At 44.1% G+C, this 111,442-nt stretch overlaps 2 protein-coding genes across 7 annotated transcripts; both read left to right on the forward strand.

Annotated features, from left to right (window-relative positions):
- The first annotated feature begins 24,625 nt into the window (after nucleotides 1-24,625).
- CBFB (core-binding factor subunit beta) lies at nucleotides 24,626-67,189 on the forward strand. Of its 5 annotated transcripts, none has more exons than XM_040570941.1 (6): nucleotides 24,626-24,894; nucleotides 25,066-25,152; nucleotides 29,451-29,567; nucleotides 46,946-47,062; nucleotides 52,616-52,742; nucleotides 64,942-67,189. In XM_040570941.1, the coding sequence occupies exons 1-6, from the start codon at nucleotides 24,817-24,819 to the stop codon at nucleotides 64,962-64,964; spliced, it is 549 nt and encodes a 182-aa protein (XP_040426875.1). In that variant the 5' UTR covers nucleotides 24,626-24,816; the 3' UTR covers nucleotides 64,965-67,189. The 5 variants fall into 5 exon arrangements, with proteins under 5 accessions (XP_040426875.1, XP_040426874.1, XP_040426877.1 ...); XM_040570940.1 differs by having other exon boundaries at nucleotides 24,630-24,894; nucleotides 52,616-52,711; XM_040570942.1 differs by lacking the exon at nucleotides 64,942-67,189 and adding an exon at nucleotides 56,187-57,433 and having other exon boundaries at nucleotides 24,650-24,894; nucleotides 52,616-52,711.
- Nucleotides 67,190-75,445: 8,256 nt separating this feature from the next.
- On the forward strand, nucleotides 75,446-110,573 carry PHAF1 (phagosome assembly factor 1). Of its 2 annotated transcripts, none has more exons than XM_040570760.1 (17): nucleotides 75,446-75,530; nucleotides 75,830-75,937; nucleotides 80,631-80,713; nucleotides 84,309-84,392; nucleotides 88,760-88,803; nucleotides 89,087-89,166; nucleotides 93,773-93,867; nucleotides 96,360-96,457; nucleotides 98,152-98,264; nucleotides 100,615-100,748; nucleotides 101,370-101,453; nucleotides 102,144-102,226; nucleotides 102,994-103,037; nucleotides 105,109-105,152; nucleotides 106,503-106,561; nucleotides 108,033-108,105; nucleotides 108,556-110,573. In XM_040570760.1, exons 2-17 carry the CDS (start codon nucleotides 75,874-75,876, stop codon nucleotides 108,643-108,645), a joined length of 1,272 nt encoding a protein of 423 aa, XP_040426694.1. In that variant the 5' UTR covers nucleotides 75,446-75,530; nucleotides 75,830-75,873; the 3' UTR covers nucleotides 108,646-110,573. The 2 variants fall into 2 exon arrangements, with proteins under 2 accessions (XP_040426694.1, XP_040426695.1); XM_040570761.1 differs by lacking the exon at nucleotides 75,446-75,530 and adding an exon at nucleotides 75,539-75,679.
- The last annotated feature ends 869 nt before the right edge of the window (nucleotides 110,574-111,442 follow it).

Here is a 111,442-nt window from a genome sequence, read left to right on the forward strand (position 1 = left end):
ATGGATGGAGAAGGGAGGAAAAACCCAACACTGCTGGCCAGAAGGGCAAGACGTATTAACTGAGCTGCATTAACGAGCCCGGCTCACGCTAAAGGAATTTACAGGCCTGGGTTAGGTCTGATTCAGCAGAGGGTTTGTAGCGGTGGCTTGGTGCTGGGGGCAGCCGCTGGATAGCCCCTGTGGGGGTGGGCGTGGATGCTCTTGGATACTTGTAAAGTTTCGGGAGGGGGCTTGGCCTTATTCCTACAGAAAATGACCCAAACAAGCTGGATCTCAGCTCTTCCAAGCGGAGCGGAGCACAGCTCTTGCCCCTGGAGGGGATTTTGGAGCTGTTGCAGCAACAGGAGCACATCCCAGGAGGGGAGAAACCAGCACCAAGGGGACAGAGGAAGCCTCAGCATCTCCGGGCAGGGCAGACGGAGGCTTTGTTAGCCATCAGTAGGAAGGAAACTAAGCGCCGTGTCCAATTATCTCCCCCGTGAGTCACTCAGAGCACTGCTAATTTATTTATTTTTTCCCACGGCCGAGAGTTCCCAGAAATGGGTGAACCCCCAGCACGGCTGCGGGCAGGCGGGGAGGGATGCAGCGAGCCCAGCCACAGCGCTCACCCAGCAAAACAGGGTAAAAACAGCTATTGAGAGCTTGCAAGCTCTTCCTAAGCACTTCTCAGGCTAATTATTTTTCAAGATAAAAGGAAAAAGGGGAAAAATAATAATAATAAAAATCCTCCTATTTACTCATGTTGAAGGTGGAAGTGTCAGCCGGTGCTGGGGGCAGAGCACAGGCTCTGGCTGGGGCCGCATCCAGCCCCACCGCAACATCCTGAGCAGTGCAGCCACCCACTGTAATCACCCGCTCTTCCCCCCCCAACACTTCCTAATTATATTCCATTTCAAGATTATTGCAATATAATTGCATTACGGAAGACAGCTACAATTTCGCATTAAGGCGTGCGTCTTCGCAAAGGTGCAGAGCGCGGCGTGGAGCGGTAATGGAGCTGACCGCAAGCACTCAGGAAAAGAGCTCTTAGCCCTGCTAACAAGCTTGCTCGCGTTGAGCTTGGGCTGAATTCCTCCCTCTGCCCCTTCCCTCCTCTCCAAGGCACATTTTTGCTGGGGGCTGCAGCATCACAGGGTGAAAAAGCAGCCTTGGCTTGAGGGGCTGCGTGGAATTTGCTCTTTTAGCTCTAAAATGCCACAGCGTGCTGCTTGCTAAATCCCAGGGTAGGGGCATAGTGCCTGGTTCTGTGCAGGTGAAGCTGCTCTGGTGTAAGAAAAGCAAAAGGGGCACCTTTATTACCCTGTATTATCCATTATCCCACAGCATGCATGGCACCAGTTCTCATTGCTCCGGCCAGGTGCCCCCGGTATGCATTGCAGCCGGCTGCAAGGCTGGAGACAAAACCTGAGCTTTGCAAGCATCGCAGATGTGGGAGCTGCTGTCACAAGCCCTACAACACATATTCCTGTGGGTCTGAATGGAGATGCCTGCTGAGGGCCCCAGCATCACTGCTGGCCTTCCAGGTGGGGAAACTGAGGCCAGGACGTGCCCCCAGCCACCCTACAAGCTCTCCCCTCCCACCGACCCTCCTGTCTGCCTTCAATTCCGCCGGAGCCGCCTCACACCCTTGGGTCCCACTCCAGACAGAAATGCCAAGCAATCATGATTTATTATTATTATTATTACCCCTGCTATTATTATAGCTGCCTAGCTAATCCCCTGTCAGGATACAAACGTGCCTCCCCTTCCAGCCTGCGAGTGTCCTGCTTAATGACGCCGTTTTCCTCTGGCTGGTACCACCAGCTCTGACACGGGGAGTGCTAATAGCACGGGGAGAGCTCCCACCATGGGGTGCACCCAGAAGGGTCCTTCCAGCAGCAGACATCCCGCTTGGTGGCCTTCCCTTCTTTCCCTTCCTTCCCTCCCCTCCTCTGTTATTAGGATGAAATCAGCGGGATGGGACGCAGCCATTAGCACGCATTCCCGCTGAAAAGGATGGAGGCGAAGAAGCAACCAACGCCACGCGGCCTGGGATAATTGAATGAAAATTTAATGAGCGCTTGCGAGAAGACATTCAGGGAAGCGGCAATCGATAGAAAGCTGATTTCCCGTTTTTGACACCAGCCAAAAGCCGCCTGCGCCGGCCAAAAGCAATGGGGTGGGAGGAATCCAAGGTGGTCCTTCCAAAAACGAGGTGGTCCTTCCAAAAACTCCTGGCTGCGCGTGCTCCCCACTCCAGCGTTTCCCCTCCACTGTGCGCACAACGGTCCTTTTGTTAAATTTCACATCCTGGAAGCATTTAATGGCGTTTTTATTTTTAATCCGTCACATGTGTTGTGTTTGGACGAATCTGGTGGGGCCGCGCTCCCCAGAAGCTCTTTTCGCTGCGTCTCTCATAACTTAACCTGCTGGCTGTGCAGGGACGCGCTCAGCCCTCGTTGTGTGAGCATCGTCAGGCATGCGGGGACCCCGTGGCTGCCCCCAGCAGATGGGACAGCCCAAGGATGGGGTGATGGAATCCTGCCCTGAGCCCGTAAAATATTCAAGGGCCTTCGCTCCTGGTGGGAAGCATGCCCGGGTGCTACTGACGGCCCCCAGGCTCCGGGAGCCCTGGCTGTAAGCGCGGTGGCGAGGTGCTGCGCGGTGCCCAGCTTGCGCTCAGGCGGAGGAGCCTGCGAGCACATCTGGAGCCTCTAATAATTCAGGCCGCGGAGAAAACTCAGCTAACACCCACACGAAGTGCCTTTGTGCAGTCCCTCAGAAGTGCCTGGTTCCCAATCTGCGGATTTCTCCTCTAATGAACTCCAGATTTTGTTTTGAACATCAGATAAAGTTTATTTCACTGCTATATAAAGCATCGTCGCCCCAGCCAGCAGGAAGTGGGAGCTGAGTCCCTAAGAGTGCTCTGAGTCCCCTGCGTGCTCTGGGACGGGTCCCCACATCAGGGACAGCAGGGTGGTGACAGATGCCCCTTCAGCTGCCCTTCACCAGTCCAAGAAAATGATGGAGGGGCAGATTTTGTAGCTGCCGGGCTCAGGCTGCCTGTATTTATTTATTTATTTATTATATGGTCAGAGTATTAAACTAGAGGAGCGCTCAGGCTTGGGCTGCCACCCAGGAAGACCCCTCTCAGAGACGTCAGCCCTATGGGGGCAAACGTCGCTGCTGCTGGAAGTGCTCCAAGGACCGAGGGCTTTCTCCATGCCCCAGCCACCGAGCAGGGGGTGCAGCTCTGCAGGGGCAGGAGGCCTCATCACTGATGGGCCGGGGACTCTTGGTGTTGATTTTTCCCCCTCTCCACCAAAGGCACCAGCCCCTCGTGCCAAGACACATGTGCACCCCAAAAGTTGGCACCAGCAGCACCCGCCCTGCAAAGAATAAATGCCATTCAGTGGGCTTCAGAGCCTGGGTTCATTAAATCAACCTCTGCACGGCTCCAGGACTGCCCTGGAGATCAGCTCAGGGCTTGGGGGTTTTGGGTGTTGTGGTTTTTTTTTTTTTTGTTATTCTTTTTTTTTTTTTTGGTACTGGAATTGAAGCTAATTGTCTGACAAATCCCGGCTTTGTCGTAGATTTGCAATAAAGCCCCAAAGCAAAGGAAAATTCTGCCCTGGGTGGAGTCCAGCGGTGCCGCGGTGCGCTCGGACGGTGTTCAAGCCGTGGATTTATTTTGTCTTCGGGAACTGCATCCCTCAGAGCTGGCTCGGGCAGCGCGAGCCTTGGCCACTCCCTGAGAATAAACCTCGCTGGATAAACTGTGAAGAACCGGGAGACAAACATCCCATTCACCCAGGCCTCCTGGAAAACTCATTGGGATCAAAGCCGCTGCCAAACCCGCTGCAACAGAGCCGCCTCTCTCCGGCTGCGTGCATCTGGGCGCTAATGCTGCGATGGCATGGGCACAAGGATGCGCCGCAGGCTCGGGGCTGTGCTGTGGGCAAGGAGAGCGGTCCTTGGGGTTGGGGAGCTCCGAGGACGAGCTGGGCTTTTGTTGGTGCGAGCTGATGGTGTTTTGGTGGGGATGTGGTGGTGCCTGGGTGGTGGTGGGACTGAGCTTTGCTCAGCCCTGCTCCTGCTTGGTGAAGGGCAGCTCCCCTCCATGCATGCCTGCTGCACCCACCTGCACCCCTGCACCCAGCCTGCCAACACCTTTCTCACCCACACCTGCCTTTTTCAGGACAAATTTTGGGTCTCTCCCCGAAATTTCTGCATTGTGGAGGGACGTGGAGGTGTTTGCAGGGCAGAGCACTGGCAGGAATGCTCTGCTGCAGGTGCCAATGATGTATAATGCCTCCAGTACAAATAAAACCCTCTTGGAGAGCCCAGCCCTTCATTCTCAGCCCAGTTATCACTATGCAGAACTGCAGGGTGGGCTAGGGATGCGGGGGGCTCTGTCCCCGAGCCCCCGACCCGTGCGTGTCTTGTACAGGTACGGCCCCGGGGCACGGACATCCCGCCCAGGAGCTATGGGAGCCAGATGGCAGGAGCAGCGCTTGTTTTGCTCTCAATACAAGGCATAGGAAAGTCCAAGCAGAGAGCATTTATTGATTTTAATGAAAATAATATGTTGCCTCAAACGAGGATGTTAATTAAAAGGCACCCGCTGCTGTTTATCGGTAAAGAGAGAAGTGAGCTGGGGAGCTCGTGCCAAAACCTCCCCGCGTGGCACCAAAAAGCAACCCAGGGCTGGCAAACAATGTCCCTGGAAAACACTGGGGGGGTGGGGGGGGATAAAAATAATAGCACAACCCAGGCGATGGCAGTGTGTGGGTGTGGGTAAACACAGCCCCGGCCGCCCTGTTTACTTAATAATTTTACACAATGGCATCCTTTATAGAGATAGAGTTTTGTTTTTCTCCTCCTCGTTATGCATGAGACCACTGCACAGACAAAGAGGCACCGTGTGCATCAAAACTTGCTACATCTTGCCTGGAGGCAGCAGATTTCAAAGCAAAATTGAATTCTTAAGGCCCCGTGGAAAAGTTACTAAACCTGCCATTCGGGGTCTGCTGGCACCAAGGCGTTAATGCTAAAAAGGGACTGGAAAATGGGCAAAAAGGACTAAAAAGTCCCCGGCTGCCCTCGAGCATCGCCTTTCTCCCCAAGCCCCTGTCGATGTGGGCTCACGGGTGGCTTTGGGGTTGCTCCCAGCCCTGTTCCCTCCAGGAATGCCGTCTGGAGGCAATGACGACAAGAACCTACAGAGAAAATACATTCAGTTGCTTTATTAAGCAATAATCTATTAAGAACGCCTCTGTGGGCTTTGGCCCGCTTAATACGGAGCTTAAGGCTAGAAGCAAAGTCAGCGCCAAGATCAACCCATTACTGGAGGTAATTCCTGTAATTTTCTATTAGATTGCTGGTCTGGGATGTTCAGAAGCCTCGCAGAGGCTCTGGAAGCAGGGCAGCTTTTCTCTGCTTGCCCTGCTGCACACCAACCCGCAGACGCTGGTTTCGGGGTCCCCCCCGCGCACCCCGCCCCAGCTCTGCGCCATCCAAGCCTCCGCGATGCTCCGGGGCACGTCGCAAACAACCACGGGACATGTTTACTCCTGCGCTCACCTCCCCGAGAGCTTCAAACAAAACCCGAATCCACCCCTCCTCCGCTTCCCGGGGCAGGTCTGGGGCAGCAGGCACAGCTCCCTGGCTCCGCGGCACTGCAATGCCCAGCGGAGGGATGGCAAAAACATATGTGGATGGGAAACAAGAGGTACTACTGGACCTGTCTGGATCCTCGCTGGGCAGAAGCACATCCAGGAGCCAGGCAGAAGCACATCCAGCAGCTCCCCAGATGCTAGGAGGGCTGGCAGCAGCAGGCACACAGGCAGCGCAGGGCTGCTCCCACAGCCTACCCGCAGGCACCCAGACAGCAAATAGGTTGAAATTTTGGTTAGAAAATGGGTTTTGTTGCTTGGTTGTTGTTGTTTCCCCCCTCCTGGGTCTGAAAGAGGAGGGATGAGTCATCTCCCAGCTTTCCTCAATGAGAGATCTGAAGCGCTTTTTGGAAAAAAAAAAAAAAAGACAAACCAAAACACGTCTGTTGTTTTAATCGCCGCACAGTTTCACAAGACATAGCTGGCCTGGCCCGTGATGCAACTCGGCGTCTTCTTCCAAGTCACACACTCGTGTTTTTGGCTTTCTTCAGACGCCCCCCGAAGGGCTGCGAAGCTTGCTCAGCGCGCGCCCCTCGCCTCTCTGCACCGAAGCACCCGGCGCTGCCCCTCTCTGAGCGTGCAGTGGCCTCACGGGACAAGCAGGGCACCTCCCAGGGATGAGGTGGCTGCTGGTGTTGGTGTTTTAATTGCAACTGGCACTGAGCAAGCAGGCATTGCTGCCGGCTGCCCGGCAAGCTGCTGCTGCTGCGGCTGCATTCACACCCCACGCGCAAAAAGGGTTTTGGAGGCACCGTCAGGGGCTGAACGCAGCTCACCGTATCCTCCAGCGTGCTCGCCAACACCAAAATGCACCCAGACGTGCAAGGAAGGCGAGTGTATGGCGTGCAATAAAGGAGCGAGCTGCAGCCCGGAGGGGGGGTGATATAAAACAGCAATCGATCTTTATCCAAGGCTAAAAGCCGGCTGCTGAGCCTGCAAAGGCACGCCGCTGCGCTCTGAGTCTGGGCGAGGGTGTTGGAGCAAAGGGCAGAGCTGTTCGCTCCTGCTGAGACTTGGCCCAGGCAGCTTTGTGTGGAGGGGTTTTGTTGTTGTTTTTTTTTTTTTCCTTCTATTTAATGCAAAAAAGGGAGCTCACGATCCTCACCTGCAGCTCATAGGCACCCGCATCCCTGCTGCACCGCCATCACCTGCCCGGTGCCTTTCTCCTGAGACCCTTCATGGGTGTACTTTTGGCCATGGTGTCCTCACTAAATGCTGCTCGTCCTCCTTCGGTATTAATGTGCTTGCTTTACGGGAGCAAAGTCGCAATTTCCTAGGGAAAATGGCTTTTTTTTATGGCCAGGTTACGAGGCGGATGACCATGCAGAACATGAATGCCGGTGAGAACTGCTCCATTTCCCAGACAGGGCAGCTCGAGCCAAATGGGTCCCTTTGGGGCCAGGGAGGCAGGTGGTGGGAGCATGGCCATGTGGTTGGTGCCAGGGGCAGTTGTTTTGCCCTGGTGTGGCATGGGGAAGGGCTCGTCTCCATCACCTTGGGGGGCTATAAAAGTCTGCAGCCAGGCTAGGCTTCTGCCTCTAGCTATGCCTGTACCCAAAGCGAGGGCCTTTTGGGTCTGTTGAAGGTACCTGTGATGCTTCTGCAGAGCGAAAGGGTTCGTGTACCTGATTTCTGACAGAGGAGCTGCTTGAGCATTCGTTCCCTGCAGAAAGGGAAGGCATGGTGCAAAGCAGGTGAATACGAAGCAGTGGGGTGGCGTGGCTTCTGGGGGGTTCCTCCTGCCGTGCTGGGGATCTGGGTATCAATGCAAGAGGGAGGTGTTAAAGCAGGAGGAGCATCTCCTTCAATAAAGAAGCTGGGGCTCCCAGGAGTCACCCCACACCAAAACGGGTGATCAGCAAGGTGGGAGACCACCGAGCAGACACCTCCATGCTGTTAAACCCTCCAGGGGTTGCAGATGCCCCCCTGGGACGGGCAGGAGGAATTGGGCTGGCTGGCTCGGGGTGCATGGCTCCCAGCAGAGCTCCTTCGGGGCAGAGGAGGAAGCAGGAGCCCATTTGCATGCCGCGGCCTCGCCCTGCCCCAACCAAACCCGCAGCGCGCCTCGTGCCTGCTCCCTAATTTATGGCAGGGAGGGGATGGTGAGGGGGAGTTGGGGAGGGAGAAGCAAATGTGGCCATTATGCATGCAAATACCATGCTTTCTGGTTCTCCCGTGTTTCCCTCCGCGCGCCCCCGTGTATTTTCCCACCACTGATGAGCTGGTCCTTATCCCCACCAGTTGTTGTCACACGGGTGCAAAGGGGGCCTGGTGAGGAGTAGGGCAGCTCGGGCTGTCCCACCCCTGTGCCAGCTGTCCTCATCCCTGTGCCTACCCCCTTTTTCCCCAGGGCCATGTTTGAGATGGAGAACAAAGCCAGAACTTCACCTCTCCCCCATCCCACAGACCCAAGCGGGCTTTCCCTCTGCTATTTTCTATTTTTCCCTGTGAGGAGCTACCCTCCTGATGTACCCCACAAGCGAGGGAGCCCAGCTGTGAAATAGGTGCACCCAAGCCCCCCATTGTGTGGCACCACCAAGCCAGGACCTCAGCTTCCACCTCGCCCCATCGGAGGGGTGAGATGTGCCCGTCCCTGCACATCGGGAGCAAACCTGCCGAGCAGCCTGGCTGCGAGCACAGCTCGTCCAGGATGAGGCCGTGGGAGAGCAGGATCCGTCTGCCCGCGTCTCCTGCAGCCAGGCTCCGTAATGAGCCCGTCCTTTGTGCGCCGAGCGGGAATGGAAACAGCAGCCCTCTGGGCTGACCCCAGACAATTGTTTTCAGCAAAGAGGGCTATGGAGGCAATTAATGGTGTTTAAGCCAAAGAAATAAAACAGCAATGCTGTATCTAGAAACTCTTCTGAGGCCCAGAGCCTTGACAGAAAGATCTATTGCTTTAGCAGTGCTGTCAGAATAAATGACCCTCCTGAGAGAAGTATTTTTGAGGCTCTTTCTGCCCCACTGGACATAATTTAAGAAATGCATTACCACTAGAAATCACTAATTTTAGCCAGCAGATGAGTTGCAAAGGGTCATATTTTTCCTCGTGCGTTCCAAGGACAGTGGATATATTATTAGAGAGCCGTAACGCAAACAGTAGCTCCTGATTAGAAGCGACCATCAGCAGTGCTGCTCCAATTAGGCCCAGGCATCACATTCCCCTGCACACACAGGGAGTTAGCAAACCTCCTCCTGCTCTGCCAGGAGCCAAGGGACGGGCTGGGAGGAGGCCATCCATCCATCTGTCTGTCTGTCCGGGGCCGCTGTGAAGTTTCTTGGCGAGAGCCAGCTCCTCAAGTGGAGCTGTCAGCAAGCCCCAGCCCTGCTGGCATGGGGTCGCCTCCACCAGGAGGGCGTTTTTGGGCTCCTGCCCCCGCCGGGAAGCTGCCCCGTGCCAGTTCCCAATGATGAGGACGCTCAGCCCCCCGGGGAACCGAACCGGGACCGCCGCATTCATTTCACGGAGACCACCAAGCGACCATCTGAGATCAATTAGCTTGTCGTTACTCATCCCCAGCAGATCTGAACTGGTGACCTGTGAGTGAAAGTCCATATATCCATCCCCCAGCGCTGTGCAGACCCGTCCAGCTCTCTAACGAGACGAGCTTCCTCTGCCAACAAAGCCAAAGCCGTTGTGCTCTGGTTGCCCATCGCTGCTCCCATCAGCTTGTACCCCAAGGCAGGATTTTGCCCAGTTTTCCATAGAGGTGGGAGCCTCTGGGACAGCAGTGTGGTGACCAGAGAAGGATGGCTACTGTTAGTGATAATTTATAACAAAAACAGGACTTGAAATGCTGTTTTTGCTTTTCATTGGAATACCAGCACCTGGTCGTTTTGTTATTGTAAACGGCTATTCATAACTAGTTAGTAGTGGAAATTATGGCTTTATTTACTGAGGGTAATAAATATGTAATCCTGAGGCGGTATTTATTGGGCCATGTGTATTGAAAGTTCATTATTTATATGAGGGTATTTAACACGGAAGAAGATACAGCCTTTTTTAATTAAAGGAGTGTGAACTTAACTGAAGCCTTTGCTGCCTGGTAAGGCTGTAATTACTGCAGATGATTCAATTCTTTGCTTAAATCTCAAAGATCCACAACCTCCTTCCCCATGTAAATCTGTGTTCTTGCATATCTGTTCACTGGCAGCGTACGGGGAACAAAGGCAAAGAGCATTAACCCCAACCTTGAATTACTGCAGTACGACCCGGCGGGCTTAGCTCTACCTGGGAGAGCTGCTCCCAACCCGCAGAGCTCCTGAAACATCTCTGGCCTTAAATCCTCCCATGCATGCGTGGCTGCAGGGCCACTGTCAGCAGCACAGCTCAGTTTTTGCCTTAAGGTTCCCTGTTTCAGCATGGTTTGGGGCCAATGTTGGCCTCTCAGTGGCTATTTTAATTAATTAATTTGCCCCTGGCAAATGGCAGTGGACAGTGTCAGAGGGAGCTGGTTTGGTGTTAGTTGTGTATGGTAGAAAGCCAGAGAGTCCTGGGTTTTAAGAACGTGCCTCAATCTAAACTGTGCTGATATAAAGAGAGATTTTTGGGAAATTGCCACAGCTTGGGAAATAGTTTTTTTTTTTTTTTTTTTTTTGTAGCTGTTTGAAAATCCTGGAGTTAATCAGAACTGTACTCTTTCTGACTAAAGTTCTTTGAATGCTTTCTTTGCTGTACTTTTAAATTCCCAGTAAATCAATGCCTCTATGGAATCGTTCAATTGACGTAAATTTGTTCCACCTAAAATAAATAGCCAGTTTGAGGAAGCGATAGGAAATTGTTAATTCATCATTGCCTGGCTTCCCCTGGTATACATTTCTCCTAATCAAAATGCAACCTGATGCTCAGTCCAAGGAAAGCATGTCAGAGTCCATCACACGCCACAAGCTTCCAAAACTTTTCTAAATCTGATAGCAAGAGAGCGCCATACGTCTTAGCCATTAATACGTGCTGTGGGAAGATGAATGGAAGGCTCAGCTTTCCCCGCAGTCACAGCAACCTGTAACTGATGTCCTTTCCACGAGATTCATGAGCTGATGGAGCAGTGTGGAGGGACGTTTCCATGCACCGGGCTACAGTCTCAGGTTTCAGTGTTTAAATGAGGGGAAAAAAAAAGAAATCAAGTCTTTCAGCCTTGATTCAGAACAAATTTGAAGCACAAGCTTGCATCTCATTCATGTGTGGAATAAAAGTCTTCCTGAACTGGGGCTGTGCTGGTGAGCACCGGTCATTGGAAACATATTGGCAATTTAAACAGAGCAGCTGCTCTTGATCTGTCCTTGCTGTCCTTACAAGTTGTGACAAAGCTGCGCTTGACAAGCCCTCCCCTCGGGGCTAGGACAGGACATCTTGCAAGAAAATCCCACGAGGGTAATGAAGCCTTGGCCGAAGGATCAGGCTGCAGTTTGTTCTGCTGCTGTTGAAGTACCTCTGAGTTACATGCAAAACGTGTGCACCTTCTGCAAGAAGGGAAACGTGGCCCTCAGGCTCCCAAGCCCCCAGCACCTGGAGCAGCATCTGATCCAGCGACTGCTCCCTCCGTGTCCCTGTTGTCGTCCCTGGGGACCTGTACCTGCTCCCAGGTGCTGGGCACTACCTCTAAATGGGCGTGCTGCAGGGGGTGCTTGCCCTGGCAGAGGCTTCATGCACCTAAAATGAGAATTAGAGAATCCAAAAGACAATTAAGGAATTTAAATAGTTTGAGTACATTAGTGGAAAAATGCGAGAAAGCGGCGGAGGGGCGAGGCTCTCTGGGAGGGTCCAAGACTTTGTGAAAAACGGGGTGAAACAAGGAGAGGACGGAGCTGGGACTGCATGGAGAGGAGCTCGCTGCCGGGTGGTTTCACGGACCCACAGTGTTCTCCAACCTCTGTTCTCAGGATGTTGGGTGGGTTTGTTGTTTTTTTAAATCGTCTTTTGTGTTTTCTGAAGTCCTTGAGCAGAAAGTAGGATGAAAATTTTAAAAAAGAGCGAGCATTTTTTCTAAGAAGAAAAAGTGCTGAATTTGAGACTCCTTTTCATCTTCCAGCACGGTCATGTGTTCCTCAGCTACATGTGTTTTCTTACAGAGAGAAGCGTAATCAGCTTTGCATCCTGCATCGCCACGAGCACTTCCTCTTCAGTTCAAAGGCGGCGCAGAGGATTTGAGATCGAGAGACCCGACTTCATGTCCATATTCATGCACACCTCTGCTTTGCTTGTGCTTTAAGTGCAGCTCCTTCTGCTTAATAACCGGGGGTTGGCGAGCCTGTTTTCTCACTTTTGGGTGGTGGTAGCTTTGCTTTCCTTGGAGAAAAGCTCTTGTTTGTCGTTAAATACTGGTGTTTGGGCAACAAAGCGGAGGAGGCTGCAGTTTTCACACCAAGAGTCAAGCAGCCTACCTCTGCACTCGGGACTGCAGCGATCCACCCCTCGGTTTTGCCTACATAAGCATAAAAAAAAGGTGGATTGCAGGTGGCTTCAGAGAAAAAAAAAAAAAGAAAGAAACACAATGTGCAGATCTGACTTTCAAAGCACTTTGCATGCTCTTTGCATGAAACCGTGCACAGGCAGCAGGAGTGAGCAGTGAGCGCAGCCACCACGTGCTGCTCCCGGGGTTTTTGGGAGATGTTTGCTGGCATCAGTGTCAGGACTGATATTGCACTGCTAGCAACAAACGCTGGGAGACGGACCTGCGGGAGGGCACCACCGGGACTTTCTGTTCTCTGGGTGGGGACAGCAGTGGTGTGTGGCTTTGACACCAAGCTCTGCTTACCTAAAGAGCAGGCTGACTCAACCAGCTTTAATTTCATTGAGCTCAAAAGTCATTGCTGAGCGTTTTGGGGTCAGTAGCTAATTGAATTTTAGATGCTGAGGGATTTTTGCAGTGAATAGAAAGTGGGGGCTTTTCCCAGGTTCATGGTTTTGGGGGAAATTCGGTTCTGGGAGACGCTTTCAGATATCTGCGGCTTCCTCTGTAGGGAAAAAAAAAATCTCCAGCCATGCACAGGGGAGAAAACCTGCTGAAATTCAGCCTTTTGCTGCCAAGATGTACAGTGCAGTGGGTAATGACACACCTTGTAACAGAGAGTAGGACCTTAGGGCTCTGCTCTGAAGTGCTTTATTGGCAGCTCTTACCAGTAAGTCCGGAGAGCTTGACTCGCTCTCTTCTTCTAGGAACAATTTCCCTGGCCATTGCCTCACAGCTGAGTGGTGCCCAGGCTGTGGCTTTCAGCAAAGAAAGAGAGCTGCAAATAACAGTTAGGTAAGCTTGTTTTCCCCTTTATAAGATTCTGCAAGCTTACCGTGGAGGTGATGAAGGACTGCGGGGCCCGGGGGTAGATCTGTCAGGAAGGTAATCCCCGGCTGCTGCTGTGGGTTGTCCTCGTTCAGTCTGGCTGAGAGAGGAGCCAAAGGTGCAGATTCCCTGAATCCCTGCCTGGCTTTTGCTGTAGGCAGAAGGCTGAACCGAACGGCCACGCATCACCTCCTTGACCCTTAAGCTCTAGCGCACAATACACACATGGTTTTCATCCTGGTAAATGAAGGTTGCTGCAGTTTCCTACCAGATAAAGACATACTAAAGGGCAAAACTCAGAAATGTCAGCAAATTCCTTACCTGAGCAGAAAGAGCCATTAAGATACCAGGGTGGAAAAGGAGTGCGCTGCCAAACTGAGTGAGAGCAGATGTGACAGAGGCCGGGATCCGGCACTGTGGGAAATCAGTCTGCAGAGAGCTCAATGAGACTGGATCCTGAACGAATTGTGGCTGTTTCCCATCTAGAGGGAAACGAAAGAAAAACAGGTGAACAATTTGGTGCTACTGAGAAAATTACTGTAAATAGGAAGGATGTGAAAGCCAAGCCTGAAAGAGAGCAGGGTGGGAGGAACACAACACCTCTGGATCTCAAAAGATCTGTGAAGCTCAAAACTGATATTCATAGATTTGTCGGCACAAGATAACATCAAGGAAGCTGCTGTTAAGAGCAAAAGAGAAGCGGTGAGGAACCAAGCCGTTCCCAGGGCTGCAAGCTGCCCACCAGACTTCCTTGGCTGGGCAGCAGTAGGACGTTTGCTGTTCAATCTTCTGACACTCTCAAGAGGCTTCCTCCCTTTCCCAAAGGATTTCTCTGTGGGCTTCTGCAATTAAAATGTGACTTGGAGAGAGAAGGAACAGGAACTGCAAACGAACAGGAATTCCTGTTTTATGAAGCTGTTAGACATCCAGTGAAGACCCGCCAGGTTGGAAGTGGAGGGAAGGAGTTGAAAAGTAGATGATGAAAATGGGGAGGAAAAACCGTGACCAGATTTTTTCCTCCAAAAGATGGAGTTAGAGCAGACTGCTAGATAAAAGGGATGTCTGTAACCTTGGATCTGACAACAGAGTGGAAATCCCCTGGCTGGAAAAAAGAAGAAAGAGAGGATGAGGTAGCTGTAAGGAGATCCTAGGACATGGGGCTCAGATAAACCCTAGAGCAGAAGCAGCAGCCAAAAAAAAAAGGAACCCCATCAATCAGTGGCTGTGAAAATGTGTGTGTGTGAACTTTTCTGAAATTCCCAGGGAGAAGAATGATTCGGGTTGAGAAGCGATGAATGCAGAACTCTCAGTACTGGTGTCATCAGCCCCACCCGAGCTGGTTTTTTGGATAAGCATGGGCCAAGGCGCGCAGCACTTCATCACGTCTTTTGGGTGGGGGTAGAAATATCACCACAGTTAAAGCAGGGAGCAACGGATCACTTCAACAGTTACAAAATCCTTCTACAGAGGGAAAAGCATTGTTCATTGCTAGCGTGCTTAGACGATTGTGTGTAGAGAGTTTGGCCATGTCACCTTGTTCACTTCTTGGCTCCTTGCTGCGGCAGGGACGGTTGCGCTCCATTTGCTTCTAACCACCTCCTGCGATGGAAGCCAATTTCTCCCAGGGTATCCATCCCAGGCCTCAAGTACCTTTACAGCTAAATGTTCTCCTCCTCCCTAATCTTGATCCTGCTACTGTGACTTGAAGCTGTTCATTACGGCTTGGCCTTATCTGCTGTGGAGCGGTGGTTTCTGTAGGGACAAGTGGTGTCTGCGTTTTTCTGAGTGGGCACGCATGGATCAGGAGTGTCGGGTGGTTTTCATTGTAAGAAGCAGTCTGACTGCTTACAGTCTTGCCAAAGCTATTTAGGCTAAAGCTTTTCCATGCCAGGCATTTCCCTCAAGCTGTTTTCCACCCCCTTCTTTTTTTTTTTCCTCCTCTTTGCCTTTTTTTTTTTTTTTTTTAAAATGCAGCCAAAAATCTCAGCTGTTTCTGAGAGCGAGGTTATGGCTGAATGGGAGAACCTTGGTGGTGGGGCTATTTTTGGAAGCCTTGAGAGCTCTGGGAGAGGGATCTGGAAAGTGGGAGTGGGGCTGGGACTCGGAGATCAGCCGGCCAGGTACAGCGACAGCTCTCCGTGGCAGACACAGGTCAGAGACTGTCAGGTTTGTACCAAGATGCTTCCTGTGAGAGGTGCCAGGAGCCATTCTCCTTGTCCTGAAAGGACTTTCTGTCCTAAAAGCCTCACCCTGCCACAGCTCAGCTTGACACTGGCTTCATAGCGAAGCAAGGTGTGGGAGATTACTATGCCTGTGTGCTTTTTTTCCCCCCTCTCCATCCTCCTACACCACAAATCGCTGAGTCTGCAGGTCAAATTCAAGTAAATTTGAGAGTGGGAGGGAAAGAGGGTTTCAGAGAAATTCCTGTGAAAAGCTTAAACCTAGGTGGCGTGGGAGAATGGAGGTGCAAATCCTAAGGAAAGCAGCCTGCCTTTGTTTTCACGCTCCCCAGAGCAGCTTGTCTTTGTGTAGAATAACATTGTCATTTGTTAACGCTCCTGCGATGGGATCCAACTTTGTATTTGAGCTCTATTTCCTTCTTTGGCTTTCAATTTTTTTTTCTCCCCCAACAGCTAAGACTGCTCACAGTCCAGGATCTCCGATGAAACCAGATCTGCCTTCGATACACATTAATCATGTCTGGATTACGGGGTTTGAGCAGCCACTGGAATTTCTTTCTAGTGAAACTGTGGAAGCGACCTTTGCTTCTCCCCGTGCCGTGGGTCAGTCTTGAGCTTTGCTGGACGTCTCCAAACGCTGCAGCTGCTGATGGAGACCACAGAGGTGACCCAGAGGTGAAGAACAACCTCTCGCTGCTCTGCTACCTTGTTTCCTTCGCTGCTGGCTCAGAGACGTCTCGCTGGTCTCCTTCCTGGGCAGGGGGAGCAGAGCACAAATATGCGGCGGAGAAATTACAGTGTTAAAGACTCGGAGGGGAAAATCCACATCTAATAGGAAAATCCTAGGGTAGAGAGTGCCAAGGAATCTGTCTTGGGCCATAAAGAAGGCAGAGGGGTAGCTGTAAATACAGCCTTCAACCTGGGACATGCAATCAAATCTGCACGGGGAAATTCTTGGGTCCTTACGAAGCTGAAGGGAAGTTTGCGAGGCTTCGCTCGGGCTCAGGGCGCGCCTGCTTGGATCGAGCCGGGGGAACCGGGGCCATCCTCATTTCTAGGCAGTAAAAACAAATAGCTGGGGCAGCGGAGGAGAAGCCTGAAAACAAAGTTACTATCAACACCCTTGACTCTTTGAAATCCCTTCCAAATTCTCAAAGGATAAGATCAATGCGAACAAAAACAATAACAGCGCTGTATTAAAAGAAGGTGAAAAGGCAGCTCCCTCAGCAGAACACACCCAACAAATGGGTTTTGCTTTGCTTTCTCTGAGCTGGCAGGAGGCAGGCGGGGTTAGGTAGAGCCCCAGAGCAGCAGCCAGGTATTTAAATTCTTTTTTTAACTTTCTTTGCAGACTCCGTAATGAAAGCAGCGGTCTGCGTCCCCCTATGCCGGAGTGCTCCAAAGCTGCCTGCGATGGAATGTGCTGATAAAGAGGAAAATTTCCTTGCGGACTTGGTCTGAGATGCAAATTTAAATATTGCTAATTTTCAGTATCAGCCTCAGCAAGAGAAATCACTGCCCTGGGATCCATCTGTAAATGGTGGCAGCTCTTCCTCCCCTGGAAAGTCTGCTTAGACAACGCACTGCGTGGCTTCAAATCCTGGTCTCTGTGAAGCACTGGTTTCTCCAAAATCGTAGGGAGACAGCCTGTGATCCACTTGTTACGATACAATGTGGCTGCCTGGTGTGTCAGGTGTATGGAAATGTACGTTTTTGTGAAGTAATTAGTGTGCAATAAGTCAGCAGAGCTCAGCTCAGTTCTGAAATGCCACTTCCCCCTTGCAAATGAAATTCATTCTTTAAGAAAAAGATTTTTCTAGTAACCTGGTGGTTTGAAGGTTAGTGCTTTTGCTGCCTTTTATGAGGCAAATTTAAAGTTGGGCACACTTTGAAGGGCAGAGAAAGCAAGAAGACTGAATGACAGTAGAAAACTTTAACCCGGCTATGTTTACGGTAACTTCCTGAAAAGAGAATAGGGAGTTTAAACAAAACTCTCATTAAGATTAATGTAAATTGTGCCGATAACTCCTCTGGAGTGGTGTCAGACAACACACGTGGAACTTTGGAAGAGAAGGTTTTTTGTGCATTGTTTCTCACTAACAAAACATTTTCAGCTTCAATGCATCTGCGGCAAATCTCTCCTACCATGCAGTTTACCAGGATTTGTATTTCAGCAGGGCAAGGTCTTAAATCTTAGATTAGAGTTGGGAGTTCATTTCTGCTTTGACTATAGAAAAGATTTAAAAAGAAAAAGGCTTCATGAAGGCAATGGCTTTCCACCACCGGACCTGTGAAAGCAGAAATGTTCAGCTCAAAGCTAACAAGAATACCCTCACTGGAATCCGAAGAGTCACTTGGACATTATCTGTACCAAGACTGAATCACCTCTAACGGCTGCACTGTTTATAAATCAAATGTATTGCAGATTATAAGTCTGAGCTCACTCATTGATAAACATTCACATGAGAAGCAAGAATGGGACTTTGAGTCAGTCCCTATTTAGCTTTCTCCCCCACCATCTCCATTTCAGCCCTGAAATAGCTATCCCTACAAGGGTTTGTCATCCATGCCTTGAGTTTGCACAAGCCCAGTGCTGCTCACACAGGAGGAGGAAAGGATGGCTGCAGGACCAGGTGCTTGTGCTGTCCTGCACGCAAGCTGTTCTTCCATCAGCCACAAGCTTGGCGTCGAGCAGTTTTTAACAGCTCCGTGCAGGCTAGCAGAAAAACAACAACAAAAAAAAATGAAGATAGAAAGAGAAGACAAGCAAATGTAATTAACCCAGGGAGATGGATTTAGCTTTAGCTTATCAGACAGAGATTTGGCTGGTGGAGGCTTCTAGAGCACACACATGTTTTTTTTACTGTTTTTTTACAGGTTTTTTTAGGCTCACTGCTTGTGACCACGTAGCGTCACTGGGTCTTTCATGTGGAAGAAAACCTCAGATGTCCTGTGTGTGCAACTTTTCATCCCCTCCGTGCTGCCAGACTGCTGCAGCTGGGTCGTGCTGGCCCCAAGGAACTGAAACTGTCTGCACTGTCCATTCTCATGCTGCTTTCTGGAAGCCCTCGAGATCTAAATATCTGCAGGGACTTTAAGAACAGCGACAAGATTACAGACCTTGTCCAACATCTATGTCTTGGGCTTAAATGTTCTTTAAAATGCCTGCAAGGCTGCTGAAGTTTTGGCTGGATTAAGAAATCCAATGTGATGAGACACTGTCGCAGATAGAAGCACAGTAGATAATACACAGGACAAGCCATGCCAGAACAACACACAACTGTGTGCCGTAAGTACGGTGTGCATGGCGATAGCAGCATCTTCAGAAGTAATTTCATGAAGGCAGTTTTTAAACACTTCCTTTTATGTATGTGGGCTTGGGTGAGTCATGCCTTGAGCTCAGTTAAACTTTCTCCTCATTGCTCAACATCACAGATAATGACAGTGTCTGGCTATTTACATAGAGATTTCGATATCTTCATCTGGGGATGTCGAGCTGTTTGATAGGAGGGGAATGGAGGAATAAGAGGTGACGAGAGATGCCCAAAGTCACTTAGCAGGCTGTAGGCAGAGCAGGACAAGGCACTCAATCCTGCACTCTGCTCATCAGACCATGGAGATGCAGACTTTGCATAATACTTTTCACACTGTGATGCAATTGGTAAAATGGAAAAAGGGTTTTAACATGAAAGCTGCATAGCTCCTCTGCCAAAACACACATAGATTGCACAGGATCCTAGAAAAGTATGTCTACTTCGCTCATCATCACTATTCCTATTAACCAGTACAAAAGTCAAGTAGCCTTCTGGGATAATCTCTTTTAGTTCTCCAACTGATTGTGTAGTTCAGCCCCCATTGCCTCATCGGAGGATTAATTGGTTCTGATGTTCTCAAATTTCATTTCATGTTGGTTTCCAGAAAAACACTCGTATTCCCCTGGTTAATTGAAAAATTTAAACAGATTTTCAATTCATTATGACGTTGTGTTTTCCTAAGACGGTGCCAAGCTCGAAAAAATCAGAGGCTGCCTTTGCTGCATCAGACGCGTGTACCTGGTGTGATGCTGTACTTCTGCCGTCGCACACATCTCCCACCTTTTTGTGGTTAGTTGTTGGTATGAGAATGTCAGAAAAGTGTATTCAGGTGGATGTCACAGGCTGTGCATCCCGTGGTAGATATGATACACGTATCAAAGGGTGTTTCTTTGTGAAGCACACCGTTCAACTCTCAGTGCTCAAAAGCAGAAATCATGGAATGGCTTGGGTTGGAAGGGACCCTAAATGTTATCTAACCCCCAAAATAGACCAGGCTGCAGGATCTGGCCCTTGAAAGCATCCAGATCGCTAGGCCAGGAAAATTGGCCCAGATGGTGGTTTTTTTTACTGACTTTCCATTCAGGCTTGCCTATGAAGTCTTAGGTCCCTTGTTGCACTGGGGTCACGTCCCAGGTGGAAGCAGAGATGTCAGCCCAGCTACTCCTGCACTGGGGTCATGGTGAGTAGGGTGCTTCAGAGAGGGAAGGGTCTCCTGCACCCTGGCTGAGTACTCAAATGCTTGGTAGCGACAAGGGCTCACGAGGAGTCATGTTCCCGCGAGGGAAAGGCCCATTCAGTTACTTCAAGTAGCACCTGCAGGCATCTTTTAGGAAAAAGGTTCCAGGTTTGGTATCTGGATTGGACAGATGCATCTCTCCTGGAGCCTGGTTTAGAGAAGAGAGAGATCAGGTGCTGCTTCTTCACTCATACCTGCCGTGCTTAGCATTTTTGAACTGGTAGCCAGCTTCCCACTCAGAATGCAACATTAGGTTTTGTCTAGCTGTTGTGTTATGGCTCTTATCTCTCTCTCTGTGCTATGTAAGATGTTTAGGTATTAACTTTGGACTTAGCCAAGTCCTGAAAAGCTGTATGTCGTTGCATTTACCTACATACATCTCCATGTACTGTGCTTCCACAGACACGAATTGACTCTAGATCGTGGCCCTCAGCGCTGCCCATATGCCTCATTAGGGTTAGTCTGGGAGACATGAGATAAGATAGATCCATGTGCTGATTTATGCAGGCTAGGCATGAAAGGCTGCTCTGTAGATGAATTAGAAACCTTCAGGATGGTTTCTGCTTGTGTCTGTGGGTCCATGAACTGATCAGCAATACCCCAGGTCGCTGGTGGGAAGACTTCAGTGACGATATCCCAGTTGGGAGCATTGGTTGTAGTTGTAGGGAAACAAAAATCAGTCTGGAGCAAAGAGAGCTATCGATTCATCTGCTCTTTTTCTCCCTCTCTGTCTCCCCCTGAATTTTGTGTAACTCATAAGCATAGACCTTGCGTAAGGGGATTGCATTTCACACTTAATGCGCATAATTATATCTTGCAAACAGTTTATTAATGGATATATAATCATAGAGTAGCTTGTATATACATAACACTGGTGTTTGATTATGCTGCAGCTGCCATAGATCAATGGATACGCAGGAGTCTTGCTTATTAGTGTCTCACATGCACAAAGTCTAGAGAGTAATTCAACATTGGTACCACACAGTTGTTCATCAAATACTGCTACGTAGGGGAAATCAGAAAGTTTAAAGACATGGTAGAGAAGGGTTGTAGTAAGATCAGTACATATGAGACCTGCCACTTGAAGAAAATACTCTTTCTCAGAAAGGTCCCTTCTGTAAATCTTTAAGAGGTATTCTTCCCTAATTATCCATGTACTGTAAACACTTTAGATCTTATTTTGAAAAGGGATATCTTCTGAGAAATCGCTCTGAAAGTAGCATGTCTACGAGTCTGACCATTTCTATTTTCTGAAGGTGACTCACCCCGAGGCCCAACGAGCAGGCTTAGTTCTCAGCTTGTGAATCAACAGCACAAGGATCTACAGACGAAGGTAAGACTACTAACACTTGAGCAGCCTGAGCTGCACTGAAACGGTTTGCAGCAATGTTGTTGAGACCAATAACGCACAAGGTAATGCACAAGGAAGAAGATTCTAGCTTGTTTTGGTGCATAGACGATACAGGACTAAAAAGTAAAAGCAAAAAACGGCGTGGTGAGCTGCAGAATGCCCACGAGTTTGTAACCCATCTCCAACGCGATAACCTCAGCTTTCCCTCCTGTGTCCCCCAACTACCACCTGTGAAGCTGCTTCTGATCTGCATGGATGTTGTGTGTCTGGCCAGGCGCCAGCAGCTGTGGCCAAGCAGGGTAAATAACTATCAAAATTCTGCTGTAGCCTTTCATGCAGTGAAGGCATTCATTTGTGTGCCTCTCCTATATCTGTCTGGGAATTAAAAAATAAATAAATTAGGAACTTTTCTATCTTCAAGACCTGAGTTGACTTTGTAATTGCTTGGGGCTGCATGGGGTAGTGAGGGGAACAGCTAGGCAATTTTGTAAGCTTCCCGTGATGAGAAAATAGGCCTTTTTTTTTTCCTTTTTTTTTTCTTTTTTTTTTTCCCCAGTTATATCTCTTATTATGTAAAAGAATCAGATCTCTTCACTAAGGAGGTATTCTTCAGAGTTCATTTTTTCAAGTCATCTTAGCCTAGAGAAACTGGATAAATTCAGAAGAATAATAAGAGGCTGTGTGACTGTTTTCTATCTCACCCCTTCCTGCTATTCTCTTTCTGCACCAGACCAAGGGAGGCAACAGACAGAGGCAGCGAGTGATCTGGTACAGACTTTCCAATAATATTGATTCACTTTATTTAAAACAAAAACTTTGCAGGGGACAGATGAAAACTCCAGGATGATAAATGCCAAACAAAAGGATGTGGGGAGGAAAGCAAATTTATGTTGTTTCCAAACAAAGTCTTGAAAAATATGGACCAAGGAAAAAAAAAAAAAAGGAAAAAATAAAAGGAAAAAAAAAAAACACCACACAACTTGTTAAGTGATTATGACTCCCATTTCTTATTTTAGGGGTTTACAAACACTCATCTTGCTTTTGACCTTCATAAATTTTTTTTTTAAATGTTGTTTGGAAAAAGGCATGTTCAGTGTTCAGTTGGTGTTGGGGGGGCAGGAGCTGTGCGATGTACTAGCGAGTAATGAAAGATTACTAGAGGTTAAGGAAGCAGATTTCTACCTCATGAACTTGGCAGCTCTCCTGCAGGTCTACGCACTTGGTATTGATCTTGCTGTAAGATGAATAGATATGGATTTTTTTTAAAAAAAAAAATTCTTTTGGGGGGACCTCTAAATATGCCTGACATTCATGAGAATTTTGCTTAAGGGTTGGTATTAATCTATATTAATCAAGATAATACATTACATATCTATGTTTTCGGTCTCAGTGCAGCTTCTTTTCAGATTAGGTTATTATTGAAGAAATGTTTTTAAACAGTTCTTTTAGTGCTTTTAACTTCTGAATGTACATGCATATCTGCATTAGAGTAACAAAGTGAAAATGGGAAGATACAGCTTTAACACATCTGGAGTTATTGCCTAAATCTGCAGATTCCACTGATCACAAATGTATTAAACTTCCTGACGAATATTTTCTACATTTAGAAAAAAAACCTTCTTTTTTTTATGAAGTCTGTATACAAATAGTTAAGGAATACAGACGCTTCCCTCATTTTTTGTTAATTTGCTAGTACTTGATTCACATCATGCCTTCTGGCTAACCTTAGTATTGCCCTCTTTCAATTTGCATGAGTACGTGTAAAGTTAAGCTTGTAATACTGAGAGATTAGAAAACCTCATTTCTTTATCAAAAGATCTAATACGCTCTAATATTTTTATGCTGGCAATAGACATTGTACTATCCAATTGTTTTTTGGCATGTGCACCTACCCTTACGACACTGCTAAAAAGCAAGGAAAGATTGTAGGAAAAAATTATCATTAGGATATGGATGGAATAAAAAGGTTTAGGGATCAGTGACGCACGTCCAGCCAGGCTCCCTGATTGAATCAGGTCCTGCAGAACACTTGTTTGGGAGGAAGAGGAGTTAAGTTGCAGTCTCAGGGCTGTGTTTTTGACATGTATGTGAGGTGAAATGCTGGGCTTTTTGCTCTAGGTCAATGCCAGGATTTCAAAGGCACTGAGCATCCCCGCTGCGGGCTGTCGAGCAGTGGGCACCTCCTCTCTTCCCCAAGCAGGCCCCTCGCCCACATCCACGCCCTGCTCAGGCAGCGCTCGTTCCCTGTAGCCCTTGCACAGGCAAGGGGGCTGATGCAGCCCCTGCAATTTTGTGTTTTGTAAAGCAGCAAGGAAGCAGGAAGGGGTTTGTTTCCATTGACAGTGGTGGGGTACAGCCTTGGGGCCACCCTTTTGGCCAAGCCAGGTGCCAACGGACCCTTGTGCTGGCTGTTGGGCTCTCAGCAGCCATGAGGGGAGCCCCCTCATGGGGTGAGGTTGAGGGGTACCCCCTCCACACTCACCCCCCCGGGGCTGTGACATGGCCACCTCTCCCTTCTCCTGACCCAAATGGGACAGCAGGTGCAGGGCACAGCCCTGCTTGGCACTCCCTGGCTTGTATCAGGAATAGTGCAGCCAGCAGGACCGGGGAGGTGATCGTCCCCCTGTACTCTGGTGAGGTCGCACCTCGAGTACTGTGTTCAGCTTTGGGCCTCTCACTACAAGAAGGACATCGAGGCCCTGGAGCATGTCCAGAGAAGGGCTACGAAGCTGGTGAAGGGCCTGGGACACAAGTCCTGTGAGGAGCAACTGAGGGCACTGGGGGTGTTCAGCCTGGAGAAGAGGAGGCTCAGGGGAGACCGTATTGCTCTCTGCAACTGCGTAAGATGAAGCTGTGAGGAGCTGGAGGTCAGCCTCTTCTCGCAGGTAACCAGTGATAGGACTAGAGGGAATGGCCTCGAGTTACGCCGGGGAGGTTCAGGTTGGAAATGAGGAGACATTTCTTCTCAGAAAGAGCAGTCTGGTGTTGGGACGGGTTGCCCAAGGAGGTGGAGGCGTCACCGTCCCTGGGGGTGTTCAAGGTTGGACATGGTTCAGTGGGTGATGGTGGTCGTTGGACCAGGTGATCTTGGAGGGCTTTTCCAACCCTAATGATTCCACGATTCCTGGTGTCCCTGAGGGGGCAGCACCCACCATTGGGTTGAAGGAGGACTGCGGGGGGCTGAGGGGGAGTGGAGGTGACTGAGGGGAGCTGAGGAGGGCTGAGGGGGCTGAAGGGCACTGAGGGTGCCATCCCGCCCTCCCTCAGCAGCTCTGATGCTGCTCCCCTCGAAGCAGGAAGCCGGAAACCATCTCAAGAAGCCGCATTAGCGAAAAAAAGGGGAGCGAGGCGGCTCCCCTCGCCCTCGGGGAGGGGGGGTCGACATCACCCCTCCTCCCCTCGCGTTTCCCCTTTCCCGCCTCAGCGGGCGGCGCGCGAGCCCCCGACGCGCAGCAGCGGCAGGAGCAGCAGCAGGAGCAGCAGGAGCAGCACCAGCAGCAGCGCAGGCGCAGTGGCAGCGGCGGAGTTGTGAATGGCGCGGCTGTGCCCGGCCGGAGTTGGCGGGGCGGGGAGGAAGTCGGAGGGGAGGGGGCGGGGGCGGGCGGTGGCTGTGCGCGCGCGGCGGGGGGAGGAGGAGGAGGAGGAGGAGGAGGAGAAGAAGAAGAAGGGAGGGGGGGCGCCGGCTGGGGGCTAACAAAGGGCGAGGCGTAGCGCTGGGGCTGGGACAGGGAAGAGGAGGAGGGACGGAGGGAGGAGGAGGAGGAGGAGGAGGAGGAGGAGGAAGGGCAGCCGGCGGCCCCACCACCATGCCGCGGGTCGTCCCCGACCAGCGGAGCAAGTTCGAGAACGAGGAGTTCTTCAGGAAGCTGAGCCGCGAGTGCGAGGTGAGGCAGAGGAGGGAGGGAAGGAGGGAGGAAGGCTGCGGGGGAGGCTGGCCTCACCGAGGGGAAACTTTCCTCATGGGGACCGGGGGTGGTAGCGCAGTCTGTGCGCCGCGCTGCCCCTTATCTTACCGCCGGTTCCCCCCCCCTGATTGAGCGCCCTGTGCCCCGCAGATTAAATACACCGGCTTCAGGGACCGGCCCCACGAGGAGAGGCAGGCCCGCTTCCAAAACGCCTGCCGGGACGGCCGTTCCGAGATCGTAAGTGGAGCTGGGGGGTCCCGGGGGGCGTTTGGGGGGTCCCCGAGGTGCTGTGGGGGGTCCCCGGGGTGGGTTTGGGGTCCCCTCGGGGCGCTGTGGGGGTCCCCGGGGCTCCCCCCGGGCTGGGACCGCGGCGGTGCCTCCCCGAAAAGTTTCGGGAGAGCTCCGAGGAGGAGGAGGAGAGGAGGAAGGCGCCGAAGCAATTTAGCCCAGAGGCTCCTTGCTGGGTGTGGCGGGCGGGGATGGGGCTCTGCTTGCTCCTCGGCCGGCCCTTTGCCCGAAAGTTGTGCTTTGGTTGTTCCCCCCCCCCCCCCCCCCCCCCCCCCCCTTTTTCCTCTAAATAACAAACGCTGCGGCGCGGGCTTCACAGCAGAGCGAGGATTCCCCTCAGGGGATGCAAACGAGGAGCCCGTGGAGCCTTCACTTTCAGATTTTAATTCTTATTCTCTGAGGAAACACTAATTTTCGGAGCTGAAATCGTCCAAAGGCACTAGCTAAAAGTCTCCAAATGAGCTGCGTGGTGTCCGCGAGCTCAAGCAAACACTCTCAAAATTAGGCTTTGAAAGTGGCAACTTGAGCCCTGTTTTCTCTCATTCATTAGGGTTAGTACGGGCTCTGCTGAATTAAAGCGTGAGACGAAGTGCGGCTCGCAGCAGTTGAGAAGTGACTGGCTATTTCCTGGTTTGCTTTCTGCTATATGTTCCTTCTGTAAGATCGGCATGGTGTAGCGGTTCTGTGAGGCTGTTAACTCTTAACTGCTCTCAAAATGCAGAAGTAACCTCTATTTTTGTTTAAAAGATAGCAAGAAAAGAAGGTAAAAGTTCCCTTCCCGCAGAAGTAACCCCTACTTTCACCTAGTTTGGTTTTATGGCGATTCTGTCATTTCCCTCAGCATGGGTCGTAGTGTCGTTTGGGTTGGACAAGACCTCAGAGATCACCTAGGTATTACTAGTCAGCTCACAATGAAATCCTTTATGCACAACCGTACCGAAATATAATTGAATACTAATTACCACAGACGATCCTGTTTATTTGCATTTCTGTGTAAAAGGATATCCTTACCTTGTACTAAGTAACTTTATTTTACCTAGATCTTACCTATCTGTGGGGTCAGAACCTGTAATACTATTTTATGAGAGGCCTCCTGTTGTCAGTCTCCCTTATTTTAGTGCGTTTTTACATTCATTTTTCATTGTTTGCTCCCTTTAAAAAGTCACCAGGGAAACAATGGGTAGGTAAGGAAAACAAAAGTCTGCAAGCATTTGAAGTTCCTGAACAGGTGAAAGTGCAGCATATACTTGATTCCTTCCCTTAGAAAACAAACAAACAAAGGACGTTTAGCTTATAACTAGCTTTCTAATGCCACATACACAGTTATTTCTATAAATGGGAAATCGCTGTAGGTTCACCTTTGTACTTCTAAGCCTGCTGTCTTTCCCTGCCAGAACTTCATCCCTTGGAAGCCACCAGCAATGTCTGTTCTACATATTTTTTCATCTACTTAATTATAAAACAGCCTGTACATTTCTTGATCTGAAACATCTGGTTTTGTTCTGTGAACAGGGCACAAGCAGTCGGGTTTATTTGGAAACGTAGTGTGTGTAATGACTGATGTTAAAAAGAGCTAGCAATTGTACTTTTTTTTTCTGTTCTTGAATGTTTTTCCAGACATCAAGGATTTATTCTTTTATCTCCAAAGGGAGCCTTTGTAAATGACCTTACATATTTTTAAGCAGACAAAAAAAAAAAGGCAGAGAACAGCTTAAGGATTTAACGTAGAACTGGCAATAGGTTGCTGGTTACTTCGATTAAATAGCTCTTGATTGAGCAAGGAAAATAATGACCAGTATTAATGGAAAAAGTAACTGTGGAATACTAAGATTGCTGTCTTGCTGGTGTTAAATGGCTTTGGTAACTTGAAAATAGCTTTGTATTTGCAATTTGTTTTCAGAGGCTTCCTAACTGCGCTTGGTTGGAAGGCACTTGCTTGTGTTTATGTTGTCTAGATGTAGGTCAGATCACCCTGGTGCTACATGATAAGCTTTTTAGCATTTCAGACAGAGCTTTAAAAGGCTCTGTATAGCAAACTACAATTTCACTAATTTCAAGTTTATTATCAAAGTAGTAATGTGATGATGATAATTGCTATTTTATTCCTTACCTTAAGGAAAATTCTGGGTCCAGGGTAGCTCTCTGTGGTTACTATTCTTCAGTTTTTAAGTATTGACCAATGACTTTCACACATGGTATTTTAATCGGGTGGTTTTATCTTTACAAAGGGAGAAAGCAGGCTTCAGAGATCAAGAGAGTAAGTTTTCCATGCAGCTTTTAAAGAGCTGGTGGTCTAAATGTTGCCTGTATGACTCCAAGAGGATGTGGGAATTTGTCTACTTTCATTTTCTTTTCTCTTTTTTTTTTTTGCTAATATTATTCCCATGCTTTTTCACGGTCCTCCAGCACAAGCTTAGATGCAGGGGGTGGGAAGGATCGAGTGCTTCTCTGCCTTGCTCAGTTTCCCAGAAAGCGAGGGAAGTTCTGGCCCGGTATCCTCCGGACCCACGGGTGCTGGAGCAGTCCAGAGGGCTGCAGAGGTTGCACTCCTGGGCACCTGGCATGAATTGAGGAGTGCAAGAGATGTATTTGCTAAAGATGCTGGGAGATGGGAGGGTAGTTTGTATGTAGATAGAGTAGTAACTTAGAGTAGTGAAGGGGATAAGAGAAGCAAGCTGGATGCTAATGATCTGCAGCCCCTGGCAGTTTTGGTGCTTTTTGTGCAAGTGTATCCCTGATGAAGCTTCTGTTACCTTGATTGAAATGTCTCAGGGTATCATACTGCAAAGAAATGTTAATGCACCAGTATGGTATCCCTTCAGTACGAGCAGGACGGATTCTTCATTTTTAATGATGTCAAGAATAGGTTTAGCCGGCAATTAACAAAAATAAAAATAAAAAAAAATAGCCTGGGATGAAACTTGATTGCGGTGCATTGGTCTCCCTTGGTGGGGGGGAAGAAAGTCGAGACAAAGCACTTCTACTTTCAAAATGGGAGGTATTAATCCTGTGACAGTGTTGCAGTACATGACCGGAACTATCTTAAATAACATGTAGAGCTATTGTGTCATAGGCAGCAGCACAGTTATATTTATATGACAGAGCTGCTCTATTCTGTTTTGCTTGAAAGGAATCTGCTTGTCGGGAAAATCCAACTATTCGGGTAGTATCTGTGTAGCTTTTAAGAAAAAAATATATTCTGGATTAATGACCATTTAAATCTAAGTGATCATGGTAATCAATACAGTGTGATTTGATTGCAACAAAACATGTTTGACCCTGGGATTTTGAGCAGAGTTGTGTTCTGGCAGTGTGTTCTGGTATTCACATGCTTGCAGGGCACAGTGTAGTGTATCAGAGAAGGGAAACACTGTGAATCAGATTGGGGAAAAAAATAGATTTTTGCTTCCACATCTAGAAGTTGGCATGCTGTTCGCTGCTTGGAGCTGGTAAGATGTACAAATAAATACAGAGTTCTTAAAGAAAACTGAATCTTATTTTCATTTGAAGCCATAGGAAATATTTACTTGAGAGCAGTGCATGCTTTTTCCAATACGGTTGAGTTAGTCCCTCTAATGACTTTACAAAGGGCTGCAGCTGAGAGGAATTCCTGAATTCCTATTCCAATGTGTTCTCCCTGATGCACCACCCTGGATCTCACCACTTTCTTAATGTGACAGCAGGACTTTGTCCTGGGAAGTTTAACAGAGCTGTATTGAGGCTTGCCTGCAGACAATGCAATAGGAATATCTGCTTTTCAGGTCAGATAACCATTCGTCGAGGTGCAAGTGTATTCTGAGAATAAACGACTCCTTTCCTTGCAAAAAAAAGTTGTCCCTGGTAACAGGTCTCTGGAGTTCATTTTCCTCTAGAACGACTTCTTTTTAGGGATATGCAAGCTCTTTAAAAAGCATAGGCAATTTTTAATGTTTTAGATACTAAATTGTTGTAGGGTATCCAGACAGAACCGAAATGACAGATTCTAATGTCAGCAAAACTGATTTGAAAGAAGTATTGATTCCATGTTGTATTTTATATCCGAAGCAGCCAATGGCAAATGTTGTCAAAATGGAATCAGATGTTTGTAACTTAATACTTAAGAAAAATGATGAGTGCATGTTTTTGACTTTAAGTATTCTCTATGCTGCCTGGCTTAAGACATAAACTGATGTAAAAATAAATGACTGCCTGCATAATTTATGTAATGTCTTGCTCCCTGATCCTGTTTGTATTGATTTTTCTAAAAGGCTTTTGTGGCCACAGGAACCAATCTGTCTCTCCAGTTTTTTCCGGCCAGCTGGCAGGGGGAGCAGCGACAGACACCGACCCGGGAGTATGTCGACTTTGAAAGAGAAGGAGGCAAGGTAAGAAGGAAATTGCTGCCACTGAAAGAAATGTTTATGCTGTGTTTGTGGTCTGATTAGTATGGGCTGTGTGTATGATGCGAAATTACTAATAATTCCCATCTTGGTGCATGTAGGTAGTCTGTGAGTGCAACTGCAAGCCAGTACAATACTGGTATAAATATTAACATTGTTTTAAAGCATGTTAATATTTTTGGAGGGAAACACGTGGTTGGTCCTGGCGGCTTTTCATTATTTTGAAGAACAGAACTTTCTTCGGTCATGCTACGTTAAAATTTTGGGAGCAGCTTAAATTGTTAATGGTGTACTTCTAGAATGGTACAGAAATCAGACGTTGGCCGCCCAGTTGTGGTGGGTTAACGAACATCTGCTTTCTGACCTCATTACTTCAGTGGGTCTTAGGTTGCCAGTTGACACAGCAAGCAGTCAACGTGGTGTCGAGTGGAATGAGTCTTTTTTTTTTCCCCCCTCACTTTCACCATAAGTGGTAATACAGAATAAGCATTGCTTTCAAAATTGATTTGTGACGTTTTATTTCTTTCTGAGGTGGTTGTCCCGTGGACTGACACTGAAAGCAGGAGTTCCTTAATGACAGTGATATTACTGTGAAGCTGTATTAGAATTAAAGCCAGAAACCTTGCTTAGTCTGGTCAGTTAAAATGAAGTTACTGAAATCGCTTATAATTGGTTTTGTCTTACAGGAAAAACATACCTTTAGAAATGTAGGTGCTGTCTCTTACCTATACTGCTCTAGATGCCTTGGAACTGATCCAAAGATCACTGAAGTCAATAGGAGACTTTCTGCTGACCTCAGTAGGTTTGGACCAGCACTTAAGCACTCGGCCTTTTAGGTTCAGGCTAATTTCTCTATAGCTCTTTGACTTTAAAGATTTTAATAGACTATTAAGTTCTGGCTTCTGCCTAAAAGTTTTTGCCCAATCTTGTAATGAGTAGCGGCTAACATTACCAGATCTAACGGGCTGGAGGAAATATTTGAAGCTTGTTCAGGGTTAACGGTATTTTGCATCTTTTAACTGCTGCTAGGTAGGAAGATAAATATTTCCTATAGTGGGGAAAACCTGGTTGGAAGAAAAAAAAATTCCTGAGGGCAGATATGGTATTTGGAATTCAACTTAATGAGTTTTTTTGGAAAAAAATTGTTTTCCGTTCAGTCCTGTGAGGCTTCCAGAAGTTTGACAAACTGGGGGAGAAGGAGTGAAGTTGGCTATGCTGGGCACCGACTGCTTTGCTAAGGAAGCTGAACTGAATCTGGCTCTTACTGAAAAATATTGATTCTGGCTCACAATTGAATGAGGAATTTTTCTTGTAATGTGTAAGAAGACTGAGGTCTTTCTTCTTGCCAGTTCAAAAATAATTTTATTTACTCCTATATATTTTTAACTTTATTTTCTCTGAATGAATTCTTAAAGTACTGAACTATTTCATCCATTTCCTTGTGCTGTCTTAATCAGGTAAGAACTGGGCAGATAAGCTGCATATTAGAATAGAGCAGGAGTCTCGTTCATGTGTGCCACTCCCTGTTTTATGTCTGTTTACAGTAAATTCTAGAGTGCTTTGCTAAATTGTTCAGAGTCTTTCATCCAAGAAGAGGCTGGAGGTGGACACACTAATAAATGGGATTAGCGTTACGCTCCAGGACAAGCAAATCACAAATTTGCCATTGTAATCAGGCTTTACTATTGTAAATCACGTGTGAACGCAGGCTCTGCACAAAATTAAACTCGCCTGAAAGTAAGCCACTCCCATAACTTCAGAAGAGGAGCAAGCAGAACGGGAGAGAGCTGCTTACGTTATCAACAGAAACAGTTAAGTGTTTTATCAGTTGAATGGTCTGAGATTTTTTTGTTCTCTGTAGATTTCTGTAGCTTGGCTTTATTAAGAATTTCTTTCATAGGCTTCGGCAGTCTCTTAACGCCATGTGATTTCTGTAGCTCTGTGCAACATTGTTTTATGAGCTTTGATTCTTGAGGCAGTGCATAATATGTGTTTGTTCATCACTGGACTTAAGCCAGCAAGGCATGTTTTTAATTATATGAATAAAAAAGGCTATGGGGGGAGCTGTCAGTTAATTATTTTTTTAGGCATTAGTTTGAGATCTAGAATGCAGATAAACTTACCAGCACTAGAATATTTTTATTCTGGAATTCTACTTCACTGTTTGGCCAAGCAAGTGATGGCCCAAAATAGTTTATCCAGAGTTTGAGCGTGTCACTGTTGTGCCCAAGCAGCTTTGTACATATTGACGAATTTACCAGCGTGGCATCTGCTGGGATTGCTTTCTTAGATGACTGAATTTTAGAAAGAGAAACACCCTTGTGAATCCACGTGAAAAGTCAGGACTCTGTAAATATTTCCTTTGTAGGCTTGAGGTTTTTCAGCCTGATATTTTTTAACACGGGGATTTTTCCTATGCTTTATTTGACTTTTAATGTTTCCGGTGTTCATGATGGTTGGGTAGGCCACTACTGGATACCCAGTCTTCATTAATTCAAAAATAGAACAGCAAAGTGTTCACTTAAGTTTAAAATGAGTAGAAATATTGAGCTGAATCTTTTAATATCGTGTGTTCTCTTTGTTTATTAGCAAAAGTAATTGTGTATTTTAGCGTGGTTTTTCTTCAGGTTTGTCATAGCAAAAGAGTACAGACCAGTAAAAATTGCTCCCTAGATTCCTGGACTGTAGGAATTGTAGGATGCTATTTCGTTACAGCCTTGTGTGGGGTGGGGAGTGTCAAATTGAGAGCGTGTCCTCTGTCTGGATACCCGAATTGTACTGAGGTTTCCTGGTCCTGTGTATCGTCAGGTAGCATCCATTTCTTTCTTTTTTTTTCCTTTAAGAACACACAAAAAAATGTTTCTAAGAAATGCAGAGGCAGGTGGTGTAGTAGCATCATCTGTTGGCTGAAATCTCATTGTCCCCTTGTTTTGTTAAGAACTGTGAGATTAATTTTTTTCATCATTCATTTTGCATTCGTTTTACAGTAAGATAAAATACCCCTGTTTTTTCTTTCATTTTTCCACGTCTTATATGTAGCTCTGGCCTTTCTTGCCTCAAAGTGCATTAGTTCTCAGATGTTCTTTTATTGTTTAAATATCGGTTACCGCGCCGATGAAGTGTGTGAAGTTGTTCTACTTCCCCTCCCCTTTCTAATACTCTTCTCCATCTCATTTCTAATGCAGCTGAACTTCCTGTCTGCTGCTCAGCAGCAGCTGCTCATAAACCAGAATCTTCAGCACAGGCTTATTTTAGTGCCATACACGACGAACTCCACGATTCCGGAGCACAGCGCGTCAGACAGGCTTGAAGTCGATTTGGGGTACCTGGTACACCACATGCGAGATGTAGTTGGGCTTTCTACTCCCTAGGCTGTTAACTCTGTTCCAGCCATAAGTAAAGAATACTGGACTTCAGTTTTCTTCCTGACGGTGCTGAGTTTCTCCTCATGTGCTATTTTTCTGTCCTAAGTAGGAAATTTACGTAGCTTGAAGTTGATTTTAATTGCTTGGATGAATCATAAAACCTGGGATTTCTGTCACACTGCAGACACCACAGCAGTTACAGAAATATAATGAGTAAGAGAAGTGGTGTATTTGAGTAAAAACTAAATTTAAATGGCAGTCAACAGTGCTCGTTTTGCACTTGCTCCCTTCTTTCACTAGAATTAGTTATGTGGCTTGATAAATAGCACTTGTCCCCACAGTAACTTTTTCTTCTGACGTCAGCAATAAACTTTGGCAGATGATTGGGATGACATATTGACTGCTCTGTTTCTTGAGCAAATGCAATTTCTAGTCAAACATAGGATCGTGGTGTACCCAGCAGGATTTGCTTGGAAGATGAAAGCTTAATTTATGAGAAATGCCTGAATACCTCTGCTAACCTGCATTGAATCAGAGGTTTCTTTGGTCCACACCTCTATTTGAAGAATTTCGCTGAAATACTAATTCATTCAAACCAAGTTGGAGTAGCAACTTTTTTGTACGCTTCTGAACAAATAAGGGAAACTATCTTACGGTTTCAGCTCTCAGTTTTTACCCCACTGTAGTGCTAAAGAGCTGTGTTCCTTAAGTTGCTGTATTTTCAGCCCACTAGTAGCTGTGACTTTTGCATTTTTGCCATCTAAAATGTTCTCACCACTGGGGTAGTTGCTGTATGTGCTCCCTGGAAAAAAGGGGCTTTAACTTTTTTTTTTCTGAAATGTTGATGCACTAGATGCTAGGAAATGAGGGGAAAAAGCTTGTGCTAGAGCCATCATACTAATTGAAGTTCAAGTTGTAGTGTGCCACCGTCTCAGCCATGAGATAAGTCATCAAGACTTTGTCATTTTGCCTGTCTGTAGTAATTTAATGCTCCTTTGAATTATTGCACAGGTGTCTGTCTCAGGCACTGGCCAGTCCTCTAGTTCTGAAGAGCTGGGTGTCACCTAACCAAAGTTCAGGGAGCCATTTCTACGTGGGGGCATGTAAGGCGTGACAGGTAAAAACGTAGCGAATGCCAGCATTTAAGCAGTACTGTGCACATTCGTGTGGCTCCTCTCTTAGTATGTGAGGCCATCTGGTGAGGATGGTCAGCTTCCCAGGAACTGTCCTGCAGGACTGCAGAGCAGCCTTGCTGCTTCACAGGTGAAAGCTCAGGAGCTGAGGATCCTCGCATGGCTTTGTACAGTCCCTGACTGATCTTCAGGCTAGCCCCTAATGCCTTAGTGGGTTAGGATAGCAATATTTTAGGCTCAAATATCAAGCCCGTTCAGCTACTGATCTCTCCCTTTGTTTTAGTAGAATAATGCAGGATTACTCCTCTGGCTTATTTTCAATTTAGCACAGGAACACTGAGCAGGGGACATCTGAGTGGAGCCCTGACGAAGCCCCCATCACTGATACTCACTTATGGCTCTCAGGCTTCTTCTGTAGGCGTTGAACAAGAAAGTCAGTGTGTGTTTGTTCTGACAGCAGGTACATGGGGTTGGTCTGGTAACCAGTTCATGTTCAGCCTGACAAAACAGCTTGCTTGTTTATTGGAGTTGTGTGTCAGGGGTCCTGTAAAGCCTTAGTAGGTAAGAATCCACTTTCCTACACGGTCCCCTTGATCAATTTTCTACAGGATTGTGTGTATGATCTGCGTAAATATTTCTAGTAGATGCTTTTGTTTTTAGATTTTATAATGGTGTGTTTAAGATCTTTTTTATTTTAGCAGAGACTGCTCAGGTTCCTCTCTTTCTCCCTCCCCAGATATGTCAGTTTGTTTGTGTGTCTATAGCCTTTTTCTTTAGCAGAGAGTGAAACATCCTTGTTTTATCTAGATACGTTGAGGTGGTGTTCTTTATGACCTGCTGTTGCATAGAGCAGAGCTACCAAATTGAGGCTCTTGTTGAAGCTGAGTAGTCACAACATCCATATTTGTTCTTTATTTTCCTTCAAAACTGGGAGATGGCTCTATCTGCATCCAGTTCATACTGTTAACAGTTAGGAGCTTGTTTTTTTGGGGAAGAGGAATCTTTAGAGCTCCTAGCTTGTTAGGTACATATTGTCCTGTGCTGGCAGGCAGCCACGGGCTGAGGTTTAGACAGTTGTTCCTGAAGACTGATTTATCCTAGGGTGCTCTCCTCCATTAGAGCATGAGTCACAGCAGGCATCTCTCATGTGACAAGTATCCACAGCCTTTTCCCCTTAATCCTTTCTCTCCCCCTGTCCTCCAAATACTTCTGTCACCGTATGCAGCCTTGTTCATCCATTCTGGTACATGACACGCTTGTGCCATTTTGAAGCAGTGCTTATGAACCACACTTAAAACATGTTTGTGCCATTTGTGGTGCCTGCCTATCAGCTCTCTCTGTAGGTCCCAAGTCCTTAAGATCTGCCATCAGTAAACCTTTTTTTGATTAGCTTTTATTACATGGCGTAGAAGCAGTTATTCAGTCATACTTTATATATAAACCTCAAGCTTTTTCCAGAGGTCTAAATGCATCCATTAGAGTTGTATAGACAAGACATCAAAATTACTCATACCATCCTCCTAGAGCTTCCCAGAAGAGAAACAAAACCAGGGCAAGTTAGTGAGCTAAACTTTGCTTTTGGGAACCGGTGGTGATACATAAGGACAGATGAGTGTAGCGTGGATGAAAGCAGTACTTAAGATCCCTGCAGCATAGACATTGGAAGAAATCCAGACATTTGGATTGTTGAATCCTCTTGTTTGCATATCAGTCTCCACTTACTAAACAAAGCTGTTAACATTATGCTTCTCTGCTCTTCTTTTAAATGAATGAGAAAAAGACGAGCATCGCTGTTGAAGATGTCTGTTTCTTTGTGAAAAATCACTTAATACCTCAGTCTCAAAGAAATACTCAATAAGATGATTAAACACTAGCTACAAGAAACTCTCATTTTTTGCAAAGTTACTGAAGTGTTTCTTCAAGCTTTATTGTCCTAAGCACAAGTAACAAAATGAGCTAATTAGCTTGCTTAATTGCATATTTGACGTTTAGCAAGTTGGCCTGGTGAAATATGTACTGTGACAATAATATAGATAAAATAAGGACTTTTTCTCATGCAAGGTTGTTGTTCCAAGCACATGTGAGTATTAATAAGCAGGTCATATTCTGGGGAACAGTTGATCCGCAGATGTTTTATCCATATATTTTCTGTGTCACGTTAATATATAGGCTTGTACATAAAATCGAAATTATAGCTATTTGAGGAGTCTGTGCAGAAATTCTGCATTCTTTTTGTATTTAAGATACTGAGCTTAAACTGTTGCAGGCCACAGCTCTACCTTGTGGGACTCCTTGCAGCTTGTTTTATCTGTTCATCTGGTATAAATGCGGAGCACAAAATCTACGGAAAGTGTCATGAAAAGTTCTTAAATCTGTCATAATTTTTCAAGTAAGGGTTGTGAAACATGAATTTTCTATTGAAATAGAGTGACTGAGGACAAAATGGTGTCTGTCACAGATTTCAAATAATTAAAGGTCTGAAATCTAGGGAAGAAAGCAGCTATGGGAGAGTAAGTGGGAGCCTTCATGTCACAGCATCATAGAATCATGATGTCCTCATGAAATTTTCTTGATAGTGACCGAGGAGCAGTGAATATTGACGAAACAGATCCGAGGTGATGAGAAGAAATTTTAGCTTCCTTCCAGCCAGTGTATTCCTTTAAAAAATGGAAGTGGGGGGGGAAGGAAAGCCCACATTCTTTGGTAGAGGCAATATTGGGCTTTTTTTGTTTTCTTTTTGGAAAACTAATATAAGCCTAGAGAATGCTTAAGAATGGGAAAGCTCAAGCAGGAAAGCGTCTAGACAAAATAAAACAACTATGGTAGTGTATTTTTTCTCATGCTGCTAAAGAGCGTTTGGGGATTTCTTCATAAAGCCTGAATGCTTCTCTGGTTGTCGTTATTTTTTTTGGATGTTGAGGGCAACTATTTCCCCTTGGGTATGGGAGCAGTGGGCAGTCATCTTGTATCCGGATGCTCCCAACAAGGGGAATCAGAGCACGGTACCCTGCGATGCGACTGTAAAACCTGGTAGCCTGGTGGGTTTCCATCAAGGAGAACTTGGGTGTTTAGTTACAGCAGACGAGAAAGCTGATATTTCTAATCACTTCAAGGGGCTTGCAACAAACCTTGTGGAACACACAGGATGGCACTTTCTTGACAGAGCATTCAGAGAAGCAGTATGATTTTTTTTAACTCTGTTCTGGTATCTGGAACTTGAGGCTCAGGCTTTTGAGGAAGTACAACTCATGTCAGCTATGATTTTTTTTTTGAACTTAAAGAAAAAGAATCAGTAGGTGGCCTATAGGGAGCAAAAATAAATAGTGCATAAGGGTTTGAATCAGTTCACCTCTCCCATGGACTGTTGGTTCTGTCCTTTCTTGGTCTTGTGCTGGGAGAATTGAAGTTGTGTTTTGACTTACCAAAGGTACGGTTACATTATTCACCATCTTTAACTGAATTTTATAGATTTTGTAAGGATTTTGCTGTTTGGAGAACTTGCTATTGAGAATATATCTGCAAGTGTTACTTTGCTAAAGGAAATTCCAAGCCATTGCTAACGATGATTCTCTGCAGAAGCTGATCATTTTCTACAGAATAACTTTGACACTATAAAATTTTATTGGGTGATGGGAGCTAAGTAGTTATGTTATGCAAAAACCAAAAATGACTAGCTTGCGTTATTTTAAGGCTCGATGCTGTACTACTTGTTGAATAAATGTTCATGCATTAGTCCTTGACTGCGCTTCTTGCTGTATATGCCTAATTTCTGTGAAAGAACCTGATTCAGTTATGTTTGTGGTTAGGAAAGTACAGCAAAATGAGTCAAACTTCAAGGATTTCTAACTTTTTTCTAATATTTGTAACATCTTTTTCTTTATTCTTTTTTTCTTCACCTACCAGTTTATGTGCCCATCTTTTCTTTTTTTTTGTCTCTTTCCTTCGGAAGTGATGAACATTTCTCAAGCCAATTTTGGGGGTAGATGAAAGGCCAGATAGTGTCATCACTGTTACTGCATTTTGATGCTTGGATTAGTTTCAGGAAAAAAAAAAAAGCCAAGGATTTCAAGTGCTGTGGGTGCTGCAGCTCCTTCAGAGCAGCTTTGAAGGATAAGGACCAAAGGACAGCCTCACTCAACACAAGAAGGTCTTATGTCTTGTCTGTCAAATAGCCTTGCTCTTCTCGCTTTGCATGTTAGCTTTAGCTAGAAAGGATCAGAAGTAGTACCTCTTACTCGTGTTCAAGTTCTTTTTTGTGGGTGTGCCAGTTCTTCTATTGTTTAATTATTTTAAAAAGGGGACATCTGGTCTGTCTTTGTGCTTTTTTTCTTTTCTTTCCCCAGTAAGTTCTGGTTTAATGCAGTTTATTTGTACAGTTTGTGGGACTTTCTCAGTTTTTCCAGACATGTCTCCTGCTTAAGGGGGAGGCTGTCAAAGTGCTCAAGAACAAAATGAATGCAGAAAGGGCAATTTTCCTTTCCCCTCTCTTGCTCAGGTCAGTTCCCAGGCGGTTTTTATTAGTTGCTTGCCCTTATTGTCAAAATCAGGTATTTTTCTGGTTGAGTACACTCTCATTACACATTTCAAATTCTCAGTTTAAAAACACAGGTTTAAGAGACTGTTTATTTGCACACAAGTGGCATGATGTAAATAACGTGTTTTAGATAAACCTCTCTTTCTAACTCCTCTTTGGAATTTCTAGCTATAACTGGCTTTTGTTATACTATTTTCTGAAAGCTTGAAAAGAACTAATTTCCCAACCAATTTTGAAATTTGTGTCCCGAAAATATATTCTGTCAACGTGGCAGAGAACAGTGTGTGTCCCTGTTAGTGAACTGGTTTTGTGAGCAGGAGAGTTTCTCAGTTACGTGTATGCATTCTTGGAGAAACAAAACAGCAGTGGTCTCTTTGCAACGTTTTGCTGCAACAACATTCTTGTTAAATGTTGCCATTAAAAAAAGGGACTTTTTTAATACATGCCCTTTTGGGAGAGGAGATGTAAAATCCAGATGTAATGATGAAAGACCCTGTAAATTTTCACGGGAAAACCCCACCACATATTTGCCTTTCAGATTATCCCTATGTTCTGCTCCTTGCATTTTTGCTGATTCTGAGTTCCAGCTCTGTGGTTGGTTTTGCCTATTCGAAGGCGCACAGAGTCTGAGCATGAAACATTTAATGTTGGGAAGCATGAGGCTTTTTTGTAGCAACACTGCAAAAAAAAGAAGCCACCTGTTTTTTGCTTTGTATTAGGGTGGTTTTTGGGGGGTAGTTTTGGTCAAGTGTAGTGTGTATTTCCTGCTCAGTCCAGCAACTACAATATTTTGGAAAGATGAACCGTGTCTGCAGATACGTTATTAAACAAGTATCATTTCTGTACAATAGCATGTTAGATTTTTCTATGCTAACTTTTAAGCATAAGTACTGACCAGTGATCTTAATCCAGGGAAAAAATGCTGAGGTCTCCACAGATTTTAATCACATTTGTTGTTCTGACATCATTAATGATTCATGCCTGTTTTTAGTTACAACTTGTTATTTAGTTAGCTGAAATAGTAACCTGCATCATTTAATGAAGTGTTGATCTGCTTTGGAAACAGAGTCATGGTTCCGTAGTTTAGCTAATTACACAAAACAAAAAAGATCATTTTTATAGAAGTGACTTGAAGTGACTTGTAAATTCTAGCTCCCCTGTAAAGTGAAAAAATAACTTTCTACTTTTATTTTTTTAACTTAGAGAAACCAAACCAAAAATCGTCGCTGTAGCATTTCAGTGCTATAGAAAGCGTGTTGAGAGAGGCTTTGTCACAGCTCTGACACTGCTCCCAAGATGGTGTTAGCAGGGGTCCGTACCTGAATTTCTTTACCTGAATTTGCTTGTAAAAACAGATGGTGCTGTGCTTGTATCTAGATGGGCATTTCCCAAAACTTGAGTTCTGTTTGTGATGAAACCCAGGTGATTTATGTATGCATACCTTAGAATTGACCCAAGTGCATCCTGCCAGGCAATCAGGCTTTAATCTGAAACTGGAAATTGCAGTGAGCATTTTCTGAGCTGGTTTTGCAGCTCTGAATCTGAGTGCCTGCTTTCCTGAGGGAGTATGCTAAGGGAATGCTGTCACTTGTTGTCCAAACACATCTGCTGTAGCTGCACAGCTAAAATAGGTACTTGGGGTGTTCTTCGGTGGAACTTAATGAGTTTTTTTGAGATACTTTTTTTTCTCGATTGCGAAATGCCTCAAGCTAATATTTCAGGTTGCATCTTGAATCATCTTTGACATTAGCATGTGTAAATTCATAAGTTTCTTTGGGAGGGGGGAATACATTTATGAGTCTAAAATTTGTGCTAAAACAATCCCACAACCAACACCACCAAAAAAAGTTGTATTCTTCTGAATCCTGAATGTAGCATGAACAATATTTCGGTAACTGTCAAACTAAATTGAATGTTGCTCTAAAAGGGGAAATACAGGGGTTTAAGATCTTAGCAACAATTTTAATTGCTTATGTGCAACACAGCCATGCAAATAATAAATGAATTAGCCCTGTGCTCAGCTATTTTTACTTCTTTCTCGTTGCTATTAAAATTCTCGTACAAACTGTTAGCAATCCATAGGATAGTTTGTAGTTCAGCAAATTCTTTTCTTCAAGATAATTTGTTCCTGACAGTCGGCGTATTTGTATTTCTACTGCTTTTTGTTCTTAAACAAAAAAAAAAAGTGTGAAAGGCTGCATTTAGAAATCTATTTTATTTTTTTTTCTGAGCATAACAGTCTAGATTGAGACTCAGCAAGCATAGCGGTTTGAATATTTCTGTTTTGCTTAAGGAACTGACCTTTGTCATAGCTGATGAAATAGGGTTGCTCTATTTCATTTTTGAATGTTAAGAATTTCTGGAAAGAAAGATTCTAAAAACTAATGTCTGGGATGGCTTTCTTGCGTTTTGTCTGTTTGTTATGGTGTGTGTAGCTAACACAGAGGAAAGAGTAAAGTTAAGAAGTTGAAAAGGGCTTTTTGCAGAGAATATTTCATGCCCTACCATAGGCTGATCATTCCCAGTCTTACAAGCCTCTTCCCAGGTTCCTTACCCAGCCAGAAGCTACAAGAGAAATACCTTCATGTGCACGATGAGGATGAGGAAGAGCCGAGTCATCGGAGCAGGCTGCAGGTGGAGAGGTGGTGGTGTGTGAGGTGTCCTGCGCCCACCGCCCTGCGGTCCCTCATCAGCATCTGTGCATGAGCTGCTGAGGGCCTGCGGTGACTTGGGTGCCACCATTGAGGGACCTACGGGCTGTATTCATCGTGAAAGCCACAGCTCGGTCATCCACGTAGGGCTCTTTAGGAAAGAGTCGTGTTTTGTCAGGAAGTATCACTTCCTTTCTGTTTTTACAGAACGGTGTGAAGTCTGAACTCGAACAGAACCTCGGTTTTGTAGGGTGGAAACCGTTTCAAGATGTAGCTTTCCAAGTAACCTGAAAACATTTTCATTTTGTGTTTGAAGGCACGATAATCATACACTTTGAAGTGTGATAGATGTAAGGATTGATATAAATTTGTTGGCTTTTATGAGCTCTTCCAGTTTGTAGTGATGCGTCTGTAGTTCTCAGATTAAAAGCACCAAAAAGTGTTGTTTTCCTGGTGACTTTAAATGGGATTTTTTTTTCCTCCGTTTCCATTCACTGTTTTGGCCCCAGGGCTCTGTCACAGGGGTTCTGTTTCAAAAGGAACCGATGCTGACACTTGCTGTAAACTCTATTCTTGACTTGGTTATTTTTTGTTAGTTTCTTTTAGTTATTGATCGCTCGTGTTTTAAGTCTGAAGCCTTGTATGGAGATGTCAGCTTCTACTGCAACTTTGGATGTTCTCGAGCAATTTAGCTCCTAAATTGGAACTGTTCATTTTCCCTAAATAAATAGCTAAGGATTTTAGTGTATATGTTCTATTGCAAAACTTGAGATAGTGGTTTTTTGCCTTTCATCAGCTGCTGCTTCCCTCCTGCCCTGCTCCCTTTCTGAAGCCCTCTGATCAGGATGCTCACGCGAGAGTCACGGTGTCTGGGGAGGGCAGACTGACTCAACAGCCATGCCAAATTGGTATGGCAAGACCACAGCCTTTTATTTACAAAAACGTCTGTGTATTCCTTTGAGACGTCTGTTAAAGGAAAAAGATGAACGTATGATTTCCTCTTTGACTAGGTAGTCTCCTTTTACTCAGCAGCATCCAGAGGTGGTGGTGTGAGAAGCTGAAACAATGAGGTTAGTCTTAACCCATTTAACACCTTTCGTACTCAGAGTAAATGTTTACAGCTGTTTCTTTTTTAGTGGTCAGTGTTTCATATGTGAAGTCACTGGGGAGGCTGCTGTTTAAATATTTCAAAGCCGGGTATGATTCAGGGGAAGGATCGGGACTGGAGCATACGTACGTGGCTCGTGTGAGCGGTTATGAATGGGCAGCCGTGTGACGAGGCAGAGGGTGAGTCAGGACCCAGTGGCTTCTGAAAGAATGCCTTTTGCTCCAGCCTGCTGGGAAAATGAAAACAGAAGGGAGGGAACGGCACCACTTGGCTGGGGACTGGTGTTTCCTGGGGGGGGGGGGGGGTGAAGTCCGTCCCGGCAGTGGTACGGCTGTTGCAGTGTGCTGATTCATTAGTCAGTGGGTGGTGAGAACCGAGTGCTGTCTGGGGGAGGAAATGGCTGGGGTGCTTTAGGGAGAAGGAACATTTTCTGTAACTGCAGGATGTATGGATGGAGTGTTCAGATAGTGTATCTGCATCGCATCAGTTAAATACCCGGGTGTTGTGAGATAAGGATTTACTAGAGGACAAAAATAGGATGTGAAACTGAGGTTTTACGTCTTGTGCTCAACTCAACTGTTCTCAATGACGAGAAAAAAAGCTGTTTGCCTGCTTCACTTTATTCAAATCAAGTTTGGCTTTTACAGTATGAACGAGTGGTGTTACTTGAGCCAAGCCCCTGCTTTTTTTTTTTCTTGGAACAGCAAAGTTAACTCTCAGTTGCAGTTGGAGGAGAAGGTTACTAATTCAAATTCAGGTGAAGAAAAATAACGTAGAACATTTCAAAGAGCACGAAATGGAAGGTGAGATGCTGCATGTTGAAAGTGTGGCGCAGAGGTCTGCTGGTGAGTTGAAAAAGCACAAGCACAGCTCAGCTACGTTGAGCCTAGCGGATTTGTGCAGCATCTTCCCAAGATCGTGTGGGTTTGTGGTGTTGCTCGTCCTCGAGCCAGGTAATCTGCCCTGAGATAAGCATGTCTATTCCTCCTGGCTTTTTGGGCAGCAAACAGTGTTTGAACGCTGAGAGCCAACCTGTTTCCAACATCAAAGTAACACGTCTGCTTTTCTTTTTTTTAAAAAGTAAAATCTAATGCCATGGTGGTTTATAGTGGGAGTTGTAAGTGGAAAATGTAGCTTGAAGTGAAATGAAATTTTTGTGTAACAGCCACCTGAACAAAAATTCAGCTGCTTTAAGCTACTAAAAAGTGCGGATTTCAATATGTGACAATTTACCTAGGTCTCCAAATCTAGCATTCTGAGTCTTACAAGCCTGGCTTCGAAATGCTCTTATTGAAAGTACCAGATGGGTCGGGAATGGTTTATAAGATTACATAAATGCAGTTAATCTGGGGTTAGTAACAAAGCCTTGAAAGAGTTATTCTAGCAAAGTCATCCTTTTATCTGGTTTTAATCCAAGTTTTATAGTTCAGTAATATTAAGGGGGGAATCAGGGTCTTTATAGGAATCAGGTGGCTTTTTTCCTTTGCCATCTTGCTGTGGTTGTCATCAGGCAATTTTCAGAACCGAGCTCTGAAAGTTCTTAAAAGATAACTTTGTGCTGGATTTTGAAGTGTGCTAACATCACACGATCGTAGACAAGGGCAGTAATTTATTAATGTTCTGTTAAGTTTGGAAATGGAGGGGGAACCATCATGGCTTTATCTGAAACGAAGGAAATGTGTGGTTAAACGGTTTTGGCTTCAGTCTTAGGTGGTTTCCATTCCCCAGAAAGAAGAGAGGGGGGAAAGGAGTCTAAATTCCTTTCTCTACAATAAAGGAAAAAAGCGCCAGTTTGTTTTATTATGTGTTGTAATGAGAGAGTTCATGCGCAGGCACATGCAGCTTTCAGTGTGAATTACACTAAATTTGAATGATTATATGGTAACTTCCAACTCAAATGGCTTGCTGAGAAATTCACCCTGTCAGAAGTGAAAAACATTCATTATCTGGGTTTTGATGCTAGTAGAAGCGAAGACCTGCTGAAACCAGTGGTGTAAAGCTTTAAGGGCTCTGATTGAGGAGCAAGGGCAGGGTACCTTATGCTTTATCTCGAAAGGTCAGGCTGCTTGCCTGTGGCTGGCGAACTGCTTTATCAGCTGCTGCTCGGTGTGCCTCGAGCAGATAGCAGGCATCAGGAATCACATCCCTTCTGTCAGCTCCTTCCCCTTGTGCCCCCTTGACTTCTGAAAACTTCCAGCAGTGCTTGGGCTTCAGGTGGTGCTCAAGGTACTGGCTTCGAGGCACTGAGCCCTCATAGCTGTGCCCGAGCTACCTCTGCTTGCACTGAGTTACCCAAAGCTTGCATGGACTGCACAGGCAGCTGCAGGGTAATTGGACAACGCTGTTGAAACATGGCAGGCAGTAACAGCCTGATATTCCTAGTCAAAAAAACAAGACAACAAACAAAAAAAAAAAGTCCCTTCTGGGCAACTTGCAGAGCTAAATGTTGTCATTTCTGGGAATTTTGATGTAATTTTTTGATTTCCCTGGTTTCTGCTGCTTTGGGCCAAAAGTTTGGGGAAGGTAAGTGAAAGGTAAACCCTAAACAGAGATCAGCAATTTTTTTTGTAAAAACAAGCAGTGTTAGAGTGCAGGTTGTCAGGTCTGTAAAGACCTGTAGCTGGGTTTATGGTGCTTTTTTCTTGCTGAATTGTTCTGCGTTCTTAGAAGAGGATGGCTCTCGATTTTAGTGGCCCCTCTATCTTTGTCTTCCATTTCTAAACCAATTAAACGCATCACTTAAATGACGTGCGTACCATCATTGTATTTCTTGCGGGATGAATGAGCCAAGACTGTGCTGAAAGGGAGCGATGTTGTATCTAGCATGTATGAAATGATTAATCTTGAAAGGAGGGCTGCAGGAGGTGGTTTCCTGGCAGTCCACGTCTTACTCATGCTGGTTCTGCCTCCCCAGCTCCCAGGGCCTCGGCTGGCAGGTCCTTGTGCTGCCCTGCAGCAGGGATAGGTGGGACAGCTGGACTGAGAGCACAGGGACAGAAAAACAATGCATATCCTTTGTGGAGAGCCTGTAGGAGGAGCTGATACAAAGATGATGTGCTTGAAGTCACCTTTGTTTCTTTGTTATTGTGCTGCTACTGCACATCGTACTAATTAAAACATCCAGAGCATTCCATACTGAAGTGTGGCGAGTGGTAAAAAATTAAGCTCAGTGAACAAATGTGCATTTTATTTGGTGAATAATGTCGCTTGTTTGCCATTTGGATTCGAGTTATTTGTCTGTTGCTTTTCTTCTTCCTTTCATGTCGTTAAGTGCTTAATTTTACCTGGACAGCCTCTGCAGGAGGAAGGCAGGCTTCCCGTCCTGCTGCACCTCCTGCATCTCCTGGCCTGCCCTTTTTCTGCTCGAGTGCCCTTAGCTGCTGAGCGTGGAGCTGAGCGGGCAGGCACAGCCGGGGTGCTTTGAAGTGCACCGTAGCACTAAACATCAATTACAGTCTGCTGATGAGGGTTTGCCAGAGGATGAATTCAGAGCGATTAGAGGAGACACTGTGTGAAATTTCCCCTGGTGAGCGGGGCTGCTCCTGAAGACTGGCATTTTGAATGTCTCGGCAGCCTTACGTCTGGAACGGGTGCTGGCCTGCGCGTAGGGTTTGCCTCCCTGGCAATTCAGCATAGACAAACTTCTGTTCTGCAAGTGGTTTGGCTTGCCAAGTAGGGTGAAATAACTACTAGAGGATGATTTTTTTTTCTTCATGACTTGGGTAATTTTGCTGCGTGAGGTTTTTTTTTTAAGACAGGTCTCATTAACTGTAGGGTGTCAGACTTGTTTAGTGCTGTGTTTGCTTTTTGTTCAGTTTCTTTGTGGAGATTAATCTTGGCCTTTAGAAGGGGGAAATGCTTCTGTTTTAAATCACTTATCTAGCTGTAGGGCCTTAAGCTCGTGCGTAACTCCTTGCTGCAATTCCTTGCTGCTGTTCGAGGCACAGATTGATGCAGGAGATGGGTTTTGATCATCTGGTGTTGCTTCTTTTGAAAAGACTTTCACAAATACTAAAAAAGACAAGGGACGACTTTATTTTCAGCATTGTGTGTATGTGTAATGTATTTTGCTACGTTCTGGTTTGTGAATTGAGGAGGACTGAAACTGGTGCTTGTTCTTTGTTGAAAGAACTCACAGGGTAAAATGCAGTGCTTTTGGGGAGGAGGGAAATGTTAATTTAACCATTTAAATGCTCTGTGAAGGATCTTCCAGTCTGGCAGCATGCCACTTTCCCCGTGATGCAATGGTAAGCTGACAAGAAAAACAGTTACTTTAACTGAAAGTGGTAATAGAGTTCTAACCAAATCCTTGTGCACGCCAGTTTATAAAATGAGAACACGGCTCAAATTTATTCCATCGAGTACAGCAGGCAAAAGTTACAGCATTCGCTTGATTAAAACGAGTTCTTGGAAAGGAGGCAGGAGAAGCTGTTAAGTGGAGTCTCATGTTACCAGCTGGCCTGGGTGTTCTTCTAAGAACGCATATAGAAGCTTCCCGCATCGCTATCTTCATTGTGCAGGCATGTGTTTAATGCCTTCAAACTTACAGCGTGTGCTTCGCTTTTATTTCAGGTGTACTTGAAGGCACCTATGATTCTCAATGGTGTCTGTGTAATCTGGAAAGGCTGGATAGACTTACAGAGACTGGATGGTATGGGCTGCCTGGAATTTGACGAAGAGAGAGCACAGGTAAGACAGCACGCCCGGGCTGCTCTGCCTCAGACACTTCTTCTCCTGGAAGACAACACGCAGTCAGGTAGCAGTCACACGTGGTAATTTGCTTGCTTTCTGCCTTCTCTTTGAGTACAATTCCAAGGAATATTCACAGTACAGAAGTTCAGAAATGTGGTTGTAGCTAAACCAGTGTTTTAATTAGAGTAAAACATTAGGGGCAGGAATCTTACAGCTGTAGCTTACAGCTTTGTGGAGTGGCTTAGCGCTATTACTATGCTACAGAGTAGTAAATCTTAAACTATTGGGAAAGCTATTACTGTAACTTGAAGCAATTTCACTGGCAAGTCTTTTCCAGTTCATTATTTTTTTTTTTCTGAAGTAGCTTTTTTTGTTTTATTACATGGTGTTGTTGTCAGGAGACGAGAACAGGGACTCGGAACGAGTGGGGCAGGGATGAATAGAGCTTTTTCATCTGCTCTCTGTAACAGTGGGAAGCTGCTTTAAGGTATGGCAGCTTTTGAGAAACCTGTTTCCTACCACTGAAGTGACTTTTAGCAGCTGAATCTTTGGACATGCACAAGAAGAAAGCAAACAGAGGAAATAACTTTTTAAGTCTATATAACATATAAAAGCTTCACTTGCATAGCTGTAGGAATCCTTAATTTATGCAGACTTAAGACAGACATCATTTGCTTTTTAAATGAACCTTGGTAACAAAGTTACTTAACTGATATTAAAAGCTGCTGCTCCATTTTGTGTGGCCTTCCACAAAGATCATGATATACCTCAACCTGTCTTTGCACTTGACAGTAAGTTGGATACAACATCAGTTACCAGGCTTGTGACTTAGAATCTGTAGTTTATGGTGAACTCAGTAGTTCGCTTTGTAGTTTGAGAGTTTAGAAGTGTTAGAATTACACAAAAGCATGGTTTAAAGTGCTTCTAAGTACAAATTACCTTTAGTTCCTCTTTGTGCGCACATCCCCTTTCATTCTGATCCATGGGAATACATTTACATAATAAAAATTTTAAGGTAAATAATTGCAGAAACATCTGCACTTGAAGTAGTCTTAGTATTTTCACTTGCAAGCATTAGTTCACATGGCAGAAGAGTTTGGGAGCATGATTTGGATTTGTTCTGGATGGAACTGAACAGAAGGACATCCTTCAGGACCACATCTCATGCACTTTGACCTCTAATGGGTCAGCCTAGGTAGTAAAGTCCAAAGCAAAACCTTTTACAGTGAGCACAGTGTGGATGTCAGGTCTTCACTTCACTTTACAGGTCCTCTCCTGGCGAGCTGCACCACGTTTATTGCAGCTGTCAGCTGTAGCCTTTTCTCTGTGAAGGGAATAATCCAGGCAAAGATATGTGTGTATGATACGCTCACTCATGACTCCAGTCGAATTATCCTTAGAATAATGATTTTGACATGAACCTGGGTGATGTCAAAATGCTTCTGACCGACTGTGCTTTTGTTGTTTCTTTTTGGGGTTTGTAGCTCTCCCGGGGCTGCTTCTGGCAGTTGTGCACTGGAGCTGCTTTAAATAAGGATGTATTTTCTGTTTCTGCTGTGTGCATCTCATTCTCAGCTGTCCTCAGGGCTTCCCTTTTAGTCGTTCTGAAGCCACAGTTGGTCACTACTTAATAAATAGGGACCCTGTAATTCCAATTAAATGCAAGGAGGGCTCCTCTATTCCAGATGTGCAGAACTGGAGGCCATATTAATTAATTAGTTTCCGTTCAAGAGTTAGAAGTATGTAAATCAGATTTTATGTGGAGATGTGTAGTCGCAAGCTTTGCGGTGCCTTGCCTCTCCCAGACTTCAGAAACCAATTAACGCATTAGTGAGATCATGTTACTGTGACTGTGCCCTGGCTTAAATGCAAGTACTTTGTGTCAAAACCATGTCTTTCAAATAGTCACAGCCCTGGGTGCTTTCTTCAGGATGTCTAGAGTAGATGGTAGGACTGTTCTCAGATTAGCATGCTACCTCTTGTTAATCTGGGGGAGAAGCTGCAGAACCAAGCTTTCCCTTGAGTGCTGCTATTAGCGATGGCACTCGCTTCTTCCAAGGCTGGGTGTCAGCATTTGAGATAGCTACGTTTCTGTTGCAGCAGTGTTTTCTTTAAAAAGAGAGTACCTGCTATAGGCTGTACGGGTTAGAACTCCTTTTGATTGTATGGCTTACACAGCAAGGTCAGATGTGGACCCCTGAGGATTGTGCAAGAAAAATCCCACGTTTCTTGGTCTGTGCCTGTCATGTCAGAACTGAGAGCAGACCGACAGGGACGTGTGTTCAGGAGGAGGTAGCGTCACCCTTTTCCAGAACTGGATAGCTCCTGAAAAATGTGGGCACCCTTCCAGCAAGAAAGGGTGGTCAAGTGACCTGCGGGTTGAGTGCTTCTCATCTAATTTCATGACATGTTTTTGCATGCTCTTCGATTATTTTAGTTCCCTGACATGCATGCTTGGTTTCAACTACACTTAAGAATTCCGTATTGTTGTCTTCAGAGAGTATTTGTGCACTGAGCATATGATTTATTTATTTTTTTACATTCCCTCACCAAAAAAAAGCATGCACACTCTCAGATGGCAGTGCTTTCTTGTGTTTCAAGTTCAGGGTGCTGAGCTGGAGGTATTGCACAGGGTATCTGCAGAGATACACTTTCACTCAGTTACAAGTGTGTAATCTATTTTCAATTCGTACTTCTTAGCAGTTAGCAGTTAAGTGGTTCTTAGCATAACTAGTTAAGGTTATGTTAAGTGCAAGTTAGAGGGGAAAAAAATACTGAAAATGTAAAAGATGTAAAAACTTCAATTGTTTTCCTACACGTTTCCCCAAGGTTTGCAATGCTAACAATCTTTTACATGCTTTAGTTTCCCTTTTCCTGTATCTGCCATTTGCTTCCTCTCCTAGAACTGTTTTAATACTGCTAGTGGCAATTGATCTAACTGTTGACGTTGATCCCAAAATAACAGTGGTGTCAGAACTGGTTCAAGTGCTTCGTGATACGTGGCATAGTATCTGTGGTGCCTGTTGTTTTGTCATGTGAGGTCCTACCAGTGTTCATTGCCCCCACCCCCCACCCCTGCCGTTTTTGGGTAAGCTTGCCTTACACAAATCTAATGCTCTTGCATTTTCCTGTCTCTTAGCACTACTTAATAACCAATACTGGATCAGCTACAATTTTTCCTTGCTGCCACAGTTTTGAAATGATGCTATCCTTCAGCAGGTCAAAAAATACCTCAGGAAGGAAAGCTGCATGCATAATAAAGTACTTCAGTTGAAACTTTTAAGCTAGTGCTCTTTCTATTTAATCCATTCATGTATTCCTGCTAAGCAACCTTACCTTTTGTTACTGGAGGCCCTGATTCACAGCTGCTTTTTGAGGCTTCAGTGGGCTAATGCGCATAAAGCTCCACATAGGTGCTTGGGTATCTTCCCCACCTGGGTCTGAAACTTTCCTGAATTTGCTATTTGTCTGGAGCCTCACTAAAAGACTGTTTACATCCTCAGTACTTTTGTATCTCTTCCGTAATACCACATTCTTGCTATGTAGTTTCTGTAGTTATAAATTATTGTCCTTAGAAAGGCTTTTCCTACTGGACTCTGGTGATTGGTAGGTGGGGATATGGGTAAGTCTCTTGAGTTTATTTTTTTTCTGATTTGGGGCTGTTTTGCTCTGTTCTCACATTGATATGGTTCATGCTTGCATATTCATTTTATTAGTAGATTCATAGCAGGAGCATTTTTACTGAATAAAACTAGTATTTATAGGCTTCATACTGCAAAATTTGCTAGGCTGTAGTTACTAGATTTGGGTGACATTTGAAAAAGGGTTGTTAAACTCATGTTGTACGAGATTCTGACACATTTAACTTCTCTCATAACACATCACAAAGACCAGAGCGGATCTTTTTTTTTTTTTTACTTAATGGTGAAGTATCAGAATGTAACTTCTTCCCCTTTCTTAGACTTTAGTAAACCAGTTTTTCAGTTGTCAACACAGTAACACGCTGATTCTTCTCTGAAATTCTAACTTAGTATTTTTTTGGTTACGAACATTTTTTAAAAATATCCTGGCTGAGGCTGTGTTAGCTTCTTATTACGCTTCAAATGATGGTAAAAATGTAGAAATCTTGTACAGAGAAATCCTTTTGTATTTAAATCTACCTCTCCACCCCCCAAAAAAAAGTACTAATGACATTTTATGTAGCTTTGTAAATTAGAAACAAGGCAACTTTTCTGCAGGCATCAGAGACACAAACCTACCTATTTTATCTCTATCCTTCTGTGTCATTAAGAGCAAACTTTCTGCTGTCTGACATTGGTTGTTACATGTTGCATAAGCATTAAGATATAGCTATAAAGGACTGAATTCTACTTTTAAAAATAGTAGTGTCAAACCTACCTTATGGGCAGCTTTAAATGTTGCCTTTCAGCATAGCTTTCTGGGGAGCTGGCTGTGCAGTTATTGACTGACAGCTGTTTGTATTTAACTGTGTTAGGCCACGAGGGGCACTCATTCACATCACTTCACAAAGTAGCTTCAGGGTACATGATTGTGCCGTTGGCAAAAAAAGCAATTTAACATTCTCTCAGACTAGAGATGTTTTATCTGAAATTAAAAAAATTATGCACTTAATCCCTTGGCGTACCAAAACTTTGAGTTCTCACAATGTTTTTGTCCTCTCGCAGTCAAGGTTAGGGTTTTTCTTTTTTTTGAAGAGAATTGTAGACTTGAAAATAACATTTGCGTGTATGTGGGAGTGATAAGCAGAGTTAGCACTAATTATAGGTGAAAAGTTATGAGGGAGGAAAGACAATACAGTTTATCACTTACTGTTTTGTTGATCCTTTGAGCATTAATTAAACATATTCCCATGCATAAGCCACTGTTAAAAATAAACAATAGGGTTGCTGTAGGCTTCCTCTGTGTTGTATGTGCATACGTACAAATTAGTGAAAGAATAACTTCTGCTTTGCATTTTGCAGCTAAACCTGAACAATTTAAATGCTATGTAAGGATTATGAAGTATGTTTGTACTGGCACACCTTCAGCAGCTTTCGATAAAATGAAAGATTAAATTGGTCTGTAACTTGTGTAATGCCTTTTTCTTTTTTTCAAAGGAAGATAATTAAATTGCCATTATGTATGTCATGATGCCAGTGAACTGTCTCAATATACCCGTGAATGCTGTCTTCAAAATGACTTTTATAAGGAGGATAAAATGTATTGCCTCTTTCATATAACTTCTGAGAATTTCTAGCTTTCAGATGATTAAACAGCATTTTAAACTACTGTTGAAAAGCAGTTCTCCTTTGAAAATGCATTTAAGTAGTAGCTGTGTTGCAGCTTTGGTTACATCTGCTATAGCGATGAAGGTAGGTAGTAATTCATTAACCTATGTGAGCAATTCCTGAACTCATCTGTGTTCTAGCAGGTTCTGTAGGGGACACTAGTCTTGGCTGCTGTCAAATGATTCCCAATATTCAAACAAAATGTAGTCCGGTGGAAGTTAGGGTTGTTTTTTGTGTCACTCTGTGTCATCTGTTTTGGTAGCAGGAGGATGCATTGGCACAGCAAGCCTTTGAAGAAGCTCGGAGAAGAACTCGTGAATTCGAGGATAGAGACAGGTCTCATCGGGAGGAAATGGAGGTGAGGGTTTCACAGCTGCTGTCAGTAACTGGTTAGTACTTTCCCAAAACTTTAGATTGTTTGCATTGATTTGTCTGTGTGTACAATGTTGTGGATTTTGTTGTTCAGTTTTTGTCGTGTAAAAATCGCAAAATGTGTTGCTTTAAACTCGCCTAAGAAGGAGTTCCAAACGTTCAAAGTTGACGAGAAATCTACAATTTCTAACATTCCTTTCTGTAGATGATCTGTGGTGTATTTTTTTTTTTGGTGGGTACTTAAGCTGTGAGGCTATACTTGTTCACAGAGCTGCCATCTCTCTGTCAAAGGATGCTTTGATGGCAGATACAGGCATCATTTGCCTCCCATGCATTTCCTATGGGTGCAGAAAAGGCTTGGGGAGCTGCTGGCAGATAACTTTGTAGCTAGCTGGCAGTTCCATGTTGCGGAAAACATGACCAATTAACTTAATCAGATATCAGTCAAACTCTAGTTTCCTCTCACTTTGTTCTTACTGGTGGGGGGTCTTACTGCTTTCCTTCCTTTCAGTGGTATAGTTCCCACTACCTTGTGCTTTGCTTCTTTAGGGGCCTGCAGTCTTTTTTTCCCCTCAATGAGAGCAGAAATTACTAGGATCTAGAGAAGAGGAGCCAGAAACAGGAATGGAAACCAGCTGCTCTAAGATGTCAGTAAGGCAGGAGCTGGAAGAGGATGAGTAGTACATAAGGAGAGCTTCCAAGGCAAGTTAAGGCAGCCTGTCAGTCAAGTAGAGGATAGGATAAGACAGAAGGAGTTTGAATTTATTTCCTTTGCTAACTTTCCTTCTTACTCCCTGCTTTATCAGTATGGTCTGACCTTAATCAAACATGACCAATCTGCTGTTCCTCAGGGTTTTAGAAAGCTTTGTTGTTGTTATACTGCTGAACTGCTTTTCTTCTGGCATCTTCACTGATAATTGAGGTGGTTGGGCAGGCTTTCCTTCCTTCCAACTGAGAATGGAAGGCATTGAGCGTGACAATGAGAGGGAAGAGAGATGCACAGAAGAATAACCATCACTTTGAAGAGGTGGCCAGTGTTCTTTTGCAAATGCTGATGTGGCTAGGTCAGATGTCAGCTGTTGCAAAACTAAAATCCTTGCCTTTTACAAGGATCCGGTGGTAGAGAAGCTTTAAAAGCAAGACTACCTGGATCATTTTGTCTCCAGTCACATCGTAGCTGGAACCTGCTTGTAAGTCGAGTTCAGAAGGAAGTTAATCTTAAAGCTCTTCATGCAGATCTTAGGCAGCCTGTCTTAATTTTAACAACACAGTAGGAACTTTAAGACCAGCTTTACATCTTTGACCGTAATTTATATGTCAAGTTTTGCTTGATTCATTTTCCTCTACCATGCCCTTCTTACCTATTCCTGTTACTCTGCTTGCTGAATGCTGAAGCTTTAAAATATCAAAAGGCTTCCTAGAATAACTTTTTTGCAGTTCTGTGGGACTTGTTCTTTCCTCCAAGTGTAGAAACCCCTTATTTGCAGCTAAGATGCATAGAAACTTTCAGTTGGCAGTGAGATTGAGGTAATACCAAGCATCTGGGGCTTCACAACAGACATCAAAGCTTGTGACACTGAGGTACAAAAAACCAACAACCCTGGCCGTCTGCAGGAACTGGACTCAATAACTTCTGAAAATGCTCTTGCTTTTAATAACGTAGCAGACAGTTGTTACTCAATGATGTTATTAGCTTCCAGTACCCATTTTCTATTAAAACAAGAACAACCGTTGTCCATCTCTGAAGCCCTGGCATGGATCACCTACAAAAAGGAAGAAAAGGAAAAATAAATGATTTGAAATGTGCTTAAGCAGAATAAAAATGAATTGCCAAATTGACTTCAAATTTATTTGATACCAAATAGAGATTTTTTTATTAATTGCAATACATTTTGTTATGTGTTTTATTTTGTTATTTTACTGTGCATGTTTAATATGTTTAACCAAGCAATCTTTCTTCAGTTACTTGTAGGTCTGACTCTTATATTTACATTTTCTTATTTGTATATTTGGGGGAAGACTTCCTGGCTACACACCTAGAATGTTTACAGATAAGGTTTTTCACTCTGGGTGTCAAAACTGCATAAAAATTGGGATCTGGGGGCTGGGGAATAAACTTGCAATAATGCATTCCTCAGGAGGAATCAGGTTTCCAAATCATTGTTTGGGTGACTTTTTTGCAGTTGTATTCTAATGCAGCTTGTAAGCAGAATGAAAAAATGCACGTTGCTGTGTTTGTTGTATTTATGGCCTCTGAATTTTCCAGTGCTTACAGTCTTGGTCAGCTCAGAAGTATGGTTTGACAGTTACAAAACGTTAGTCCAAACTGTATTGTGGACTGTTTGTGTAATTTCAGTAGTTCAGAGTGTGTCTTTGGTTGCACTACAGAGATGGTACTTGAAGATTTTTAGAGGGCAGTTAGAAAAGGTAGTTCTAAGTATTATGAGTGCATTTTTGTTACACTACATACAGATGGAGTTCCCCACAGCATAGACTTTTTGATGTTATCTGCACATCTCATCATTACTAAAATTTCAGATTTTTTTTCCTGCTAAGCATGGCATGGACAGTGAAACTTGGAATTGCCAGACTTGGACCACGATTGCATCAGCATTAGGGATTGCTTGAGGAATTGCGACACTGTCTGTATAAAAGCAGATTTTTGACTGTAGAATTAGAGCTGAAATGCTTTAATAGAGACCAGATTCTGCTGCAGTGGGGGAGGGAAGGAGAATCCTGCAGTATTCCACCCACTCCTACCCAAAACAGAGGCGCCAGCTCTTTGGAAACATTCATCCGTCCAAAGCCTGGCAGCATATGAAAACGATCAGACTCAATTCTTTATTTATACAGCTTTCTGTGTAGAAAAGACTCCCTATCTGAAGTCTGTCTGTAGACTTTTAAAGCAAAGTGGTATATTATTGACTAGGAGCAATCCCAGCGAAAGTTCCTGAACAGTTTAAAACATTTGTGTGGGGCAGTTGGAGATTTGTATGGTTATACTTTGAAGGGGAAAAATAGCAAGTGCAGTTACAATAATGAAAATTAGAATATTAATCATTCCTAAGTGTCCTCTCTATTTAAAAAAGGAAAAAAAATCTCCATAGTGCTGTGAGGCCAACAGAAGAAAGTTTGCACTCCTTTCAGCAAATACTGTACCTTCTGTTGATGACTTCAGTACAACAGATCCTTATTTTAATGAATGTATCCTTTGCATTTGAGGACAGAATTAGTAGTGGCTGCTAGGTTATGCTTGATTTTTTTTTCCAAAAATCATATTTTGGTCCAGTTATAGCATTCATCCTAGTGTAAGTAGGATGTATCACTCTTGGGTGTGAATGGATTTAGGAATTTTGCTTTAAGGCTTTAAGTAAAATGTGTTAAAAATGAGTTGAAATGTGTCCTGTTATACTTGCGACATGTTTCAGTTCTGAATCTGAGATGGTTTTGGTTTTTGTCAGCTTATATAGGTTGGTCACATCGGATACCACAAATCCTGCCTCACTGCATTCAGAACTCCTTTGTTTCAAAGATGCTTCTGAAGTCAGAGAGTGTTTTTAATTACTGCCTTCAAAATTAATAATATATTCTAATGACTTTCACTCTTTACAAAAATGTTAGCATGCTGAGACAGTAAGGATTTAATAATACACATGAAGGAAGAAGACCTTATCCCCAGGTAAAGCCTACTGTAAGAAATAAATGTCTGAAGTTTCATAAGCTTGGGAGCACCGAGCTACTTGGCAAACTCACGCTGTTCAGTGACTTCACACCAGCTGAAGGCCACGTTCTCTCTCCATAAGCAAGCACCACACCATGGTGAACTTGGTCCAAGGCCATCCTTTAGCCCTGTATTCGGGAACTGATGCCATTAATCAGGTATACGAACTTGAAATACTTGTACCCTGTTTGGCAGAGGGAAGCAAACAGAAGAGACTGAAGAGACAGCAGGGATGGCAGCGAGGCAGATGATGATTTTCATCATCTCTTTATCCCTTTTTCTCGGACAAGAGAGACAATACCAGTGTTCCCTTCTGTTTGGTGTGGTTTCGGTATGAATGACCAGAGTGCAGCGTCACGATAAGAAATGCTTGCTGGAAATTACCGTGAGGTTGCTGTCTAGAAATGCTCGAGTTTTCCAGTAAAAACTTTTTGCTTTTTATTCAGCATTCTGACCATAGTAACATGAAGCAAAATGTGTTCAGAATGACTTTGAGAGATTTAAACAGCCCTCATTTGGTGAAGCTGGGATACCTTGAAAGTAACAGCCTGTGGTCAGTCCAGGAGGAGCAGCCGGCAGGTGCCTCCTGCCAGCTGGAGCAAAAAGTATCAAGAAAAAGTATCAAGCCATGGATTTTCAGCAATGAATAAAGAGTAGAGGGTATCCTGTCTGTTGTTATATTTTCAGGTGCTTCTTATGACTGTTTAGGTAGGGCAAACGATAGCTTTAAAACAGAAACAAAAAGTTATTTGAGTGCGCAGTGTGCCCTACTCTTTCTCTTCTGCTTAGCCAAATGTGTTCTACAGCTTGTTTTATTTGGGGGTGGGTTGGATCTGTTGTCAGTTTTCCGATATAACTTGTTCAACAGGCATTTTTGAAATGTAATAATATTTTTCTAGTTTGTGTTCGTTTCCCATCTTACTGCCATGCTTTTTGTTTTACCAATAATGCAAGTAGAGAGGCAGAGTGATCTGCTCTTCCCTGAAACAGCGTAGTCTAGCAATTTGTCTGTTTGTGGTCTTGTGCTAAATATAAATAACATTAATGGCGAAGCAGAACCATTTTAGGAAACTGCATGAAATTCTCATTTAAAAAACCTTCACGTTTTGCTGGGGGAAAAAAATGTTTTGAAACTTTTTGTTGTTTCTTCCACTAGAAATCCCTCTCAATACAAAGCACCACATTTTTTAAAGCAAACAGTTCACAATTGAAACAAAATCTAGTAGTAGGCCTCATTGTTGTCCAAGCTTCTAGGCAGTGAAGTTATTCTCCCTGCTTAAAGGAAAAGCAGCAAGATGAAACTACCAGTGTAAACAAATGCCCTAATTATAGGTATTTTGTTAGGGTACAACTTGCTTCAGTAGAAAATACAGTATTCCAGTCAGTTTTCTTTTTTCCTATTTGTTCCTCATCAAACTCTGACTTGAGCTTTTTTCCTCAAAAATTAATCTGGAATGAACTTAATTACTACTAATTGTGTACTCTCCAAAATGACATAAAATTATGTCATCTAGTCTAAACTTTAAGAAAACTTTTTGGATGTGAAAGCAACCCATACTGTTACTGGGTAACAGTGGGTAGTGCAGACTTGGTGTATGCGTGTGCGTATGTATGTGTGTGTGTATGTAGAGAAAATTTTGTTGATATTCAAGATGTATGCAGCACAACTGAGGGGAAAAAAGGCATTAAAGTGTGTGTGAGAATATACGTTGTCTGAAAGGGTCCTGTGATGTGCATGCAGTACCAGTAGGATGGTAATGTTATGACTAGATCGTTTCTCAAGAACTTCTAAACAGCTGAGATTTCTGCAAAAGTGCTAGGGAATGCATATATTGGAAAAAACAATTTGTGCTCTACAGAATCAATGCTGGATATAGTACAGAGGAGATCAATTTTGCAAATCAGGGAATAGTGTAATATAAGCATCTTCCTTCAGTCAATGAAGGTTAGAAAGGGGCTGAGCAACAGAGGAATACTGTCTGGAGGCAATCAATATTAATTATAAATTTATAACCTTTACACCAGCCTTCAAACAGTACTTTCTAAAAGGAAGCATTTTAAGCTTTTTTCAAGTTTTCAAACAAAAGTTAAAATTTAACTAGGCTGTACTTGCAGCTCTTAAGAGCTTACTCTGTTCATGTGCTTTTTTCAGTCCAGTTACCAGTATGGAGTACTAAAATCAGTAGCATCGTCATAGATTTTAAACAAAGATAAAACAGTTGCAAGGACTTCAGGCAAGTGAATTTGGAATTCGTTATTAAATTGCGTGTACTTGGTCTGGTTGTGCTCTGCAGCCCTGTAGTAGTTGCTGGTGAGAGCAGGCTCAGCATGTAACACAACTGCCGTGCGCTTTTAGGTTCTAGGAAGTAGATCTTTGGAAACTTGAAATGAAGTCTTGACAGAGGTAGGTGCTAAATGATTTTAATCTTTGTCAAGAAAACTCTGTTTTGCCTTTCAGTGAGCAGAAAAAGCAATGAAAATTGATACAAGAATAAAATAGCGCATTGAGTATAGAGTTTGTAACAGTAATTGTTCTGTAAGGACTTCAAATGTGTACATCTCTTACCAAATCTGAAAGAGAATTTTCCATTATTGGAGTAATTTAAGTGGTGCTTGACATAGTTAAAAAAAGATTAAGATGACTACTTCATCCCAGGTTTAGGTGGAACCGGCTAGGGCTGGCAAACAAAGCAACTGCTGATGCTGGATCTGGGCTGTGAAGTCTCTAAGTATTTCTCTGTGTTTTTCTCTCTGCTTCTAGTTCTTTGTTTGGGTGTTGGTTGTTTCTTTTGGTTTGTTTTTTTCCTTTTGGTCCTGCGGTTGTATGCTTTTCAGAAAAGTATTTGCGATGTGTTCTCAAATTTTTTTTTAAATCCTTTTCAGGAGGTTAACAGACCTTCTAAGAGAATCCAAATGTTCACTGTTTAGTTTTTCATAACGTAGCCTGATTTTTCACTTATTTAGTAAATTATAGATGATGGATGCCAAGGCACATAATGCATCTGCACCGTCTGCTTCAGCAGGATGGAGCTGCCAGAATGCAATTAAAGAATTGCAGTGGGGTTGTACATGGAACGGCTTTATTTAGGCTACTCTTTGTGGCAGCCCTTCTTCAAATTATCTCCCAGTTTCTTCTTCCCTTCCTCCCTTCCCCTCCACCAGTGTCCCATTATCTGTTCCTGCTGAACTCCTGGTAAAGGGAGGTGGTTTTCTCAGGTATGTCCCAGAGCTGTGCCCCAAAACCTTCAGAGAGTCAGGATGCCCAAGGGAGGGAGAAACTTGTGGGTATGGATTGTTCTCATCAGTGACTCCCACCCAACACGTGTGCTTGACAAGTCACATCTGAGTATTTGCAGAGGGCTTGCTGCAGGGTTTCAGGCTGACAGAGGGGAGTGAATGAAATCAGGCGTGGAGGAATCAAGAGCTGGTGCAAACAGGACTAATAGGAGTATTCAGTTGCATTATTCCATTATTTTCATGAGTAGGGTGTAGTTACAGACTCAAAGCCAGCTTAAGCAGTTCTGCTGGCAGTATTGAAAGCATGACCAACAACAGCAGGAGGAGGATGGTGTCCGACTGCCTTGGCTGCTGGAGGAACTGCTGGTGCACCTTCCTCCTGAGTTGCCATTACTCTTAAATCTGGTTTACCCAAGTGTCCTATTGTAAATGCTCCGGCGTGATCCCTGTCCAAAAGACTCACAACTGTAAGCTGATGTTTTGATGACTTCAAGCTATCTAATTTAATGAGAAGAAAATTAATAAAATACAGATCCTACTACATCATACTCCTGAAATGACTTTTAGCCCATACTTAGGCCTGGGAAGAGCTCAGAGATGTAGGGTTGAAGAGAGCTTAGGTGCAAAAGTATCATCGTGTGTGCTTCTTGCCGTTGTTTACCATAAACTCAAACTGCTCTTGTTAGTAACTTTTACCTTGTTTATTAGTATGTTATTGCCCCTGTGGTATCAGCAGATGAATTCAGTGTAAATAAATCCAGAATAGCATACTATAGGAGGCTTTGAAATGTGTTTTTTTGCCAAACAAGTTCCTGCAATTCTTGCAGTCAGTCGTCATGCCGTCTCCTACTTTAGAGGTTTTAAATGGCTCGTGGCCAGTTGTAATTCCTTCCGTATTGCAGAAGATTTGCATGGCTTCATGCGCTGAAAGCCGAGTGCGAAGTATTTTTGGGTATTGAAACTCCCAACGTGTCCTTTGTCTTAACCATTCAATTTCAGGATATTTGGAAGGAAACTGGCAGAACTGGTTAAAATGCATTCATTTTCAGGAAAATTCCAACTGCCGTGGGGTCCGTGTAGTATTTACAAGTTTATCCTGCAAATAGTTTTGACCCTTTCAGATGAGTAACGTTCAGAGTAGTCTTCCTTCAAACTTAAAATCAGCATTTGACTGAAAATTGAAATACGCTGAGATAAGATGAATAACTACTGTTTTCTCATGACTCATTACGCATGACTCATGGCAGAGTACTCCATTTCCTTGTGGCAAAGATAGATGCATCTTTTTTAATTGAAACAAGTCTCAGTCTTTGAGGAGCTGAGCTCATTATTCATAGAGAGCAATTCTCCTGCTTCTGCAGGGCTTCATAAGATATGCATTTCAAAAATTACAGTGAATGCTGCAATTCAGAGGATTGATTAGAGAGTATGGGACCCAAAATGAGAGATTTCTGGAAATTGCCATTTTTATGTCCACAAAAAGAACGGTCAGCTTCCTTTGATAGGCTGAGGTGACCTACCAGATGCTGCCATGCTGGTGGTCGCATTCCTGATGCAGGTGGGTGTTAAGAATCTGGGGGCATTTCTAATGAAAACTGTATTTTGCCCTTTGTCCGTGGCCAAAAACATCACCTAATTCCTGATGCTTTAGTGTGCTTGCTGTCTGCGTATGTGGTGATTTCTCCTCTTCTTCATGAGTATTTGTAGTTTTTACATAGATATATGGTGCTTTTAGCATGTAAAGCACTCTTGTAGTCATTCATACTGTGCCCGTGTGCCTTGGTGGGACAGTGTCTGGCAGAATAAACATGTTCCACATGCATTCCTGCACAGTGGTACAGCACAAGTAGATGAGGGCTTCTGAGAGAGACAGAGCTGTCATTCCAACACATAGGAGTTGTGCATGTAAATCCCCACTTACTGAAATGCAAAATTACACCTTTATCCACATGTGCTACTATAAGACATTGTAATGACTTCTTTCAGTACACTTCAGGGTAATTTGTCATGCCTTTTGCATATCGCTTGAAAGGGCAAATCTGGTAGTTGTTTGCAGAAGCCACTGCTGAACCCTTCAAGTAGCAGCGATCGCATGAATCATGTGAATTCTTTCATATGGTTTGAAAGGAAAGGCCCCTTTAGGCAAAGCATAAATGCAACCATATGCCCTTACCTTGGAGTCTTCACTGAATTTTGACAATAAAATTGCCGTGTTTATGATTACTTTGCTGAAGAAGCAGCTCTGTTGCTTTCAAGGCAGAGAGATAGCAGCAGTTAACTTGCTGTCTTTTTCTAGTAAGTGTAAAATATGCTTGAATACAAAATTGATAACTAAATAAATGAATATAACTAGGATTACGGTAACATGTAAAGACTGCATGCCTTTATTTCTTAGAAGAAATGGGAGGCAGTTAAAACGAGAAGAAATCTTGGCACGATCTGGTCAGTGGGAGAAATGCATGCAAAGTGGAACTGTTATCCTTTTGTTAATTTTAGTACAGCTCTGAAGTTAGTGCGGAAGCATCTGTTTGGACTTGCAGAACAACCATTTTGTGTTCAGAAAAATCATTACATCCCAGTTCGGTTTTCTGTCGAAGAAAATAAAACTGAAGCATGGTGTTCATTGTTAACTTTGCCTATCGGTATCACTGAAAAAGCTGAATGATTTGGGTTTTGAAAATAACACGAAAATCGCAATTAAATGCGGTTTCCTACAATTCTGCATATCTGCTAAGAAGGCAGTTTGCAGAAGTTGCTTGAGTGGCTGGAAGGAGTGTGCTCATTAGCATTTAAAATCTCGAGCGCTGTACATGATTGCACCTGCTTGTGCTACAGTGATCCCTCTGATTACTGAGAAGCCTGTGGGTTTGTGCACCAACAGGGATGGCGGTGGTGTTCTTCTGCGCGTAGGCAAAAGGTTGCTTCCTTCAGTCAGGGTATAGCCTGCGTCAGTGGAACAGAGGGAGAAGATCTAACCCATGGATATCTAAAATCCAACAGCAATCGTGTTTATGTACTGGACACACAAACGTACCAGATACTGGTTGTGATATTGAAAATAGTGACCGTGTTTCCAAATCAGCAATGGCAACATGACCACCAAGAGGGTGCAGGAGGGAGCATCCTCTCTGGAAGCATACTGACAAGTAGAGGGATTTATTAATGGACTTGGTGCCCATCGGAATGGGATCATTGCACGGGAAAGGCAAATGTGACTTGAAATCAGTATTTAAAAGTGGAAGGAAGGAAGACTCCTTGTGGGTGAAGCCAGCCAATTGTGCTGGCAGTGTAAATTTAGCCAGATGAGAGGAATGGTAGGTAGGGGAGGAAGAAATGAGCAGGGAAAGCAGCAGAAAATGGTGCTGGCAGGCCAGGCCCGGAGGGTTTGGGAGCTGGCAGACACGGCTCGCTTGCAGTTGAGCATGGGAGGGAAGCAGCAGTATGCTGTGAACTGGGCTAACCGCTGCTGTGGCGGGAGGGCTTCCTCTGTGTCAGTAAATGTGACTCAGAAGAACCCAGGGAGCATCTCGGAGCAGCCGGCGTGTCACTGTTAGTCACTGCTTAGCTGAAACGCCCGTATTGTTCAGTGGCATCGTGTGAACCCGATAATTGCCTAAGCCGTGCATATCCGGGTACAGCTGCCCGCACTGAGTCTGTCCTGCCTCTTCCACCAAAGCACAAAGAGCTTTCTGAAGGAGGGAAGGGTCATTTGTTTGTTTTTTTGGGTTGGGTTGTTTCTTTTTTGTTGTTTTTGGTGGTTGTTTTTTCAGCTTTTTTTTTTAAAGAATGCTATTTTGAAGCCCTGAATGCGGCAGGTTGCTGCAGCTGGTGAAACTCAGAGCTATGCCAAATAATGCTTCTGCAGCAATGACATCCCCAGCTGAAAACCTGGGACTGTTTGGGCTGCAGTGGTACTTAAAGGCCAAGGTGCCAGCTGTGCACCCTGTAAATTAAACCAAAGTGTCCATACTAACATGTCTCAAGTAAAGCTCGCGTCTATTGAACGTTCCCAGAATAGACGTACTGCTTTAAAATTGAAGTATATGAAATGGGTTTTAAGTATTTATCTGCATTTGTGTGCACTACTTGAAAGCAGCCTGCATGCATACGGAGGAGAAGAATCAAAATACTCAGGTTATGAACGCGAACCAGAGGAGGAACGTACTGTTCGGTTGCAGAAGAGATGACGCACAAGGTCTCTGGCTGGGGTCAGGTTGGGCCCTCTTTTTTGTGTTCTGCTGCAGACCTTAGTGGCTGACGGTTAAATGCCTGCTGCCTTAGAGGAAATGCAGCACACTTGGGATGCAAAGTGTGTGTCTGGGGATTGGTAGTGCTGGGAGGAGAAGCAGGCATCTATGATACATGTATGTCTGTTTTTCAGGTAAAGTATGGGTCCTCTACGAGAACTGATATTAATACTGACCATCTTTAATTTCCTCTTTGAATTGCCATCAATTCAAACTGTTGAACAGAATCATTTACTTAAAGGAGAACTGATATCACTTTTTTTAAACGGGCTCAATCATAAGTACCAAAGTTTTCTCAAGTTTTGTGTTATTGCTAACTTTACAGGTGTACCAAAGGAAAAAAAACATGCTGCAGTAAAACTCAAAATCTTAAGAATTGTTAAAGTGTTTGTATATAAATTAAATTGTACTGTTGTGTTGTTATAAGCTTTTGTTCCAGGGAAAGCTAAAGTAAATGGTGACTGCATGAATATCCAGAGGGGAGGTTTATTTGGGAATGATGTAATCTCTGCCATCTTGGCATTGTAGCTCTTCCCCCAAAAACCTCGATCCTGAGAATGCTCACAGGAAAGGTTAACAGGAGGGAATTTCACACCGAAGAACATGTGTTTCGGATGAAGAGACATGAAACCCCATTGCCTTACTGTGCTGAGACGAGCCTCAGCCTGGCTGCAGGAGGGTTTCCGAGGCTCAGCTCAGGGCAGAGCCAAAGCTCTGAGCCCCTCTGCAGAGGGGGACAGTGTGGGACTGCTCCTCAGGGAGCCCTGCCCGTTGGGGGGCTGTTAAATTGAGGGAGAAAGAATGAATGATTCTCTTGTTAAAGAATGGTTGTCTTGTTAACAACAAATGCATTGGTTACTGCTTCAAACTTGCAGTTTCTGATTTAAAATTTTCTGATTTAAAATTGTTTATGGTTGATGTCATGTGCTTAATAACTAAGAAATGAACTAAACTGATTACTTCGACTTCGAAATCACTTCTTGGTGCTAAAAAGTGTGTGTTTTAATGCAGGCAAGAAGACAACAAGACCCTAGTCCTGGATCAAACCTAGGAAGTGGTGATGATCTCAAACTACGTTAATCAACAGCAGCAGGCGTGCCATGGGTCTGCACACATTGCTTCTACTTGGCAAAGGATTTAATAAAAGACCAGAAACTGTGATAACTGGGTATACTATGGTCTGTTTCCTGACCTGCGGCAGTCAAAATCACCGTGAACTGCCATGGTTTGCACTATGTTTATGTTACGATACCTGCATTTCCCATTTTAAGCATGTAGCCAGTGGCAATTTGAAATTTTGTTTTTCTATGCAAACTTATTTTTGTTGGCACTATTTTAGTGAAATGGAAACTTATGCAGCTATAAGAACATTTTTTTGTCAATGTAATAAAAATTGTCACTTAAAAATAGGTCAAGATATTACAGATTAAAAACTTTTTTGTTGTTTTTTTGTAAACTGCTGGAAGCCAATGCATTCCAAGCTTAATTTTTTTAATATGGGCTTTTGGAGTTTTGATTGTCTTTATTGTGCTCCTGCTTTATTTTAGATATGCTTTCTTATCTTTCTTTCAGTTTTCTTTTTTTCTTAATTTGTAAGACCTTCTAAAAACTGCTGACATTATTTTTGCATTATTTCCAAGCTTAAACCCAGTGGATCAGTGCTGTTGGAATCAGGTTTCAAACTCCGGGTTTGTAAATGTTACAGTTGCAGTATTCTTTTAACTGCTAACAATCCATTGGTTCCACTTTTTAAATGATAAAATCTTAAAATGTATATTTTCATGCATTAATGCATTCTGCCCCGATATCTTAGATTTTATTCTGTATTAAGTGAGTTTGGGCGGTTGTTATACCCCTGTATATAGTACCTTACTGAAACTCATAGGAAGTCGCAGGCTGGCTTCTGTTTTATTCAGGGATTTTTTTAAATATTTCTTAAAAAAGGGATACTGCAACTCTACAATCAGATTCAACAGCGCGTTAAACTGGGAATAAAAGTGATCAGCTGCCAAGGTGATATGTATTAAATCATGTTTAAGATAGCTGCTTTAAGTATATTTTATATCTTATGCTTTTTGTAAAGTTGTGCTGAATGGTGAAAAGTTGAGATGAGGTGCTGCACAGAAAATTTCATACTGTGCATAGGACACTTCTATCAAATCTTATGCAAATTAAGACTACATTGCAGTAAATATTGCATTTTCTAACAGGGTAAGATTTGGGGTGAGTTGATTTTGTGTGAATTATTTCTGTTTTGTTTGGGGTAGTGGCAAATGGATTTGTTCCAAATTTTTCATTGCATCCAATATTTGAAGAAAACTGATTGGAAATGTGATGTCATCTGGCATTGTCAAAACGTGGTGCTTCGTGTACAGCCTGATTAATTAAAATGTCATGTGGATACCTTTTTAAAATAAGTGATTTAATCTCAGTGTTTTAAAAATGATTTTGAAGGTCGAAACTCTATGATAAGAACGCTTTAAATCTTTATGAAATTCTGTAATTAAGATAACTACATTCCTCATTAATGGCAAAAAAAATGATGTAAAAGAGGTCTTGCAAAAATGTAAGCAGATGTCCGTGTGAAGGAGAATCTTTGTATGTTAATGATATGAATATTTAACAATCATGTCAGTAACTGTAAACTGTGAGAATGTCATCAAATAGAAATATTTTGATACTTCAATTTAAATGTGATTCACCTAAAAGATAACCTTTTTCACTCCGTGGCCACGTATTCTTGCTCTCCTACCCCCAAAGAAATAATTTTTCTAAAATTTCTGCGATGAGTTATTTTAAGGGACACATGCACGCATCTGCACGCATCCCTAGCCTTGGATCTTCTCTGCCATCTGTGTATTTTTGATGGAATAGTCTGAAGATTTATTTTAAAAGGTTTTCCTAACAGTTCAGTGGTTTTAAACCATAAGTACACAGGAAATTATGCTATCAGATATTAACGTCGCTATCTTTGTGTAAATACTGAACTTTCCCTATCATCATTTAGCATTCTGTTGCTTACGATATCTTAATGCTGGCATTAAGATCACAAGTCCTTACCCTCTGTTGGTTAGTGCAGACTTTTTAAAGTGCATTTTAAGTTATTGATGCAATTTGATATTTTTCATAATTTCTATTTAAACTGAAGTTGCATCATCTTTCTTGAATTCATCTCCTGTAAGAGTTGCCTTAAGCTACAGGATTGCTTTTGCTACTTTTTGTGTTGTATGTTTAACTTTCATAATAAACTTCTGTGTAGTGAAAACAAGTCGCTGTAAAGTCATTTCTGACATCCTGGTAATTCAAGCCGACACGTTACGTGTTGGTGGGAGAGGAGCAGGATGCTGGGCGATGCTTCCATCCCACCCCGACCAGGTCTTGATGGCCATGCTTGAGGCAATAGTGACATCCAGTGGTCACTTGAACCAACCCCAACACACCTTGTCCAGTGTTAATTCAACCCACAGGGTTGTGCACACAAAGAGCATCGTTCATCTTCACATTTTCATAACAGCCATTAAACCTTTATAGTTGTGCTCTTTGGACGTGGAGGCAAACCAAAAGGTAGTTTGCATGTTGAAATTGAGGAAATGAGGAAATGTGGTGAAGCGCTGTGGGGAAGATACGGATGTTACGTGCTATACCTGAAAGCCTCTTCTGAGGCTGCTGAAATTTTAGATGGTGTAACTTAAAGCAGCTAGTGCTGACTGATAATGCTGCTAATGTACTGAAATCATGTACGGGGGTTTGTTGTTTTTTAGTAACCAGACCTGAAGACTGCTTTGGAAGTGTTTCCATGCAAAAGAGCCAAGTATGATCTTAATTTGTGCTTCTAAAAGCTGATTCTAGGTGGATCTGAGTAGTGCCTAATGTCCGTTGCCTGTGGTTCTTCAGAAGATACTCTGTAGTTTGGAAGGGTGGCAGCTCTGAAAACAAAACCAGGTGCCAGGCAGTGTTACTTTGTCTTCCTGAAGCTTCCAATTGCTGCTCTGACAGGAAGAGTGTGCAGTAGCTTAGTTCACAATGCATCTTTAAAGAGCCGTTTGTAAAGCCGTTAGATAACCTGGCCATTTACCTGCAAGTTCATGAAATAGTTCATGAAATGATCCACTTTTCTGTCCAGGGTACATCATGAGTGGATGGCTACTTTATTCCTAAAGCCTTTACTTGTGTGGAGGCACGTGAAGGGCAGAGGTGGTTTGTCCCCTTGTTTCTCTCACTGTGAGCTTGCTTCACGGTTGGCCTGAATAGCAGAGGGAATCTGAACAGCCTCTGGCATGAGGCACCTACAGCCAAAGGGGTTTTTTAAGCCATTGCCATCTTTTCCCTGGGGATGTCTGTGCTTGATTTGGGAGTGAATGCCCTGGAAACACTGGAGCTTCTTGGAATGGAGAAGGATGCCCGTGACCTGCAAGGCAACCAGAGCAAGTGAAGTCTGGTAACTTTTGCTTTTTTTTTTTTTTAACCTCTTGCAGTTACATGGCTTCTTCCTCACCTAAGAGAATCCATAATGTTAGCTGTTTAGCCCATTTTACATTAGGTTTTCAAAACCTGAATGAAGGCTTCCTGGTCTCTTTAATGACATGACAACTATCAGCTGTCCTGGACTGGGCTCACGGTCCCCCATTTTCTAGCAGGCAATGACAATGAGACTGCTGATGAAAACAGCAGCTTTTCTGTTCCTGCAGGTTTGTGGTGGTTTGTCTAATAAGAAGCCTTGGTTAGGTAAGGGCTGGAAGTTAAGTAAAGGAGACTTGGTTTCAGAGAAGTCAAAATGTCATGGCTTGACAGGATCTTGACAAGCCTGTCATCTTTCTTTGCCCACCATAAGTTCAGGCCACCACTTTACTACAGATGCAATTAGGAATCCGTCCTGTCTGCACCAAAATAGGACTGATTTATTTAAAGCACGTTAGTTTGTTAGTGCATTTCCAATGCAAATGAGCGAATTACAAAAGTGGCTTCGAGGATGAGAATTACAGCAAGAAGTTACAGCAGAGTTGTACATTTGCATAGGCAACATTTCTCATAACTCATTTGCCTTGCATCCTGTCTGCACGCTGCAACAACATGTAAATCCCGGTGCATGCATATTCATCAGCTGCTGCACCGCTCACAGCTGCTTAGGCTCACGGTTTAAGTAACTTTATTAAACATCTTAGTTACAGATTGAGATAAGTGAGTTTCCAGAATTGCCTCAGGCTCATTTCTTAAAGTTCACGAGTGGAAAAAAAAAATAACGCAGAGAAGCCATGTGCTAACTCGGTCAGTGCTGTGATCTCCCAGTAGGCGGCTGTGGAAAACCCAGACACCTGCGAGAAGGAAAGAAGCTGAAAATGGGAATGTTTCTTGTTCAGTCTGGTCCACAGCTTGTCAAAGCTGGTGACGCTTCTGGTAAATCTTTGCTGGTGCCCCTAACTCTCCTGGTTAGTGACTGTACTCTCCAGTCTGTTAGACTTGATGGTGCTGTCTTAGGGGGAAGTGGGTTTCTGTTGTTCCATAGGCACCAATTTCCTGTGTTTCACAGAAACTGGTCACTTAAGCCACTTTCCTCCTTTTCCCCTCATTCTTGTGGAACAGGTGATGACTTTTCTCCCTCTCTTGTGGGTTCTAACCACATTTCTTAGGTTTTTCTCTGCTACCATTCCACTGAGTTAGCTTGAGAAAAGAAAAATGTTGCAGAGCTGGAGAAAAGCTTTTACTAGAAGCTCCTCTCTCTTTTCCATCTGTCAGGGGCTGGTCTGCTGAAAGAGGCTGTCCCTGTGGACCTTGCCTCCTCGTCTCCTTGGACTGTTCCAGCTACAACTCCACTGCTTTTGCTGTTCACACCATGCAAAAGTCCAGCAAAGTGTAGGCCTGGGGAAGCAAGTGGCACAGAATAACTTTCAGGCTGCAAGTTGGACTGCTTGTGGCCTTCGTAGCTACTGATATACAAATATTGCTGCAGCACATAGCTGGGGTGATGCTCCGGTGACTGCTGGGGTGTTTTGGGGCTTTGGCCCTTGGTGGCAGTGACACAGATGATGGCTCCTCACACTGTGCTCCTTGGGGAGGTCTCAGCCTTGAGCTGAGGTTAACGTGGAAGGAAGCAAGGCGGCTCAGGGCAGAGGCCTTGCGAGGGTGGATTGAAGTGCAGAGGCTGGCGGCCGGGCTGCCCTTTGGCCTCTCCAGGAAGGGAAGTGAGATGGTGGCCAAGCGCCTCAGGTGAGAAGAGAAAGTGGCGGGTGGGCCCACAGCCGCTCCTTCCCAACACTGTCTAGCTCTGCGCCTTTCACGGGCCTAGCCCAGCGGGCAGTGCTGTTTCCCTTCGCTTTGGGTTGGTCAAAAGGGTCGTGGCCTTGGCTTGAGGAAAAGAGGGAGCACATGGCTCTGAGAGCTCATAATTAGCGCAGTTTAATGCACCCTGTTTGTGGACGCCTGTGCTGTGCCTGCTTTTCTGTCACAGACATCTCCCAAGCTGCCATTTAGCAAGCAGAGGAAATTAACAGGCAGAGGGCTGTTGGGTGGATGTCTGGGACCGTCTGTGGCAAAAAGGAGAGCAGGCAGAGGAACGGTTACACCAGGCCAGCAACAGGTCTGGGTGCGCAGCAGTGAATTTGTTCTAGCCTATGGATTTTGGAAGCAGGAGGTATACCCCTCCTGTAGCAAGGATTTTGGTACCAAACCAACCCGCGTCCTGCCTGAGCTCTCTATGGGACCTGCCTGCTTCCTCTGTCTTTGGCTGCAGATTAGGATCTCGAGTTCCTGTCCTCGTCTTCTTGCTGCTGCAGAGTTGAGCCCTGTGAAGTGTGTGTCTCCGTCTCTTCGCAGAGCTATGTTGAGACCTTGTTTGTAATCGTGGAAAAATGCTTCCAGGATCTTTCTGCAAAGGGAAATAGACATGGGTGAATACCTTCTCCTCATGGAGGTGCATAGGGTTGACAAAGCCCTGCTTGTTCAAAGGGTTGTAGCATATAGTGGGAGTCATGGGGCAGGGGGAGCAGGCAGCAAAGCCTCACTGGTCCTCACAGTGAATCTTTTTGTTTGTTTGTGTCTTTATGGTCGTAATTCTTGAGTGTGCCCTGCTATAGAGGGCTTTCAACCTGCAGTAAGTCCATGCTCCCATCCATACTTGGGGAGCATGATCTCTGCCATCCCATGGAAACCCATAGGCCTGTCATTGAGCTCCTCCTGCTTCATGTGTAAAATGTGCCTGAAGCTCACGTAATTCAGCTTTGCTCATTTAGGAACGTGTCGTCAAGACTTATTGCTGGGTTTCCTCACTTGACTATCATTTTAACTCAAATGTGTGACACCCAAGTTAGTATTTCACACAATTTTGGCACTACAGGCTACAGTTTCTTGGCAGTTGAGCAGGAAAAGTCATCCTCAGCTTGATGGACATCTGCAGGTTTCCTTCCTTATCACTTGGACTTGGCAGCTGGACTTTGTAGCTCCCTTCCAACTGAACTACTCTATTTATTCATTGTGCTTTCTTCCACAGTATTTGTAGATGCCTCTTCTAAAATCCTGCCCATGCTGATGTTGAAACTGTGCTCCCAAACAAGGGCCTTGGTCTTTTTCAGCTGGGGGAATCAGTAAAGACCTTCACAGGGATGAGGGGACTGCAGTAAGGAGGTGTTGCTGCTTTCCACCTGCCCTGGCTCGGGCGGGTTTGGGTTCTGGTTTTAGGACCAGAGTCTCTCATGTGTGTCTGCATTGGAATTGCCTGGGTGGGGGTGACACCATGAAGCCCTGGTGGCTGTAAGCTCAAGGAGTAGCATGGCAGTTGGCAGGGGGAACACTGAATTGCTGTCAGGTTGCAAGCAAAGCCACAGGGGTGACTAACTTCTGTCTCATCAGAAGACGGTTCTTCAGAAACAAGCGGGTCCATCCAGAAACACCAGACTAACCATCACCTCTGCGGCGGGACGGCTGCCGAGCATCTTGGTTCCCAGAATGAGGTGTCACTTACCCAGAAAGGGCCCGGAGGTCCCCTCCCACCCCATCGCCTGCTCTGCAGCACCCTGCACCGCTCTGGTGGCCCCTGCAATGGGGCACAGCTGCCACAAAGCTGCTGGGGAGCCTGTGCTCCTGCACCCCACAAGAAGGGGAGAACGTTTGGGGAGGCTCAGCCCTTCATGGGGGCCAGCCGCAAGCTGCAGTTCCAGGTCACTTGCTCCTCACCACCTTTCTGAGCATCCTTTGTCCCTCTTGGCCACCTGCTTGGTCCAGAGCCACTGGTGTTGCCGAGGAGCCCCTGGGACCCCTTGTCCCCCTCTTGCCGGGGCGTGTGCTCCCACACCGAGGACAGATCCTCTTTTTGGTTCTGCTTTCAGTTCTGCTCTGCAGAGTGCCGCTGGCTCGTGGCCACCGGGATGCGGTCTCAGTGGGCCCGTGGGGCGCGTGACTCCCTCAAACCACCCATCCCCATGAAGGTGCATCCGTCACCCACTTCTTCAGACCTTTGCGGCATTTTGCCGTCTGTGTCTGTCCAGGCAGGACGAGGCTGCATGATCATGTTGTGCTCCTGCCCTGGCTGGGGTGAGCATCCCAGGACTTGGCCTCCAGCACAACTGAGTGCTGAAGAAACCCCCAGTTTCAGGGTTAGCTCAGCAAAACTGATGATAACAGTGTTGGATGGGCTGAGGTTTTGCAGCACCTTGCTCTGTCCTGGGCTGGAAGGAGCTTCTTGTTCTTCTCAGGTGGGCATGGACCAACATTTAAAACCATTGCCTTGCCCAAGAAGGAAGATAGAACATTTCCTTCCTTGCACTGTCCCACCGGCCACAGCATCATGCCAAATAACGTGGGAAGAACCAAATTATCACCTCAAAATGTCAGAACCCGCAGCAGCATCTCAATGTGCTGCACCGTGCGTTGCCTGCGAGGCTGAGCCACCTCTGGGATAAAAGAGAAGCAGGACACATCTGGTCCTAATGAAGCCAGAACCAATTTATATCTCACCCTGTGTGAATCATGGATTCAAATACAGCCGGAGGGGATGAGAGCTATGAAATGCACAGAGTTGTGTGGGCAAGGATGGGGAGAGCCCAGGTTTGGGGAGTGATGCTGGTGGCCACCAAGGTCCCTGATGCAGCCAAGCTCGTCGGCCCCTGCCTACCTCAGGAGGGTTCCTGGGTGATAGAAAACCTCCTGTGCTCAGTGCCAAGACGGGAAAACCACAGCCAGGGGTCCCAGGGAGGGTCAGCAGACGCTGCTTTGAAACGTTTCGAGCTGTAAAAGCAAAGTTTTTCAGCAGGAAATGCACCTTAAAAAAATAAAAATATTAAAAAAAAAAAAGAAAATATAGAGCTCTATGGCAGAAATCTTTCTCTCAACCCAAATACCACTGCCACCTTTGGGGGCTGGTTTCCAAAGTGTTTTGCTGGGCAGCTGCAGAGAAGCTCTCCTTGCAGAAATGATTTGCGTTATCATATCTCATCAGGAGAGGGCAGCTCGCCTTCACCACCAGCATCGCTCGCATGAAGCGAATGATCCCTGGTGAGCTTTTGGTCCCTCCTGGTACCCTTGGTGTTGTTTTCCCCTTCCTTGGGGTCACAAACCCAGTGTGGTGATGGGCAGCCTGATGCTGGGAAAGGCAGTGGTGAGGGTGAAGTGGCCTAGGTTTTTGGTCTGGCTGTGGGTTCCTGTTGTTGGTGCCCATTTTTATTTTTATTGGATCCAGCCGTGGCTCGGGGCAGGACCGGTGGAGGTGCCCACATCTCACAGCATCGCCGCGCTGGTGGCCTCGTTGCTCCTTTCTTCCTGAATGAGTCACGCACGAGCTCGTCTTGCTAACCTGCCTTGTGCTACTTACTAATTTCTACCTAAGCCTTTGTTCCCCACCCTTTTGTGTTTCGACCGGAAAAACGAGATTTGGGGTTGGTGGTTTTTATTTTTTGTTCTTGTTTTTCCCTGGGTTTACCAGCACAGTGTTATTTAGGACTCGTGTTTTGGGCCTGGCGCTGTCTGGGGAGAGCTCGGCAGTGCCCAGCCCCAGCCCCAGTTCTGGGGTCAGAGCATTAATTTGGGAAAAAGTGAGAAATTGGCAAATAACAGCAGTCTCTCATTACAAATTTCTGACATATTTCCCTTGGAGGTTATTGGATCGGCTGCACGGGCAACAAGAAATCAGCAGGGGTTTGTGCTATATGAGAAACAATAAATTTTTGGCCGTACCAAAATAAATTCTTCAATAAATCCTCACCCCAGTATTGATCAGCACAGTCCCATTTAATTACGTGAGACGGTTTTTTCGGATAGAAAACCACTCCTCTGGCCAAAAAGGTGAGCAAGCAGCTCTGCTTACACCTATCTCAAAAAATCCCAGAGAAACCGCTCATCCTTGTGGAACATAAACGAGGTTTTCCTGCTGGGTGCAGGCCCTGCTGGTACTCTGGTGGATGTTTTTTTCCAGGGCAGAGGTCTTGCAGCCACTCACTTCCCCGCTGCATGAAAGCATCTTTTCTTCCCTGGTGGAAAACTCCGGGATTAAGGGCTGCCTCAGGCCCTGGCGGTCCCGGCCGGCATGAGGTCAGTGGACACGTGAGATCACAGGTATGTTTTTCAAGGAAGTTCTTTTTTTTATTATCATTTATGTATTTAAAGATGCGCCCTTGCTTTGAGGAGCTCCGTTCGTGGTGTGCCAGCCTCTGAGCAGAAGGGGAAGGCGGATTGGTGCTAGGCCACGCAGCCTGTCCTGCTCCACAAACACGGTGTCCATGGTCCGCAGTGCCCAGTGGGGCTGTGCTGTCCCCTGCCCTCCATGTTCCCTCCATCCATGTCCCCTACCCTCCATGTCCTCTACCCTCCACACCCTCAGCTATCCACGTCCCCTACCTTCCACATCCCCTACCCTTAATGTCCCCTGTCCTCCACATCCCCTGTCCTCCACGTCCCCTGTCCTCCACGCCCACTGCCCTCTGTGTCCCCTGCCCTCTGTGTCCCCTACCCTCTGTGTCCCCTACCCTCCATTTCCCTTGGCCTCCATGTTCCCCTACCCTCCACATCCCCTACTCTTCACGTCCTCTGTCCCCCATGTCCTCTGCCCTCCACGTCCCCTACCCTCCATGCTCCCTGCCCTCCATGTCCCCTGTCCTCCATGTCCTTTGCCCTCAATATCCCCTACCCTTCACGTCCCCTGCCCTCCACATCCCTTGCCCTCCATGTCCCCTACCCCGCGTCCCCTACCCTCCATGTCCCTGGTCCTCCATGTTCCCCTACCTCCATGTCCCTTACTCTCCATGTCCCCTGCCCTTTCTGTCCCCTGCTCTCTGTGTCCCCTGCTCTCTGTGTCTCCTGCTCTCTGTGTCCCCTCCCCTCCATGTCCCCTACCCTCCACGTCCCCTACCCCCATGTCCCCTCCCCTCCATGTCCTCTATCTCCCAGTGTCCCCTATCCCTGTGTCCCCTCCCCACCAGGCCGCGCCGAGGCGGGTCTCGAACCCGCCTCCAACCGCGCCCCCCCTCTCCCCCCCCGCCTCCCCCCTCCTCTCAGCGAAGGGGCGGGGCTCCTTTTAGCCCCTCCCCCTCTGTCCCTCCCCTCCCCTCGGGCCCCTCCCCCGGCGCGGCCTCGCCTGACGGCCGCCGCCCGGCGCTTTTTCAGCAGCCGCAAGTGAGGTGAGCGGCGGCCCCGCGGCGCGGGGGGGGCGGCCTTTCCCCCCCCCCCTCCCCCCCTCCGTTCCCCGTTCATCCTCCGCCCACCCCCGGTGCTGTGGGACCGGGCGGCTCCCTACAGCCCCGGGGGGGGCGTAGAGGGAGGGGGGGAGGTTGGTTTTTTTTTGGAGGGGTGGGGGCGGTTGCTATGGTGATAGCGCTGGGGCTGAGGGGCCCTGAGGGGGTCGGGGGGGTCCTGAGGGCTCTGAGGGGGTTTCCAGCTTTCTCTCACCACCTTTTTTCCCTTCCTCGCCTCCCCGCAGGGGTCCGGCGCCGCCGCTGCCCGTGAGCCGGGGCCTCCGCGCCAATGCTGGACCTGGAGGTGGTGCCCGAGCGCTCCCTGGGCAACGAGCAATGGGAGTTCACCCTCGGTAAGTGCCCCCCGGGGGCTTCACCCTGCCCCCCCCCCCCCTCCGTCTGTCCCCGGCTAAAACCAGCACCTCACCTTTCTCTCTTGGATTAATTGACCCCCTGAGCTGCTGTGGGGCACCTCACAGCTCCGCATGCCGCCCCCTGCTTTGTTTACCAGCTGCCAGGCTTTCCTCCAGCCCTTCACCGTCTTTTGTCTTGCTCTCCTTGGACCAGGCTAACCCGGGCCCCAAAAAGAAGTCAGGGATGTGCCGGCCGCGGGCTGAGTGTCACCTGCCAGGTGATAGCAGCACTGTGGGAATGCTCAGCCTAAGTGCTTTGCCTCCCTCCAGACCCTAAATACGAGTTGGGTTTCACAATTTCTTTATGTCGTTGCTGGGTTGTGACATCGGAGCAGGGAAGGCAAACTTTTGAGAGGCTTTCTCAGGGTTAGATAATAAGTATTTTCCCTTGCAGCAGCTCTTATTTTTCATCTGCGAGGCTCTTGCCCACCAGTCGATCCTCCCCATGCTGCAGTGAGGAGGGAGAATTTCCCCCAGCCGATACAAATTTGGCTGGTGCTAGCCCGAGGCACTTAGGCACAGAGCTGGAGCGTCCTCAGGTGACTCGTGCCTTCGGGCGAACTGTGGTAGTCCCTGAAGTTCTCAGAAAACACTGCAGCTGTTGTGTTTTTCAAGGGGTTGTTTGAGGTGCCAGCATGGGGCTCTTTTTGTCAGAACTCTCCATCTTTGTTGCTGGTGTTTGTTAGCAGTAACAGTAGTTTGGCTGAGGTAAACAGGGCTCTGAGTGTCGGCCAGAACTTGAGTTACAACACTGCTTCTGCTGCTGTTGTCACCTGTGACAGCAGGGGGACAGGCTTAAAAGAGCAGCACGCAGCTTCCATGAATTTCGGTTACGCCAAGGGAGCGGTGCTGTGGTGTGGAGCTGCTGATGGGAAACCCATGGGACACAAAGGGCCGTTTGTGCCTCTGCGGGCTCAGAGCGTGGTGGTTAGGGAGCGTTAGAATGGTTTTGGGGGCTAATTATAGCAGTACCTCGGTCCCACCCTTCTGAAACCTCGTTGATCTCCTCATACCACTGACGTGTTCCCGTGTTCTCTCTGCTCTGCATGACCTTCTGCGATCCCTTAGTGTCTGTGTTACCTGAAAATAAATGTGATCTCAAATTATATCCCCTGGCAGTGCTCGTGAAGATACGCTGCTGACTCCTCCTCCCCAATTTTCCTTGTTTTTTTTTTTTTTTTAAAAGATTGTTTTCATTTTCCCAAGCGCCCTCAAAGAAGCCCGTTAACACAATCCCATGGCTAAAATTACATGCTGTGTCTCCGTCTGTGTGTACACACGCATAGATGTGAGAGGGAGGAAACCCGGCTGTAATTCTTGGAGTAAACATAGCCACCACGTGATGCGTCTCATATATAATTAGCACGACCTGCTGGTGCGGAGCAGGAGGCTGACTAGGCATTGAGACACTTAACTTTGTCCTGCGCGAGTGCTCCTGTCTGAGAGCTGTCTCTGATACCTCTGGCCAGGCTGTGCGAGCGGTACCGAGGCTGGAAGCATTTGTGTAAGCGGGCTTCTTGCTGCCCGTGGTGTTCCTTCCACTCAGTGTTTGTTTAGAGCCGCTCTTAGCAGCACTCATGGCAGCCCTCCTGACCTGCCGCTGCCTCTGGCTTCCACTCTTGTACCCACAGCGGAGATGACAGAGGGGAAATGCCAGGAAAATTTTCTACGTGAGTTTTTGGATGCTGTTTCTGGCTCCAGCATTGACTCACTGTGTGAGCAGAGTGCTAAAAAATTTGAGTGAGGCTGAGTTTTGTGTTCAGTTTGGTACCTGGGTCGCTGCTCCTCTCAGGCCACATTCCTGCCTTTTTAAAAGAGAACAATTAAATACTGATTTTGCAGTGCCTATAGCTGTGTTATTAGTGTTAGACACATATAATTTCTCAGGCACACTTCTATTTCTCTTGCTTTCTAGACTTTCTTTGCCTACAAAGATTCACTTCCCTTTGTTTGGGCATTATGACTTGCTGACTTTTGCATTTTCTGGTCATCTTTTTACCATCTGTATTCGCTCCTCCTCTCCCTGCCCCTTGAAGCCCCAGAGTCGGAGGGCTGCCCACCTTCAAGCCGTGCTGTTGGCGAGCAGTGCACCTGCGAGGAGTATCTTGTGTCCCCCCTCAGCATTTAGAGAAGGGGAAAGTCTGTGCCAGGAGAGTCCTAGCGCCGAGCTTTGTGTGCTTTATTTGCCGTGGCTTGCTTTGGTTGCCTGTCCGATGCGCTGGAAGCCCTGCGAGCTTCCCAGTTCCACGCTGGTGAGCGGGGAAAAAGAATTCTTTGTTTTCCTCTTTGACTGCAATGGCTGCAGGCTGGGGAGGAAAAAGGGTGTTTGCGTGTCTGTGTGTGAGAAGGGTGGAGAAAAACAGCCTAGTTTCTTCGCTCCCTCCTCGCCTCTCTGCTAAGGGAGGCGAAGGGAGGGTGCTGGCTCCTCCGTGTGCAGTTCAGGTTCTGGGACTGCTCCCGGAGAACTTCAATTCCTGTTTGTAGCTTTGCTGAGCAGTTGCATGGCAGAACCCACTTGCTTCCCAGTCAGCGAAAACTGCCTGAAATCAGCCCTTGCCCATTTGCTTCCAGCGTGAGAAAGCTGTGAGTAAGAGTCACATGAGCTATCTGTTTGCACACTCACGGCCCCAGGATTGCATCAGTTTACACCGGGCTCCAAACCCCCCTCCACCTCGTGTTCGCTTCTTCTCCCCGCGTGTTTTAATGACACCTTACCAACCCCTGGCACTTGCCATCAGCGTCCAGCTTCCTTCAGCTTGCTCGCCGGCTTTGCTGAGCCTTGGGCATTTCTTTTTCAGGAGGTTTAATGGTCATACCCCTGCCTGTCTCCCGAAACCCGGACTTTGAAAATGGGCTTTATGCTTTTTGGGGGATGGTAGCTTCTTCTGGGTTAAGAGATGCGTGGCTCTTGCAGGAGCTTCTTTGATCTTAGCTTCTTGCTGTTCCTTATGTTTCTGTTCCATTTTGAAAATATTATCTAGTACATAACTGACTTCTCCAAACACACTCCAGGATTCAGCTGCCTAGACTACAAGGCAACTGCTATTTCCTGGATAATAGGAAACAGTGCTGCTTTGTCGTGTCCCTCTGTGCGTTTAAATTTTGTTGCCAGTATTAAAATAATCAGTGTTCTTCTTGAGTTTGTCATTTTCTCGTGTAAAACTTCCAGTCACAAAATTGCCTTTCACGTTAGCCCATGCTCTTGGAAAAAACTTTACCAAAACCATTTCTATATGGTATTTACAAACCAAACCGTGGTAGTTCTCATCTGTAAAACTCTGTTTTGCAAAATTAGATTTTTGTAATTGCAGAAAAGCTGCAATGTACAAGCAACAGGCATGTAGCTTAGTGCTACATAGGAAAAAAATTGTTCTCGTCTTATGCTGGTGTTGCATTAAAGCAGTACCAGTGGTGAGCTAGGGGTGTGTGATTTCTATTTGAAGAGAGAGTTTTCTTTTTTTAGTAGATAATGGCTAACAAGTACTTTGTAACACCATGCACAGACTGCTTAAACGACGTAGCTGGTATCTCTAAATCGAAATACCTGAGCTGTTACCTAAATATACGTGCGGGTCCTGTGGTCAATTTTTCTATTTGAGGCAATTTTCTTAAAGCTTAAGAACCAGAAGTAGAGAAGAAAGGGGCAAGGAGTGCGAATAAAGTGTCAGATAACTAAATCACAATTGACTTGCAGGAATTAGGAAGGAATAAAACCTCAAAATGATGAGCTCATGCTCGAATGTGGCATTTTTAACGAGAATCCTGGGACCCGATGGTGTTTCGTTTGGAAGGACAGCTAAGGTTCGAAGCGCGGTGCAGGGGGAGGTGGCACCGTGTGGAGCCATCGCGCCTGCTGCAGGTTCAGCTGTCCTGCTGTACTTCCAAAATTTATTGCTGTAGAGAGAGACACTGTAAAAATAGCCCTGGAAATGGTGTCGGTGTGAATGGTGACATTGGTTACTGTGGCTGAACCAGGTGTAGTGTGTTTAACTGTATTTTCTTTGTCAGATCTGCTGCCTGCTTTGTTAGGGAATGGTGCGTGTTGAAGGAACTGTAAACTAAGGAGATAAAGTCCCTTCCTCGGCACTCCTCTGGCTTCACCAGTAGCTGCGAATATTCCAGTGTTTTCTTCTTCCACGGTTCAATTTTCTTTCAGTGTTTTCAGTCTTCCTCATACAGCTACACGGTAGCTTGTCAAGCTTACTGAAGGATGTGTGCTAAAACGCAGCCAGGAGCCTGCAGGCTGCTCCCAGGAACACCCGTCAGCTCTTGTGGAGCTCAGTCCAGGCTGCTGTGTCACTCACTGGATTGTCAAAGCTGAGAATTTTCTATGTGGTTTGTAGAAAGATATGTGCTCTCGTCCGCCTAACCTTTGCTGTTTAATTTTGTGGCTCGAGGTACTCTTCTTTCTTTTGTGCCTGACAAGCTGGTGGGTAAATAATGACTTTTCTATTCCAGAAAACAGGTTTGTGCCGATACCATGAGTCAGGTAGGCTTGTTTGTCGATAGCATACCTGGATGTTGTAATGTACTGTTTGCTGACGATGACTTTTTATCTAATCTGCAACTTTTCTGTCCAAAAATGCTGTTACCCCGTCTCTGAGCTGGAGAAATCCTCTGTTTTTACTTACAGGAATGCCCTTGGCTCAGGCTGTAGCAATTCTTCAGAAACACTGTCGCATTATCAAGAATGTCCAGGTTCTCTACAGTGAGCAGGTGAGTAGTGAGTGGGCTGCCCACATCTCTTACCTCTTTGTGCCTCGGAATTAGGGCATAATGGGGCATACTGATACCGTGTCATGTCAACCTGCATATTCCATGCATTGCTGAACTGTTCGATCTTATAACAGCTTCAAATCAAGCTTAATCTCAACGTAGTGCCAAAATTTAACAGATACCACTTTGTAGATGTGGTGGTAGAGCAGTATTGGTTTTACTTTATCAAAGGAAATGTTCTGCTGGATAATTCTAGTCTTTTTTTTTTTTTTTCCATTGTCATCTAGTGTGGCAGCACTTAAAAGTACCCAACCACTCATTACTTTTCACTCTCATATTTGGTTTGGGTGTGATGAAGCCCCTGAAAATGCCTCCATGCTTCTCTGGATCTGCAGTTCTGCCTGCAGAAAGGGAATGTGGTCATTTAAACCAGCAAGATGTTTTAATTGTTGTTCATAATTAAACAGTCATTAGTTCCTAATATGCTTGACTTCCATCGAAAAGGGGGCTGGAGGTGAAACCGTTCTGCTAGACCAAAAAAAAAAAAAATGTTTTGTATGCCCACCTTTGCTTTGAAGAAAGTGTAAGGGGAGAGGAGATGGGGGCTGCGGAGATTTGTGGCTCTCCAGATGTGTGTTGTGTGAAATGCGCATTAATCAGGAGATTTTATGCATGTGCTGTAGATCTCTGCGTCAGGGAAAAGGCAAAGGCTGCCAACAGTTCATTTTATATCAGGAGTACTGATTGGGGCCTCATGCATTTGCAGCGAGCACTGAATGACTAAGGAGCAAGCTCAGCTCTGGTGGTTTGCTGCTGGATACATATCTGATGTAATTAGATGAGTTATCCTTTTTTGTTTCAGATTATGGAGATTTCTGGCTTTCATGCTGACAGAATATTTACTTTGCACATTGAAAACTTAGCTCCTCGTATATAAGGCATGGGGGCATCCATTTGGCAGCGAATGCATTCCTTGTTTTTTTGTATGCTGTGAAGGTTTTTTGTTTTTTCTTCCTACAGTGCATTCCAGAATTATTTTGAGGTTTGTTTAACTAAACGACGAGATTCCCTTTCCTCTCAGTTTTGTAGAATCAGATCAGCAGCCATGTGCTAGAAAGCGTGGTGGGCTTGCACGTCTCATAGGTCTTTTATGTCCAAAAGCTTGTCCAAGTTGTGCTTGACCATATATACTAAATTTTCACTGTATCTGCAGGTTTTTTATAGGTTTTGCTCCCCAAACCGTAATCGTTTTTTAATATCCGTATATTTTTTGGAGCCAATGCCTGATATTGGTGCAGTTTTTTCCACCTGTCATTCCAGCCATGCAGCTGAGTGGCTGTCCCCTTGCCCTTGTGCAGCACATCGTGCACTTCTGCAGCTGGGCACCGAGACCTGCTGGGGCAGTGCTTAGGAGGTTCAGAGCTTTAAACAAACTTCACCTAGCACAGCTTTTATCTGCCTAAGCTATACCTGAACAGCCTTCATCTCTTTCCTCTCTGAAATAAAGTCTTTGAGCGCAGTGATCAAATGTTACTTCAAGTTGTGGCATCTAATTTCTGATCCTGGAACTCCAGCAGCAAGTATTTCCTTTCAAAAATTTATATGACAATTAAATGCAATTAGATCTGCCCACAGCTCTCCTTTTAACTTGACACAAATGGGATGCCCAAACGGTGCCAAAAACATCTCGATGAACACTTTTCTGTGACTAAAGAATTTTAACCCCTTTTTGGTCGGTTTAAGTGGGGTGCTTAACTGGCTTTTCCCCAACCTCTTCCTCTGGGTTTGTGTTGGGGTGGTTGTGTAGTGATGAGGGTTTTTCCTGCAGCTTCTTGTGTGTTAGGAGTGTGACTGCGCGTTTGACCTGCTTCCTCTAGGAAGGCCTTTCCCATAGCTTCCTGACATCTCCCTTCGTACCTGAGGGTTTGTTTTGTACATCAAAAGTCACGTGAACTAAATTTGTGCCCTTGAAACTTCTCTTTTGTTAAGAAAGAAGATATGCCAGTGTAGAATAGAAGCTATTGTCTAAAATAATTATCAAGCTCTTCCTCGGATGTATTTTTTTTCTCATCCACTCAAAAGTACTTGTAATGCTCTTATTAGTTTTGGAATAACCTTATAAAAATTGTGCTTAGGAACCAGTGAGATACACAGAGCACATCCAATATCAGAAAAGCCATGTTGGTTTATTTTAAATGTAATCCTGCACTTGTTTTGTTTGTTGCTATATCTGTAGCCTTTCTAAATTAGTTTTATGAGGGATTTAAAAAAAAAAAAATGGTCAGAATCGACATTAGACCTTCTTTCTCAGGCTCATGGCTATATGAAGCCATGCTGCTTCAATTCTAGGCTGTATCATGAAAAGGTTTGCCAGCAGTAGTGAAGTATTGGTGCCACTGTGCAAGGCAACTGAAGCTGCTTCAGGGAAAGCTGCTGGAGGGACCAACGGGAATGGGAAATCTGCGCTGCGTGAGATTGGAAGCTCTCTGGCTCCTTTGGACCTAGCAATGTGACATCTAGGATCTGGTTACTTCCCCATCTGGAAGGGATGGGAGAGGCACATGAGAATGTATGAAAGGTATCCAGGCTAGGTGACAGTGCTGACATGAGACCGAAGAGGAAATTAGGGATGAAAATTAGAATTCTGATAGTCAAAACACAGACCTCCTCCCAGAAGAGCAAGGGAGTAGCAGCTTTAAGATAGCTTATGCTTAATTCATAAAAAGGGCTGTGCCATGTGGCTGCTCACACTAGAAGCCTGAATGTGCTCGAGATGTCCCGTTCTGGTTTGATTTTCTGCTAAATAATCGCTTGGTGCAGTTCTGGGGCAGGAGTGCTGTCACCTGCCTGTCATTTAGTCTCTTTCCTCCTCCTCAGAGGCAGTTGTGGAGGGCAGAGCTTTTTGAAGCAGGTGTTTTATATGGTAGACGGTCAGATAGCTAAACGGGGACCAACTGACTCTGTGTGCATGGCTTGGACCAGCTCAGGAGCGAGCAGCTTCCAGAGCTTCGTAGCAGACGGAGGTGGCGCAGAGCCTATCCAGACACCATGAAGCCAGTGGAATGTCTCCTATTGACTCCAGCAGACTGCAAATTAAGCCTTGAGTTATTATGATTCACAGTAACTAAGGAAACCAAAATTCACAACATGAGAGTCTGAAGCCTTTCTTTTCAGGCCTGAAAAAGACTGTGACGCTCCTGGTTTCTGAAGTGGAGAGCCCTCTCACCGTCGTTCTCTCAAGTATTTTCATAGTTCTGATGCGAGGCTTTGTGAGACGGGCTGTTATTTTGTGTGCCAAGGCTGCCGCAGCTTCTCCCTGCCTGATGTCTCTGTGTGATGCTAAACTTGGAATGTTAACTTCCAAGTTTTTCGTTTTTCCCCAACTTAAAGTAACAGGCAGCTGCCCTTTTGGGAGCTCTCGCAAGGTGCAGATCCTATTTCTTGTAAGACAAGGGATTGAGAGGTTTGGCCAAATGTATTTGTGTTATGCTTATTGAACCAACAGTTGTTTTCTGAGGCATTTTATGCAATGATATGTATCTTAACAAAGAAGCCTTAAAATACAAAGCCTAACAGCTTTTTTTTTGTTTTACAGTCACCTCTTAGCCATGACCTCATCCTTAACCTGACTCAGGATGGAATCAAACTGCTGTTTGATGCTTTCAATCAGAGACTTAAGGTAATAAAGCATCCTTCCTGTAAAGAAAGCAGTGCAGAACAAAACCCTAGGATATATTGACACTTAAAGTAGTGTAAATAAGTATGTGGCCCTTTTACACCTTTAATGCGCCATATTTAGTGCTATTGTGTGATAACGAACTGCATGTTTTGGTTTGTGGGTTAAACCTTGGTTTATAGGATTAAGACAACGTTCTACCGGGGACTGCAAGAAGACAACAGCCCAGCGTGATCTCACTTGTCCATTGGGTCTCAAGTTGCAGCAAAAGCCAGGAAAGGCCATTACTGTAGTTAAGCCTGAGAGTTGAAATCAGATCATGAGTTAATGCAAACCAGATAGCGTTTTTTTTCCAAGTCGTTCCTTTGTTTGTGCTGCCATTTTGTTTTTCAGAGTAAACTTCTTATTCTTAGTTTTCAGTTGTTACATGCACAGAACGATTGTGTGGCTGTGAGTGCCTTATTTCTCTCAGCAAGCCAAATTCTGGCCTGTTGTGAGCAGCCTCCTGTACTGGCTTCAGTTTGTTCTGGATTATTTATCTCTGTGATCAGAGTCCTCAGCCCAGCAATTCTACATCAGTGCTTTTAGGTGGCTGGGTGTTGCTGTGTCCCTCTAGGATGCTCTGTGTAGTTAGGATGCAAAATAAAGGGCAGGCTGGTTGCTAACCTCCCATGGCATTTATGTTCTCCAAAAATCTGTTTTGAAAGCGATGTGAAATGAGTTGCTGTGAGCCTTCAGAACCCGAATCAGTAGGAAATTTTAAAAAGCTTTCCTAACTGCAGCGTTTAAAAAGTGACTTCTTAGCGTGATGGTCAAAAATTCAGACTTTTGGCAAGCAACCAGCTGCATCGAGCAGGGTTCCCACGTGGTGTGCATAACCTGCTCCGTGCCCGGGGACAGATGGGGGTAATTGTGTGAGAGTGCAGCGCTCTCGCTGCCAAGCTATTTGACGTTTGAAAGCAGAAATGTGCTGTTAAATGTACAGCTAAAAAAATCAACGCTTACCCTTTAGGAATATGGTGCTCGCATCCCTACTGCCCAGCTTTGGAACAGCGTTAGGTGGAGCCCTGTTCCCTTTCCTCACACCTCCAGTAAAACCAGCAGCGGAACGTCACTCTCCAAAATGTCAGTCTGGTACTTCTTCATCGCAAAAAGCTCTGTTGGGATGTAGCAGTGTGCCAGATTTCAGTTTGTATTTGCCTTACAGAAGTATGTTTGTAAATTCATTCCTGTAATAGCATGATTTTCTTTTTTGTTAAGGTTGGAACTTCCAGTTACTCAGATTGCATATTTGAATTCACAGTTTTTAAGATATCTTACAGATTCTTTGTCAGATAGATCTTTATCAGCGTAAGCTGTACTTGTAGGAAATGTTTCCAAAATAATGAGGAGTCTGAACTCAAAACTGACGTGACTTAAAGTGCATAGCTTGCTCCCTTCCACTTATTCGAATATCACGATCCTGTGATGTTTTCAGGTAAAGCTAGTGTATGCCATGGCTCTTCATTGCCAAGAGATTTTTGAGGGGCTGGCTTTGCTGTCACTTCAACACCCAGCGTTCTAGGAAACATGCAAGAGGTTTTTGTCTTGTCTTTCTCCCCATCGTGTAGTTGTTTAGTGGTCTAGCACTGTCTGTCTTTTTCATGTTTATCTATGGAGAGTAAAGCTGTGTGAATGCTTACGGTGCTATGCATGCTGCTTGTGAAACTGGCCTGGAAGCTTTGTAGAAGAAATGCTGTGGGATCACCTCAGAAGTGAGCTTGTTTAAGGAGTGGTGTAGGTGTAGAATAAGTGCAGCCTATTTTTGAGATGGCAGACTGTTTTCAGTGTTGCTCGGCGGCAGCAGCAAAACTGGAAAAATCAGGAGTCTTTTTTCTTGCTTTGCTCTGTGTGTTGTTTTAAGTACAGCCTTGCTGCTGGATTTGGTTGTGAGAGGTTGAAATAAGCTTCTAAAACTGAAAGCCTTGACAGACACAAAGAATTTGGTGGTAAAGAAGTGAAGCCAGTGTTCCTCAAGAGCTCCCTCTCCTCCTTCAGGGAGTGTCAGAAGGTCTGTGCATTGTCTCTGCTCACCTTCAGGAGCCAAAGCAATGCAGGCAGGCGTTCCTACAGGAGTTGTGAGCTGTTGTGAAAAAGTAAATCCTAGACCAGGTTCTGAAGGCATTCTTCTACTGTGAATGTCAACAGCATCTCTTGTTCAGGCCCCTCTTCAGGGGGAGAAAAAGCTTGGTTATCCAACATTGTTCCTTTATTGCTGGTTGGCAGACACCTGGATGTCTCTAGGAGTCTTATCAGAAATAATTCACAAGCAGTGAGTGTGACAATACACCAGCTTGGACTCAGCTAAGACAACTGCCTTATGGTTGTGTAGAAACCCCATCACTGAACAGTCCTTGGTCTTCCCAGTGTTTGTTCCTCTGCACACAGAAAGAATCATGTTAATCTTCCTGTCAGAACAGCTGCTGAGCTTAAAATCTAACTCTAGTGCTGTGGCCTGTCGCCGTGTTTCTTCAGTCCGTGTGCCTTTCATGGCTTTTACGAGCTCTTTTGACTATATTTACGTTTTGCTGAGTTTTGCTTGTTTCTTCCTTTGTGGTTAGCAAAAAGAAATGTTGACACGAATAGATCTTCTGTCTGAATTGGGGGAAGAGGCTGATGGCAAATTGGTGCCTGCTGGCTGCTGTCAGTGCCTTCCTCTCAAGGGGTCAAGGGGGGCCTTGTTTGAGCAATATACTCGTCCTCATTGACTGTTTTCTCTCATTTGCTTTTTGACTTGTGTTCCACCACGGCAGCGTGGTTCAGCTGAACTTCTGGGGAGTGCCCGGTGCCTTCCAATAGCTTCTGCAAAGCTAGATCTGTCTGTGGGGTGGCTTTCTCTATTTCCAGAAACCTTTTGTAGCGGCAGGGGAAGAAAAAAAAAAAAAGTAAAATCATGCCTAATTTTTCATAAAAGTCTGTTTTTAACAAACTGCTCAGTAAAGGGACATCTGGACATGTCAAACTGCATTTGACTTGAAATACTGGATAACCATTTTTTTCCAAGAAGCATAATTCAAAGTGTATTTATTAAGAAGAAAAATTATCTTGCTCTTCTTTAAGTTGGCTTTGCCAGAGTGTTAATGTTACTCGCTTTGTGCTATACTTGTTGCTTGTATCCTGAAACATGTGGGCTTTCTGAGCAAGCTAGGAATGCTTCGGAGAATTCTTCCAACTTTTTGAGTGAACAGCATACCACTAAATATGGATTTTTGTTATTTATTTTTATACAGTGGTTTGGGCATTGTGAATAGTATTTTTTTTTTTTTTTTTCCCCTGGGGGTGACGGGCTGGGGGGGGTATTTGCCAGGCATTTCCCAGAACCAAGACTTCCTTCCTAGCTGGTGATATTTTCAGCCCTGCTTGGTAGCAAGCTCCCTGGGGAATTCTGCTTCATGTCTAGCTGAAGAGTGCATCCTTCCAAAGCAATAAAAATCTCTCTACCTTTTCTTTACAGCAATTATGATGTTCTCCACCTCTTCTCCTGTTCCTGCTGACTCAGGAACACAGATGTAGGGTGGAAGGAGCTTGTGCTTGATGGTGATTACTCACTAAAAATCATCTGCCTAAAGCCCAGTCTAGCCTCAGGACTCAGTAACAGTCACATAAAAATCCCGTGAAATCAATCTCAGATGCAGGTTTGCCCTAATGTATTCAGAACCTAAGATCCATACCTACTATTGACATTCCTGCTACTGTCTCCAGGGGAGCACTCTGGCATATTCAATAGAGTGTAAAATATTTAATAAAGATCAGAAGTAGGTATTGGGTCTTTGGTTGCTTATGGACTGCTCTCTGGATTTTTTGCCATGCTTGAGGAGATTGCTGGGTATCCCTCTGCCTAGTGTTGAAATGGAATGTGACCACTTGGCTTTGCTGGGTTCATTGTTCCCTAAAGAAAAGGAGTGGGAAAGTTGAAACAGTGCAGTCAACACAAGCACTTACTACCAGGTACAGGTATTCTTCGGGTTAATAAGAGTAACCCAAAGAATGGCCTACTGCTTGGTATTCCTTATAGAATCCCCGAATTCGAGGATCCCTCTAATTCACTCACCTTTGATCTTGCCTAAGAGAAATCTGTGCAGAAAGCAAGATGCTGCTATGCTAGTGAAAAAACTGTCTGCAAATCAACACTGATCTGCGCAGGGTCCAGACGGACTGCACTGAGCCTGTAGTTGTTCTTCAGGACTTGTTTCAGATGTGCAGTTGCTAAATCAGGTTTTGGAGTTTTGTCTCTGTCAGTGTGATTGATCCTAGCAGAGTTGTTAGCTAGTCTTGCCTATTTGCCCCGTTACAATTTGCAAGTACAGTAATGTTTCTGTTTTCTGTTTCAGGTGATTGAAGTTTATGACTTGACTAAGGTGAAGTTAAAATACTGGTAAGCGATTTAAAACTTCTATGATCTATTTTTAATTACAGTGACTAGTTTCCCTCCCTTTTTCATCCTAAATTTATTTTTCAATCATTCTTTTTAGGAAAACAAAATAACTGTCAAAGTGTAGATAACCAAGTGCTGTGTTCAAGAAAGTTAAATTACCAGCTTAATCTTTTCCTTCAGTCTTGAAGCCTTCCTCCCATTTAAACGTGGTATTATCATTAGTAAACACTTAGAGCATCCATTTCGTACTCTTAAGGCAGATTCGTTTTGTTTTCTTTTTCAGTGGTGTCCATTTTAACTCTCAGGCAATTGCTCCCACCATAGAACAAATTGATCAGTCATTTGGAGCAACGCATCCAGGAGGTAAGCCAAAACATTTCTGAGAATGAGAAGTACACCTGCATCGACAGACCTCTTCCTATAAAGTCTTGCCTGTAAGTCTGCCTGGAGAAATGTGTGGAGACTTCAGTTGCCAAATGACTTGAAGCTGTGTTCCAGAGCAGTCGTGTTCGTGTCGCTGGGTTATCATACAAAATGAGTCACAATTCAACGTACAATATATTTAAGTGGAATAGTGAGGCAGAGAGTCGTTGGCACACAAGGCTGCTCTCAGATACCACTAATGATTTCTCTTGAACTGCCAGTACCAGAGAACTCAGAGCTGTGGTGCCGGTGTTTTCACACATTCTTACGTGTGGTCTGCTCTCAAGTGGCCTTAGGGATTAAGTATACCATGAACATACAGACGCAGAGCTGGCCAGGACTGCTTGCTCAGGCTCTGTGCTCTGAGAACATGGTGATATTCCTCCTAGGCTGGGATCAAGTCTGAGCCCGTGTGTAACTGGTTTGCATCTCCCTGCACCTCTTTCCTGTTACTGGGAGCACTGGGGAGGTTTGCAGCCAGCCTAGGTTCAGCGTGACCAGAAGCAGGGCAAGTTTGGTTAACCTGACTTGAACCTACAGTGGCTCTTGCGGAGATATTTGGCTTTTCGCCACCTCTGTAGCAGGAAAAGTGCTTTCTTTAAGCTCCCTGTTCATGTGTGAAAATTGAGAGTTTGTTTTAGGGCTTTGTTAGGTGATGAAAATAAACGGTGAAACTCTGAAGAAGAGGATATTTGTAATTAAACTGCTCAGGATCCTTCAAGAAATGGAGTCAAACTGGCATAACAAGAAAGATTAACTCCATGTAGTTTAGATACCCTTTTTAGAGCATCTTTTCTTATTTTTAGCTTAACTGGGTCTATTTGCAGTAGCCGAGGTGACCCCAAATAGGCTGGCATTCCTTCTGATTGATGGCGGCTGCATAGCCAGTCCGTGCCTGTTCTCTGTAGGCAGTTCTTGCACATCACAGAACAGGGTTTAGCTGTGGAGAGTCATGTGGCTCAAGTAATATCATTGCATAAAAGCCTGCTGTAGTAGTTGAATATCAGATTGAGATAAATGAAGTTTGGAAGACTGCAGGGCATAATACTCCAAGGACCAGAGTCAGCCTTTTTAAATTTCACTTGTTGTGATCTTAGCGTTTCCTCTTGGGCAGGAACTCTGAGAGCTACGGTCAGCTATTACAGAGGTAGTGTGTACGAGAACTTAGGTTGAGTTGAGGCAGGGTAAAAGCGGCTCCTTTTCTTTGTCAGAGAACAAATTAAAATTATAAGCTGTCAATGATCTATTTGCAAATATTTAGAGGAGAAAGCGCTTGCAAAATTGTGATATTAAGAACCTTAAAAAAACGCTACAGCTTACCCCAGCTGTAAGCATTGTTTATGATAGGAATAATACATTTTATTCCTGCATTAAAATGGTATATAAGCACTTAAAAATGTAGTTTGGCATCATGCATCCTACTCTAGAGTTTGTCAGATCTTGTACACCTGTCATTCAGTTAAGAAAACTTACATGCATACTTTATCAGATGGTGGTCTTCGTCTGGAGACATGTACCTATGAAAGCGTGTTTAAGCTGTTGGCCTGAAGTACCATTTCGCTGGTGCAAAGGCTTATTCAGTGTCTCTCTGAAAATTCAGTATTTTATTAACAACCTACTTAGCTGGAGTAAGTGCTCTATAGTAAGTAGTCTGACAGTGAACAGTGTTTGAACTGTATCACGTAGCATGAATTTTTGGTAAATTTTTTCCTCTGTTCTCTAAAACATAAGAGAAGCAAACCAAAACAAACAATAATTTTTAGCATGTGGGAAGGATGATGATGGTGTTTTGATGCCCCAAAAAAACTTGAGTTGGTTTGGGGAAAGGTGGGAAGAGAAACTTATCCCCATCTTAATGTGACACGAATACAAAATGTCAGTCTTTATGGCATAGCCATCTCTCTCCTCTTCTTTGTACTGTTACTCCCCTCAAATGTGTTCATCATCCCCCAAAAAAACAATTCAGGCCCTTTAACTTTGAAAGTATTTCACTGTTTATCTCTGTGCATTAACATCCACTAGAATTTCATAACAAAATGTCGTCTTTCACTTAAAACCCAAGTGGTTGCAGCAGAACTTTCCTGCCACAGGACACAGTGATGGTTTCAAAACATATTTCAAAAGGTTAGCAACAGTTTTGTGTTGAAACCTTTAGTGAGCAGTTTTGGTTTTGCCAAATCAGTGGTTTAAAAAAAAAAAAATCAGAAAAATTGTAACCGCCTTCGTTACCTTTTGGATAATGTTAGTATGAAAAGTTGCAGTGTCTTTGCCATGGAGCTGGTTGAAATAAGAGCACTCTGGAGGTCAATAGCTCTGTCAAAGCCAAGGCTTTATTTCACTTTTCCATCTTCCTTCCGTGGTCTTCTGACCTGAGCTCCTGCTGGGGAGCAGTTGCTCTTGCCAGTGGCTCTGTTGAAATCACATCCTGTTCTGCATCCTCGTGGAGGTGGCTCCTCGCCCGAGCGCTGTTTAGCGTGGGTAAGGGTTGTGGGATTGAGCCGAAGTCATGAGGAGAAAGAAAACATCCTTCCCTCCTGCTGCTGCGGCCTCGCAAGGAGCAGGGGAGGGTCCCGATTTCCAGCTCTGTAAAACTCACTAAGACTTCAGAGGTTGCCTGGGCGCTCCTGGGGTGCCAGAAGAGCCTTGTGCTTGACACGAGTGGGACTTGGCTGTGGGATCTGCCTCTGCTTTTATCGGGACTGTCTCTGATCCTCAGGCTTGCTGATAGCTGTTGTTTGTCCCATCCAGCTGCACGGAAACTTTTCCCAGCTGCTCACACTCTGCTGCTTTCCTGGAAGGCAAACTCCCTCCCCTTCACTGCCTGGAGTGCAGCAGCAAAGCAGCAGGCCTTTTGCTTCCGTCAGCTATTTTTAGCACAGTTAGGCTGCGGGGGACCTGCGCAGTAAATCCAAAAAACCCACCACCAGCAAAAAAGCAACATAGGTAGTTGTGACATAAGGTCTTGAGGGACACACTAGAGAACATCTTAGGGATTAAAAAGTTCCTTGCCCTTTAAACCTAAGCATCAACAAACATTGCAGGGGATGGGAACTGATGCGATTTGTATAATCAGATATCACACTTGGCATGACTAGGGGAAAAAACACTTCTCCAGCTGGCTGTGGGCTTTGGAAAAGATGCATCATAATTTATCACATGAGAGATTTGTGTAATTTTCCTGCAGATCAAAACATTTCCCTCTCCCCACACGTTCTGATGGGAGTGGCAGGCAGGGAAAATGTTCTTAACCAGCACATTCTGCAGAAAAGGCAAATGATGACTTTTGAAAGCTTAATGCCTATTGCCTAACCATTATGTTTCTATCTGGGCAGTCTGGCATCATCCAGATATCTTGTGACATGTCTCTGAAGCTGAACATTTAAAAGCCACTTTGTTTAAAAATAATAATAAAAAAGCCACAGTGGAATGAATTTTCTCTGTAAATGATGAACTGCTGTGTCTTCTTAAATGTGAAAAAAAAATGTTTTCTTAAAATGTGAAAAAAAAAAAGGGGGGGGGAAGAATAGTGAACCAATTTCCTTTGTAATTTCCTTTGGTAAAGTGGAAGAAAGGAGCTTCTCTTGGAGTGTTTCTCTTTTTTTTTTTTCTTGCCTCTGGTGTTTTCAAATGGTTTTGCAAGTGAACCAGCTCGTGTGTCAGAGGAGCACTGTGTCCCTCCCAGCAGCTACCAGGGACAGGTTGAAGTTTGGTAGCATCAATCCCAAGTCTGTTCCCAAGCTCCCAGTCCCCTGGGATCGTCTCTCAGTTTTCCAGTCTCACAAGCCAGTATGTCGTCTTAAAGTAAACACTGGGGTGACTTTCTTTGCTGTTTATAGATGATGTTGAGCAATTTATTGCAGTAAATTGGGACATCTCATGATGTGATGACAGCCGGGAGCCTGTGCGTTCTAATTTATTACTGTTCTCTGTAAAAGCTGGCCTATTGGCAGGTGTTTCTGATGATGCTATTTTTAATTATCGTTGTAAATGGCCTAGAACCTGTGTGTCAGAAGCACTTCCTCCCAGTGCTGTCTTACTGGGGAAGACAGCTAGCTGAACTGGGGCACGGGACCTGGAGCTCCCTGTGGGACAGGCACCTGTGAGCTCCCCCCCCCAGCACCTTGCTTCCCAGTGATGTGAAATCCTGAATTTCTCAATGTTCTGGGCACATCTGTCTGAAAGACCTCTTGGTCAGTGTTGTACAAGTGTTTCACACCACAAGAAACAGAATTGTTTAGCTGCTTAAACTGTTTTAGGGATGTTAAGGTATGACTGTGTTGCACTGTATAACTGAATTGTTAGAGACGTGTTAATGCCCACAGGCTTACATAGGCAGCTCTTATTTTAATGAATTTAAGGTTCTTGTAGCTGTGTTTCTACTGCAGCAGATTAAAAGCAACCCAACTATTGTCCTGTGTAACTGTGTTCCTCCCACATGTTGAGATCTGGTAAATTCATTGACCTGATGAAAGCACTGTTAAATCTGAACTGGGGAGTTTTGTGTTTATTTTCGTAACTCTGGTTTTCCTTTCTTTTTCCTTTTTAGTGTATAATTCAGCTGAGCAGCTCTTTCACCTCAATTTCAGAGGACTATCGTTTTCTTTTCAGTTAGACTCCTGGACTGAAACTCCGAAGTACGAGGTCAGCAATCATTCTTGGTTAATGGGTAGTCTTTTTGCCTCTACGCTACTTGCAAAATATCACCTACAGCGTGTCTAGCCTGTAAGCAAAAGAAGCCAGTAATTTGGAAGGAATTTAACTCCTTAGTTGTGCTCTTATTCATGCTGTGTGATCATTTTGAAGTTAAACATTTTCCTTCTTTTAGCAGGAGGCATATGCTTAGAGGTTTTGCTTGCATCATGCACTGGGACTAGCAATTCTGTTGTTGAAAGGAGCCTTCTAAAAATACGAGCACTCTCTCTGCAAATACATAAATATTAAGCAATCTAATCGAGGGCTGTTCTTTTATCAGATATTTTTGAATCTCATCAAAGTGATTATGCAACAAAACTAGGGTAGAGTTCATAAAATCTATCTTCATCTTAAGTGTCCTTCAGTACGAGTGCTTTTAGAAAGCCAAGTGAATGAGCTTTATTTGTAATGCCTGTTTGCATGTTCACCAAATGTTTGGATGAGTTACTGAATGATTGAATGTGCTACTGTGCTCTCTGAAATCTTTGCAAATCACTGTCTATAGTGGAAACAAATACAGGTCTTCTGTGATTTCCACCTGTACTAATGAAAATGTGCATATAACTTGTTTTGTATGAGGCTGTAAACAATTTGTTGTATTACCTATGGTCATCAGTTCAAAAAGAATGCTTGCAGTATGGTACTAGTAATAAAAAGGAACATAAACAGAGTCAAAACCAAGTGGGGGGAAATCAAGCAACATGATGGCATGTGTTTTTATGTCACAGCCTGGTGCTTTAGAAATTGTTTCAGCATACTAGAGAGCAGGGAGGTGTTTAGGGAAAGTTACCATTTAGCAGTAGCAAAGGTCAGTTGGGTTCAGAAATGCTAGAAGGTAAGCTGAAACCTAGTGATAAACCAAAAAGAACGAACATCCCAACCAAGTAGAAGCTTTTCACTCAAGACTTGCAAGGGCATCTCTGAGTGAAATGGCTGAGCTGCAAAGACAGTCAGTTGTTATATCAAAGATTTGAAAAGGTGTATAAAAAAGTTACTAGAATCAATTCTAGCCATTGCATCTCTGTGTCTTGATGTGGTAGGTGCTTCAATTGACTAAGAAAATAGTGAAGGACGGTTACAGAAAGCATGGTACAAATATGCTTTGAGCGGGATGTGTTGTGGTGCTTGGGGATGATCCAGTTCTTTCTACCTGTTAAAATATTGGAGAAAATTATCTATCTAGTCATTTAAATGTGGTTAGTAAAAATGTTGTTCACACAGTGAAAAACAAAATTCTCAAGATTAAAAACAGAAATAGTTGGATAGAATAGGTTTGAAAACAGGGTAGTATAAAATAGTCCACAGGGAAGACCATGTGTAGAGCTCTTCAGAGACGACAGTTAGGACAGGCTGAATAAAGAGTGAAATGAGAATTGCAGATGTAAAAATCTTTCAAGTTTAGAGAGGGTCATGTAGGAATGCAAAACTAGTCAAAGCAGCATAGTCTTTGCCTATGTAAAAGAAAAAATCTGGAGAAAACCTTGGGGTTTTGATATAATTAGTAACAATCTGCAGGTGAGGAGATGATGGAAAGCCTGCTCACTGTTTCTGTTAAGAAATGAGCCATGTATCTAGCAGTCAGCTACTTTAGAAAGCTGTTAGTGTGTTTTGAGGTGGTTGCGTTCAGAGCGAATTCAGAGGATCGAATTCAGAGCATCTCTAGATCTGATAGGTGTTGGAGGTTCCCTTCTAAATACCTACAGCAGTGAAACTCATTCCTCTGGGTTATTTTTTTCTCTAGGAATAGATTTTTACATTATCCTTACGTGATGTCCTGCTAAAATTGACCAGGATAATGGTTTGCATCTCATGCATGTTATTTTTGTTGTCTCTTGGGACAAAATCAGTTTGTTCTGCACTGGCAGCATGAATCTGACTTCTTGGGGACTCTTTCTATTTGATGAGAGCCCTCTAAATCCCTATCAAAACAGTGCATATAAGAATGGGGTGATAAGGAGAGTGGAAAAGCTATGTAAAGAATGAGTGTTCATCAGGTCAAAGCATTTTGCAAACCAGTAAAAATGTTAAAAGGATGAAATTAACGCAGTGGGAGAGAAAAAACAAGTTCTACCTGTAAGAGCTTATTTCTCAGAACTTAAATACAGCCTAACAGTACAAATACTTTTCTATTGCTAGTTGCCAGTGATAAAACCAAGAAAGCCTTAAATTGTCAGTACACAGATGGCTAATTGACAAACTAGTGCCATCTCTTGGTGGATAAATGTAGCGAGCGTTTCACCCCAATTTAGGAATCCAGAAGTAGTGTAATGTCAACTAACACTGAGTTGTAGAAGGTTGAATCTTTTTTATTTTTTTAACCCCCGTGTCTTTGGCTAGAGACTTACCTGAGTTGGTAAGAGTATACTGTAGTTCCAAGGTAATATTTGACCTGAATTTTATCTAATGCGTCACGCAACAAGAATCATTTTCTGTATCCACAGCCTAACTTTGCCCATGGTCTGGCGTCTCTGCAAATTCCGCACGGTGCGACTGTGAAACGGATGTACATCTACAACGGGAACAGCCTGCAGGACACCAAGTACGTACAGCTGCTCACGACGTTTGGGTCATTTACAGTGTGCTCTTTCTTCCTCATTTAGCTAGGGTTTTGCAAATGCTAAATGTAATTACATCCTTAGTTCAGTTTGGGTCTTTTGTGAATTCTGTAGCGTGCAGAATGCCTTTAGATACCAGTGTATTCCTAATTTCCACAGGGATTGTCCTCCAGCCTTGTAATCGAGTGCTGGTTTGATTTTTGGTGTTGTAATACCGGCTTGGCTCAGCTACTATAGGCTAACTGAGCTGAACTGAAAATCAATTCATGAGGCGAAGGAGGAAATACAGCGAATCCAGAAAGAGATGAGGCTAGATTATTCTTGCTCTGTGTTTTGTTTGCATGCTTATGACCTATCCCTAGACAAATCAAACCTGTGTGGTAGGTGGTGAGTTGTTTTGTAGTGTATTGGTATGGGGTATGTCATGGCAGGGTCCTGCCACGGGTTAAACTCTCTTGCTATATAAAAATAAACTGTGTCTTCAGACTGAAGGCATATGTAAAATCTGCTGTATATTTTATGTCTTTGTCATATGTTCTATATCTGTGCCACTACCTGACTGAGCTTACTGTTCTGAGGGGATTAACCTTAATGCATTAACGGAGTGTTTGCATTTGAACACAGTATTTTGAAGGCATTGCATTCTGCCTCCTTCTAAGCAGTAATTTATGGTATAGTTAATTTATGATACAGTATTTGATGTTTTGCTCTCTCTAAAAACATTGTTCCTGGGGTTTCTTACTCAAGGACTCTTTATAAACCAAAAGGAAGAGTTTACAATACCTGAAGTGTTACGGTGGTACATTTTGGAGAGATGGTTGTGATTTAAAGGCAAGAGGAGGTTAGCACATCAGCAGACGACTGCTAAGGAGGGAGGGAACCTTATTTACACAGACAGTGTCTCCTAATGAGACAGAAGTGCACTTCAGAAAACTGTTGTCTGTGCTCATCTGTGCCATGCTGGGCTTTCGTGCAAGTGCTGACTGTCTTGGGGCGCTGGTGTGTGAGCTCCAAGCCTGCCTTCTGGCCAGGTCATTCATTCATGTAGAGGAGAAAGTCATGTCAAACTAGTGCACAAAACAAGCAGCTGTTCGACTGAAAATACCTCGCTTGTTGCTGTGACAGTTTTCTCAAATGTTATTGTAATTGGATTAAAAAGAGAACTGTCTCAGTAAAGCAACATGATTATTTAGGGTTATCTGCACAAGCTGCTTTCACGTTCTGGGCTGTGAAGTACCTTGCCAAGTGCGGTGAGACCATTGTGGCGAAGGGGCTTCTGCCACGTTTGGATCACGTGCCTACTTCAAGCAATAGGTATCTTTAAAAAACAAACAAAACACTAGGGAACTTCTGTTTTCCTGAGAAAAGTCTAAAATGACACATCTTTGGGAGGGCTCTCCAAAGGCTAGATATAGTTTCTGTAATTTCTGGAGTCTTTGAAACTTAGTGGTTTTTTTCCATCAAATGTAAAGGTCCTGTATTTGAATCCTGCCTGGTAGTAGTTCTTCTTTCTCCAGGATTTCTGATCCTTGTGTTTAATATAACTTGTAATCTTCGGTCTGAGATAAATACCGTTTTGTCAAAATTAATGTGCTCCATTCCAGTGAACCCTCATCAGCTCGCTAATGGAAAGTTTGAAGATGGAGTCTTATATGCATCTTTGTGCGATTGGTTTCAGGGCTCCCTTGATGCCCCTCAGCTGTTTCCTTGGTAATGTGTACGCCGAGAACGTCGATGTGCTGAGAGATGGGACTGGACCCTCAGGTTTACGGCTTCGCCTACTCACTGCAGGTACTGGTGACACTCAGAACATGGAGCTGCTTCCTTCCCTAAGGAAAAGAGGGGTTAAGCATAGGATATTTGTGATATTTCCATGGGGGGTTTCAAAGTGTTCTTATATACTTAATTTTGAACTCTTGGAAACAAAACAAAACTCTGTGGAGGTGAGTTTGCCTGCTGCCATGTTTCCTGGGCCCTGGTCGTTAGTGTCTATTCACCGTGGTGGTCTCCAAGTGTATGTGAAGAATAAAAATGCAAGTACATCGCTGGAAAAACCATTAGAAGTGAAGAAACCTTGTGTATACGTGCATCTTCTGAGATTCCACTGAGCTGTATATGTGGATATTTTTGTGATTAATTTTGGAAGGCTTTCAAAAATGTCAGCAAGAGGCGTATTGTTGCTGCAGCCTTAGACTGCACTTTGAATTCAATTCAGTTTTCATTAGCTGTAGGAGACAGCAGTGAGAGTGACAGAGGCTGATAAGTAGCTTGTCCTTGTATGCGCTTCTAGGGGCTGGCGGGCCTTCAAAATTAGGGAGAGGCATAATGCCTGCAAGGGAGCCTCGTTCAGTGACTGTAACTTGAGACTTGGCAATGTTTTTTTTTTGTTTGTTTTTTTTAAGAAAAAGCAACATCTATCCTCATGTGCTAGGGCAGGAGTTAGCTATAGTATCATAACAATGTAAATGATTTTTCAGAAATTGGACCAGTTCTAAGGTAGAAAGTCAAGTTTTGTTCGCATACACGTATACATGTGCAGCTTTAAGGAAATGTCATTGAACAGTGTAATTACTAAAATACAACACCAATGCTCAGAGTAAAAACTGAAATGAGACCATCTTGGCATGTGGTGTTCCTGTCTTGCAGAGGTTTGCAGGAACCCCTTTGTAGAACATGCTACCCACCTGTTCTAGCATAAGCTTCTCTGGAAATACTTTCATTTGAAGTAACTCTTGCTTAAAGAGTCAAGGATGACTCAGTCACATTTTTCTGATTTATTGTATTTGGGAAATAACTACATGAATAATGTATAGCAAGAAAAGCTCAATGTGCATTGAGAGCACATCCTGTATTTTGCATTAATTGCTGCGTGCTTGTATGTGCATTCTAGTAAGATGCTACGTTCCTGAAAGCAAATGAGGTCGCAAACTGTAAGGTCTTTCCATTTCTTAACATCTAGCAACATATGTCAGCCGTTCATCTATGAAATAGCAATTCAGTAAGATCAATTCTTAACACATCATTTGCGTAGGAACACACTTGATATTGGGTTAATGAGCTATGGAAACCTTCAGTAAAGAATGTCTGTTCTCTCATGCAGTCGATATGGATGAGGAATTTCATTTTATGGGCTTTACTTTCTTAGCTACTATGGAAGGTGCTTAGATTACACGCCACTTTATAGCTTTGGGAACACAACTCTGCTAAAATTCAGTGTTGTGAGGAGATAAAAATAATTCTTGGTACTTACTGCTAATAACCAGATGATGAAATTGAGACTGACTGACTAGGGAAAGTCAGTGTTTGAATGGCAGGGAAGTGAAGACAACATTGCTAAAGCTGGAGGTTAAGATGCTGTTGTGGTTTAACCTGGCCGGCAGCTAAGCACCACACAGCCGTTCGCTCACCCTCCACCACTCCCTCTCTGGGATGGGGGAGAGAAACGGGAAAGTGAAGCCTGTGAGTTGAGATAAAGACAGTTTATTAAGACAGGAAAATAATAATAATGATATACATACTACTAATAATAATGTGTACGAAACAAGTGATGCACAATACAATTGCTTACCACCTGCTGACCGATGCCCAGCCTATCCCTGAGCAGCCGGCCCCCCACCCCGGCTAGCCACCCCTATATATTGTTCAGCATGATGTCATATGGTATGGAATACCCCTTTGGCCAGTTTGGGTCAGCTGTCCTGGGTCTGTCCCCTCCCAGCTCCTGCTGCACCCCCAGCCTGCCTGTTGGCAGGACAGAGCGAGAAGCTGAAAACTCCTTGGCTTAGCGTAAGCACTGCTCTGCAACAATTAAAACATCAGCGTGTTATCAATACTCTTCTCATCCTAATCCAAAACATAGCACCCTACCAGCTACTAGGAGGAAAATTAACTCTATCCTCGCTGGAACCAGGACAGAAGAGGGTCTGTGCAACAGTCAGCAAATACATCACTGTGATAAGAAATATTTCACTGTGTTTGAGCCCTCGTAAAATAAAGGGTTACACTTATTTTGACAACATTGTTTAAAGAATGCAGCTGTTTGGTTTGTGATAAACAAAATAATGTTAAGCTTTTATTGTTGATTTGTTGATGCGTCCTGTGATCAGGCAGGATGACTTTTGAGTCGATTTCTGTTCCTCAGGTTGTGGCCCGGGTGTTTTAGCCGATGCCAAGATGCGGGTATTTGAGCGGTGCGTGTACTTCGGTGATTCATGCCAGGATGTGCTGAGCACTCTGGGGTCTCCGCACAAAGTCTTCTACAAGTCCGAAGATAAGGTAAGGAAATTCATTCACGCAGAGAGAGGACTTTGTCTCTGTTCAATAATGTCTGTTTAATCACAGGGCCTGGGTTTTGCAAGGCCAGCGAAGTTAAATTGCCATGTAGCGCTGATTCTGAGCAATTCGTTTGCCATGTAATAGACCAGAGTGAACGTTTACACGACTTGGTATTAAAAAGCATTTTAAGCTAAATCAATGCAAATCTGTTTAAATTTTAAAAATCAAATACATAATCTGTCATTTGCAACATTTTAACTGATTTGAAAATTGATAAAAATGGAAATGTTTCTATCCAAATAAGCCATAGCAAGTGCGCGGTTTATTTTTAAACGTTTCATTTAAAATAACTTTAGCATATATTTTGATCCTTTCCTGATGTTTTTATGATAACAACATATGAGTAAGCCTTTTACTTCCAATAACTAAAAAGATAAATCTGATGTGGTGTGCCTCTGCAACCAGCCAGGGGCCTTGTCATTAAGCACAGTGTCTTATATTTTTGAAGAAGGGCTTCGGTGTTGAAATGAGGTTATGGCAATTGTTTCAGTGTAGGGGTATTGTTAGTGGCGTTTATATTTGTGAGCCTTTTTAAATACATCCGAAAAATGTTTCTTGCAGATGAAAATCCATTCACCCTCGCCCCATAAGCAGGTCCCATCAAAGTGCAATGACTACTTCTTCAATTACTTCACGCTTGGAGTGGTGAGTGGGAAGCTTCTCTAAACAAATGCATGCGACGTTTTGATTCCGCTGCACAGCAACTGCTTCAGAATGCCAAAAACTATGGGGAAACTGAAACTCTTGCTGCTGTAAGAATCTGGATTAAGAAAAACACGACCAACTTTTTTCTAGTGCTTGTGAATTCAATCAGTAACACTTTGTTATATCCAGCAGTGGGCGGAGGGCTCTTTGTGCTTGTGCTTTGGTGTTCTCTTTTGGTTTTCTCCTCCTGCCATGCTCGATGCATAGGTAGCTGAGTTCTTGTTTCTGAAAGGCACACTCTTGTCCTGTAGAACTGAAATATGTGTGCCAGAATACTACCTGTGAAAGCTTGCAGAGCTGTGGGATGTAGCTCAACCTTTATGTCCCTCCTTACTGTAGTATACATTGGTGTAAATAATAAGCAGAAAGACAAGACCTCCTTAGAAGAATTGCCAACATGAGCAAATGAAACTGCAGTTGTGATTGAGTACTGGAAGAAGTGTGTGTTTATTTGAATTTATAAAAAGTCTCATTCCCAAATTCTACTTTTCACAATTCCACTTGGTTCAAGTGGAATTGATACTTATCACTCTATGTAGATGCTATTGTAACTCATCTCAGGGTCGTTTGGGGAAAGCCACCTTTTTCTCTCCAACTTGCTTCATATCTGTCTGCCTTTTTCTTCAACAGGATATTCTCTTTGATGCAAACACTCACAAGGTGAAGAAATTTGTCCTGCATACGAATTATCCTGGTCATTACAACTTTAACATGTGAGTGTAAAGAACGGATCTGTTCAAGAGTGTTTTAAAACATCAGGAAAGGAAACTTCATACTCATTTTAGAGAGGTCCTGTATTTTTGCCCCAGTGTCTTTGGTATACCTGGTAACCAGCAGGGTTTTCAGCCATCATTATTAGCATGTTTTTATTACTATTTTCTTTCTTACATTTAAATGTGTTTATGTTGCCAAGTATGTTCTCAAGTAGTTCTTGGTCCAGCTATAGTGTCTACTATTACTGGTAGGTAATGTGCTTCTTTTTTCTTGATGTTGTTCCAGTCAGTGCTCAGAGTTTTCAAGCTATTTTTCCCCTCTTATGCATCTGACCAGCATATTTTCAGTTCTTTTCAAATGAAAACTCTTTAGGAGAGGCATATGAGTTAAGGAATAAGTGATTGGATGCCTGAACAAAGAGAACATATTTTCAGGCAGTTGAGCATTAGTGTTAGAGAAATCTGCAGTACTTTTTCTAAGCTGAGTACTTGTCCATCAAGTCTGTGTAACGAGAGCAATTTGTGCTGAAGGACCTTTCGTATCCTTTAGAAAATTGTGCTAGGACATTCCCAGGCTGATGGCTTTTTTGATGCGAAAAATAAAAATGGCAATCTTTCTTCTTCATCTGATACTCTTGACTCTCCTTTTCATTTTATTATGCATGTGACTTTTAATTTAGCTGGTTTATTAAGAGCTCTAAGTTTGTGCTTTGTAGTTTGTGTTGGCTCTTCTGCTTTCTGATAGCTTTATGATTTGTTCTTTCTAGCTACCACCGCTGTGAATTCAAGATTCCGCTAGTCATTAAGCGAGGTGAGTAGGCCAGCTGCTGTCCAGCCTCAGGGGACGTGTGCCACCAAAGAGGGAGATACAATCAGTTTTCATTTCTAATGCATTCTTGATTATCAGAGGATGTCAATAGTGAGACAGAGGAGAGATTTTAGGTTTTGGGGCATGTTTTCTTGTTCTTAAAGTGAAAAATGCTTCAGGAAATGTTCAGCAATTTTCTGATTTTTACTTATGCAACCTTGTTAACTTACATGGATCATATGGGTATTCACTATACAACATCACTGATTTTCTGTGATGCTGCCACTCTGCTTTGCTCAAATCAGTTACCTTGTACCGAGGGACTCAGAAGCTCTGTAAGGCAGTGTTAGTCTGAGCTGGTCAGTCCATTCCATTGTTAATTTTTTAATGATGTGCTACTCACTCTTGAAAGGTTTATTAATGGTATTCAATATAAACTAATATTCAATAAAAAGTGGTATAGCTGGGAATGAGAACAAACATTCAAAATATATTTACATGCTGTGGTCAAAGCATGTCTTTTAGTGCCTACTTGAAAATGTCCAAGCTCAGAAAATAGAATTTGGGAGGAGTATATAATGCTGTTACGATACAGCGGTGCTGATTCAGCAAGATGCTTAGATGTGCACAGCTCTGTGCATGGAAGTGATCTAAAGAAAGCATGCGGAACTTTGTTTGACTGAGGACAATTGTGATCAAGGTAGCCTTCTTTAATGTAAGAATTAACAGATGTGCTATGAAAATGTGTGCTTTGACTATTCAGGGAACACTGGATGCTTGCAAGGGTTTGGCAGGGGATGCTCTCTTCCTCTGAGTGGTTTTCAAGGAAAGCACTTAACTGTGTAAAATGCAATTCTGTGGATGTCACAGCAGTGTGAGCACATGGAGGAATAAAAACCTGGAAAAACTACGTCTGTGTGTGCAGACTTACGTGAAGATTGACTTGCATTTCAGCCAGGAGGATGAGCACGAAAGTTCTGCTCAATTTTTAAATTGTTTTCCCTTAGGTTATTGTGCAGTATCTCAAAGGTGTTTCTGATTATTGTTATTCAGCTCAGGTATCACTGTGAAGCTCTCCTGAATGCATCTGTTTCTTTTTTTTGTTCTTGTTTTGTCTTTTGTTTGTCTTGTACTTATGCATCCTGAATATAAGCTAGAGACCAGAAGGATTGATTAAAAACGAATGTTACAAGACTTAGGAAGAGCCTGTGTTTTTCCATCTGGTGGCAGCGCATGATGCAGTTTTATTTACTCCTTTCTGTGCTTCAGCTTCAGACAGTAACTTGACAGAGTTCAGTTGCACAGACACTGAACTTTCACCATAAGGAGACCACGTTTATTTAGCGGGTGGAAAATAGAGGAGCTTTCAATCAAATTAAATACCATTTGCTACGTTTGGCTTCTTCAGTGTGTAGCTTCATTCCTACTGCTTAAGGAAGATGCTTTCAGTATTCAGAGCTCCCCAAATGTATGTATAAAACAATTCTGAAACCACCAAACTACTAATTTTTGAGACTATGAGCATAAATATGATGCTGTCCTCACCTGCAGGTGGTGGTTGTTTTTTAATGGATACAGGGTTGGTTTTTTCTTTCTGCAGGAATGATTCTGGGGACTGTAATTCCCATGCTCTCTGCTCTCTTTGTTTTTAAGAGAGTGGTGCTTTAGCTTCAAGATGTCGGTTTTGCCAGCCTCCTTTCCAACTGCAACTGTTTGGACTAGATGCGTGGCATGCTGTGTTATCTTGATGAGTGTTTGTGCTAGGTGTGTTCACTTAGCGCAGGGAAGTAGTTTCTTTCATGCTGACGTTCTTATATGCAATGGTACAATGCAAACATACGCAGCATTAGGACTTGGAACTTGTAAGTACGCAAATTTGTTTAATCCCATTATCTAGCGTTTAATCAATGCTGATGACAGCTCTTGGTTGCTAGTAAATGCTGGTAAATTTGTATATGAACTGATGTATTGCTTGTATGTCTCCCTCTATCTGAACTAATGTCCCTACATAAAGGATTATACAGGAGACTGTTCGAGCATGAATTACAAAGGCTGTTCTGTTTTTCTTTCATAGATAGTGCTGATTCACAGACTGAAACATGTACAACGTACAGCAAGGTAAGTCTGTACAGAACTGAATGCTTTCCTTTTTTCCTTAAACCTCCTAAATGGTCTCTATTAGATTTGCAATGCCATTTGAAGAAATGATAGCAGTTGTGTTATGTTGTTTTAAAATAGAAAAGTCGAAAGCCAAAGCTTAATGCAAGTATGTTTAGTAGTTCAAATGTTTAGTTGTCTTCTAGGGATTGAAGGCATTTGTAATAACACACTTTGAGTAAACTTAATTAACTGCATACCCTGCTTTCTAAGATAGCTGCAGGTAGAAATACAACAGTATAGCGATACAGGCAAGTGACAGAAGTGGTGGCTGAATGTGAACTGGAAGAGACATTCTTAAAACTTTGACTGGGCTTTTCTGTCTAATGTATCTCTTGAAGACATGCAGTAACTAACCAAGAAGGTCCAGTGGTCCTTTCTTCTGAAGAGTGCCAGTAATGAGTTGCTTTTCAGGTAGCAGCAGGGCTCGCCAAAATGTCACTGCCAGTGTGACACCTCCTGGGGGCAGCAGACTCTAGGTGAAAACCCCAGCTGGGCACTTGCTGCTGCCTGTTTAAGAGCTTCTTTAAGTTGAAAAAATTCTGAAGAAATTTGTCTCAGAAGTTAACCTTCAGCCAGGGTCAGTTCTGTTCTCTTGGCTCCTAGGGTTTAATTTCTTTGGTGAATTCTGGGTCCCAAGCTGGAGGGGGGAAAAAGTAGTCAGGAACTGGGAAGCTACCATTTTTTTGATTTGAGTTACTTATATCCATCAGTGTTTTAACTTATTTCAATCTTGTATGTGAAATTTCAGCTTTTATTAAGTCTATTTACAGTGATGAAAATTGCTTGAAATTCCTTATCATTAAGTGATATTAATTACCATTAAATTATCATTAAATAGTGCAGTTTTCCTCTTCTTTTCCAAACCTGCCTGTTAAACGAAGGAAAGGTTTTTGGGAGAGGTAGTGGGGATGCTGTTTTTCCCTCTGCAAAGGTATGTGAAAGGATATTTAGCTGAGGTTTCTCACAGCTGCTTAGAGAACACTTTTTCTCTAAGGTGTCTCAGAAATATTACCAGGTTTTCTAGGTACGTTTTTGCCATAAGATCCATAGAATTTTTCATAGTAATTTAAAGCTAGTTTGAGACAAAAATGACAAAAAAAAAAAAAAGCCCTGAGAGCATTTCCTAGGCCTGACAGTTTCCATTATTGAGTATGTCTCTAGTCACAAAATACTTCAGTAAAAGCAGTTTCTATGCTATTTGGCAAACAAGCACATTGCAAAAATATACATGACTGTCTTTCTAGATTTAAAAAAAAATAATAATCTCCTGTGACTGATTTTAACACAAGCTCTTTGACATCCTTGCAGTGGGACAGTATTCAGGACCTTCTGGGGCACCCTGTAGAGAAGCCAGTGGTACTTCACAGGTAAAGTGTTTCTCTTGCTTGGCAGGGATTGAACTGATAACAAGATGAGTTTATGTAGAGGAAGAATATTGAACTAATTACTTTGGGGATTCTTTAAGTTTCATACCTTTTGGCCACTAACAATACTAAATAACTGTTCTCAGAGGAGTTAAAGGCTGACGTGCAGAATGAAAATATTTCCAAAGTTCATTGAACTGTAAAATCTAGAGAAGAGCGAAGCAGCAGATACAAAAGGAGTATCTCTATGTATAATACATAGTGCGGATTGCTTATACTGTAGGCACATGCATTTCAGCAGCATGACATCATGCATGGCAGTGTCTGGAACATATGGCAGCAGACTGAAGGAGTTTTGCTTTTATGTATGTATGTGGTTGTTCTACAGTTCTTGAAGACTGAAGACAGAACAGTAAGCTTAAGTTTGCTCTGTTCCTACAGGGGTTGAGCTGGTTGTTGGGTAAAACAGGCACCACCTGTTTGCAGAGCTACCATGCTATATGATATGATATGCAACTGATTTAGGTCAGGAGAAGTGTTAACTTATGGGGACTGTGAAAATACTTTAGCATTTTCAGATATATCAAACAAGGTATTTTATCAAGCTTTCATATGGTCAAATTTTTTTTTTCCTTTGAAGTATTGTGCACTTTGTCCCCCCTTTTCCTGTTTTATGCCAGTGAGATCGCTTGAGCTGAAGCCATGTAAAATAAAGGTGGAGTGAAGTAGTGATTACATAGGATCCTTTACATTATTTTTTTCTGTGCTCTAAATCAACCAGAGCTTGCTTTACTGAGCACATCTCTAAATGTCTCAGACACACTTTCTGAGAAACCAACCAGTTACAAGAAAGGCCAAAAGATAAGTGTTTCCTAATGTTCTTGGGCCATAATCTAAAATGCATTGCAGTCAGGAGTCTGCTGTCATCATATATATGATGATCAAAAAATCCAAATTATTTGAAGGATAAGTGATGCATTAATCTTGAAAAATACTGTTTAATAAAATATTAGTCTGTAAGATGCTGGAATAGAATACTTTTTAACATGGATTCATAAATAGTTTATAGTAAATACACTTGAAAGAGGCTGAGAGAGAAAAGGTGAAGAATGGCAAAAGATCTTGGACAAAAATTATTTGTAATAAATAATATGGCACTTCTGTCTTCCCTGTTTATTTTCAGGATTCTTCCTGTCCAAGTTCAGTGAAAGAAAGTTTTCCTGTAGAGGTCGTTGTTAGCTTTGGTTCCTTTCTCCCTTGGTGTTAGGAACCCTTCTGGGACATTAACCAGAGGTTTCCTCTGGCTCATTTGGAAACTAGCAGTGGTGTTGTTGCGTAATGTAGATTTACTTTCTTCTTATGAAAGCTATTTAACATGATAAAGATGCCATAACTTACCCTATATTAACTGGTTGTTATTCCCGAGAAATTCCCAGTCCTCACATGTTCGATTTTTCCCCTCTCTTCTGTTCAGGTCATCATCTCCAAACAACACTAACCCCTTCGGGTCAACCTTTTGCTTTGGACTGCAACGAATGATCTTTGAGGTAAGGAAAAAGAGCTTGATATATTTGAGCAAAGAAAATGAGGACTTTGCTGTTACTTTTTACTGGCTTCTTATTTCCTATTTCATCAAAAGCCAGCATTTGGGAGGAGCTATGCTTTTAGAGATGATTAGCAGAGCAGGCAACTTTCCAGCCTCTTCTGTGAGGCTGTACATTTGTATGTTGAAGCTGGCACTTCAAGTCTGTCACCTAGGGCTTGTACTAGCAGGAGATGCATGAGCTCAGCTCCAGGTACTGGTGGAGCGTGCTGGTGTTTAAATGTCATAGAAAACTAGAGACTGCTTTTAGTTTGCTAAACATGCTCATTGCTTTCTTTTGTTGGGATTCCTTTTTGCAGGCAGATCAGTTCCATATTTGCTGTTTTCACTCTTCAAGTCCCTGTTTGGTATACGGTTCTTCTAATTCTCCTTTTTCCCTGCCGTCATTTTGCAGGTGATGCAGAATAATCATATAGCTTCTGTTACTCTGTATGGCCCAACGCGGCCCAGCAGCCAGTTGAGAACATCGGACCTTCCCCAGTGAGCATCCCCTGCAAAGTCAGCTAATCTAAATGCTACAGAATTAGTACAGCGTGCCTTGATTTGCTGCCACTTATAATATGGAAAGCACGTTATGATTTTTGTTTTTTCAATAAGCCTCCACCCAGGAACGGTGTGGAGGGGAAATTCTCTCAACCCTTCATCATGGGGCATGGAACTGTTGATGGAGGAAAGCAGCTTAGGTGCCTGTGCCGTCATTTATTCCTCTCAGTTGCCCTCATCCTATGCAGCACAGACCTGAAGACTGTCCCCCCCCGTCTCAGCTGGCGAGGGGGGTGTGTGGAAGGGGGGCACGTAACGACTGCAAGAGTTAGAAGCACAAACTTTCTGAGCCTTGGAGCATCTGGAAGCAGGTATTGATTTTTAGTCTGTTTGTGTTACTGTATTGATGTGGTGGTCACATTTTAAGAAAACGTGTGTGTGTATATATATAGATAAAAACACATCGGTATTTCTGTGGCTTAGGACATTGTACCAAGTGTGACAAGGATGTATATATGTCCATGATTTCAGGCACCACATCTTTGTGTAACTTTAAACCAAGCAAGTAGCATGTGCATAATACTTGGTTGTAACATTTGCACTACATACACTTTAATTACTTGATAAATGTTTATCTTCACTGAGGAGCATCTGTGTACTGGGTGTGAGTGGGGTGTGATGGTTATTTAATGTACGCTGTGCATAAAGCTTATTTATACAGTGGATCGAGTTAATCCACCTTCCTGCACTAATATGTACTTGATGTGCTGAAACAATTTTTTTCTGCCATGGCTGGTTTACTAATTTTTTCATATGCGGTTTCAGAAAAAGAAATTCTGGACGAGGTTATTTCTATGATTGAATTATGTTTTAGTGAAAAGGTTTGATACGATGTTTCTTACAATGGAAAAATTTGATGAAGAACTAGCGTTGCCTCATTTTCATCTGTCCCCCGAATCCTTTTTTCCTACCCTCTTTCCTTAGAGAAAGAAAAACTGTATATAACAGTATCTCAGAAAGAAATCCCCGAGCTCTGCCATCACCAAGAAAACCTTTTCTGTAACTTTTGATGTGTGATTTTAATTTATGCCAAAGGTTTAGCCAAAGACATCCTCATTGTAGTTTCACCATTTCTGTACATAGATGCTAACTGCACACCCCACCCCAGCAGACAGGATATAGGCTTCTTTCTAGTTGGGAGATGCTGCTCGCAACATTTTATCCCAGGAGGATACTTTAGGTTTCTAGTTCTCTTATCAGTCTTATTTGGGGGAAATAGGTGGTCTGTCTTTGAAATATTGAACCCTTTTTAAAAATGGACAAGAGAAATGTATAATTTTATCCCATTTTTAATATTTTGGTGTAGCAACTTGTGATACATAGATGACAATTTTGTGAGTTTTACTATGTGTGTACAGATTTTGTAAATATGACATTTTTGTAATTTTAACTCCATGTACAGTGTAATCCTGTATAGTTTATCAACGAATGAGAGCTAGGAAGTTGAATGTTAACTGAAGTTTTGGATCCTGGACCAGTAGCAGGGATAAATGTGGTGCGTGTGTGAGACGTTCTTTGCCATTTAGTCTTCCTGTATACTGTGATACTCTAAACTGTTTTGCTAAAACAAACACAAAAAGCCCCATGGAGAATCTAATGGATAAGGAAAAAGTTACTGTTTACCTTTATCCCTAGGTGTCACTCCTGTTGAACCCCTGTTCAATCTGTGCTGTCTCCTGTGATCATTGCTTGCTAAGAAAATTCTATGCCTCAACCTTCCTTTTGTTTCCTCTCTAATTTTAATTTCATTTTACATAGCCCTTCTGTAAATTAAATGGAATAATAATGAGCATGTACACTGAAAGCAAAATAAAACGAGACTCTCAGTTACTGTTTTGTGTTAAATACAGTTACTGGGTGTTTTTGTAATAAAACCACGGATGTTCTTGCCTTTTTTCTTACCAATCAGTCCTTTTTATTTTAATGCCTTTCAGGCATTATATTTAAAGTACCGTACTAGTGTCCCTCCTTTCACAGCCAATTTTGTATGTTCTCCAGAGAAGCAGTACAAAAACTAACGTAATTTACAGCCTGTTTCAGAGTAGGCACGTAGGTATAATTTTTTCCACTGCAGCAGGGAAGGAAATTGTTAAGGTATGGTAAATAACACTGGCTTTTGTATCGTGTTTAAAGAACAGAATTGTTTACACCCACGTCATCCCTTAGGTATTTTATTAAAATTGATCGAGTTTCAGGGAGTTTGAGTATCGCACAACAGGACAAAAGAAATGTGTGCGTGCAGTAAGAGGAGCAAATGTGACCTCTTGTGCTGCTGACTTGTGCCTTGAGGTGTTTGAGCAGCAAAGCACTGAAAGTGTGCTTGCCCTGAAGCAGCTTAGAGCTCGGTGCAGGTATAGGCATTTCTCCTGCCCTGCCTACCTACGCGTGGTAAAACCCTCAGCCACCTGTGCTCTAGCACCCTTTGGTTTGGGGATACAAAATGGCCTTGCTTAGTGGGTTTGGCTCAATGTGCTCTCAGAATTTTACTGTGATTTGAGGTGGTGTGTAGATGTATGCTTGTTACTAAAATATGATAATCATACTGCTAATAATTTCACTTAATTTTAACTAATCCTTTTCTAACAATAACTCCAACTTAGCTGCAGGAGGAGATGAGTTCTTGACAGGACAATTTGAGTAACAGCTACACAAGTGCTACCAAAATCCCGCTTTCAAGCATATTCAGCTGCAGTTCTTCAGGAGTGGGAGGTCAGGACTGCTGATTGTAGCATGGACCT

Source organism: Cygnus olor, chromosome 12, assembly GCF_009769625.2.
Source record: "Cygnus olor isolate bCygOlo1 chromosome 12, bCygOlo1.pri.v2, whole genome shotgun sequence".
Taxonomy (NCBI): Eukaryota; Metazoa; Chordata; class Aves; order Anseriformes; family Anatidae; genus Cygnus; species Cygnus olor.

Coding starts and splice junctions, on each gene's coding strand:
- CBFB (XM_040570940.1), top strand. CDS start 24,817: ATGCCGCGGGTCGTCCCCGACCAGCGGAGCAAGTTCGAGAACGAGGAG. Junction 29,568..46,945: donor TTGAAAGAGAAGGAGGCAAG/GTAAGAAGGAAA, acceptor CTTTTATTTCAG/GTGTACTTGAAGGCACCTAT. Junction 47,063..52,615: donor TTGACGAAGAGAGAGCACAG/GTAAGACAGCAC, acceptor CTGTTTTGGTAG/CAGGAGGATGCATTGGCACA.
- PHAF1 (XM_040570760.1), top strand. CDS start 75,874: ATGCTGGACCTGGAGGTGGTGCCCGAGCGCTCCCTGGGCAACGAGCAA. Junction 96,458..98,151: donor AACAGCCTGCAGGACACCAA/GTACGTACAGCT, acceptor GATTGGTTTCAG/GGCTCCCTTGATGCCCCTCA. Junction 101,454..102,143: donor ATTACTTCACGCTTGGAGTG/GTGAGTGGGAAG, acceptor TTTCTTCAACAG/GATATTCTCTTTGATGCAAA.